We start from the raw sequence: 144,179 nt of genomic DNA, 5'->3' as shown, positions 1-144,179 counted from the left end.
CAACAGATTTTTTTTAAAGTTTAAACATTTATTCATTTATGGTGTGTGTGTGTGTGTGTGTGTGTGTGTGTGTGTGTGTGTGTGTGCATGTGTGTGCATGCGTGCGAGAGGGAGGGAGGGAGGGAGGGAGGGCGGGAGGAGGAGATCGGTGCACATGAGGGGCATGTGTGTCTGTATGTGTGGGTGTATGAAGGCCACAGGCATGCTGCGGTCGTCAGAAGCCAACCTGCAGGAGTCAGCTCTCTCCTTCCACCACATGGAGACCTAACTCAGGCCATCGGACTTGGCAGCATGTGCCTTTACCCACTGAGTAGCTTACTGGCCCTCAACAAATGTTTCTATATTAATTTGCACCTCCACTTACCACGAAACTTCATTTTATAATCTTATGTACATTTGAAGCTCCATATTACAGGTGTTTTAGACATCCTTGGGAAAATGAAATGTCTTGATTTTGAGGCTTAAAAGAAAACTCTTAATTTGGGACATTTATATAGCTACTACCAAGATTGAAATTTCACAACCTTTATAGTGAAGTCAAGTACATTATATCCATTATAATATATCTCAACTGTTATTGAGAAACAACAGGATTTTTGTTGTTGTAGTAGAGTGGAGCTAGATATTGAAGTTTCCTAGAATGTTGTAGTTTTTTAAAATGCCTTCCAAAAGCTAAGAAAAAGCAGTAAAATATTTCAGTGTTAGGAGTCTCTGTCAGTAAAATCTGGGGTTCTTCTAAAAATTGTCTTTAAATATACAGATGTTTTTCTTGTTTACCTGCTTGAGAAGGGGCTTGTTATCAACTCATCAGGCTAAAGACATTAAGTCTTGGTTTATGTAGCAGATCACAATGTCGTATCTGGTGTTTATAGTTTCTCCTCCCTACCCATGCCCTCAGCCACCACCTTATCTGTTTATGGTTCTTAGCCAGAGAGAATGTGACTCAAACATTTATTCCTCAGTGCTCTGGCCATTAGATGTCTGCTTCGACTGGATTCTTTTTTTTTTTTTTTTTTTTTTTTTGGTTTTTCGAGACAGGGTTTCTCTCTGTAGCTTTGTGCCTTTCCTGGAACTCGCTTTGGAGACCAGGCTGGCCTCGAACTCACAGAGATCCGCCTGGCTCTGCCTCCCGAGTGCTGGAATTAAAGGCGTGCGCCACCACCGCCCGGCTTTGACTGGATTCTTTTAATTACTCATTGCCCTAAATCACAAAACATAGGAGTACCAAGAAGAGATCTAGCCTTGTCATGTATACCCCTCTATAATCCCTTTTGAAATGGGAACTCAACTTGTATTTGACAGTCTGGTCCAATCACCCCAGAGATTACAGTAAAGTACAGCCTCCCTCTCTGCCAGTTCATTGAAAAGGATGAGCAATCCACAAAGGCCTCCTTCAGTGGAGACATTATTGTTTTCCCTGGCCAAATAATTTCTCTAACTGAAATGAAAATCTCTAATGCAGAAGAGCATAGCATCATGGGAGTCCACTAAGCTGTGAACTCACCCATGAAATAAACCATTGATGGAGTTCATGTTCTCATGGGCCAATCACCTTTACACAGTACCACAAAGACCAGGCCTTTAACATATGTGCCTTCTTATCCAAACCACAACATGGCTTTTCTCTAGACTCCTTATGAGAACATTTTAATTGTGTATTCTGAAAGTTGCTGACTAGTCAACCAATGACTGGGACACAGCCTATGCATGTAGGTCACTCTGTCCACTTCTCCTTCTGGCAAAATGAACAGCCTGGTCCACTGTAGAGGTTTGTTCCTCCCAGAACATCCGCCTTCACCACTGCCTCTAGTGCTGGCCCAGTTGGAACTATAGTGATATACTTGTCCACTTTGGGCTTGCACAGTGGACAATATTTTAGTTGTGTCCCTCCATGATTTTAGTCTTCTGGTTCTCTAATCAAACCTAATTATGAATACTGCTGTGCAGAATGTATGCTTTCTTTTGGTAGCACTAAAAGAAAAACGAAGCAAAACGACAGTGTTCCTATTGAAAAAAAATGTTTAAACTTTGGTATCATTCAAGTAGGTTACAAAAAAGGGATGTCCTAGGAGCTGTTCTAAAAATATATGCAAATCTTATTAGCATGGTAGTCTATGAATCTCTTACAATAAAAAGGATCCTCTGACAATGTGATGAAGAAATACAATGTTTGGGGACTGGGGAGATTGTTCACTGGGTAAGAACACTTGCCATGCAATTATCAGGATCTGAGTTCAAATCCCCAGCACCCACATAAAAATCAGGGCATAGTCAGCCATGTAACTCCAGCACTCTGGGGATAGGAGGTGCATGGAGACTCAGGCCTTCTGGCTATCAGCCTAGCTACAGGTTGAACAAGAGATCCTGTCTCAAGGGAATAAGGGAGGGTATGAGAGAGCAAGACAGCTAAAGCTTTCTTCTGGCCTCTGTACATACATGCACGCACTCCCTCACACTCATCTGTGGTGGTTTGAATGAGAAATGTCCCTCAGCATCTTGGGCATTTGAATGATAGGACTCTGATTGGTGGTGCTGTTTGGGAAAGCTTAGGAGATGTGGCCTTGTTGGAGGAAGTATGTCACCGAGGCTTAAAAGACTGGAGCCATTTCAGCTCTACTCTCTCTGCTTCCTGCTTTTGGTTTGAGATGTGAGCTCTCAGCTGTTCCTACCACCATGTCTGCCACTAGCATCATAATTACTTACCATGCTGGATAATTATCGCTCTGGAAAGAGACACAATCAAGTTGAAGCTTCAGTTTTAAAACTTTTTAAAAGATGTATTGATTTCTATTTTATATGTGTAAATGTTTTGCCTGCATGGTGCAGTACCCATGGAGACCAGAAGAGGGCACCATATCCCCTAGATACAGGTGGTTGTGAGTTGCCACGTGGGTGTTGTGAGCCACCATGTATATGCTCAGAACTGAACCTGGATCCTCTCTAAAAGCAACCAGTACTTTAACCACTGAACCATCTATCTATCCCCCACCAGCTTTTTTCCTTTTTTTTTTTTTTTGAGCTGAGGATTGAACCCAGGGCCTTGCGCTTGCTAGGCAAGTGCTCTACCACTGAGCTAAATCCCCAACCCCCCCCCACCAGCTTTAAACCTTGATTACATACAAGTGGAATTACTGTATTTGGGCAAATTTACAAGTTTTTCTTCTTTATGTTTGTATACATGTTTGCATGTGTGTAGGTATGCATGTGTACATGTCTTCTTCCTTGGTCAGGTCATTTTCTATTCTTTGAGGCAGGATCTCTCAAAGCTATTTTTCTGTCCAATCAAACCACTTTCTAACCCTTTTGTTTGGACAAGTATCAAAGCCAAAAGATGTTCATTTATCTTTGTAATCACGAATCTTCACTGCAGTCTTCAACAGTTTTTACAGAGGCTGTGGTCCTTCTTATCCCTTTCTCCACTTTTTCGTAGTCAGAAAACGGCTACCAGAGAGTCAACTTCTCCCTGAGTCTTAGACTTTCTTGAAGCAAATGCTGTTTGTTTTTATTTAGGAAAGACTCAATCTGGGCAATTTGGGTAGGCAACTTATAGATTTCCTTATGGTTTATGGTAAGTCTCCAGCATGAGCAATCCAACCTTAACTTTCCAGAATTCTGGAGGCTAAGGTACAAGTGTGTGTGTGTGTGTGTGTGTGTGTGTGTGTGTGTGTGTGTGTGTGTGCCATAGGGCTTCATTATTTTAGCTCAAGCTGGTCTCAAACTTACCATGTAGCCTAGGCCATCCTCAAACTCAAGTGACATTTCTACCTTGACTTTCTAATGCCTCAGCCTCCCCTAAGTGTTGAGATTATAGGTATGTGCCACCAGGACAAACTATGGCACAAATATTGTAGAGTCTACACTCAGTTATAACTTTCTGGACAGAAAATGCCTGTACTTTCAATGAATCTCTGATGTGTGTGTGTGTGTGTGTGTGTGTGTGTGTGTGTGTGTATTCAAGGCTAGACCCATATTGCATTGTGTAGATTTCCAAATTTCACATATAATTGGTGAGTAACACTGTGAAGCTGTGCCTGACTGAGAAAGGACATCACACTCAGGGAATTCTTGTTGACCTAATATTTGTACATTAAAAAAATCACTTTATTCTAATTAACTCACTAATAAAAAACACTACACAGTTTGTTTAAGGAAGCCACTCCAATACTTGCCCAGTCCTAAACTCTGTACATCTCAGTGAATACCCATAGTTAGAATAGCCATTCTGAAGCAATGGAGAACCACTTAGGATTTTTTACTTTCACTATTAATTACATGTTTATTCACTTGTTTACCAGGAAAAAAAAAACATGACAGAGTTTGTCCTAGGGTTTCTACTGCTGCGATGAAACATCATGACCAAAAGCAAGTTGGGGAGGAAAGGGTTTATTGGGCTTAAACTTCCACATAGTAGTTCATCATTAAAGGAAGTCAGGACAGGAACTCACACAGGGCAGGAGCCTGGAGACAAGAGCTGATACAGAGGTCACGGAGGGTGCTGTTTACTGACTTGATCCCCATGGCTTGCTCAGCCTTTTGTTTGTTTTACAAGACAGAGTGTCTCCGTGTAGCCCTGGCTGTCCTGAAACTCACTCTGTAGGCTAGGTCAGCCTCGAACTGCCTGTCTTTGCCTGCTAAGTGCTGCTAGGATTAAAGGTGTGCGCCACCACTACCCGGTTACTCAGCCTGCCTTTTTAAGAACCCAGGACCACCAACCAAGGGATGGCACCATCCACAAGGGGCTGCTCCCTCCCACATCAATCACTAATTTAAAAAATGCCTTATAGGCTGGCTCATAGCCTAATCTTATGGGGTCATTTTCTCAACTGGGGCTCTTTTCTCTCAGATGACTGTAGTTTGTCAAGCTGACCTAAATCTATCCAGCACAGAGTTGAAACTAGAAAAAAAAAAAACCCAACAACCTTTACATCCCCTTTCATGGCTCAGGTATCCTTTTGCCTACATTCAGGCCTTCCTCAACACTTAATGCTACCCTCAAACGGTCTCCATTCTATAATATTTGCACTTTTGAAGACACAGTGAAGGGAAAATAGTCTTCCGTATGTGAGCCAAAGTAGCCCATTTCCCAGCAGAGCACCAGTTAATTGTGTGTTCTAAAGCTACGTGCCAGACTGCAGCGAAGCTAGCCATCCCTCCCACAGTCTGACAGTGTTTGCTGAGACTGTCAACATTTTAGGAAGGCAAAGGCCAGACTCCACCTAAATGCATGGTTCCACTGTAAGTCTTGTTTGCTTCCATCCTCTCCCCAGCGCTGCCTAAGCTTAGCGCTGTCACTTCTTGTATGTTTCCCTGGAAATGTGACACAACAATTGTCACCTGAACATGGACGACCCCTCCCCCAGATCCAAACGAATCAGGGTGGAGCAACTGCAGGGGAAATACCAGAGAGGAGACATCACCCTCCATATGATTAGGAATGGCGTGCCTCCTTGATGAGTGTGCTCTGCTGTGTTAGGCACTCCGCGTGCTTAGTAGAAGAGAGAACGGATATCCCTGCAAGTAGTGTGCATAGGACGACGACGACAGAACTGCAGGAGAGCTGTAACTACAGTTCCGCGGCCCCTGTTACAGGTAAGAAGACGTGCTCAGCTGTGTCACTAGCTTGAAGGGGAGCCCTAGCTGGAAAGCAACATGCAAGGAGTGTCTTCCACAGTAGCCTGAGTTGGCTAGAAAATTAGATAAAAAAAAAATGGAGGATGAAATGGCGATTTTGTAATGTTGCTCATGACTGTGAAACAGAAGGGACGTGAGTGCAAAAGACAAAAGCCGTGTTCCTGGAACCCAACCCTAAAATCCATGGGAAGAACTAGATAGTAAGGAGGAAAACAGTGAGGTAAAAGGTGTGGATGATATCCCCACACCAATCCAACCCTTGGGACAGAAAAGGAGAAAAGTTCACAATTAAGAACGGAGACAAAGATACTGGCAATGGCCCCATTTAAGAAACTGTGGTCATCTGGAACTATATTGTATTTTGTTTGTTTGGTTGTTTTTTTTTGGGGGGGGGTTTGTTTGTTTGTTTGTTTGTTTTCTGAGACAGGGTTTCTGTGCAGCCCTGGCTGTCCTGGATCTCGCCTCTGTAGACCAGGCTGGCCTCGAACTCACAGAGATCTCTGCCTCCCCAGTGCTGGGATTAAAGGTGAGCACCACCACCGCCTGGCAATCAGGGACTATTCTGATTCTGAGCTGCTTGAACTGAGAAAAGCTTTTAAACAGGCATAAAAATGAAGTCATTACTGATTGGTTTGTGAGGCTCTGGCATGCGGATGTGAATGTCAATCAGCTTTAAGCACACTGCTGGCAAAGGGACTAAAGCAACATAATGAGCCATCCTTTGCCCTGTCAGTGCCCACAGAACCTCCAACTGTCTGAAAGAAATCACTCACTCCTGAAGGACTGGCTCATACGGGCCACTAGGGACTCTTGGATGCTGCCTGCCAATGTATCAGCAACTTTTAGTGATTAGAAAACCATTGGAGGATCAGGTGACGTTATGAGAACTGAGGATGTAGGAGGCAGCTTTTGATGCCAATGTACCAGGTCAAAGAACTGTGATAACTAAGACCCCTCCAAATATTGAATGCAACGGGACCTCGGAAGAGGTTTTGCCCACTAGTGGAGCACAAGATCTTTGGGGTGGGGGAAGCTCTGGCCAACTATTTGATTCCCAGTTTGTGAAGGATTACGAGGTGTGGCCTTGTTGGAAGAAATGCGTCACTAGGAGTGCCATTCCTAGTCTCAGCCTCTCTCTCTCTCTCTCTCTCTCTCTCTCTCTCTCTCTCTCTCTCTCTCCCTCCCTCCCTCCCTCCCTCCCTCCCCCTCTCCCTTCCCTCCCCCCTCTCTCTCCCTCCCCCTCCCTCCCTCCCTCCCTCTCTCTCTCTCTCTCCCTTCCTCCCTCCCTCCCCCCACCCCCGTCTCCCTCCCTCCCCCTTCTCTGCCTCATACCTGTGGATTGAAACGAGAGCACTCAGCTACTATTCCAGCATCATGCCTGCCTCCCTGCTCCTATGCTCCCCACTGATGATCACGAACTCTAGCCCTCTGGAATCATGATGCCAGAATTAAACTCTTTCTTCTCTAAGTTGCCTTGGTCATGGTGTTTTGTCACAGTAACTGAAAAGTGACTAAGACAGCCGGCATGTATATCTGTTCATCATTTATGTGCCTGGTGCTCATGGAGGGCATTGGATTCCCTGGAACTGAAATTACGTGTGTTGTTAGTCACTATGTGAGTGTTAAAAATCATGATCAGGAATTCTGAAAGAGCAACCAGTGCTCACAACTGCTGAGCCATCTCTCTAAGCTTGTTGATTTTTGTTTTGTTTTGTTTTATTTTTTCGAGACAGGGTTTCTCTGTGTAGTTTTGGTGCCTGTCCTGGATCTCGATCTGTAGCCCAGGCTGGCCTCGAACTCACACAGATCCACCTGGCTCTGCCTCCTGAGTGCTGGGATTAAAGGCATGTGCCACTGCCACCTGGCTTGCTTTTTTTTTTTTTTTCTTTCAGCTTATAGTTCCTTATCATAGTCCATCATCAAAGGAAGTCAGGACAGGGACTTAAGCAGGGCAGGGACACTGGGGCGGAAAACTGGAGGCAGAAACTAAAGCAGCAGCTGTGAAGGAGTGTTGTTTACTAGCTTGCTCTTCATACTCAGCCTGCTTTCTTAAAGCACTCAGGACCAGGTATCGATCACTAATTAAGAAAATGCAATAGAGGCTTTGCACACAAGGCAATCTGGTAGCCATTGTTGTATGACAAGATTTTTCCTGGGGAGACACTATACACTCGTCTACTCTCTCCAGATAGGGAGCCAATGATAGACCAACGTTTAGATATCACCAAGGACCAACTTGGTGATCCAATGAGTTTTTTGGTGTTACAGGAATATGGATGAGAGGTTACTTACAGGAGCAGAAATGACTCAAAGGCAGCTGCCTCACCAAAGTTCACCCCAGCCCGGGTGACAGCTCACGCAGCTGGGAGCCTGGAGCACACAGCACAGCCTGCAGGCATCTCAACAGGCTGGAGAGTGTCCTTTCCCCTTTGGTCTAAACTCCTCTTCCGGGCAGCTCGGCGGCTCTCGCTTCTTCCGGGCAGCTCGACTGCTCTCAGAATCTTCTTTGCACCTTGGCTTATTTCAGGGGGACTCTTAGCAGCTTGGCTTGCTTACTCTTGCAATGGAGGGGCCTAGTCAATCTGGTCAGTTTGGGGGAGTCCGGAAGCTATTTTGAGTTGTTTACCTTCTGTTAAGGCACTTCCTGATAGAATGTTTCAATCTCAGAGGAAATTGCTACATAACAGCAGCTTTCTTAGTTGAGTTCCCCACTTTCCAAACAATTCTAACTTGTGTCAAGTTAATATAAAAACTAGCCATCTGCTGGGTGATGGTGTCACATGCCTCCAGCACTTGGGAGGCAGAGGCAGGTCGGTTCAGTGAGTTGGAGGCCAGCCTGGTCTACAAAGCGAGTTCCAGGACAGCCAGGACTGTTACACATAGAAACCCTGTCTCAAAAAACCAAACCAAACCAACCAACCAAACAAACAAACAAACAAAAACAAAAACAAAAATAAAAACTAGCCACCACGGGCACATTTTTGTACATCATCTTGCTCAAGTTGCCTATTCTTTATATAACCTGATAAAAGGGCATCATGTGGGACTGGACCAAAAAGGCTCCAGAGGCTTTTGAGTAAGATAAGATTCTTGTGGCACAGGCTGAATAGTTATATGTTCCTGGGCCCCAGGGCCCATTTGTTTTACGATCACAGAGCTCGGAGAACTACAGCTGGGGGTGATGGCAGAAACAAGTTGAACAGATTGTTCTGATAGATTTAGGGTTCCATTTTTAAAAAGGGGTAGGAGCCCCGTATGCAGCACAGAAACAGATATTGCTTGTTACGTATAAAAGCCTGCAGCAGGCGGACTTCATCACTGAACCTACTCCAGTAGCAATAAAACAAATAACATAAAGAGATGTATTGAAAGTCTTCTGGCAAGCCCCTTCTGGGAATGTCAAAATTCCAGACTCTATGGATGTGGCACATAAACTTACAACAGCGTGGAGTCTTATCTGCTAGTCTTGTGAGAAATACCAAGCATGCCGTAATGGCACTAATATCCTTCCAAGCTACTGGACCTCTTCCAGTGATTAAACCAAATAACCATGCCAGCTAAGGGGCTAGAACTAGCGGTCTTTAAATATGTTTGGTATATCAATGGCCCTGGTGAGCTGGGGTACAAAACAGGAATAGGCAATGTACAAATTAATATAGATACTACCTAGGTAAAGAAAGGAAAAGATCAGCTAATGAGATCACTTACGAGCCATGAGGGTGGGGCTGGAGAGAGGGTTCTGAGGTTAAGAGCAATGGCTTTTCTTCCCAAAGACTTAAGTTCAATTCCGAGCACTTGCGTGATGGCTCACAACCATCTGTAACTCCAGTTCCAGTGGATCCAACAACTTCTGTCCTCCACAGGCAACAGGTATACACATGGTACACAGACATACATGCGGGCAAAACATCCATACACACAGAAAAAAAAAATACTACGGCAGAACTGAAACCAGAGTTGGGGGCCTGGGGGATGGGTAAAAACAGGGCTGACTCACAAGGAACGGCCACTAGTTTTTCCACAGACAGTTACTCTATCTTTAGGGGTGTGACTTTGTGGATGGCACAGTAGCAGAGAGCACTTGTAACTGTTTGTGGGCCAACAGATATAAAAATATGAAAAGTACAAAATACATCAGAGCAGCTAACGATCTTCCCATGGCTTCCAGAAGACACAAATTCAGGCCCTCCTGCTGTCACCAAAAGCTGATGCCTTCGCAAACGTGTTAGCCATTTGCTCATTGAAATACGAGGAAGTTATCCATTGGGTACATGTGAAATCAGGGTACAAATGGAGCAGGGGACAGCACAGGCTGGAAACCAGCAACATTTACAGGCATTCCCCTGAAGCATACCGATATGTTCTGTGCAGTGTATAACACCTGAGCCTTGTCCCTGGCTCTCCAGCCTTGAAGGATCGTTACACTAGCCTAATAGTATACATACAACTCAACATGCCTAGTAAGTGATTGATGGATGGATTGCATGGGGCTTAGGCACATGGATGAGGAAAGCAGATGTGCCTTCATGCGTGTGCATCGTCACAGGATTCCTGTAAGTATTCTCGTGTAAACAGGCCTCATCCAGCTCAGTGATATAAGTAGGCATCTACAGAGGATTAACAATAACAAGAGCAGACACCCATCTTAGAAACAGTGCTGTACAAATTTGGACAATCAATGGAAATATAAAAACAATTTTGGACACCCAAATTGGTACATACCAAAGTTTAAGATGTGATATTTTTGACAGGGACAGAGGAGACAGACAGAGGCACTTTACTATTTTGTATTATATGATACATTTGTACTCTATGTTAAAAAAGAAATCTGAACTCTTACTTGATTTTCATCAAACTGCTTATTTGTGCTGACCTAACCCCACCCCCGGTCAGGGACCCTGGAGGAGTACAGGCTGGTACCAGCAGATGCTTACCAGATCCACTGTTCCGATAAGCACCTGGGGCCAGCCAGCCAGAGAATGAAGGGAGAGTGCAGGGGATGATAACAGGAAAAGGAAAGATACCGCACAGCTCAGAAATGTGACTGATTAACCGACCAGAGCCAGAAGCCTGCACTCTGGGGCGATTGTCTTCCCATCCTCTCCTCCTCTATAATCTACTGACTGGAGACGAGAGACAAGGAAAGCTTGAACAGATAATCATCCTCAGGCCAGCAAGATGGCTCCATGAGTAAAGGCTCTGGCAGCTGAGCCTGAGGACTTGATTTCCATCTCCAGAGCCCACATGGCTCCATGAGTAAAGGTTCTGGCAGCCGAGTCTGAGGACTTGATTGCCATCTCCAGAGCCCACAGGGTGGACGGAGAGCAATTATTCTGGCAAGCCATTTTCTGCCACCCGCATGCTCTCTATGGCAAACACATCCTCACACATATATCACGCACCACACACACAATGGAAAAATAAAATAAAAACATGTGAGTCCTCTGCCTTCCAAGACTGCCAGCTCTCAGAATAAAGTGCAACTCAAAGATTAAATTGCTATCTCTGTTAGCATTTGCAGTAAGAGTCCCCCAAATTCTGGTGTTCCGGTCACGTCTTCACTTGCCTTATAACCCTACAGAGTTATTTTATTGTTTTATAAAAGGGTTGTTAAAATAATAGCGAAAGAGTTTAAATAAAGGCACCCTATGTGGGGAAATAAAGATGCTTTTCATAAATAAAACTCCCATCTCAGGGTAGCCTGTCTCCGATTCATTGGCCAGGTAGGCAGTCAAGATACCGCCCACACTAGAAAGACTACTTACTTCAGCCAGTTGCGTGAGCAAACTGGGCGGTAAGTTCCTAGCGTTAAAGACAGAACATGCTCTGGATATAGGCCACGCAGCAAAAAAGCTGAGATGGAACAGGAAACTTCTTCCTTGTTGGATGCTATTTGGGCTGCTAGCAGGTAACTATCACAAATGGCGCTACTGGGCTACAGATATGCCATGGAAGATGTGCTTCCTGGTGTGACAGGGGCACAAGAAGCATGGTACAAGCGACTACATTCTGATTGGCTCTTAGGCCACCTATGGGAGGGAACCTATGTGCCTGGTATGAGAAGCTGGGTCAGAAACTTGTGCTAAGGGGAGTCATAGGCACCCACAGAGAAGGCACTGCCATTTTATTAAGTGGATATAATATAGCACCGAAACATTTTTGTTTGTACTCATAGATTAATACTGCTGCCAGCCACAGATGAGGTGAACTTCTTCTTATAAGGAATGGGGACCACAGTGATAATCTACAACAAAACCAATTGTTGGATATGTGGTGAATCCCCCCCATACAGTCAAATAGGCATATCCTGCTAGAGAATACGCTTCCCACAGCCTCCCAAGCTGGAACAGCTTTCAAGATGGCACTTTCTCTTAAGTGGGAACATGGGGTCTGACAACTTCCATCCAAGCCTTGGTGGTAGTGAGAAAGGATAAATAAATCTTCATCCATACATACCATGAGACAGGAGAACTGCAAGTTCAATGTCTGCCTGAGCGACAGAATAAGTTCAAATCCAGCCTGGTCCACTAGTAAAACCTTGTCTCAAAATAAAAAATAAAATGGCAGGGGCTATAACTGAGTGGTAGAAATCCTGCCTTGCATGCATGAGGCCTGGGTTCAATCCCCAGTACAGATACAAAGCAAAACCCAGCAAAAACGTACATACCGAAGTTTAAGACAAACTCACCCCTATGGTAACTCAATATGGATATGTATATACGTATGTTTCCTTTTGTCTTGTAAAACCTTAAATGGCTTAAAGACTTATTAACGACATGGATATTAGATGTCTACGATGCTTCTGCACATTGACTGGACTTTCTGTTGGGCAATACAGGTCATGAACTCTCGATCGGTGTTTGTGATGCCCGGGAGTAATCATTCATTGTTGCAGTTAATACTGTTGCTGTGGCTCAGCGTCCCAGTGTTTAGCCCTTGACATACAAAACAAAAGGAATCATAGAAATCCCTCTCCAAGGATCCAAAGAGCATCAGAAAAGTGGAGTAAACAAAAGCAACAGCCAACCCCCCCCAAAAAAAAAAACTGGGGGGTGAAGTGCAGGAAGACTAGTTTTCCAAATTCTAGCGAAAGAAACAGCATTCTGCAGAGGATGCCATTTCGTTGTTTTATGCACGGAGGTTACAGTGTACATTACAGCAAACCAAAGCCAGCCTTCCCGTGGGCTGACAGAGTTCGTGGTTACCCTCAGCATTTCTGATAAGGACGAGGAATGGAGTCCATTCTTATAAAGGTCCAGCTTGCACTTGCCCTGTACTGGACACCACATGAACTCCCTAAAACAGGACCTAGGGTATGGGGGTGGGATGTGATAGGGAAGTAAGTAGGAACAGTGAGTAAATCTGCCCAACATTTAAAAAAATCTCTGATGAACTCATGTATCTGTCAAGCTGGGCTTCTAAGGGGTGTGTGTGTGTGTGTGTGTGTGTGTGTGTGTGTGTGTGTGTGCATTCCAATTCAGAATCAGGCAATTCTACTTTATCTCCCGGGGAAAGTCACAAACGTGGTAAAATTCTTAGGCTAAGCAGAGACCCTCCTTTAGCAAGAGTCTAAATGTAGCCTACTCCTGAAGTAATTCGACGTTTTCCTATACAAAACGCAGCATTAAGGTGGACTGCTGGAAGCTGGCCTCTTGAACAGCTGGAAGAACAGCATTCTTTGCTTCCAGATGCTGCATCTGCAAAGCCTCATTGTTCTCCAGATTTACAGGGAACCTCTGGGGTCACTGCACCCAAACTGGAGAGGCACTTTTTGCCTTCCATCTCTAGTCATCTGTTCCTGAATCTTTCAACAGCCTATCCTTTTGACTTAGAATTCTAAACTCTATAAAGTCTCTTTAACCCCCTCTCCTCAGCTCACATGCTTCAGCTTTTAGAAAAGTAATGTGCTTGTATGGAAGGAAAATGCAGGTGCCGGCCTCAGGAGCCGACACAGTTCCCCAGAGACTTTTGGAAATGACTAGAAGGGCAAAGTGCAGTGGAGACAAAGACCCCTCCAGGCTCATGGATTTGGCGCCAATTGGCGTTTTCACCTGGTGCAGTTTGTGAAAGCCCTCCACATTCTTCAACTCCCTTGTTGCAAGATGACAATTGGAGGAGGGAAACTCTTCTCCTCAGGGCTGGGCTTGAACAGATCTCTTTCAGAGCACTAATTTCTGTCTCCTAGCTTGAGTGACCAGCAGGAGCTTTAAATTCCAGGAACAGTGAAACTAGGGGAGCCACCAAGGGCTCAGAGATGCCCAGCATGACTGTGGCACATTTTTTAACCTGGTTGATGTGCTGTTTAGGGGTCTCTGTCCCTTGCTTATGTCCTGACCTTCAGATGTCCCCACTGAAGCATTACAGAAGCCCAGTCTCTGTACCTGCATCTCAGTGACACACCTCCTTTGCACGTTCACAGCTCTGCCACAGGGAGAGAATTGCCAAGTTCTCACAACACTCACAGCCTCCATGATCTCTGGAGTCAAATCTGAGACAGACTCTTGCAGATGGGGAAATCTCATCCTTAGCCATTCCGGTCACTCAACTGGACACTTTGCAAGCAAATTTCTCTGTCCAAGAAGAGAAGGGGATATTCCAAAGACAAAAATACTTTTCCACTGTTTACTGTTCTGCAAAAGTAGGGGGCCCAGAAAAACAGAATGCCAGAGAAACTTGGGAGTTCAGAACTTGGGAGGCCTCACCAACACCAGAAAGAAAATGGGAAATCTCATTTCTGTGGCCTTCAAAACACAAATAGGCACGCACCTCCTTAGCTTTTAAGGAAATAGAAATTAAAAGTACAACGAGTGTTGTAGAAATGAAGAAATTAGAGTCCTCAGACATGGCTCGTGGGAATTTGAAGTATTGCAACATTTTTAGAAGAGAGTGGTGTTTTGAGAAAGAATAGACCTAAAGTTATCAAATGATCCAGCATTTCTACTTTTAGATATATATTCCAGAGAAAGGGGAAATATGTCCGCATAAAGACTTGCATCTAAACATTGACAGAGCCAGGAAGCAGCCGGATAGCTCTTGCTGCTGAGCCTGACTACCTGAGTTTGACCTTAGGACCCACATGGTAGAAGGAGAAAATCAACTCTCAAAAGTTGTCCTCTGACCTTTACATGTGGGTAGTGATGTGTCCCAAACAAATAAGCAAATATAAAAAATAAAATGGAATAAAAACATTTGCAGAGCCAACTTTTATTGTTTCAACTTTCATACACGTGTGTGTGTGTGTGTGTGTGTGTGTGTGTGTGTGTGTGTGTGTGTGGTTGGAGAGATGGTTCAGCAATTAAAAGCACGTGCTCTTCCAGAGGTCCCCAGTTCACATCCCAGCTTCTACATCAGGTGACTTACAACTGTCTGTAACTCCGGCTCTAGGGCTAGCCTCCCCAGGCACCTGCATGCACATGCTCGCATGCAGACATAAAAACCTGTGATGGGCCAGGCGGTGGCGCACGCCTTTAATGCCATCACTCAGGAGGCAGAGTCAGGCAGATCTCTGTGAGTTCGAGGCCACCCTGGTCTACAGAGTGAGATCCAGGACAGGCACCAAAACTACACAGAGAAACCCTGTCTCGGGGGAAAAAAGAAAAGAAAAAAAGGAAAAAGAAAAGAAAAGAAAACGTGTGGTGGTTTGAATAAGAATGGCCCCCACAGACTCATATATCTGAATGCTTAGTCAGCAGGGAGTGAAACTATTAGGTGTGGCCTTGCTGGAGACAGTGTGTCTAGGGGTGGGCTTTGATGTTTCAAAAGCCCATGCCAGGCCTGATCAGTCTTTCTCTCTCTCCTTCTTCTTCTTCTCTTCTTCTCTGTTCTTCTTCCTCCTCCTCCTCCTCCTCCTCCTCCTCCTCCTCCTCCTCCTCCTCCTCCTCCTCCTTCTCCTTCTCCCTCTCTGCCTATGAATCAGACTGTAGCTTTCAGCCTGTATGCCACCTGCCACCATGCTCCCTTGCCATGAGGACAACGGACTAAACCTCTGAAACTGTAAGCCAGCTCCCAATTGCTTTCTCTTATAAGAGTTGCCTTGGTCATGGCAAGTGTCTTTTCATAGCAATAGAATACTGACTAAGACAACACCTAAACATAATTTAAAATAAAAAATAAATATTTAAAATTATATATATATTTCCTCAGCTATCCAGTGGCAAATGCACAAAGCTTTTCCTTGGGTTGTCAAGCTCAGCCAGACTCTGGCTTGGGTCGGGAAGAGAAGAGAGGGGACAGAATGTAGGACATTTGAGTGCTTTTCTCACCTCTGCTTATGTGTCTGGGTGACATGTATGGTGGAGACAGGAGGATGATGGTGAGAGGGGGTGGAGGGCTAAGGGGGATACAGGACCTGAGTTCTGCAGGTGCCTGTAACCCCAAAGCGACAAAGATTGGGAGCAGAAGGAAGGGGGGAGACTTGAGAATATAAGGGAAAGGAGGTGGGCGGGGGGGGGGGGGGGGTGCGGCGGGAGGGGGAGGGGAGAAGGCAGACGTGAGGAGGGAAAGGGAAAAGGAGACGGAGGATGGAGGAAGGGAATAGTACAGGACACCTCAAGCCCTCCTTGTGCCTCACATTTGTATGGACATGTGTGTGTAAGATTATAATCCGAACTGGGAAGGGAGGCAGCAGGATTGCAAGTTCAAGGCCCACCTGGGCTACATAGCAAATTCATGCCAGCCTAGTGAGGCCTGTTGCAGAAGAAAAACAACAAATGCCAGAGGTACTGAAAGGTCTGAACTTTCCCCATTTTACAGCTGGGCCTGAGTCTCAGTTTCCTAAAAGGACAACGAGGGAGAGAGCATGTCCTAGGCCTGAGCCAGCCCCTCAGTACCTCAAGGCAGTGACCAAAAAGACAGTTCCTGTCATCTCCCTAAAACATACCCTGCCTTGCCCAAGTATGCCCCAAACTGGTAAAATTATAACCGGAACCAATTAAAATGGTACTAATGTAGCTACAGCCTGCTTAACCAACTGTATTTGAGGTGACCTAACTGTTCCTAGAATTCCCCTAGCTGAGCTTAAAAGGGGACTGCGTGCTCCTTTTGGGGTCACCATTTTGTACAGGTGGTGGCCCCACATGCTGGAAAAAATGCTCTTTGTCTTGACATACTATTTGAGTCTGGGGTCTTCCTTCTGTGATTCTTGGACCCTTACAGTACTGGGGTGTGGCTCAGGGTGTGGGTTTTGTTAACAGGATTAATGATCAAGGTTCAATCCTCAGTACTCTAAAAACAGATGGGGAGAAGATCCAGTGGGAACCTCCATTAAGTACCCTAAATCTAACCTCAATTAAGTACTTCTAGACTCAGTTCATTCTCTGATCTCCACAAGCATACCATGGCACACAGGCTCCCAGTGTCTCTCTGACTGTCTCTGTCTCTGACTCCTCTGTCTGTCTGTCTGTCTGTCTGTCTGTCTCTCTCTCTCTCTCTCTCTCTCTCTCTCTCACACACACACACACACACACACGTAATATTTTTAAACATAAAGCAATCTTTACCCTAAGTCCACAAATATCCATAACATCATAGGTGTTATTTCACGCCCCCCCATGAAGTAGGCCTAATCTTTCCTTGTCGCAGTGAAATGGATGACCTTTTCTGCAGTGATTTGCTGACCCCAGTACCATCAAAAGATTTGCTTGCCATGCTTGTTCCCAGACTCGATGTCCTTTCCTACTGCTGTTTCTTTATTCTGCTTTGAATACTGAAACCCCTATGTGGTAGTGTGTCTTCTGATCTAGTGGTTTTCCTTGAAGACTGTTTAGATAGCCTAGACTTCATAGCTATACTCATTTTAGTATCAGGTTGCCCTTTTTCAAAACAAATTAACATAGCATGATTTTAAACGACATTGTCATACTTCTGGGACGAAATGCTGCTAAGAAGGTGGTTTTGTTTTGTTGTTATTTGTTTTTAAGACAGGAATTCACTTTGTAACCTTGGTAGCCTGGAACTCATTTGTAGAAACAGCTAGCCTTGAGTTCTCGGAGATCCACCTGCCTCTGAGGTATGCAGTACCACACCTATCTATGCTGTTGAGTTTTAATAACAAGACATTCAACCCATAGACATACTGTTCCTTTCCATTTATTGCAGTCTCTAAATTCTTTAAATGTGGTTTTTACTTTCCATGGACTGTGTTAGCACATCTGTCATTATATGCCTAAGTGTTAAAGGCTTGTGGCATACTTCGTTGCTACTTTGAATTTTATTTACTAATTATTTGTGCTTACTATACAGAAATGTGGGTGGCTTATGATTCTTGTCCCCCAATCCAGAAACTTGGTTACTGGCACTTAGTAACTGTAATGATTTTTTATTTTGTTATATTTCATATTTATTTCTCCCCTCACCTCGTGTGTGTGTGTGTGTGAGTGTGTGTGTGTGTGTGTGTGTGTGTGTGTGTGTGTGTGTGTGTCCCCACATATACCAGATGCCCTGGAGCTGGAGTTCTAAGCAGTTGTGAGCTGTATAACATGGGTCCTCTACAAGGGCAGTAAACATTCTTAATCACTGAGCCATCCCCTCTAGCCCTGGTTTTATATAATTTTATTTTAACTTTAAAATTTTTATTGTTTTTAATTATGTGTCTGTGTGGGTATGTGCATGGAAGTGCAGTTTCCCACAGTGGCCAGAGGATCACCCTGGAGCTGTAGCTACAGATGGTTGTGAGCAACCTAATGGAGGTGTTGGAAGAGAAGTAGATACTCTTTCCTGCTGAGCCATCTCTTCAGCCCCTGGTTTTATATCACTTTTAAAAATTGATTTATTTTTTGAGGGTTTATTTCCTTTATGTGCACTGGTGTTTTTGTTTTTGTTTTGTCTGCAAGTATGTCTGTGTGATGATGTCTGTGTGACGATGTAGGATCCCTTGGAACTGGAGTTACAGACAATTGTGAGCTGCCTTGTGGGTGCTGGGATTCAAACTCAGGCCCCCCGCAAGAGCAGTGCTCTGAACCGCTGATCCATCTCTACAGCCCCAGTTTTATATCATTTTAAATGCTCTCTCTCTATAGAAATGTCACCCGTAATAATGATATTTACACTTGTTCCTTTCCTGCCTTCTTGTTTTCACATTTCCCTGGTCTGCCGTAGTATCAAGATGTCTAACATTTTGTTGGGTAGAGTATCCATTCATCCTTGGCTTGTGTGAAGATTTTAGGGAAAAAATGTTTGCTATTTTTAAGTGAATTTTGACATTGTGGTAGAGTAGGGGCTTTTGTTTGTTTGTTTGTTTGTTTTGTAGACATGCTGTATTTTTTTTATATGGTTGGTTGGTTTTTTTTTTTCAGGCAGGGAGAGTTTTGAGATAATTTCTCTATGTAGTCCTGGTTGTCCTGGAGCTCACTATAATAATCAGGCTGGCCTCAAACTCATAGAGGTCCCCGACCATTGGGATTAAAGGCAGGCACCACCACACCCTGCCTACACTTTATTATTTATTAATTGTTAGGTTGGTTTGCATCATAATAATGGGTGTCATCAAGATCTCATCCTCACGTGTCATTGCACTGTGCTCAAGTTCACCTGGCCATCCCCTCCCCTCTCCCTCTTCCCCCTCTGCTCCTGCACTTCCTCCACCCAAATGGGCCCGATGCTGCTTCCTGTTGTGTGTCCATAGTGCTCAGTCTAGACTGTCATACGAGAGAACACGGGCTATTTTGTCTTCTGTAGAAACACTTCAGTGGATTACGGCACTTGTTTTGTGTTCTCAGTTGCTGATCCTTTCAAGTCACGAAGAGGATTTGAACTTAAAATGACCTGCTATTTCCCTGACGCTTTCCCGAGCTTAAAGTTGATTGAAGTTAAAGCAGCCTTGCCTTTCTGCATTGACCTGTATGGTGACATGCAGCATGGTTTCCACCCACCTTTGGTTTTTGTTTGATAATCTTTTATTTAAGATGTTTGTCTCAGGGCCCACAAGATAGTTCAGGAAGTGAAGGTACTTGCTGCCAAGCCTGATGATGTCATTTCAATCTCTGGTACCCATGTGGTGGAACCCATAAGTTGTCCTCTGACCTTCACATTTTCGCCATGGCATATGTACACACACACACACACACACACACACACACAAATAATAAATTTAAAAATAGATATTTGTTTCTGTTTTCAGGAGAGACTATGCTTCACAGTTTGGTTCTCTTCTAATGTACATCTTAATAGGTTGGTATCAGCTTCTGTTAGCTTCACAAAGTGAGCTAGAAACTTGTCTACTTTTTTTCTGTCTTATGAAATAATTTGTGTAACACATTTTTTCCACCCAAATGTTCAGAAGACTCCTTATCAGAAGCCTATGGATACAAAGGTTTAAATTTTTGTCCTGATGAATCTTTTTTTTTATTATTATTATTTTACTCGAGACAGGGTTTCTCTGTGTAGCTTTGCACCTTTCCTGGAACTCACTCTGTAGCCCAGGCTGGCCTCGAACTCATGAAGATCTGCCTGCCTCTGCCTCTCGAGCGCTGGGATTAAAGGCGTGTGCCACCACTGCCCGGCCAGTACTGACGAATCTTACCAAATATAAAAACATTCAGATTTTCTGTTCCATGGGATTTTATTACATTCTATTTTATCTCCATTTTTAAACCTAAGGAAAGTTTTTCATAATGTTTTGCTCCTCCCACTTCAGCACATCTGTTCCCGTGGTTATACGTTCTTTCATTTGATTTTGCTTTGTTTTTGAGTCTGGGTCAAACTTGCATCAACCTTCCCTCTGTTTCTCAACACTGGGTTATACTCATCATCCACAACACCAACTTGTGTCCCATCCCTGATAATTGTTTTCTTTGCTACACACAGCTTTTCAGCTGGATGAAACACCATCTGCCATTTCTTCTTTTTCCCTGCCTCGGTGAGATCATCTTTGAAAGGTCTTTGCCTGTGCCTATCTAGGTCCATATCTTGAGGCGTAATTCCTGTTTGCCTGCAGCAGTCTCAGTGTTTCAGGTCATAGTTTAGTCCATTTGGAGTTTCGGTCTTTCTACCTACTTTGAGTCTTGAACATGTAGATACTCAGCTTGTCAAGCGCCACTTGGTGAAGAAGCTTCATTTCTCCATTTACGTATCTTGGCACTTTGGTTGAGAACGAGCTGTATTTTTTGGTCTTTTTTCTTGGGTCCTCTGTTCTGTTTCATCGCATCTCTCTCTGCCCTTCCTCTCTTCTCTCCTCTTTTTCGCTCTGTCTTGTTGTTTCTTTTTCTCCCCTCCTCTGTCTTGCCTCCCCTCCCTGTCTCTCCCCTACTGGGTGCCCACACAGCCTTTTTTTTTTGGTCACTGTGAGTCTGTAGTGTAATTTGAATTTAGGGGTTGTGATGCATTGCTCTTGTTTAGCCAGGATTGATATTAGGATTATTTGGTGTCATTTGTGCTTCCATCTGGATTTTTATAGTTCTTTTTAGTTTTGTGAATGATGTCACCAAAAATTTTGGTGGGGATGGCATTGAACCTGTACATCATTTTTGGTAATATGGCAACTTTACCAACATGATATCTGCCAACTAACCCACGGACATGAGAAGTCTTTCCATCTTCTAGCATTTTCTTAAATTTACTCTGCCCTGGATTTCCCAAGCAATCAGCTTTTACTAGCTAAGCTAAATGCATAGCTTTAATATTAAAGTATATATGCGTCCATGCCCCTGACCAAGGATAATGTATGTATGTATGTATATTGTGGAAATCATGCTCAAAGCAGCTAAGAGGTTAAAAGCAACCTTACATGACAAATATCCCATAAATGAGGGAAGCAGCATGTGGCTGTTAGGTTGATAAGCATCTCTCTGCAGTTTTAAACGCTCTTAAGGGTCAGTTTGGGTCAGTAAAGTAACTTCTCCCCTTGCAAAACTCGGTTAAAGATTTTTGTAGAGAAGAATTCCTCATTCCTTTCCCATACCATGTTTTCCGTGCTATTAAATAAATACAGAGCAAAGCCCCCCCCCCCTTTTTTGCGTTTTTCAAGACAGGGTTTCTCTGTGTAGTTTTGGTGCCTGTCCTGGAACTCGCTCTGTAGCCCAGGCTGGCCTCGAACTCACAGAGATCCGCCTGGCTCTGCCTCCCGAGTGCTGAGATTAAAGGTGTGTGCCACCACTGCCCGGCCAGAGCAAAGCCCTTTGTCAGGGACCGTGAAACATCGTATGTATGGCAGGCAGACACCAGACAGGCCCCCAATCAGAAACTACAGGCAGATGAAAGACTCGGGGGCAGAAGTGGGGAACTCAGATTCGGGCTCACTATTGGTCTAAACTAGTCCAAGAAGTCTCTTGTTTTATACCTTAACGTAGTGCCGATACACTCCAACATTTGCTGAATGTATTTACAATGATTACAACTTTCCCATGGCTTGTTCTCTTTACTAAGGTGCAGTGACTTTCTTTATCTCTTCCTACGGGTTTCTTCTTAAAGTCAGCTTTTTCAGATAACAATCTTGCTGCTCTTGCTTGTGCAGATTCTGTTTGCCTGGGAATACAATATTCCATACTTTCTGTCATTTTATCTTTGACAATGAAGTAAGTTTCTTGGAGAGGGGACACAGTTGAATCTCGGCTGTTTTTTTTTTTTCTTAACATTTCTCAGTTCTGCATATTTTTTGTTGTTTGCACATTTTTATGCGGGTGTACTCACCTGTGCATGCCTGTACATGTGGAGGCCAGGGAATGACGTCAGGTGTCTTCCTCTAGTGCCTTCTACCTTAGTTATTAAAGACAGAGCCTCTCAGTAGACCTTACTGGTCAGGCTGGATGAGCCAGCCAGCAAGCCCCAGGGACTGTCCTGTCTCTGCCATTCCGACTTCCTGCGCTGAGGTTACAGATGAGTGCCCTTGTGTGTGACCTTTTCTAAGGTGCGCATGCGAGTTCAGCACGCACTTTATATATAAGCTGTCTCTCCGCCCCTCAGGCCGCATATTTTCTGGAGACTGCAAGGTACGTACAGACTTCTTCCTTGTTCATTTTAAAGCTTCGTGGGTTGACTGAGGTAAAAAGATTTGCCCCTTTCCAAATCGCTGTTTGCCTTTCTACTCTTATCGTGATACCTTTTTTCCCTTCCCTACTCTCTCATGCTGCGGTGGATCTTTGTCTTCTGTGTGTAGTATTCTTTCTTTAGTGTCTGTTTCAGGATGGCTGAGTGTGGTGGATTGTTTTAGTTCAAGCTGATCCTGGAAGGACTTTGTTTCTCCTCTGATTTTAAAAGATCAATCCACTGGGTTGACAATTACTGCCTTTCAAGGTTTAAAATATATCAGCCTGTGGCTGTCTGTCGTACGTTAGAGTTTCCGCGAAGAAGTCTCTGGATAGCCTGGTGGGTTTGCCTTTGTACCTAACTTGGTGCTTCTGTCCGGCAGCTTCCAGTATTTTTTCTTTGTTCTGCTTCCTCCACCTTAGAACCAGAAGATGACACGGAGAGGTGCTTTATCTGATCATGCCTAGTTGCAAATTCCTCCTTTAATTGCAGAGCCACATTTTCCCCAAGATTTGGGGGATTTTCTGCCGGACTTTCATAGACTAGAGTTTATACGTTTAGACTGTAACTTGGTTCCTCTTTTAAGCCAAAATTTCAGAGGATTCGTCTCCTCGGCATGTCCCAGTTTTCCTGAAAGTCGTGGTCCAGATTGCTGTGGGGTTTTTGCTGTTGTTGATTTTTGCTATGTGGAAGTAGTAACTCCACAATCTTGTCTTTAATTCCTGGAAATTTTTGTAATACTTGATCTAGAGTAGGGGTTTTCAACCTTCCAAATGTTGTGACCCTTCAACATAGTTCCTCATGTTGTGTGACCCCCGACCATGAAATGATTTTCGTTACTCCTTCAGAGCTGTAATTTTGCTACTGATAGGAATCACAACGCAAATCTCTGTGTTTTTTAACGGCCTTAGGAGACTCCTGTGAACGGGTGGTTTGGGGTCAGAGAAGCCCTGCTCTAGATGCTTTCTGTTAAATGGGGTTTGTTTTGTTTGTTTGTTTGTTTGTTTGACGCATCAGCCTTTGCATTTCCAAGGTTTCTGTCCGGCTCTGACTCCCCGTTATCTCTATTTCAATTGTCATTTTTTTTCATCTGCTTCATGAATTCACTTCTTCCTTCAGTTTCTTATTTGTTTCTTTAAGCTTAGGGAGAATTTCTAAAACTGTTCCATTGAGTTCTTTGTCCTTTCAAACATTTTGGTATTCTTAGATTTGGCCACATTTGCTTGTTTTTTTTTTTTTTTTTTCACAATTCTCTGTTTTCCTGACTCTTCTTACTATGGAGGAAACTTCTTACCCCATCATATCCCATAAGCTTTTTGTGTATGTTTTCAATGTTGTAGTGGTTAGAGTTTGTTAAATATTATATTTTCTTGTCTCTTTCTTTCTTTCTTTCTTTCTTTCTTTCTTTCTTTCTTTCTTTCTTTCTTTCTTTCTTTCTTTCTTTCTTTCTTTGGCAGGGTCTCTCTATATAGCCCCGGCTGTCCTGGAACTCACTATGTAGATCAGGCTGTCCTGGAACTCACAAAGATCCACCTGTTTCTGCTGAGCTCTGGGACTAAAGATGTGCACCACCACGCCCAGGAAATATTATCTTTTCATTGCTGTTTTCTAGGGAAAAAGCCTGACAAAATGGAGCCTAGCACAATGCTCAAACAGGAAGTTAGCCCTGTTGAAGAAGAAGCCGTGGGTCCATCACCAAAGAAAAGGTGCACTGAGGATATGGTGTCAGATAAATCCCTTGAAGCTCCTGTCAAGGTGAAGGAAGAAGGTAAATATGTCATTGTTGGGTGGACAGATATGAGCAGTTTTACAAGCTGAAGAAACCATGTGAAATGATGAAAGGGAGGGGGGGGTTGCTGCAGGGAGAGCAGCAAGTTCAAACAGTTCCTTGCAGCGAGCGAGGACAAGCTCCAAGAGGAAGTGGATGCTTTTCCCATCTGGCCTTGCTTCTCCTTCACCTACCCTCTCTTTTCCTCCATCTTCTAATGCCGTGTGGGTCCCTGCCTTTTGTGTCATTAACACCACAAAAGCTTTTGTGGACTTCATTGGTCTGCAATGATACTGACATTCACTTCTCAGAAGCTTCTGATGTAGACAGCCACTCCCCCCTTTTTTTTTTTTGTGGAGCTGAGGATCGAACCCAGGGCCTTATGCTTGCTAGGCAAGCACTCTACCACTGAGCTAAATCCCCAACCCCTTTAGCTAAATCCCCAACCCCTAACAGCCACCCCTTTATTACTGACAACTTTCTGGGTTTTTTTTTTTTTGGTTTTTTTTGTTGTTGTTGTTTTGTTTGTTTGTTTGTTTGTTTGTTTTTGTTTTTCAAGATAGGGTTTCTCTGTGTAGTTTTGGTGCCTATCCTGGATCTCGCTCTGTAGACCAGGCTGGCCTCGAACTCACAGAGATCCACCTGGCTCTGCCTCCCGAGTGCTGGGATTAAAGGTGTGCGCCACCATTGCCCGGCTGGAGTTTCTTATTTTATTTTATGCATGTGGGTATTTTGCCTGCATGTGTATCTATGCTCTACTTGTCTACCTGTTGCCCACAAAAGCCAGAAGAGGGCATGGGATCCCCTGGGATTGGAGTTGCAGATGGTTGTGGGTGGCCATGTGAGTACTGGGACTCAAACCTGTGTCCTTTGGAAGGGTAGCCACTATTCTTAACCATTGAGCCATCTCCTCAGCCCCAACTTCCTGGGATGTCTGTTCTCCATAATCTGTTTCAGCTTTCTTCTTCTTGGTGGAGCCTTGTCGCTGGTTTTCCTCCCCTTTATTTTCTTCTCTTGCTTAATCATGTAATAGTTCCTAACTTAGGCCATTTAAGTCTTTCATTCTAGTCCACACTGTCATGATTAATTCCCGTAGAATAGATAGGTGTTTTCTGCTCAGTCTCCATTCCATCTATACCCACTTCCTAACAGCGTCTCTTAATCCTGAAGGATATCAGTAGGTAAATAGAGTAGGCCACATCCATGCTGAAACAAAAATCCTGTGTTCCCAAACATGCAAGATACAACCTGATACCTGTCCATGGTCCATCAGACTCTGCATCACCAATTCCCACTATTCTACAATTATCTGGGTCCCAGTAGTCACCTTCATACTCTGTGTCTATTGTTTACTACACAATGCCCGCATCCCCTTCCCTGGCTCACACTACACGCTGACATCTGACACCAGTTCTCCACATCTACACAGGGCTCCCTCTGTCTCCTCCTCTGATTCGCTCAGAGGACCCCTCCCCTGGAGAGCACCAACCTGGTGGCTCTGGGAGTGCCCTCTGCTGCTTTCTCTCACAGGTCTGCTGGCTTCTTCCTCAACAACAGAACAGCTGAGTGTGTGGTTCCTCTCCGATGTCTCCACAACACTATAAACTCCATAGGAGCAGGGGAGCTTCCTGGCTTCCATGTTCACTGATGATGCCTAGCGCTTGGCAGGTGCTGGGAACATGAACATGAGTAAATGACACAGAAGTGTCAGAGGGAGAGGGAAAATAATTCAGCCTGGCACAAAAATGAAAGATGAGAAGTCACCTATAGATGCAGATTTTTAGTGAAGGTGGACAACGAACACTGTGACATCTTTAGCTTTTCAACTTGTAAGGTGTATCATTGAGACTCTAAGCTATGAGTGCCAGGGATCTATACTGTTTCTTCATTGTCCTGTCCAAATAGTTTGTGCACATGTTCATGGAGCCACAAGGTCCAAGGTGGTGTTCTTCTATGCTGTATCCTGGGCTCAGTTTGTCATGGTTGAGATTTTTCTCTGGTGTACTTTCCTCCTCTAAAATAATTTCAGACCCTAAAGAGCACAGAGGTGACTATGTGGAGTCATGGAGTTCCCCCCTCCCCCTTCACAGCTCGGTTTGACGCTTTGCTTTCCAGATGCTGCTGACAACCAGGAAGCCCAGGTGGGGATGACTGAGGGTGATTCCAAGTCACCTACAGTCTATCTGCAAAAATGTGACGAAAAACAGCTGAAGACTGAGGCAGAAGATGATGTTCTCCTCAGTCCACAAGGTTCTCAGCCTTATGATGCTCTTCATCTCAAAGAGGAGGCTAACATCAAAGAGGAGGATAAGCCTTATGATGCTCTTCATCTCAAAGAGGAGGATAACATCAAAAAGGAGGATAAGCCTTATGATGCTCTTCATCTCAAAGAGGAGGATAACATCAAAAAGGAGGATAAGCCTTATGATGCTCTTCATCTCAAAGAGGAGGATAACATCAAAGAGGAGGATAAGCCTTATGATGCTCTTCATCTCAAAGAGGAGAACATCAAAAAGGAGGAGAACATCAAAAAGGAGGAGGAAAGTGTCAGCCTTGACCACTCTGCGAGCACTGCCCATGCACCAGGAGCACCTTCACTGGCAGTTAGCTGCTACGTGCTCCCACTGAGCCCAGATGAGGCTAATCAAGAAATAAAATATGCCCTGATGGCAGAAATCCGACGCTATGGACGACGTAAGTACTCAAAGAGTGGCTAGTAACAGACAAGGGAGATGCCTCCAGCTGTATTAGAATAACCTGAAACTGCCTCAGGAGTGGGCCTTTGCCACAACCGAGGTTTTCTCTATAATTGAGTACAGTCGCTCTTTGACTAAAACATCTCAGTGGACTCCATCTTTCATTTGTAATGTTGCTTGGTTATTTCTCATAAGAATTGTATTAGTGTCTATGCTGAGGCATTTAGAACACATACCCACCATTTAACATTCTTGACCAGAAAACACATTACTGAGGTACACACGGATTCACCAGTTCTATTTCTTCATTTCTGAGAAATACTGAAATATTCTTATATTCTCTTCAGATTATGGAAGGATTTTCGACCTGCTTGAAGAAGTGCAGGGACCTCTGGAAGTCCAGATACAGTTTGTTAAGTTCGCCATCAAGGAAGCCGCAAGGTGAGTGGCCAGAGGAACCACACATCTTTAAGCTATTGGGTTACTGTAGTAGTTGGGTGTGGGGTGGAGAACAGCACCTGCTTTGAATTTCTCAGTCCCTGGCCCCCACTTTATAGTTAAGGCTGGTGACATAGACATTTAGGTTGATGTCACTTGTGTTCGACACATCCTTCCAGGCCTACTGAGCCCTCCTTTGTCACGGTAGTCTTGAGCTGGACACTGATCCTCAGTAGACACCCTTCATATTGGCTAGAGCACCTGGTGCCTGGGATGTACTGACTGTTCCCACAGATGGGGAACAGAACTTCCTACTGCACAGGTTCTTTGAGTATATACTGTTTTACATGATGTGTATGTTTCTTTTCAGGTTTAAAAGATACCACTTAATAAGTTATCTCGACGAGATGCTGGACAAACTAATGTCAGACAGCACTATCAGGGGCAATCTCAACCTAAGCGCGTGATCCTGTTATTACTGTGGTCGCGAAGATGCAACAAATAGTTTAGTGTGTTCCTGAATGTAGTAGGAGGATGCTGAAGTCTCCTCGAATGTGTTAGCTAAGATAACTACCTCTAAGAAAACTGTCTTAAACTACTCTTAATAAAGAAGGGCTTTCTCCCTGTGCCTTTTGTTTGAAAGCATAACTTCTTGCTGGTTTGTTGATTTTTTCTCTCCCCTCTGCTGGCTGATGTTATTGATGTTATTGTCTCATCAGGTAAATGTCATGACAAGTCTGTATTCTGAAGCAGGTCACCAGTGTCATCTCTGGTATTTAGAAATGCCTTCATTCCCAAGTATTGCTTTGGGTTTTTTTTATTTGTTTTTGTTTTTTGGTTGTTTTGTTGTTTGGTTTTCTGAGACAAGGTCTCACTGTACGACTCTGACTGTCCCAGGACCCAGTATATAGAATTCACAGAGATCTGCCTGCCTCTGCCTCCTGAGGACTGGGTTTAAAAGTGTGTGCTGCTATACCTGGTGTCCCAACCATCTCATATTCCCATTGTCCAGAGATAGCCCCTCAACAGGTCCTGGCGCTTGATTTAATGAGCTATCTCCAAGCTTTTTACTTAACCATCTGGGCTGGGCCATTTCATGTCCTGTGTGAATTGAGCTGCTGGAAATGTCCATCACCTCTAATGACAAAGCACAAGAGTACTAAGAAGGACTCCACACCTTTCACACCATCCTCCTTTTAGCCTTTGTAATGCATTCAAGCATCACGTGATAACCTAGTATTCCTCCAGAAATACTCCCTCATGTGATTAGTGATTGAGAAAGATGCAGTTTCTGTAGTGATGATCTTTTTACTTCCACTTCTATGTCAACAGATTCATTTTGGGATCTCCTTGCAAAGATGATCCAGCAGCGTCTCAAACTGTCAGGAGAGGAAACAGGAGTTCAGTGTTACATCCCTAGGAGTAGCAGGTGGAGTTGGGTGCTTGCGTTACCTCCTTTATCACCAAAGACATAAATGAGGCTGATACAAACTGCTCCATACACTTGGTAGCAAAAGAGAGACTTGCCACCTCCTAGGTCCTAACTATCCAATTCCACAGTCAGCGCTATGAGCTAGAAACACAGGCAACTCCTCAAACATAGACATTTTAGCTAGGAGTGTTGGCACACACCTGTCATCCCAGAGTCTAGGAAGTAGAGGCAGGAGGGTCAGGTCTTGAAGTTTATCCTTGGCTACAATACAAGTTTCAAGGCTAGCCCAGACTAAATAAGATCCTGTAAAAAAATATCATTTCATTCCTATTTCGAACCATTCAATTCCAGTTATAGGAAACACAATGAGGCAGTGCATGTCCAGAGCATGTGCACTGGATGCAATCTCCCAGTTTAAAGACATGTGTACCACAACGGTCAGGAAGTCATTTTCTAGATCGAGGAGTGCTGGTTTTCTCTTGATAATATGGCTAGGAAAGGAAGTTGTGCCTTAAATAAATCTCTATGTAAGTAAGAACAAATCTGTCCTTCTACTTCTTTCGGTCAGTTTCCAAAACCTTTGGCCTGCCACCTGGCAGCCAAGTATTCTAGGACGTAGTCCCTTATGTAGTGTCACTGTCATTTCCCCTGTTGAGAGATTGGGATTGATCTCGGAAGTTAGTCTTCACAGACTAGTGTGTACTGTCCAACCTGACACCATGATCATGATGTCCTGTGACAGTGTGGAAGCTTTAAGAATGTGTACCCAAGGTGTATGGGTGTGGTCCTAGGAGCTTCCAATGTTGTTTTGCCCTGCATACAATCTTAGGAACCTAGATCTGCCACTAACTAGACCGAGCTTGGAAGGGAGTTTTCTTGCGCTCTCCAGCCGCCGGTCAGCGCTTGCCTGAAAGCTAGCTTTGGTTTTGTGAGCCTCCCAGCAGAGCCCCACAGTACTGTTCATTTACATAGTTGGCCGCTGTAAACTGCTGCCTGAGAGTCGTTTGTTCTGCAGCAGTGAAGAATCTGATGTAGGTGCTGCCTACGTGTTGTTAGTGATTAAAGCCACACGTGATTTTTTGAGCATATTTGTTGTCTTGTTTTGCTTATCAACTGGCCACAGGGAACTATTCCTGAAGCCACAGATGCTATACAAGAAAAACGCTGTTTTTCTGGGCGCTACTCCAAACTAGCTGATTCTCGCTGAACATTGCAGCACACAACCCTGAAGTAAATTGTTGCTGTGTCCCTTCTTAAAGCTGAGATGTGGGTATTTGTTCAGCTTACGAGCACTGTCTTGATATGCCTTAGATTATGTGATCACCAAAGTGCGACTCATTTCAAAGGCCTTGGTTTGGTTTAGGGGTGATTTCTCATGTTCTATCTAGCAAGCATGCTGCCAGCGTATCTGGATTAGTTTCCTTTTCCTCCTCAATGAGAATAATGCCACCTATTCAAAAGACTGATGCTATGTGTTGGTAATGAAGATCCCTAAGACTACTTTAGGATGTAAGTCTGAGGTAAGACGTGATACAGGGGGATGGAGAAATGGCTCTATGAACAAAGGGCTTGCTGCACCAACTGGAAGGCCTGAGTTCAAAGCCCCAGAACCAACACAAAAACCAGGCACAGTCGCTTATACCAATAATCCCATTGCTGCAGCGTGGAGACAGGAGTAACCCTGGGGCTTTCTGGCTAGCCAGCCCAGCTGAATTGACAAGCCCCACGTTCAGTAAGAGAAGCTGTCTCTTGAGACAGGGTTTCTCCATGTAGTTTTGGTGTCTGTCCTGGATCTTGCTCTGTAGACCAGGCTGGCCTCGAACTCACAGAGATCCGCCTGCCTCTGCCTCCCGAGTGCTGGGATTAAAGGTGTGCACCATCGCAGCCTGACCCAACCTCACTTTTAAAACCAACCTGCCCTGCTGATTACTAACCCATTCTAACATTGACAATCCATCCAGGAATGGAGATCCCTCATAATACAACCATGTCTTAGAAGCTCTACATCTCCAGTCTGGAGATGTGCTCAGTTGTACAAGGCCCTCAGCTCTATCTTCAGCACCAGAAAAAAAAGTTGTAAAGTTCTATCTGTCAACTCTGTTGCATTAGGAAGTAAACCTCAAGGGACACATCCAGTCATGCTGAGTAAGATGTCTCAGCTTTGGGGCCTCATGGGGGGCATACTGCAGCAGAACATCCTTTTGAGTATGGAGTTTACTAAAAGACTTTTTAATGCCATGGGCATACTGACAACCGGTAGCACAGATAGAGCCTAAGCAAAGTTAGCACCTCACACCATAGGTAGGCAGTCAGCACAGTGGGAAGTCAATTAGAGTTTCGGCTTACAAGGCAGAGTTGCAGTGGGGGGGGGGAGTGGGGGGTGTTCTTTGAGATCTCAGAGGAGGCTGGAAGGGTTTTTAGCATGAACCTACAGCCAGACTGTCCTTGATTCTCTGCCACCCAGTATGTTCATATGTCTTGATTCTATTTCTCTGGAGACACCTCAACAATCCACCTACCTTTACAACGCATCCTTACTCTAGTAACTGATCCCAGATCCATTTGGCAAAGACTGGGACAACAACAACAGAGGAGTCATCTTGCAGTGTCGCATGCATGGCTCTTCCTTAAGGGCAAAGCTACAGCAACTTCTGGCAAACAAAACAGTCATTAGAGACGTGCCTGGGCGATCCTTGGGAAATCGTTTCCGAAGTCGTGTCCTCAGGGCACACCACGGTGGCCAAACCGTTCTTCGCGCAGCCAATTCACTCCAACATCGCAGTCTCACTTCGGCTCCAGATGTCTTTCTGTGAGTAGGCCAAGCCCTGTCTGAGATTTGTCCTTAATTTGGAATAAATCACCCTTGGACCATATTTCGGCTCACTAACCAACAGACTGTAACAAGCTCCTTTCCCCTCTGAAATGAAACTACTGAATGCAGAGCCTTGGTATATTAAGCCCACATCAATACGTTTAGTGTTGCTCAACATGATTTTCCTCCCATCTTCATCCACCACCCTTCAAATCTGCATTTGCACAGACTCCCTGTGCTCCTGCCTAGACACAAATCGGGAAATCCTGGAGATGATTGGTAAAGTGCTGAAACTCTTCATGATTGGTGTTGGGGGCTAGAGAGAGAAAGGGCGTGTGCTGCACCTTCTAATGAGGATCAGCAGAGCGCTCTAGCTCCTGTGAGACAACTAAGGAGTCTTCAGATGATGAAGTGACCTCCTCAGACAAGACTCAAAGCTGCATTTCTGCTAATGAGACACAAGAACATTTAGAATATTTAGGAGTCAAGAGAAGGAGCTTCAGCAGAGTTTGGATATGTGTATTCCAATCCAATATTTGAAGGATTTTAAATTTACTTTCCTTTTCATAGACTAGCTTTATTTTTATTTAATTTGAATTAATTTTTGTAATTCTTTTTTTTTTAAGACAAGGTCTCACAGTATAGCCTTGGCAGTCTTGGAATTTACTATGTAGATCAGGCTAGCCTTGAACTCACAGACATCTGCCTGCCTCTACCTCCTGAATGATGGGATTAAAGGCATGTGCCACTATACCCAGCCTTAAATGTGTTATTTATGATTTACCAGTACAATTATATTCCTTTATGATACACAATGTAACTGTATATATGTACGGTTTGGAAATGATTAAATGAAGATATCTATTGCCTCATATACTTTGAGGGTCAGAACATTTAAAATCTATTCTCAAAGCCACTCCTGTAACTCTGGCATTCAGAAAACTTAAGCAGGGGGATCTCCAATGGCATTCTCTGCTGTATAGCCAGACTGGGTCTGCAAAGGACAAAAACAAAGCTCACACTCTCAGCAACGTTTAGGTGTATAGAACACTGTTATTATAATGTCTTATCACTACCTGTGGTTGCCAGGTTACATGTTTAAACTCTTACGTACATCCCTCCTATCTAAGCACCTTTGTGTGGCCTGACTATTGCCCATCTCCTAATCTCTGGCCCTCAGTCCTTAGCAACCACCATTCTTTTCTCTCTGTTTCTGCAAGTTCAATGCTATTTTGTAGCTAGAATCCATGTGGGAGTGAGGTCACGGAGTATTTGTCTTTCACTTAGCAGAGCAGCCTCTAGGTTCAACAATATTGTGGCAAATGACAGAATTTTGTTTCCTTTTTCTTTTTTTTCTTACAGAATTCTTTTTTCCCTTTATTTTTTTAAGACAGAATCTCACTCGGTAGCCCAGGCTGGCCCTGAACTTGCAATGATCCTTCTACTTCAGATCCTTCACTGCTGGGATTACAGCACCCTGCCAAATTTCTGTCTTTTAGAAATCACAATCAAATTCCATTGTGCATGTGTACCACATTTTCTTTATCCATTCATCTTCTGACAGAAGGCATTTGGACTGACTGTGTATCTTTGTCATTGTAAATAATGCTACAATGATGCTAATTTCAGTCTTCCTGAGACAAACACAGTGGTGGAATTGCAAGATCATAGGATAGTTCAGTTTGGTAGGGTTTTTTTTTCTTTGTTATTGTTGTTTATTTGGTTTGGTTTTGAGAGCTCTTCATCCTGTTTTCTGTAATAGTTACACTAATTTACATTCTTAACAACAGTGTGCTCTTTGAAAAAAGTTTCCCATCTTTGAACATCCTTGGCAACAGCTGTGTGTGTATATGTAGTCATGTGTATGGGTATACTGTATGCCCATATATGTGGGAGCCAGAAAAGCCACAGGTTGAGGGTGGGGTTGTTGGTCAGCCATGTTCTTTTGTTTTCTTTTTTTTTAAAGAGTCTCTCACTTGCTTTACTGAGGCTTAGTTGGCCAATGAGTTCCTGTCACCATCTTCCCAGCAAGAGGATGACAAGTAGGCACCCCCCACATCTAGCTTCTTTACATGAGTCGTAAAAGACCACACTTCCATCCTCATGCTCTATCGACTGAGCTATCTCCGAGCTCCATATTTCTCTTTTTTTTTCTTTTTATTACTTTTAAATAAGGGCATTTCTAACAGGTACAAAGTGAAATTTCATGATCTCACTCCTTTCCACTTATTGGCCTAAAGTTAACAGGCTGGAAATTCACTTCGTGTTGCAATTTACCTGATGCAGAACCAAACTTGGGACTTCGCTTCCTCAAACTCAGCTCCTGCCATCAGAAAAAGGTGCGGCTGACCTTATGTGGCTTTTTGACATGGAACGTGGACATGACCACATCATTTTCTCCCTCGGGCCATCCAGCAGATTCCGAGGCACCCATCCATCAATAATCTCTTCCTTAATGTGATATTGGTGTTTGGCGCGAGCTTGACCATCGAGTTTCACTTGGTAGGAGCTTGAGCTCTGGTGCTCTGGAAGAGCAGTCGGTGCTCTTAATACTGAGCCCTCTCTCCAGTCCCCAGTCTCAGCTTCCTTTCTGGCCAACTAAGCCTCAGTAAAGCAAGTGAGAGACTCTTTAAAAAAAAAGAAAACAAAAGAACATGGCTGACCAACAACCCCACCCTCAACCTGAGTTTGCTTTGGTTTTGATGCCTTTGTCTCCCAAAGGGAGTGCAAGATCCACGAGTACAACGTGCCATTCCCCATCTGCTATTATCCTCCGTCATCCCTCTAATGTGACCTCTCCAGACCACACACCCTTAGGCTTCCCCTGACCAACTTACTGGTACTAGTCTATTAATTGACTATTGACTATTAAGTGACCCCCGGATCCAGAATATTCTCCACTCACCTATCTTTTCTTATAGGATCTTCCAGGGGAAAGGATAGAGGGCCTTTGTCTGGGTGCCTGAACTGGCCATCTACTGTAATCAGATCCGGGACTACCCTAGTTGTCATCATAGGACCTTCATCCAGTAACTGAAGGAAGTAGATGCAGAGATCCACAGCCAAGCAATGGGTGGAGCTCCAAAAGTCCTCCTGAGTAAGGGGAGGAGGGATTGTCTGAGCCAGGGAGGTCAAGGTCATGATGGAGGAACCCACAGAGACAGCTGACCTGAGCCTATGGGAGCTCATGGACTCTGGACCAACAGTTAGGGAGCCTGCATGGGATCGATCTAGATCCTCTGCCTGTGTATGACAGTTGTGTAACTTGGTCTGTTTGTAAGGCTCCTAGCAGTGAGATCGGGGCCTGTCCCTTCTGCAAATGTTCCCTGAGCCTTGGCAGAGGTGATATAGATGTCCCGTTTAGGACTGAATACTCAGTCACTTATCCTCAGCTCTTTGACCAGTAACGCATCTCGGCACTGACTGCTGTCCACCACAGAAAGAGACTCCTCTGGCCAAGGTTGAGAGCAGCATGAATCTATGGGTATAAACATAACTATTTAGAAGGCAGTTTGACAATATGACCAGTTAGCAAAACAACTACAGTAGGTCCACCCCATGACCCCCCACCATGGGCTTATGACCAGGTTTAAAGTGGTAGTCACAAATTCCTTCCTCTGTGTTTTCCCTCACAGTCTTATTTCTGTTCATATATCATTTCCCTGAGTTTATTTTGTTGTCTCTTTGGTCTCTAATTCATTGCGCACCTCATGATGGTTATTTGTATTGTCTGACGAGCAACTCATATCTGCTTCATTTTTTTCTTTTAAGTTCTCTTTTTAGAAGTTTCATTTACTGTTTTAGGGATGAGGGTGTAAGTCAGGATAGTGTGCTTGCCTCGTATGTACCAAGCCTTGCGTTTGTCTCACAGGGAGAGGGAGAAGAAAGAAGAAGCAGAAAGAGAGAAGAGAGAGAAAGAATGAGATCGAGCAAGTGAGTAAGAGAGAGACAGAGACAGAGAGATAGATAGACAGACAAAGACAGACAGACAAAAGGAGAAGAGAGAAGTGGTGGGGCTTTAAGGGCATCATATTTCCCTGTTTACCTGTCCTTTTAGCTTTGTCAGGATTTCAGCATCTAAAGTATTAGCTACCTCTTCAAGCCCTTATAATCTGGTGTTGTACACGGAACCTTTTACTACTCATTCTGGATAGAGTTTCTGGACATCTCTCAAGCCTTTTCTGAATCCTTTCTGGGTTTGTGAGGAACATTACTTTTGTGGTGGTCTACCACGAGGTTCCCTCTGGTCTACCTGTAGTACTGCAGTCACGCAGATGATGTGCTAATCCATGGTCCTGGGCTGCCACCTAGCGTTAGTGCACATCCTGGCACCTGTATTATGTTCAGAGACATCCCTATCAAGGACATTATTCTCGTCCATGCTAAGATTCAGTCATGATTGGCCACACGAGTGGAAGCCCATGAACTGTGGACTGGTGGCTGTGGAGCCCCCATGGGACTGGACTAGGCCCTCTGGATACGGAAGACGGTTGTTTGAATCAAACTGTTTGGGGAGCACCCAGGCAGGGGGATTGGGATCTGTCCCTGGTCTATGGGCAGGCTTCTGGAACCTGGTGCCTGTGGTGTGACACCTTGCGCAGCCTTGGTGCAGTGGGAAGGGGCTTGGACCTGCTTAGGCTCAGTGTGCTGGGCTCTGCTGACTCCCCATGAGAGACCTCGATTTGGAGGATGTGGGGATGTGGGGTGGCTTGGGAGAGAGGGCTGGGGGTGGGAGGAGGGAGGGGGGGGGGGTCTGTGGATAGCATGTGAAGTGAGTAGAAAATTTCTTAATAAAGAAAAAAAAAGGATTCAGTCATAGGAGAAACTAGTCCCTTGGTCAGCCCTCCTTAAGAATCAGGTTGTAATATCTAAATTACACTGCTTTGTCTCCCAAATGGGAATTGGTTTTCTCCCGACTGTACTGTATTGCTCCCCTAGGGTGGGGAAGGTATTGGGAAGCAGGGCTCTGATGAAAGAGAACTCAATGTACTGCCCTACTGATCTTAGTTGCAGTTGTTTTATGTTCACCTGGGGTGCAGGAACTGAACTGGTTTCTGTATGTTTCAGAATAATTGTTCCTTATATTGTTCTTAATTCCACAACTCTGGGAGAGACCTCTCCAGGATGTACCATTCATGTTTTCATTTTGGCTCTTTTGGTTTTTAGGTTTTTTTGTTGTTGTTTTGGTTTGTTTGTTTGGTTTATTTTTTCAAGACAGGGCTTCTTAGCCCCGGCTACCCTGGAACCTGGCTCTTTTGGTTTTTGACACAGGATCTAATGTAGCTCAGACTAAGACACAGGATCTAATGTAGCTCAGACTAAGACACAGGATCTAATGTAGCTCAGACTAAGACACAGGATCTAATGTAGCTCAGACTAGCGTCATACACAATATGTAGTCTATGATGGTCTTGAATGTAACAATCCTTCTGCCTTTACGTCCCAAGTGCTAGGATTACAGGTGTGTACCACCACAGCCTGCTCCCATTCCATAATCCTGATGACATAACCTAATCATCCATTCTACTTAGCAGAAAGATTATGACACCAGAGAGCTTATGTTGATGCAAAGTGGGAATCTTTTATTTGGGACTGTGGTAGTAAAAATAATAACTACCATTTGTTTATTAGAGTACCTATTGAACTATGAATGATCATATTAAATTCTCTGAACCATTCTATAAGATAGAAGCTAATAGATTTTCTTTTTTTGTAGTTTTAATAGTTTTTATTATATTTGCTTTTGTGCGTGTATACACATGTGGAGGTCAGAGGACAATTTTTAGAAAGTGGTTCTCTCCTTTTATAATACAGGTCCTAGGCACTGAACTCAGGTCATCAATCTTAGCAGTAAGTACTTTTACTCCTAGATGTGGTGATATATTGTGTATCCTAATAAACTTGCCTGAGGACCAGAGGACAGAGCCAGCCACTAGATTAGACATAGAGGTCAGGCAGTGGTGGCACACACCTTTAATCCCAGCACTTGAGATCTCATGCATTTGCTTGGGAAGCATACAGGCCTTTAATCCCAAGAAGTGATGTCTAGGCAGACAAAGGTATATAAGGTGTGAGGAAACAGGAACTCACTCTCTTTAGGCTGAGGATTTCATAGAGGTAAGAATTAGTGGCTGGCTGCTCTGCTTCTCTGATCTTTCAGCTTTCACCCTGTTATCTGGCTCTGGGTTTTTTATTAAAAGACCATCTAAGATTGGAACAACACCTAGAGCTGGCTGGCTGGCCCTAATTTATTTTTCACACTAATGCAGAGTAGGGTGCACATGCCACTGCATGCACGAACAGAGGACAACTTACGGAACTCGGTTCTCTCCTTCTCCCATGTGGATCTTGAGGATTGAATTCAGGTCACCCAGCATTGCAGCAAGTGCCTTTACCCACCGAACCGTTTCACTGGTTCTATATTCTAATAAATAAAAAGTAGAGCTCTAGTCAGTGGCTTCATAGAGCCACACAGCTTCTAAGAAATGAAAGTCTTTCTGCTGTAGTGTCTAGGTTCCTTTGCACTACCCTAGTCTAGGACTTTTAACAGCAGGTTCACAGTTTCCTTGCATTGTTTCCCATGTGCTGTTCACTAGCTCACCTGTACTCTAGACAGTGACTAAGTGCTTTTCTTGAAACAGGAATTAACAGATAGGCCTGCTGTGTGATAGGACCTCGGTGGATGGAAGCCCTGATCCCCCATGTGACAGGACTTGGGGACATGATTAGGTTTAGATGAGGATTTGTTTTCTTGGTTTTCAAGAACTTTCTGCCTTCCCTCTTTTCATCATGTAAGGACACACATGGCTGATTATAATGCAGGGGCAGGTCCTCACTAGAACTTGATCATGTGGACTTCCTACCATCCAGAATGGCGAGAAATACATTTATTTTAAGTTTATTTTGCTCAATCCATCCAATCTATGCTATTCTATTGTGGCAGCTCAAGCTAATACATTCTGATTGTTGAATACTATCATAGTAGATTCTTGCCTAGCTAAATAAGGTACCAAGTCAGTCGGTCCAAAGTCAAGGAGTCCTTAAGAAGCAGAAAGCTTTACCTACCTAGAAACAGAAGAGGTCCCAGAGTGTCAAAGATCCAGAAGGATGAAGTGTGGTGGCTGTGGAGTTTAGCTCAGTCCCTCAGCTGACAGCTAGCATGAAATCAGGGCCATCACCTTAAGGAACTAGAGCTGGATGAACACCAGCTGGGGTGAGCTCCAGAGAGACACCCAACCAAACAGAGCTTTGGAGCTGGTGATACATCCCCACTGAGATATGACACCACCTGGTCTCTTGACTTGTTAAATCCATGAATTATGTGGCCATTGTTATTCAGCAGTATAAAAGGAATGCAAGTGGTGCCTACCTGTTTGGCAGTCCCAGCTGCAGCTCAGGCCCGAGTTGTATTTCCTAGGCTCCTGGTTGTAAGGAGTGTCCCAGGAGTCCACAGATAAGAGAACAATGGTGTTCTCTTCTAAGCTCTAGATAGACTTAGCAGCGTTTTTTTTGTCATAGAAGCAAATGGCGGTGAACAACTTGATCCCCAGACGTGTAGGCCTACATATGGAGCTGGAGTTACATACAGGCTATTGTAAGCTGCCTGATGGGAATGCTGGGAACCCAACCCAGCCAGGCCTTCTGCAAGAGCAGCGAGTGTTCTTACTGCTGAGTCACTTCTCCAGGCCCGTCATCATTTATTTACTAAATTGTAAACAACGCCATCTGATTGCAGGGGCACTTAGCTTCACAAACCTACTACATGTTAAAAGACATTAGGAAGCAAACTGATAAAGGAAAATTGATTTACTGATAGTTTGGGCCAATCCAGAAAGAAAAATGCCTGGCTGCTCCAGCCTTCTCTAGCAGCACTGTTACAGTTTTATTGAAAAGCTGAAAGAAAATCAGAGAACTATGGATATGCTAATTTAGCTTGCAGAACTGTGTGAAATCCCTCAGCCTGGCCTTCCCCTCCCACCCCTATCTTGAAATTCTTAGGGAAATTTTAACCCTTTAGGGACCATTGTTTTTCAGAGTTGTATAGCAGAAGGGTGGAGCAGAAAGTGTCTCTCTCATGTAAGATGGTTACAATTGCCCTGGTTTTGTGAAGATGCTTAAAATATGCTTTTAGAAGGGCTGGCACAGCAATTCTATTTGGGTTGCTGGTTTTGAGACAAGGTCTTGCTATAAACTCCAGGTTGAACTGAAACAAACCTTCCTGCTTTAATCTCCCAAACACTGGATGACAGTTTTTTCGAGGTGCTCTTGCCCCCAAGGAAAAACCACAAAACACAACAGAATCCACTAACAAGAGTTTTATCAAGACAAAGAGAAAGGGATAGATGTGATCAGGCTTGTGGAAGGACATGTGTGAGAAAGAGGGCAGAGGAACATGGGGCCCATCTTTTAAGGGCCAGTTTGCACCTGTGCACACAGGCCCGTGTGGCTACTCCACGCATGTGCATAGATCACATAGTTGTGCTTCGTGATTATGCGACCACACAGCCACGGGGCATGGATTACGCAGGGTTTATGACCCGGAAATGACTATGTGGAGATGACTAAGTGTCCCACAGGCCATGCATGACCATGGGACGTGGTTGGAATTCCTATCATCCCTAACTCTTTGTTTTTTATAAAAGATGGCGGATGAGTGGGTATGGGGCATTGTTTCACCCAAAAACTGCTTCCAGCTGACTTGGTGGGCATCAGCTGGCTCTTGGGGGGAATAGGGAGGGGAACTTCTGAAGTCCTGGGATGATGGGCTGTCTGTCATCTGTTGCCCTGGAGTTGTCCATCCTTTGTGGCTCAGAACTTTTTGGCTGACAGGATACTGGTGACACAGAAAAAATTTAGAGAAAAAAGAATCATTATTATTTTATTTTCTTTGGAGTATTCCTAGACCAGGGGAGTTGGCACTTATCTGAAGTAGATCCGGCCTGTCCAGATGGATTCAAGCTGGTTTCTGGAGCTTGGGAAAAATTTTGAACATGTTAAGAAGCAGCCATGAGAAAATTAGTGACCACTGTGGTGTTTAGTACTCTGCTTAATTTTTACCTGAGACAAGCTTTATTAGAGGTAGTTTATTTAAGGCACCTATTTCCTTTATTAGTTTAGCATTCAGAAGACACAGGCGATTGATTAATTGCTGAGAGCATTCAACAGTGATAGACTGTTACATTAAAGTCTGTTTTTGCAGAGTCCAGACACTTTTGGGTCTGGGAGTGTAAATACCTTTTGATTATTACTGTTTTTTGTTTTGTTTTGTTTTTTCCTTACTTCCTGGATATTTTTGATGGTTCTTTTGCCTCCATCTCTGTGTAGCCTTAATTAGGAAAGGAAGAGCTTATGGGGTGATACCTCATTTGTCTGGAATTGGTTACTACGCAGTGGATCCTGATGTCTCCTGGAGCTTAAGAGCACAGGGCCCTGTCCATGTCACTGTATATGAAGAGAGATTTTCCTGGGATGGAGGTGAGATAAAAGGTTTCAGATGAGACAGACGGACCCAGTGGGGAAAGCCCTCGAGTTTAGCAGCTGTGGGAGTGACAAGAATTACCTTGAAGGGTCCCTGCCACTTAGGGGAAAGGGGTGAAGGGTGCTGGCCTGGAGGGAAGAGAAGAACCTGATCCCCAATGTGGATTGGAGGTGGACAATTATTGTCACACAGCTGAGTTAATGAACAGTCTGCGTAGCTCCATAGGATAGACCTTAGGTGACATAAAAGGGAAGTTAACAGACTATCTGGAATAGTTGGAGGGTTGGATAAAAGACCTGGTGTTAGAACTGGCCTTCCATACATTAGTTCAAATGGAGAGATTGAAAGAGGCTTTTTAGGAAGAGCCCTGAGCCTGAAAGAGCTAGAGGCAATAATCTTACCCAGTCAAGATGAAGTTCCTGTGACATCTTAGTAAGAATAGTTTTTAAAGACCAGTTGGTATACTCCACCTTTCCTGAGGATTGAGGACTGTATGGGATATGAAAATGCCAAGGAATGTTAAGAGCCTTAGCTAGCGTCTGGGAAATCTGAGAAGTGAAGTCCGGACCATTGTCAGACTGAAGGGAAGCAGGAATCCCAAACCGAAGAATAATTTCTTGGACAAGGAGATCTGCAACTGTCTGAGACCGCTTATTAGAAACCGGGTATGTCTCCACCCAATTTGAAAATGAGTCTATCATCACAAGAAGATATTTAACTTTCCTGACGGTGGGCATATGAGTAAAATCGAGCTGCCAGAAGGTCCCTGGAAGGGAACCTCTAGCCTGGTGGGTGGGAAAAGTTTGACTTCTCTACTTGGTATTGGGATCTGTTTTTTGGCAGATCTCACAAGAGGCAGTAATAGTTCTTAAGAACTGTAAGTCCTCAGAGGTGGGCTGCAGGAGAGCTTGTACAAATTGAGACAGAGCAAGACTATTAGGGTGAAAGAGCTGGTGTATATAGGAAAGAATTTGCCTAGTGTCAGGGGTTCCCTGTGAGGGTGTGAGCTGCACTGTATGGATTCCCTGTGGTGGGTGGAGTGAGACTTGGCCCTGGAGGGCCACTGTCCTGGCTGCCTGTTCAGCCCGGTTGTTTCCCTTAGAGATGATGGAGCTATCGGTCTGATGAGACCAGCAGCGGACAATTCCTATAGCCTTGGGGAGGTGGGAAGCCTCCAGCATGGCCATTATTTGGCCTGAGTTAGATATGTATTCCCCTTTTGCTGTGAGGAGGCCACGCTCCCTCCAAATAGCAGCATGGGACAGGAGGATATGGAAAGCATATTTGGAGTCTGTGTAAACATTTAGAGATTGTCCCTGTGCCAATTGGAAGGCATGGGTGAGAGATATCAGCTCAGCCTGTTGGTTAGTGGTGTGTGTGGGTAATGCCTGTGCTTCTATTACCTCAGTATCTGACACTATGGCATAGCCTGCTTTATGGGTTTCTTCATATAAAAAGGAGCTGCCATCTGTGTACCAGGTATAAGTAGCCTGAGGCAATGCGCCCTCCTGTATGTGTGAAGGGTGAGGTAGCAGTTCCTCCAAGGTTTCAGTGCAGGAATGAGAAGGAGAATAGTTAGCATTAGGTTGAGGGAGAAGTCTTGAAATATTAAGAGGTGGACAGGTCTGAAAAGTAAGTGTGGCATCTTCTAGTAATGCCACCTGGAGAGAAAGAACCTGGGAAGGAGGTAAAGTTCGTAAGCCTTTGTAAGTTAAGAGATAGGACAGGTTGTGGTGAGAGAAGACAGTAATAGGTGACCCAAAGCTTAGCTTCTTTGATTCCTGAATAAGGAGCTCTGCAGCTGCTAAGGCACGGATGCAAGGTGCCCAGCCCTGACTGGTAAGGTCTAGCTTCTTTGACAGATGTGCTACAGGTGCAAAGGAGGGTCCCAGCTGATGCCCTCGAGTTCCCAGGGCAAATCCCTCCTTCTCTGCTACATAGAGGGAGAAGGGACAGGTTAGGTCTGGGAGGTGAAGCACTGGGGCCTGGAGAAGAGGCTGTTGGAGCTTCTGGAAAGGTTTAGTAACAGGGTGAAGGAGGGGCTCGTGTGGGGAGCCCTGAGCCATCTTGTATAAGGGGCAAGCGAAGAGAGAAAAAGATGGAATCCAAGACCATAAGAAGCCAGCTATTCCTAGGAAAGACAGAATCTCCTGTTTAGTAGAAGGGACTACAAGAGACTGCATTAGATGCTTTCTATCTACAGTAATAGCCTTGTGGGTTGGAGTAATGGTTAGACCCAAATAGGTGACCTGGGGAGTGGACAGCTGAACTTTAGAAGGGGATACCCTGTAACCTCAGCTGAATAAGAAATTTAGGAGAGCAGAGGTGTTAGTTTGGCTAACCTGTAAGGATGGGCTACAGAGTAAAATGTCATCTACATACTGTATTAGTTTAGAGCCAGGGAGAGACAGAGAAAGCAGGTCAGAGGCCAGAGCCTGACCAAATAAATAGGTGTGGGCTGTCTCTGAATCCCTGTGGCAGAACAGTCCAGGTCAGCTGTGTGGACCGGTGAGTGTCAGGGTCAGACCAGGTGAAAGCAAAGATATTCTGAGACTGAGGACTGAGAGGAATAGAAAAGAAGGCATCCTTGAGATCTAGAACTGAGAAGTGAGAGGTTCCTGAAGGGATAGTGGACAAGAGAGTATAAGGGTTAGGCACTACCGGATGGAGAGGGACCACTGCAGAGTTAATGAGCCGGAGGTCTTGAACCAGGCGGTAGGTTCCATTAGACTTTTTAACTGCAAGTATGGGGGTGTTAAAAGGTGAAGAGGTTGGGCAGAGCAGCTTTTTCCTGAGAAGGTCAGAAATGATAGGCTTAAGTCCTCTTAGGCTCTGGAGTGAGAGAGGGTACTGAGCTTGGGTAATATATTTGGTAGGGTCCTGTAACTGGATAGTAATAGGCTGATGGTGCCTAGCAATAGAAGGGTTCTGGGTATCCCAGACTTCTGGGGCTACCTGAGAGGCTGGCAAGGGAAAAGAACTGTTAGAGTCAGTAGGGTGGGTGGCTAGGAGAAGAGGAGCTGCTGGTGAGTCTGGGGTGATGCAAATGTGGGGAGAAAAAGAAGTGGATGCTCCTACCTTAGCTAGAAGATCTCTTCCTGTTAGAGGCACAGAGCAGTTTGGCACCACTAAGAATGTGTATGTAAGAGGGATGCCTCTGAAAATTCAGTTAAGTGGTGGGGTCTGTTGAGGTAGATAAGGCTGTTTCCTAATCCAGACAATAGGGAGATGAGAAGGAGAAGTAGGCCCCCAAAACTCTCTCAGGACAGAATAGGTAGCTCCAGTGTCTAGAAGGAAGGAGATGGGGCGCCTAGTTATTATTATCACTACCCTGGTTTCCCTGTGTGAGATGGGAGTGGCCGGGGTGGGAATCGAGCAGCATCAGTCATTGCTGTAAGCCAAGCCTACAAAGTCAGCTGGAGGGTGGTCTTTATCTGGTGTTCCTATGCCACCAGGTGCATTAGGACAGTCAGCTGACCAGTGACCCTTTTGGCAGCATTTAGGGCAAGGCCTTATTGGTGCCCTCCGTGGGGTGGTGGTACAAGCGCGGGCCCAATGGCTGTCTTTCCTGAATTTGAAACAGGGACCTGGCGGCTTTTGGGGAGCCAGATGGACAACATTCGCCAGCATCTGACAGTTTCCTTTTTGGGTTTTTTCATCTCTCCCATGGTACACCTTAAATGCCACCACTAACACTTCTGCCTGTGGGGTCAGAGGGACTTTCTCTAAGCATTTAAGTTTCACCCTTATGTCAGGGAAGTTCTGTGAGACAAAGTGGGTCATAAGGAGCTGTCTGCCTTCAGGGCTTTCAAGGTCTAGGATAGTATATTGAAGGAGGGCCTTAGTGAGCCATTCTAAGAGATGAGACAGATTTTCGTCCTAATCTTGAATTATCATTTTTAGTTTTTCACAGTATACTGGCTTTAGGGCAGCCTTACAGAGGCCTGCCAGGAGGCAGATAATAAACCTATCCCTGGCTAGAGACCTGCCCTGGGTGTTATAATCCCAATGGGAGTCCTGATCAGGAACCACCTCAGCCCCTGGAGGGTGTGCGGGGTTAGTTTGGTGAACCTCATCTGCATGTGTCCTAGCCTGCTCCCAAACCTGCCTGCACTCCTCAGGAAGTATATATACGTCATGAAAGGTGAGACTATAAGATTGAGTAATATATTGAAATTGTTTAATAAAGGAAGCAGAATTAGAGGTATAAGAACCCAGTTTTTTTTTTTTTCTATTTGAGAGAGTTCTGTGAGAGAGAATGGGACATGGACCTTGACCAGTCCATCTACTCTGGCCACCTCTTGCAAAGGGAAAATGGTTGGCAGGTTTGAATTGCTGGGGTCAGACCCTTTAGCAGTCTGAGAGCACTTAGCAGGAGGCATAAAGGTTGGAGCAAGAGCTGGGCCTTTGGAAACTCCTGCTGTTGAAGAGGAGGAGGAAGCCAGAGGAGGAGCCAAAGGTACCGGCACTGTGGTGATATTTTATTTGTACTGAAATGTGATTTTATTTGTATGTTAATAAATAAAATTGCCTGGGGGTCAGAGCTAATAGCAAGTCATAGCAGAGCTGGGTGTTTGTGGTGCACACCTTTAATCCCAGCACTTGGTAGGCAGAGCTAGGTAGATCTCTGTGTGGTCAAGGATACAGCCAGCATTGGAGACACACGCCTTTAATCTCAATCCCAACCACAGAAGACCTGGAGGTCTGTACAATCAGGCAGTGACGAGGCATGGGTTTACAACCAATGAGAAGGCAGAACAGAAAGTCTATATAAAGACAAACACACAGGAAGTAGGTCTCTCTTGGCTGAAGAGGATTGCTGAAATGGGAAGGGTAAGGCTCTTAGCTCTGACCTCTTGGGCTTTTATCTTTACATTGGTTCTGTGTTTCTTATTGAATAAGATGGTTGGTTACATCTATACTGGCACCCTAGGGGCAGGTTTGGGAGTGGAAAGTTGGATAGGCAGAGGTTCATTTGCAGGATCCAGAGCTAGAGGTTCTGGTGTCAGGGAGTCGTCTGGTTCAGGCATAGCTAAGAGCATATGGGCAGGAGAGAAGGAATCCAGAAGAGACAGTTTAGAACTTAGATAGAAAAAAGCTATGATATAGGGCAACTCTTTCCATTTGCCTGTTCTCTGGCAGAAGGTAGATAATTCCTGTAAAATATCAAGATCTAAGGAACTGCTTGGCAGCCATTTTTTGTTATTTTCTAAGGCATATTTGGGCATCTCTTAGTACAGAGATGGACAATCTTCAAGCAAGGCATTAAGCTGAGAGGTTTTAAAGCTTCAAGAAGGCATCCTAGGGGAGATGTGGGACTGGTGGGATTGCAAGCCTTATTTCCCATTTCTGCAGGAGAGAGGCAAAAAGTAAAAAAAAAAACAAACGTGATCCCAAGCCAAGGACCCAGGTGTCCCTAAGGCCAAGGATGGATCTGTACCAGGCATAGGCTGCCAGACATCTCATCAGATATAAGGCAGGGCTGTAAGGCATGTGAAAGCAAGGACTCCCTGGGAGTCCGACAGCACTCACTGCTTCATCAAGCCAGAAAAGTGTGTCAGCCTTACACAAGCTGAGGATGCACCCAAAGGGGTCTGACCCTGAGAATTATATCTCAAACTGCAGATGTGGGAGATGGCTAGAAATTTTAGCCTGTGGTAGGGACCAACCGTAGCCAGTGAAGACCATGGTCGGGGGTACCCCCAGTTTCAAGGATACCAGAGGGATGCCGGATGCTCAACAGTCATTCCCACAGATCCAGGAAACTGTTTACGCTGGTTGAAAAGTGGGATACTCACCAATTGAAGTAGCCGGTGTTGTGTGTAGGATCCCATGGCCAGGCAAATGGACAGTGGGCTGTCGTGGATGGAGCAGGCTCTCCTGGTACAGGTTTCCAGGGGCAAAGCACCCAGAAGGGTCTGTTGAGTCAACAGCACCAAATGATGGTTTTTTAGCGGTGCTCTTATCCCCAAGGAAAAAAATCACAAAACATGACAGAATCCACTAACAAGAGTTTTATTAAGACAAAGAGAAAGCGATAGATGTGATCAGGCCTGTGGAAGGACATGTGTGAGAAAGAGGGCAGGGGAACATGGGGCCCATCTTTTAAGGGCCAGCTTGCACCTGTGCACACAGGCCCACGTGGCTACTCCATGCATGTGCATAGATTACATTGTCATGCTGCACGATTACACGACCACACAGTCATGGGGCATGGGTTATGCAGAACATATGACCTGGAAATGACTAGGCAGAGATGACTAAGTGTCCCACTGGGCATGCACGACCATGGGGGTGTGGTTGGAATTCCTATTACTGGAACTATCGGCAAGCACACCATGCCCCATGTAAACTAGTTTCCATCCTGACACTTCCATCCTTGTCTCTGGACAATTTACCTGAAGGTTGGTTACTCCAGCATCAGTGGAGAAGGTGATGCAATAATAAACCCTTCTTCAGGAGGAAGCAAAAGCTACTTGTTCCTTGAATTGCCTTATATGGGCTACCTTTTGGAAAGTGTCACTTTAAGGGTGAGGATCATCCCACCCCTACCACAATGAATCTTCTCTGAGAAATGCCCTCACCAGCATGCCAAGAGTTTCCTAGGCAATTCTAAATCCTGTCCACTTGACAACAAGAGCAACCATCATATTTTCATGTTAGACTCACATGACTTTAAGTTTTCATAATGTTTAGGTAAAATTCAGACATATCTCTCTACGCATCTCTTGTTGGATATGTAGGGTATTAAATGTACTGGGATCACATTAAAAGAAGAGCACTTTATATGGAAGTCATTACAAGGCTAATATAAAACAGTTAAAAATGAGCCCTGCCTTTGTTAAGAGCCAGATTCCCAAATAGTCAAAACCTGACAAAATCAGAAGAAAGCATAATCTTATCTTAGCTGATTGAGATGATTCAATGGGTAAAGATGTCTGCCACCAAACCTGAGCACCTGAGTATGATCCCCCAGGCCCACATGGGGAAGGAGAGAACCAATGCCCACAGGTTGTCCTCTGACTTCCCTAAATGTACTGTGGCACATGTACATGCATACACACAAATAAGTGCAATGATATAAGCAGTAAAGCTTCAGCCAGGCGGTGGTGGCACACGCCTTTAATCCCAGCACTCGGGAAGCAGAGCCAGGCGAATCTCTGTGAGTTCGAGGCCAGCCTGGGCTACCAAGTGAGTTCCAGGAGAGGCGCAAAGCTACACAGAGAAACCCTGTCTTGAAAAACCAAAAAAAAAAAAAAAAAAAAAAAAAGAAGTAAAGCTTCTAGATCCATCCATTTGCCTGCAAAACTCATGATGTCATTGTTTTTCTCTGCTGAGTAGTATTCCATTGTGTCTATGCACCACATTTTATTTATCCATTCTTCAGTTGAAGGGCATCTAGGTTGTTTCCAGGTTCTGGCTATTACAAACAATGCTGATATGAACATAGCTGAGCAAGTGCTCTTGTGGTATGATTGGGCATTCCTTGGGTATATGCCCAAGAGTGGTGTAGCTGGATCTTGGGGGAGATTGATTCCCAATTTTCTAAGAAAGTGCCATATTGATTTCCAAAGTGGTTGTACAAGCTTGCATTCCCACCAGCAGTGGAGGAGAGTTCCCCTAGCTCCACATCCTCTCCAGCATAAGCTGTCTTCAGTGTTTTTGATCTTAGCCGTTCTGACAGGCATAAGGTGGTATCTCAGAGTTGTTTTGATTTGCATTTCCCTGATGATTAGGGATGTTGAGCAATTTCTTAAATGTCTTTCAGCCATTTGAGTTTCCTCTGTTGAGAATTCTCTGTTTAGTTCTATAGCCCATTTCTTAATTGGACTGTTGGGCATTTTGATGTCTAATTTCTTGAGTTTCTTATATATTCTGGATATCAGTCCTCTGTCAGATGTGGGGTTGGTGAAGACCTTTTCCCATTATGTAGGCTGTCGCTTTGCTTTGATCCTGAGTGAGGTAACCCAGACTCAGAAAGACAAACATGGTATGTACTCACTCATAGGAGGATACTAGATGTGGAACAAGGATGACTGGACTGCTACTCACAACACCAGGGGGTTACCTGGAAAACAGGACCCCAAGAAAGACACGGGGATCGCCCAATGATGGAGAAATGGAAGAGATCTACATGAACAATCTGGACATGAGTGGGGGTAATGAAGGGCGAGAATCGAGGGAAAGAGAGCTTGGGGGAGCAGGAGATCCCAGCTGGATCAAGAACAGAGAGGGAGAACAAGAAATAGGAGACCATGGTAAATGAAGACCATATGAGAATAGGAAGAAGCAAAGTGCTAGAGAGGCCCACAGAAATCCACAAAGATACCCCCACAATAGACTGCTGGCAATGGTCGAGAGACAGCCCGAACTGACCTACTCTGGTGATGGGATGGCCAAACACCCTAATTGTCATGCTAGAAACCCTATCCAATGACTGAGGGAACTGGATGCAGAGATCCACGGCTAGGCTCTGGGTGGAGCTCCGGGAATCCAATTAGCAAGAAAGAGGAGGGTTTATATGAGCAATAATTATTGACATCAAGGTTGGATAAAGCACAGGGACAAATAGCCAAACAAATGGAAACACATGAACTATGAACCAATGGCTGAGGGGTCCCCAACTGGATCAGGCCCTCTGAATGGGTGAGATAGTTGATTGGCTTGATCTGTTTGGGAGGCATCCAGGCAGTGGGACTGTGCTCATTGCATGAGTTGGCTGTTTGAAACCTGGGGCTTATACAGGGTCGCTTGGCTCGGCCTGGGAGGAGGGGACTGGACCTGCCTGGACTGAGTCTACCAGGTTGATCTCAGTCCTCTGGGGAGGCTTTGCCCTGGAGGAGGTGGGAATAGGGGGTAGGCTGGGGGGAAGGGGAGGGGGGCAGGAGGGGGGAGAACAAAGGAATCCGTGGCTGATATGTAGAACTGAATTGTATTGTAAAATAAAATAAAATTAAATTAAAAAAAAAGAAGGAAAGCTTCATTGTGCCAGTGAGATGTCTCCTATGGTAAAAGTACTTCCTGTACAAGCTTGCTCATCTGAGTTGTACAGGTCCCACATTAGAATGAGAAAACCAAGTTCTGAACAATTTAATCAACCTGGCTGAGTGGCGGCGGTGGCGGCGGCAGTGGCGGCGCATGCCTTTAATCCCAGCACTCGGGAGACAGAGGCAAGCGGATCTCTGTGAGTTCGAGGCCACACTGGGAACAGACCCAGGCATGGTGGCACACACCTTTAATCCCAGCACTTGAGGTCTCATGTCTTTGCTTGGGAAGAACATACGCCTTTAATCCCAAGAAATAATATGACAGGACATGGAAAGGTATATTGGCATGAGAAAACAGGAACTCACACTCTTTAGACTGAGGATTTCGTAGAGGTAAGAGCTAGTGGCTGGCTGTTCTACTGAGACCCTCAGGGTTGAGGACTCAGAAGCTTTCAGTCTGAGGATTTGTGGAAACAGGATCAGCTGAGGAGTTGGTGAGGTGAGGGTGGCTGTGGCTTGTTCTGCTTCTCTGATCTTTCAGCTTTCACCCCAATATCTGGCTCCGGGTTTTCTATTAATAAGACTGTTTAGCAATTTGTGTTGCTCTCAGGACCACCTCCCCAGGTTTGGCACCAACCCTTGTGGGATGGGCCCACCCACATCAAACATTAATTAAGAAAACGTATTATAGGTTTGCCCACAGGCCAATATGGTACCAGCATTTTCTCAAATGAAGTTCTCTCTTCCAAAATGATTCTAGCCTGTGACAAGTTGACATAAAAACTAGTCATCACATATATGCTATCTTTTTTGTTTGTTTTACAGTCTGTATTTGTCAGGGTTCTCTAGAGGAACAGAACCAATAGAATGAATACAGATAATATTATAATATATTCATAGAGTTTATTAAATCTGCTTACTCTGAAACAGTAACAACAACTGTAGGTGCTCCATCTGGGTGGCTCTGCAATCTGAGTCACCTCACTGAGGCTGTCTCACACTGGAGAGAGAGGCTGACAACCTAGTAGTTGTTAGGTCCACAAGGCTGAATGTCTCAGTACTCCCAATCTGATGGTGAACATCTGGAAGGTTCTTGGAGAGCCACCAGTCCTTAGTCAACAGTGGAAGCCTACAAGCTCCGGTTCTGACATCAATGAAGGAATTGGCTACAGTAGCAACAGCGTAAGTCAACTTGTAGCAAGAAGGCCGACCTCAAAAGGCAATGATATTCCATCATGCCCTCTCTATCTGGGCTGCTGGTCTTCCCATGTCACTTAAGGCCATCAGGACAATTTAACTGCCGTTAAAATTCAACTGTAATAAAAATCTCATCATTAAGCCAGGTGTAGTGGTGCATGCCTTTAATCCCAGCCTGGTCTACTTAGTGGATTGCAGGATAGCCAGAGCTACATAGTGAGACCCTATCTCCAAAACAAAACAAAACAAAATGCAAACAACAATGAAAAAACTCCAACTCATTGTTTCTTAAACTTCTCTTGAGGAGACATGAACAAATGTCTACTCCTCACCTGATGGAGAACATCAACAACAGACCAAAGTAATGATTCCACCAAAGTCTAGCTTGGTGAAACAGTGAGTTTATTGTGCATTCTTGTATAGCATGGGTGTAGAGTTCCTCACAGAAGACTGGGTAATTCACAAACAGCTGCATCACTGAAGCATCTCACCCCAAGCTGATGATGGTTTCTCCACAGCTGTTTAGATGCCTTCAGTTACCTTCCACACTGGCACCTTCTGGGACCACATGAAGCTTGGGCAGAATGCAATAGAGCTGGGAGGGAGGTATAGGTAAGAGTGGCTGGAACCTCAGTTAAGTGTCTAACGTCTTTCCCCAACCCTTTCTATGAAGGACCATCAACAGGCTGGATCTTGAAGGTCTCTTGAAAGTAGTAGTAAATTCTTTGATGAAGATGGTAACATGATTAGAGGAAGCATTCTACAATAGCAACATTTTACTCATATTGAGTAGAATACTAACATATAAATATGGGTAAATTCCATTCATATTTATCATTAGTATATTTGAGTCTTTCAGAAGAAGTACCAACAGCCATAATCTAATAAGATTTTGTTTTGTGACAGTCTCCTGTATCTCAGGTTGGCCTTGAACTCTCTGTGTAGCTAAGAACAGCATTGAATTCTTTTTTTGTTTGTTTTTCAAGACAGGGTTTCTTTGTGTAACAGTCCTGGCTGTCCTGGAACTCACTCTGTAGACCAGGCTGGCCTCAAACTCACAGAGATCTGCCTGCCTCTGCCTTCTGAGTGCTGGGATTAAAGGTATGTGCCACGACCACCTGATGGCCTTGAATTCTTGATCCCCTTTACATCCACCTCTTGAGTGCTGAGACTTCAGGCGTGCACCTCTATGCTATTACTTAGGAATATTACTTTTTAATCGCACAACACAAGCAGCAACCAAATGACTATTTGAAGCCTTAGATAGCATAGATAATTTATCTCATATTAACTGCTACTACAAAGTGACTCTGGGGCCAGAGAGATGGCTCAATAGTTAAGTGTGCTTGTCGCCAAGCCTGATGCAACCTGAGTGTGACTACAGAACCCATATGATGGAAGGGGAAAACTGACTCCCACAAGTTGTCCCCTGGCTTCCACACATGCCCTGTGGGACATTCTCCTTCCCTGTCTCCCATATAAATGTTTCTTAAACACATTATTATACTTATTTAGTGTTTGTGGTTTGTGTGTGTGTGTGTGTGTGTGTGTGTGTGTGTGTGTGTGTGTGTGTATGTATGTCTGAACCATGACACACACGGAGGTCGGAGGACAATGTTTGGTTTTCTCTTTCTCCCAGGGATCGAAATCGGGATTCCAGGATTGATGGCAAGTGCCTTTCCCTCTAAGCCATCTCAAAGGTCCCCAAATTGCGGGGGAGCAGCCCCCATCTTTTCTAGGGTTCCTACGAGGAGGAGAGAGGAATAAGAAATATTAGGTAGACTGGTAGGCTTAGCCGAGAAGAAGAAGAAAGACAGAAACACAGGATAGCCTCAGGAGGGCCTCAATCCTTATTCACTGGCCCAGAACTTTATTTAAAAGGCTTTTTATAACAATGTCAAGGGGCAAGGCAAAAGACCTTGCTAGATACAGCCAAGTGCAGACTCTTCCGAACACTTGGTACCCAGGCCCGTGGTCCAGTCATCCTCTTACCAGCCGTGCTGGTAAAGCAAGCTCAGATTTCACTAGGAAACCTCTGTGGGCTCCCACACCAAATAACTTTTTTAAAGAAAGTGCAAATGGCTTTCACTTCCCAGACATGTTAATAAAGGTTAAAGTAAAATCTGTCCTGGCTTTGGGGGTATAACAGTTATCGCCACACTCATCTGTAGACTCCACATGCTTTAATGTCGAAGTCTCTGGAAAGATAGGCCCACTGATGTACTAGTGACATAAATGTTCTGAGAGTAATCAACTGTTTCCTGATTGGAGCTGAGGCCTGCTCCATGGGAAGGAACACATGCCTAGCACCATTGACCTGATCAAAATCCTGTGGTTGGGGAGGTCACAGGCCCTATGAGGGCATCTACTACTGATGCTCTGTTAAATGGATATGCTATCAAATTGCTCAATATTTATAGACTAATGTAGCTCTCAGTCTTGGTTAGAGAAGTCTCTTTGGTAGCAGGTAACTGTAGAAGAAGCAATTCATAACTGGTCAAAGTACTGATAATAAGTGACTGCTGAGTGCTTGGCTCCAAATGGGCCATCTCTGTCACGTCCTCCGTGGCCCAGGGGAAACTGAAGAGTGGAGGATGTGGAAAGACAGTGGGAAACAAAGGCTGGGGAGGAATGCAGTAGAGGACCATTTGTTGGAAATGACATGGCCATGGCAATCATGAACACACAAGGCAGCAGTGACTGCCTGTCTAGGGCCTAAAAATTAAAAAAAAAAAAATGGAAAAAGGAAAATGATCGACATAATGCTAAGAAAAGGACAGACATGACAGTAGGAGGGAACGAGTTGGGAAGAAGGGAGTCCGCAGGAGTGGAAAGAGGATGAGAGAGGACTATCAACGTAACCACTGTGCACTGTATACAAGTAGCATATGGTCAGAAACTTTTTAAATCTTAAAAAAATTAAAATAATTTTAAATCTCACAGACATTGAGTGGAACAAAGTCTATGCAATCCTCATAAAAAGTGTGACTGAAATACTTCATACCAAATGAATTGTGACTCAAAATAAAAAGCATGGGGGCTGGAGAAATGGCTCAGTGGTTAAGAGCACTGACTGGTCTTGCAGAAGACCTGGGCTGGATTCCTAGCACCAGCACGATGGCTCACAGCTGTCTGTAATTCTAGTTCTCGGGGATCCCACACCCTCTTCTGGTTTCCACAGACACTGACTGCTTGTGGTGCACATATATGCAGGCAAAATACCCGTACCTATAAAATAAAAATAAATAAACCTTTTAAACAAATGTTAAAGCTCTATACAGTTGTAAAAGGAAAAAAGGCAAACCCTATGTCAAACATAATCTGGACTTATTTGTCATGCAGCTAGACATTCAGCAAATTGATCAATGGAATTGCTATTCTGCAGTGCATTGTTCTTCTTAATTGAATGAAATATGTTTGTAACTCTGTTCATTTCTAATATGGAAACAATAATTACAACACAGATACAAAACTTCCAAGGGCTTTATTCATGTTTGATAATGTAAAGAGGGTTCTGAGAAAAATAAGTTTGAGAATCGCTAGTGTAACACAATAGAAGGGGTATATTTATAACCAAAACTTTGAATAGATATAGCATTCTTGTGCATTTTCGAGTGACTTTGTAATTTTCACATGTAGCAGCATCTACTGGGGAAAATCAAGTATATGTAGATTTGGGTATAACTGCTACTAGTATCTGTAGGGAAAATTTTGAACACCATTCATTCATTATTTATACTCTCAAACGTAATTTGTGGTAAACTGGAATCTCAAATGTTTTTATAACTTCACCATTGAGCTGTTATTTTAGGCAACACACACACACACACACACACACACACACACACACAAGTTTTAAATTTATGAAGGAATAAAAAACATCAAGTCTCCACAACACCATGTAAGTCAGGAGTAGCACAAAGTACTGTTCTGCAAGGTTGGCGGTATCATGGAAGGTACTTAGGGAATTGTACCAGAGTTGAGAGTGTCATTGAAAGGTGAGTTTGTGTTCTACCCTGTATTTCTCATTGTTTGCCACTTCCCTTTGCTGAGCTCTAGAAAGGTCCCCACTCTTGAAAATGTAGGTGACCAACTCATTCTGCTACCTTTTGGCTCATTCACTCATTTTTCTTCCCCTTCAGTCCTTGATTCAATCTTCTTTGCCAGCTGGAGTTCTTATTGGTAATACAGTGAGCCATGCCCTTTATCCTCTTAAAAAATTAATGGTTCAGGTTTACCTAAATCTGTTCTGATTTGTGGTACCAACCAAGGACTTGAAGGATGTAGATAATTATTGTATCATCCATTTTACCTTACTTTTATCCTATGTAAAAACAATTACGTTTTAGAGACGAGTAAGGGAATTATCATAAACCTAATCTGGTTGTTCTAGTTACACTACAACTTGTAGTTTTGGTGCTTTGGTGATCAACACAAGCCTGAATGTCTAGCACAGAGCACCAATGGGATGAACACTTGTTTCTCTTCAGTAATAATCACCACAAGGAATGCTTTGGTTTCACCTGGAAAGGGCAACAGTACACCATCACTTGCTATTTTATGGTCATATCAACTCTCCAAGCTTGTATCTTAAATGAGACTTTATAGGCCTGATCACCTTTTCCTTATACCACACAGGACGCCATTCTGTTGTACTGATGTCATGATTCTAACTGTGAAAGATGTAGAAAGTAACCCAGACACGCTGGCAACACATTTGCAAGAGAAAATGTGGGAAATCAATCCTACACAAAATCAGGATCTTAAAGTGAAAAAATTAATGGTCAAGTGCTGTAAGGCATGCTCAAATAATGCTTGTGAGGTACAGCTGATGTACCCCAGTAAGAACTGCTAACAATAGGTGGGAGGGGCCCACAAGAAGTTGGCCTACTAGAAATTGCTGACAACATGAACATGATATTCTACATTTTGAGACAGTCTCATTGAGTTGCCCAGGTGGACCGTGAATTTTCAATCCTTTTGCCTCACTCCTTCCTAGCAGCTGGAATTATAGGTGTGAGCCACCAGGCCTGGCCACACAGCTTATATCAGGTTTCTATTGCTACAAAACAAATGATCACAAATTCAGCATCTTACAAGAACATGAATGTGTTGTTGAGCAGTTCCATAGGTCAGATGTCATAGCAAGATCAATTATTTCTTCTGTCTAAAGTTTCATAAAATCAGTGTCAAGCTAGAACCCTGATGCTGATTAACTGTATGTTTAGTATCGTGGTTGATTTGGGATGTGAACTGGCTCAAAAAACACTCTGAATAGCCAAGCATTAACTATTCCCAGGGCTTCAACAAGCACTGAACTCACCCCTTCCTTGCTGAAAGGGCAATCCAGGTGGTTTGACATTCTATTTGGGTTTTGTTTTGAGACAAGGTCTCACTATATGGTCGTCGCTGGTCTGGGACTACATATGTAGACAAGGCCAGCCTCAAAGTGACAAAGATCCACTTCTTTCTGCCTCCCAAGTACTGTTGATATTGGATTTGAATATTCAAGACGCTCTAGGTGTGTCTATGGGGGTGTTTCTGGGGGAGATTGGCTTGTCTGTCTGTGGACCCAGGGAAGAAGATTAACACTTAGTGTGGTGGAGCACCATCCAATTAGCTGGAGACATGGATTGAATACAAAAAGGGGAGGGGATATGGTTCAGTGAGTAAAGATGCTTGTCACCAAATGAGATGACCTGAGTGAGTTTGATCTTCAGAACCTGAATGATGAAAGAAGACCGACTCCTTTCTCTCTCTCTCTGTGTCTGTGTCTCTCTGTCTCTGTCTCTGACACACACACACACACACACACACACACACACACACACACACACACACACTGTAATAAAAAGGGGGGAAGCAGAAAGCTTAAGTATCCCTCTTCTGGAGCTAGAACAACTTTTTCCACCTGGCTTTGGAAGTCAGAAGATCACGTTTTTTTGAGCACTGCCATCTAGGCTCACACCCCCACTCTTCCAGTCAGACTCTATGGTCCTTGATACTGGACTAGGAGGTATCAAATCAGCTTCCGTTGTTCTCCCTGGAGTCTGTGATCTCCACCTTGTTGTGGGACTTTTCAGTTTCCATGATCAAGTGAGCCAATCCTCTTACTAAATCTCTTTTCAGATATCTCTCTGTATATAATTTTTCTTCTATTTCTGAAGAAAAGGACTAAAACATGTGGTGAGCTGCTTTTATCTTCACTTGGGTCATTAGATAAGCCTCATGTCTTAAGGCTTGTGGCACTCATTTCTTTGTCATTTCTTCATCTTAAGGCAAAGTTAAGTTCTTAGGAGCAAGCCCATATTCCCTTGGGTATGCCCCTTCCATTTCTAAGACGGAATGCTGCATCCTGGTCACATAGTGAGAGATGGAGGTTATTTATATATAAGCATGTAGAAAATGACTTTTGTTCACTAGGATTGATGTTGGCATAGTCACTGCCAAATGTTCAATATGCCAGAGGTAGAGCCAAACTGTGAACCTTACATATGGCACCATGTCCCAGAATGATTAATCAGCTTCTGAATGGCAGCTTGATTATTTTGGCTTGCTTCTATCACAGGAAAGGTGGCTCTTTACACTTGAATTGACACTTATTCTTGATATGAACTTCCTTTTCCCCAGTATTTATATTTGTAAAATGTGTCTCTGTGTGTGTGTGTGTGTGTGTGTACATGTGCGCACACGCAACATGTGTGGGTGCTCATGGAGGCCAGAAGAAGGGAGGGAGTAGGGTTCCATGGAGTTGGAATTTCAAGTGGTTGTGAGCTGCCCTTGGTGTTGGAACCCAAACTAGGGTCCTCAGGGAAGAACAGCAAGTGCTATTATTCAGTTCTCCAGTTCTGGATATGAATTTTAATTCCCATCCACTGTATTATGAGAAAACCATTTGTGGTCTTAGAAAGGTGATATTGATCATCAAGATATGCCTCATTATACCCCTTCTAAACATAGAACTCATAGGAAAGGAAGCACAGCCATGAACACTTGCTGCCAGCTGTCACTGATCTTTCTGCCGTAATCCTGACCGGGCCGGCTCAGCGTAACCATGGAGTTAGTTATCTTCTGACATGTCACTTATAGTTCTGCCTTTGGAGGCCATGTTGAATGAACCTGGAAGGTGGGAGTTTCCTCCTAGCATCAAGGAGGAGGAAGAGGATGAAGAGGATGAAGAGGAGGAGGAGGAGGAGGAGGAGGAGGAGGAGTCTTCACTGAAGTGGTAATTGTAAATGTCCTCTGAATATTTTGGAAGACCTAGTCTACCTTTATTATAGTCACAAATGTGTTACTGTAAATCATAGAGTGATGAAAACATTTTTTTTTCAAATGAAACTGGATGCTACTTTACAAGGAGCTAAGGAGGATTGTGTGGAAGATGTGGAACCTTCTTAGCACTCTTGTACTTAGAGATGACGGATATTTACAGCAGTCAGATTCACACAGGATATTCACTGGCCCAGATGTTCAGTAAAGAGGATTGGAGACAGCCCATAAAGCCAGGCACCATGTCCTGTTGAGGGGATATCTCTGGGCAATGGGGATAGGAAATGGTTGGGAATGAAGGCATTTCTAAATACCAGAGATGACACTGGTGACCTGCTTCAGAATACAGACTTGTCATGACATTTACCTGATGAGACAATAACATCAGCCAGCAGAGGGGAGAGAAAAAAAATCAACAAACCAGCAAGAAGTTATGCTTTCAAACAAAAGGCACAGGGAGAAAGCCCTTCTTTATTAAGAGTACTTTAAGACAGTTTTCTTAGAGGTAGTTATCTTAGCTAACACATTCGAGGAGACTTCAGCATCCTCCTACTACATTCAGGAACACACTAAACTATTTGTTGCATCTTCGCGACCACAGTAATAACAGGATCACATATCGGCTGGTGGATCATGGTTAGAGAGAAATCTGTGAGACAATATTTCTTCACGTTTCTTCTCAAGGAATTGAATCAAGTGGCGTCTTTTAAACCTGAAAAGAAACATACACATCATGTAAAAAACAAGATACCCAAAGAACCTGTGCAGCAGGAAGTTCTGTGTGACCCAGAGCAGGAGCTCCCCATCTGTGGGAACAGTCAGTACATCCCAGGCACCAGGTGCTCTAGCCAATATGAAGGGTGTCTACTGAGGATCAGTGCCCAGCTCAAGACTACCGTGACAAAGGAGGGCTCAGTAGGCCTGGAAGGATGTGTCAAACACAAGTGACATCAACCTAAATGTCTATGTCACCAGCCTTAACTATAAAGTGGGGGCCAGGGACTGAGAAATTCAAAGCAGGTGCTGTTCTCCACCCCACACCCAACCACTACAGTAACCCAATAGCTTGAAGATGTGTGGTTCCTCTGGGCACCTACCTTGCGGCTTCCTTGATGGTGAACTCAATAAACTGTATCTGGACTTCCAGAGGTCCCTGCACTTCTTCAAGCAGGTCGAAAATCCTTCCATAATCTGAAGAGAATATAAGAATATTTCAGTATTTCTCAGAAATGAAGAAATAGAACTGGTGAATCCGTGTGTACCTCAGTAATGTGCTTTCTGGTCAAGAATGTTAAATGGTGGGTATGTGTTCTAAATGCCTCAGCATAGACACTAATACAATTCTTATGAGAAATAACCAAGCAACATTACAAATGAAAGATGGAGTCCACTGAGATGTTTTAGTCAAAGAGCGACTGTACTCAATTATAGAGAAAACCTCGGTTGTGGCAAAGGCCCGCTCCTGAGGCAGTTTCAGGTTATTCTAATCATACAGCTGGAGAAGCTTCAGAGAAGCTTCCACTTGCAGTAGATGAGAATAAATTCAGAGACCCATAACTGGACAGTGTACAGAGAGTGAGAGACTTCAGAGCTCTCAGTTCTACGTTTGATATATTCATCAAAACCCTCCTCTCCAGGCTCACTGCCCTATGCAGCAGAGGAGCCAGGAAGATTGTCAGAGCCAGAGGTGGTGAACGACTCCACGGAAACAGTCTTCCAGACACAAAAGGACTGATGCACAGATTAACTCATGCATAAGACCTGTACAGGTTCAAACCAGACGACATCCCTGCCTGGAGAGGGTGAGTAGTCACCAAGTTCCACCCTTAGCAAAGAAGCTATTGTAATTAATCCTTCTAGCAAGAGGAAGCTCAGCTTTCTCCAACGGAGTATCACAGGGTATATCAGTCACACTCCAGGGAAGGCCCCATGCCCGGGAGTAGTTGGCCAACAGAAAACAGATTCCATATTTTGTTTGTTTGGCTGGTTTTCGAGTGTGTGTGTGTGTGGGGGGGAGGTGAGAGTGTGTGCATACATTTGCCTTTTGTTTTTGTTTTTGTTTTTGTTTTTTGTTTTTAGTATTTCCTATCTTACTGTTTTGTTTTGATTTTTGTTTGGAGTTTTTTGAGAGAGAAAGATGAAAAAATTTTAATAGAAAAATGAGAGGGACTTTCCTTCTCTGTTAGTGACACTGTCCCAGTACTTACTTCGTCCATATCGTCGAATTTCCTTCATTAGTTGACGCTTAATTTCGGCATTCAATTTCTCATGGCTTCTGGGGTACCCACTGGGCACACGTCCACGGTCAGCTGCTGCTGCAACCCTGGGAGGGACCTCACGGCTGATGGCTCCCCCTGCATACGTGGTATCACCGCCTTCAGGAAGTAGCCCTGCACTGCTGAGATAACTGAATTTGGCAGATGGAGCATTGTTTCTTGGAACCCATTTGGGGGGGCCTTTAGCTGTTGTGGAACCACCTTTTACCACACCCTCCTGGGCCTTTGGGCTGACAGTAGCACCTGGAAAGCAAAGACAAAAGCTGAGCTGTGAAGTGGGGGAGCTCTGTCCCCCGACACAAGCATCCCTGTGCTCCCTAGGGTCTAAAATCATTTCAGAGGAGGAACGTATAGCAGAGAGAAACGTCACCCATGACCAAGCGACCCCAGGACACAGTGAACCTTCTGGATTCACACACAAACTAGTCGGACAGGACAATGAAGAAATAAACAGGTGCAGATTCCCGGTGGGCACAGTTTAGTGTCACCTTGATGTCCTTTAGAGAATGAAAGTATCACTTGATGTTACCATAGAGGGTATTTCTAGGGTCTAGAGAGATGGTTCAGCAGTTAAGAGTGTTTGTTGCCTTTTCAGAGGCCACAAGTTCAGTTTCAGCATCCACATTGAGCAGCTCACAGCCACCTGTAATTCCAGCTCCAGAGGAAGCGAGTCTTTTGGCTTTCAAGATCACCTGCACTCACATACACATACACATAACTAAAATACTAAAAAAAATCTTTAAAAAAAATATTGCTGGGAGGTGGTGGCACATGTCTTTAATCCTAGCACTCAAGAGGCAGAGGCAGGCAGGTAGATCTCTGTGTTTTTGAGGCCACCCTGGTCTATAAAGTGAGTCCCAGGATTGCCATGATTGTTACACCAAGAAACCCTGTCTCAAAAAGCCAAAAAAGAAAAAAAAAGGAGTTTAAAAAACAAACAAATAAACAACAACAACAATAACAAAGAAGATATTGCTACTCCTTCACCCAAAATCCCAATCTGTGAATGATTTCACAAAAACCAAAACCCAAACTAATCCTCGGGGATGGAGAGATGGCCCAAAGGCTAAGAGCGCTTGCACTCTTCCAGAGGACCTGAGTTTAGTTCCTGGCACCCATGTTGGGAAGTTCACAACTGCCTGTAACTCCAGTTCCAGGGGATCCAATGTCATCTTCTGGCCTCTACCTACACTGTCACAAACATGGGACACACACATAAAAAAAATAAAAGAAGTAGACAACATTGGGAAGGAGAAAGAGCAGAGAAGACATTTTCGGTCCTTTGTGGTGGTCAATCTGACTAGAGTAGATTATAATGCAAAATACAAATGGTCTGCTTCAGAAAGCTTTGCATGGTCAAGCAAGAATAAAAGGAAAGGGAGAAAACAGTGGCAAAGACTCACCAATAAGGAACAGACATACAAAGCAGATCATGGAAGCCCTGGTAAATGGCCATAAATGCAGACGCAAATAGCTACATCAAAACATGCTCAGCATGAATGGCAATGCCATCTCAGACCACTGATGCTGTCCACAACAGTTTCTGGTGAAGGACACAGAGACAGGAAACCACACAAGTACGGCATGAAGGAGAGGTGAGGACAAGAAAGAAGACACATATCTAGGTGCTGAGCACAGGCCAGGGGACACAGCATCTCCACTCTCTGTTAGAGCTCATCCCATCCACGTGCAGGAAGCTGCTTCATGGAGGACATAACATCATTTTCATCTGTTCACATATGTTCCCTTCCACTTACAAACACAGCAGTAGCTGTCTAGCCACAGGGGACCCGATTACCTTCTCCACTTGCAGTGACTGAGGTCTTAAGATGGGGTTCTTCCTCTTCTTCTTCCACTGGCATCATGGTCACAATGCTTCCCATTGGGGGTAATATAGGATCCACGGCTTCTCCAGCAGGGTCCTCTTCCTTTTTAGAGTGTACAGAAAGCTCTTCACTTCTTTCAGCCATCATCCTTGTGTAGAAAACATCAACAGCTTTATTCCATTAATGGCAAAAATCTAACCACACAACACTGCAAAGAAAAAAAAAGCGTCTGGGCTGGAGAGATGGGTACATGGTTAAGAACATTGGCTGCTCTTCCAGAGGACTTGAGTTTGATTCACAGCATCCATATGGTGGCTCACAACTGTCTGTACCTCTAGTTCCAGAGGATCTGATGCCTTCATCTGGCTTCTGCCAGCAACAGGCATACAAATGGAGTACAAACATATATGCAAGCAAAATACTCCCACACATACAAACTAAAATAAAGCAAAGGTTCTGGGGTAAGATTGCAGTTTAGAAGTTTCATCTGTGTGATTCTCCAATGAGAAGAGTCAGGAAAACACAGGAACTAAAAATGTGAAAAAAGCAAGGCTATGAGGTTCCTCTAAAAGCTTATGGCTTCTTGATAAATAAAGTGAAAATATTTAAACGTTTTCAGTGCAGAAAAACCCAGAAGTTCAGTGTGTTAGATGATCTCTGAGCTCAAAGGGGTCACAAGAAATGGAAGAATAAAGGGAAGAAGTAAATTCGTGAAGTGGGTGAAAACTTTGACAATGAGATGGACATCCCTCTAGGGGTGGGGTGGGGGAGCCAATCAGATACCTTGGAAATGTAACGGTTAATTAATTAAACAAAACATTTAAAGAGAGCATCTAGACCAAGCATAACAAAGAATTCCAAGAATTAAATACATGACTGAGGAATTATTGCACTCACATAGCAACAGAGTAATCATGACCACAGCATTCAAGGAACACTGAGACATGATCAAGAGACCAAGCCTGGCTAGAGAGATGGTTCGGCTATCAACAGCACTTGTTCCTCAGAGGACTCTGGTTTGATTACCAGCACGCACATGGTGGTCCACAGCTATTTATAACTCCAGTTCCAGGGAAGGATCCAATGCCCTCTTCTGACCTCTGTGCAGACACACACCTGATGCATATATATATATATATGAAGGTCAAACATTCACATACATAAAACAAATATTTTGAAAAAGAGAACAATCCTATGAACTCTGAGCTTAAAAAAGGAACCAAGTTACAATCTAAACACATAAACTCTATTCCACAAATGTCCAGCAGAAATTTTCCCAAATCTTGGGAAAGATGTGGTCATGTAAGGACAGGACAAATTTGCAACCCTGACTAGCCATGCCCAGAAAACTACCTCTCCATGTCATCTTAAAGCTCTAATAAGGATGGAGCCAAAGAAAACTTAACGCAAGTTGTACGACAGAAGCTCCAAGTTAGGTCCAAAGGCAAACCCATCAGAACCAGAAGACTCAGGTCATGAGGCTTGGAGGCAATCAGCTCCGCCTACTGACACATTGCTCGGGCCAGTATTTCAACTCTTGAAAGTCAGTAACTAGCTGGGCACCGTGGTTCATGCCTTTAACCCCACTACTTGGGAGGTAAAAGCAGAGTGAGTTTGAGGCCTGCCTGGTCTACATGGTGAGTTCCAGGACAGCCAAGGATATATAAAGATACTTTGTCTCAAAAGAACAAACAAAAAAAGAAAGAAAGAAGAGAGAGAGAGAGAGAGAGAGAGAGAGAGAGAGAGAGAGAGAGAGAGAGAGAGAGAGAGAGAGAGTCAGTAACTGCTAACCAAGATTACTACTCCTTCATTTTTTAATCCTTAAAATCAGAAGAGAAATAAAATCCTTCCATAATAAAGATGAGCTAAAGCAATTCATCATCACTAAGCTATTGCCAACAAAGATAGTTAATAGAATATTATACACAGAAGATAAGATAGACAGCAACATGAAAGCTTGGGGAATAAAAAAACAGAAGAATAGAAAGATAAGTGGGCATTTGGAAAGGGGCAAATATTTTTATCTCAGTAAACCTACAAAGCTTTAAGATGAATATGGGAGAAATTAATACATACCTTATAAATATAAATGGTCTTAACTCTCCAACTACAATATGCATATTGGATGAAGGGATTAAAAATAAGATTCAGCTGTTTCCTGTCTCAGGGAACTTCACTGTCAAGGATAAACAAAAACAGTGAAAGTGTGGAACACTGCATTCCTAGGCAAACAGAATCTATGCAAATGCAAGAGCATCTAGACTCCTATCTGAAAAAACTGACCCCGAGGTGAAAGTTATAAAAAGAAAGAAAGAAGGTCACTGCATCTTAATAAAGAAAACAACCCATCCAAAAAGATATAACAACTTTAAATATACACAATAAATGTTAGTTCACCTGATTTCATAGACCCAAAACTATTGGATGTGGACAGGTAGGTTGAGATACAACAAAGTTGATTGACGGTTTAGAGTACTAGATTCTCATCAATCCATAGATCCTCCAGAAAAGAAAACCAATGAAGAAACATCAGTGTTTAACTGCACCATGGTTCAAACAGGCTTTACAGACATCTACAGAATATTCCATCTAATAGCTAGGAAATGCATATTATTTTCAGCAGCCCATGGAATGTTCTACAAACACATCACATTTTCTGTCGTAGAGTGAGTCTTAATAGATCCAAGTCTTATGTTTTCTCAGATAGTAGTGGTAGGAAATTAAAAGGCAAAGCAAAGGACACCGTAACCACAGTGAAGAGGGAGCACACGAGCTGGCCCCAGGGTTCAAGCTTGTCAGAGCAGCATATGGGACTCGACAGTAGGAGTGCTGCTACAAATTCAAGGTCAGTCTCCGCTACAGATGAGACCTTGGCTAAAGAATTAAAGACTACATAAGCAGGAACCAGAAGTGAGGAAAAGGGGAGGGCTAAATACCAAATACTTCACTTTTTGTTTTTTTTTTTTTTTTTTTGTTTTTTTTTTTTTTTTTTTTTTGGTTTTTTTCGAGACAGGGTTTCTCTGTGTAGCTTTGCGCCTTTCCTGGATCTCGCTCTGTAGACCAGGCTGGCCTTGAACTCACAGAGATCGGCCTGCCTCTTCCTCCCGAGTGCTGGGATTAAAGGCGTGCGCCACCACCGCCCGGCCACTTTTGGTTTTTGAAGTGAGATAAAAACAGATAGATTGTAAAAAAAAAAAAATAACCTAATAAAATCTGCCCCTCTGGGACACAAAATCAAAATGTCTTATTTGGTAAAATTTCTTAAAGCAAAATTGGAAACTTTTATACCCGCAAGGCTTTTTTAAGGAGTCCTGTAAGCATTCCAATGGGGATATAATATTTTAGGTAAATTCTGTCACAAGCAGAAAAAAAATGGGCCCATTCTTAAAGCAGTTTGTGAAGAAAATAGAAAGCTAATGACAATCTACATAAAATACACTAGAAGAAAACAAAACTATGGGGTACAATCTCTCCTGAAAATAGGGATGAACATCTTTAAAAAGCGATTATACAAAAACCAAAGGTGAGTGGAAACCATGCTGCATGTCACCGTACAGGTCAATGCAGAAAGGCAAGGCTGCTTTAACTTCAATCAACTTTAAGCTCGGGAAAGCGTCAGGGAAATAGCAGGTCATTTTAAGTTCAAATCCTCTTCTGACTTGAAAGGATCAGCAACTGAGAACACAAAACAAGTGCCGTAATCCACTGAAGTGTTTCTACAGAAGACAAAATAGCCCGTGTTCTCTCGTATGACAGTCTAAACTGAGCACTATGGACACACAACAGGAAGCAGCATCGGGCCCATTTGGGTGGAGGAAGTGCAGGAGCAGAGGGGGAAGAGGGAGAGGGGAGGGGATGGCCAGGTGAACTTGAGCACAGTGCAATGACACGTGAGGATGAGATCTTGATGACATCCGTTATTATAGCACACCCCATTGTCACACTTCACTAATAATAAAGTGTGTCTACAAAACAAAAAACTAATCTATGACAACATCAAACTCCATTTAAAAATACCAAGCAATTTCTCCCCCAAGTTGCAAAGAATACAAGGATGCATATTCTCCATGCAACAATACGTTAAATGTTCTAATAATGTGAAGACAGAAATGCTGGAAAAAAGGAAGGGCAAGTGGCATTACCCACAGGTGGCATTTCTATCTGGAGAGGCCGTTTAAAATGACACAAAACCACTGCAGTTACTAAGTGACAGTAGCCAAGTTTCTGGACCTAGGGACAAGAATCACAAGCCACCTATATTTCTGTATAGTAAGCACAAACAATTAGTAAATAAACCTCAGAGTATCAATGAAAGTGTGCTCCAAACCTTGAACATTTTGGAATATACTGGCGGATGTGCTAATGCATTACACACAAAGTATAAACCATCATTTAGAGAAAGTGGAGACTGTGGTAAACTGAAAAGAATAGTCTTTGCATGGAGTAGAAGTCATATTTTAAAAACTCATTAACATTAATTCCTTCTAGAAAATAACAATCTCATTCAAAAATCTCACTATGCTAACTGATTTTGAAAAATGGCAACCTGGAGCCAGGCAGTGGTGGCACACACCTTTAATCCCAGCACTTGGGAGGCAGAGGCAGGCAGATCTCTGTGAGTTCAAAGCCAGCCTGCGCTACAGAGGGAGTTCCAAAACAGGCTCCAAAGCTACACAGAGAAACCCTGTCTCAACAAAACAAAACAAAAGAAAAAGAAAAAAAGGCAACATGGTAATGAGTACGGATGTGAAGTTGCTTAGACTATCCAGTCTTTAAGTAAAACAAGAAAGTTAGAAGAAACATTCCCAGATAGGAGTTTTCAAGCAAAGCAGGGCTCGGGAGACAGCTGTCAGTCAAGTGCCTTGGGTTTGATTCTCAGAGCCCACATGAAAATGCTGTGTATGGCAGTGTGCACCTGTAATCCCAGCAGCAATAGGGAAGAAGAGACACTCAGAACAGATATTTGAGACTTGTTAGCCAACCAGACTAGTCTAATTGGTAAGTTCCAAGCCAACGAGAGACTCTATCTCAAAGGGGGTGGACAATGGCCCTGAAGATGACACTTGAGGTCTCAGGGACTACCCTGGCCTCCAAATTAATGTGCACATACATGCACACCCCGCATATAATATTTAAAAACCAATATAACTGAAATCGTAGGATATTGGAGTAAAGATGGGCAAACCCAGTAGTGGGAGAGGATCTAGGATTTAGAAACAAGGATGGAAAGAAAATGACTAGATTCATAGCACCTAGGCTAGTTAACCATCCTGGAAAAGACGCTTCATTGACTAAGCTGACACCAGGAAGCTTCTCTGATGAGGGTCAAGTAAAGAACTGATGTATGCACACAGCAGAATGTCAGTGGGAATCATTTTATTGCTATAGTCCCTTAGCAGAATAAGAGTTCCTTTTACCTCTTCCTAACACTATATTCTGTTTCCCCTTCAGTGAGAGCTCTCCTCCCCACTGTCCCCTTACTATGCCTACCCTCTGTGGTTATTCAGACTGTAGCATGCAAATCAAAAGCTTCAAAGTTGGAGAAGCTTCCTCTTGAAGCAGATGGAAAGTAACACAGAGGTCCATGACCAGACAACGTGCAGAGAGTGAGACTTTGCAGTACTCTGCCCTAAATGGGATGTCTTCAGCAAACTCCCCGCTCAGGGAGGGAGGGCCTGGGGGTCCATGTGGAGGCGGAGCCAGAAAGATTGGAAGAGCCAGTGGTTGTGGAGGACTCCAAGGAAGCTGTCTTCCAGACCCAACAGGATTGATATACACACGAACTCACAGAAGCTGTGGCAGCACACACAAGATCCGCCTGCACATGTTCAAGCCGCATGGGGTCCCAGCACTGAGATGGGGAAGCCGACACAGGGTCACACCCTACTGAAGAAGCTATTTACAACTGATACATTCTAGCAAAGGACAATCAGTTTTCGTCAATGGCCGGTCCCAGGATATACCAACCACACTTCAGGGTAGGCCCCATGCCCAGGAATAGTTGCCAACAAAAAATGAACTCCATAATTGGGGAGAGGGGTGTTTCTGTTTCCATTTTTGTTGTTTTGCCTTTTTTTTTTTTGGTCTTACTTTTTTTTTAAATTTTTTGAGGGGAGAGAAAGAATATAAAGTTGGCAGGTAGGAAGTAGGAAGGTGGGGAGGATATGAGTGGAGTTGGGGGATAGGAAAATACAGCAAAAATATATTATATGAAAAAAATTTAAATTAAAAGATTAAGAAAACATAAGTTCACATCATAAAGACAAAGAAAAATTATCTTTTGACTCCTAGTTCATGGGAGACATGTAAGTATACTTAGGATATTCTATTTGTGCAGGCAAAGATTGCTTTTGTTATTGTGGGGGCCCACATCTGACTCAGTTTCCCAGTTTGAATCTGAAATCTATTCTGAGTCAATAGAGTTCAAGCTTGCTTGCTCCAGGGCTGTGAGAAAGTCCTTATTAGCCCACAGAGTCTCCTTGAAGGGCTGTGAGAAAATCCTGATTAGCCCACAGAGTCTCCTTGAAGGGCTGTGAGAAAATCCTGATTAGCCCACAAGAAGGAACATACTATCTAGCTAGATGCAGGTTGCTGACGCCAGCTGGACGTACATAGAGATAGAAAAAGAAACTGCCTGCTCCTTGACGCAAGGCAGGATAGATAGTGGTTGAATGCCTGTGCTGTGCATTGTTCTACCTCTGTCCTTCAAGACTGTATATAAGCTGGCTGTGAAATAAACTCAGGGCTGTCCGGCATTGACCGGCAGACCTCTCAACTCTTTTCTGTCTTCTTCATTGTCTCTACAATCTCTACACACATCTACCCAGATACCCAGTTGACTGTCCGCAGGCTCTGGCACGTTACTAGGGATTGAAATCAGACCTCAAAAATGTTAGGCAAGCCTTGTACCTTGAGACACATCTTTAGTCTGTCCATTTATTACTTATTTCTTTCTTTCTTGAGACAAGTCTCACTAAATTGCCCAGGCTGGCATGAAATTGCTAGGTAGTCCAGACAGGCCTTTAGCTTCTAATACTCCTTCTGCCTCAACCTCTCAGGTAGCTAGGATTATAGTCTTGTACTAACATCCTAACTAAAGCTTTTTTCTTTTGAAGAATAAGACCGTTAGCCACAAATATTGAATTTTAATTTCCATTCATCCGAAAGACATCAGTTCCACAGTGTTATTACTGGACATGGTGGCATAGACTTGCAATCCTAGCATTGAAGAGGTTATGGCAGGAGGATGCAGTTTGAGGCCAGTTGGGTCTACACAGCAAGAACCGAACTGAAAAAAAAAAGAAGTTTAAAAGCAGAAAGACAAAGAAGAAATTTAAAATTCTCTTCTTAGATGTGTGCATATACATCAATGCACATATGTCTAGAAAAATGAGTGGAACTGTCTAGATGTGGTAGTACACATCTGTAACTCCAGCACATGAGAGCTGGGGGCAGGAGTGGAGTTCATAGCTAGCTTCAGCTATAAAGCAAATCTGAGGCCAGATTGGGGTATTTGGCAGCCTTTATCAAAATAACTACAACAACAGCAGCAGCAACAACAACAAATGAGCAGATTTCAACCACAAACTAAATTTCCAAATACAAATATCCCAACAAAAGTTGTGCAGGAAGTCAGAAACACAATGGTTCTCAATCTCCCTAGTCATCAGAGAATTGCAAGTCCTGCCACAGGACTTGCTGCCTGAGTGGCAAAAGTGGAAAACTGAGTGACAAAAATTCAACCCACTGGGGGAAATAGGTGGTAGAGTTGGAAGTTTCCCAAATTAATGGATTCAGGTGCCCAAGACAACAGTTGAAGGGTTATATTGAGTCCTTAGGGAAACACTCCCTCTGGACCAAGACAAAAGGATCCAGGTGGAACCTCCCATCCCATGGCTTAGGCTGATCATCCTGGTCTTTCTCTACATACCACCAATGTTCAGGAAAGTGCTCACCTAAACCATAGCCCTAGGGCATAGACACAGTTCAGAAGCTGAGTCCCCTGCATAACTGAGGTCAGGAAACCAAGTAAAACCACCACCTGTGGATAGTTGATACATCTCCCAACATTACAAATTCGAGGACCCAAGAAAAATCACCACCCTTGGGTAATTAAGTCAGGATTCAACCTAGCTGAGTTCAAAGATTCAAGGAAAACTGCCACCACTGAGTAGAGTTGGGTCAACATAGCTGATGTTAAGGACTCAAGAAAAAAAACTGCCACCCCTAGGCTCAGTTATAAGACATAAGGAAAACTGTCACCCCATCTGTAGCCAAGGCCAGGTACTAGCCTGGCTGAGTTTGAGGACACAAGGAAAACACCCACCCCTGGGTTGATGAGACCCAGCCCAACATGGCTGACTCAGAAAAGAAAAACAACCATCCCTTCTCGGTAGACGAGGCGAGTTCTTAAGGACTTATCCTCGCCTGAGGCTGAGAAAGAATAGTTAAGAACCCTTCTTCCAAGTGGAGACTTACACTTGATGGAACCCTTTCCAACTTCACAAGTAGCAGAGGAATCACAGAGAAGACGATTGAGAAGCCTGCCGAAGAGGACCGTTAAGCCTCACCAACTCTCCTTCCACGGCACAGAATTCCATCCTCCTCGGGATTCGACGTGCATGCGCAGAGAAGGAGCGTACCGCAAGCAGAGTGGTTACTGGTTGGGCACAAGTACTTCAGAAATTTGAAGAAGAACCCTACTAGAGGGAAGCCCACCCAAGCCCATGGAACAACTGAGAACTTGCAGGAAAGCCATTCTGCAGCTTGGAACAAACATCCCTCAAAGGTATCCTCAAAGAGCCATCATAAATATCCTATGGAACAGGGCCCCACGATAGACTGAGAATGCCCAACTTGGAGTTGCGTTCCATCCACGCTAAATGAGAGCAGTCACCCAGGGAGCACTCTGCATCTCAGTGCTGAAATCCTGATGTTGTGGAGCAGGCCTAGTGATTGTGCGGTTGTCTGCAGTGTGGTTACTTGGAACTTTGTAGAAACCGGTGCTCTGAGCACTGACCACTGGAAAATGCTCCCCCGGTGTGTCTGGAATGGAATGAAATGGAGAGGTACTAGTCTTGCCAGAAGAACTCTGATTTATTCGTGGCAGAGAAGACCAGAAAGGAAATAACTGGCTAGCTCCTGCTGCTGAGTTACTGTGCTCTGCCACAGTTGGGCCATGGAGAAGCTATGGGGGAACGACTAGAACTTTCTATACACAAGCCTGGAGATCAGGAAAACTGGCTGCCACCAGCCCAGAGAACCAGAAAGTTGGGCTTTATAGTGTCCAGGAGTCCTCTGTAGACAGACTTCAGCCACAAGAAAGATCTTTAAAGGAACCAGAATCTTTTTCATTGAGCAGGACAAAAGGGTGATTTTGGAGCTGGTGGGCAAAATTAGCTATCATCCTGATGGATGCATAAAATGTGACAAATTTAATGAGTGGTGTTCTATAAGTATGTCGTATACAACTGGGCTTTTGGCTTTTTTTTTTTTTTTTAGCATTTTACAAGTCCTCTGTTTCTTTGTTCATCTTTTGAATAGTTCTACCTAATGGTCTCCAACTATTATTGTGGAGTTCTATATTCCTTCGTTCTCTCATTTTTGTTTCACTTACTTTTTCTCATGTATTGCATGTGTTTATAATTTTCACATCTTGGTGAATTGTCCGATTTATCAATATATAAGGTCATTATTGGTTTCATGTAACAATTTCTGGCTTCATATCTATTTTGTCTTATATTGTCACCAACCTCATTGTTGATGATCATTTACATGGAGTAACTGCTTATATCTTTTCATTTTCAATCTGCCTGTGGCTTGGAATCTCAAGTGTGCCCCTTGTACACAGCATATGATTACATCATGTTCCTTCAAAACCCATTTCCCCAATATTCAACAAACATATAGACATATGACTCTCACATAGTGCTATTCCTCCATTTTAAGTTTCACTTCAGTGGTTTTTGGTAGCTGACATTTTTAAAATCATGCTTAAATATATATAATGTAAATTTGCTGTGTTCACCTATTTTAAGTGTGCAATTCAGTGGCTTTTTGCATACACAATATTCTGCAACCTTTATGACTTTTTCCAAACTTATTTACCCCACAGAGAGAAACTCTGTAATCATTATTAGCTCTATATTATTCTTATCTCCCAAGACTAAAACTAAAACTTAAAGGTAACCTATGCAGATACCTTCACTGAGAATTTCTCTTGATTTCTGTCAGTTGCTATATTATGTACGTTTGTTCCTTCCAGCCTGGAGAATGCTGGCAGTGGATTTCAGGCAGTGGATAGTGATGAACTCTCTTATGTTTTTGTCTGTCTGAGACTGTCATTAGTGAAGGTTTGTTTGGCCAGAGATACCATTCCTGATTGACAGCACTTCCTTTCCACTGCTTGAATCTATCCCTCTCCTTTCTTGTGCAGTGCTGGGAACAGCATCCAGGGCATTGTGCAGACTAGACAGTACTCTACTGGAGTACATCCGCAACTCCTTTTTAGCATTTTCAATGTTATTATATTGCTGTTTGTCTTCCCATGCTTCTGATAAGAAGCCAGATGTTAAAATTACGATGGCCCTCTGGCAGCCTTCAGAATCCTCTTTGTCTCTTAATGCTTTGATTATGTTACCGTCTCTCTGTTTCTCTGCTTTGCACGTCCTTGAATTGGATGGGTATACAGACACACATCCATTATTAAATTGGAGAGTCTGGGACTATGGGGGTCTATAAATATTTTCTTTACATAGTCTTCACACTGCTTTCTCACATCTTCTTCCAGGGATCCTATTAATGTACACTATAGGGGTTTGAATGAGAATGGCTTCACAGGCTCATATAGTTGAATAGTTGGACCCCAGTTGGAGGAACTGTTTGAGAAGGATTAGAAGGTATGGCCTTGTTGGAGGAGGTGAGTCACTAGGTGTAGACTTTTAGGTTTCCAAAGCCCACACCATTCCAGGTTAGCTCTCTCTGCCTTCAGGCAGATAAGAATGTAAGCTCTCAGCCAATGCTCCAATGCTGTGCCTGGCTACCTGCTGTCATGCTTCACATCATGATAGTTATGGACTCATCCTCTAAAACTGTAAGCTCCAATAAACACTTTCTTCTATTAGTTGCCTTGGTCATAGGGTTTTGTCACAGTGATAGAAAAGTATGCTTGATTGTCATGCTTGATGTGGCCCAAAGGCTAAGGTGAGGGTGTCAAATTCTTGGGTTTTGTTCTGTTTTGTTTTAGTGCTCAGGCGTGGAATGCAGGTCTCTTCACAGCTATATCCTCTGCTCTTTTCATTGTTCTTAATCCCAGTTTCTTTATGCTCCTCACATTGGATAATGTCAATCAACCTGTCTTAAAGTCCACAGGTTCTTCTGTCTGCCGCTGAACTCTCTTAGGGAACTTTCCATGTTAGTTTTTAATACTTTGCAGGTCCATACTTTCTATTTGCTTCCTCTCTTTTTGTTTATCTATTCATTATCTTCATTTATATATAATCTTTCTGATTTTATTCAGCTGTTTATTCATGTTTTCTTTTAGCTCTTTGATGTCTAAGATAGCTGATTTGAAGTGGTTTATATATTGAATCCAATTACTATGTCATCTTCAAAACCATGACTGTATCTTGAAAGGGTTGGACAAGTGTAGGTTGAAACACCACAAAGCTCTCCTACTGTTTTCATGGCTTTTCACATTATTCCACTTTCATTTTGGTTATTATACACCCTGGACAATACTCCAATTAAACACCCCACACTAGCAAATAAAATGTCAGAAATTGGTTGCTGCTGTTTGACAAAACTTTTCCTGGGGAGATTCTACACACATGTCTACTCACCCCAGACCAAAGCACAGATACCACCAAAGTCCAACTTGGTAATCAAATGATTATTATAGTTACTTACAGAAATATGGGGGAAGGGTTACTTACAGGAGCAGAAATGACTCAAAGACAGCTGCATCACCAAAGTCCACCTCAGCACAGGTGACAGCTCACACAGCTGGAACCTGGAGCCCACTGCACAGTCTGCAGGCATCTCAACAGGTTGGAGAGTCTCCTTTCCAGGTGCCTCAGTTGGTCTAAACCTCTTCCAGGCAGCTTCCCTGGTTTCTACTTCTTCCAGGCTAATGGTCTGGTCTCAGGGTCTTCTTTGAAGCTTGTCTTGTCTGAGAGTGACTCTCAAAAGTTTTGTTTACTCTGGCAAGGAGGGGCCTAGTGAATCTGGTCAGTTTTAGGGACTTCCTGAAGCTACTTGGATTTGTTTACCTTCTTTTAAAGAGCTTTCTTAAATGATGGAATTTTTCAATCTGGAAGAAACTACTCAGTAACAGCTACCTTTTTTTGAGTTGTTGCTCAATGGGGTGACATAGACTTCCAAGCATTATAGACTATTTTCAATAGACTATTGTCAATACTCTTGGCTATCCTCCAGAACTTGATTAAGATTCTCTTGTTGTGGGGCGGTGCTGGCACACAACTTTAATCCCAGCACTTGGGGAGGCAGAGGCAGGCAGCTCTGGCTCTACAGAGTGAGTTCCAGGACAGCTAGGACTGTTACACAGAGAAACTTTGTCTCAAAAAACCAAAAAAAAAAAAAAAAGGAGAAGGAGAAGAAGGAGGAGGAGGAGGAAGAAGAAGCAGAAGAGGAGGAGGAGGAAGAAAACAGCTGTGAGGTGACTGGAGACAGCACAGCCTATCCTGAGTGGGAGGAGTAGCTGAGAGAGGAAGCCAGATAAAGACACCTGTCAAGTTAGGGTTAGCTGCATAACGAAGAAATATGGTGACTCAGCGGCTTTCTTTAGGCATATATATATATATATATATATATATATATATATATATACACATATATATACATATATGTATATATTGTTAGTTAAAGTTAAGTCACATGGAGAAATCAAGCTGGTACTTACTTGGAAGCTTCATCCCTGCTGGCTAGCGTTCATGATGCTAGAAGATGCTGTGCATGTTGCTGGAGGAAAAAAGCAATCCTCAGTCTCACTTAGCCCTGAACCCTGCAAACTACAACAGGTGTGACAAGATGTGCCCACGGATGCAATAATGGCATGTTATGGGAGTAGTCCACTGACTACTTTCTGATTGGATCTAAGGCCACTCCATGAAAAGTAACCCACACCTGGTACTGTTCAAGTAGCCTAGAATCTGTGACTAGATAGGCCAGAGGTCCTATCCAGTATAGTATCATAGGGAAGAACCTAATACTATCATTCTCCTAAATGGACATAGTATGAAAATTACTCCCAATGACATGCTATACCCATAAATCAGTGCGTCTCTCACCTCTCATCAGAGAAGCTTATTGCAGTAGATGGCACTTAACACAGAGATCTCAACTGGCCATCATGCAAAGAATAAGAGACTGGGATGCTCAGTCCTAGGACATTCACTAACACCCCTCCCCAGAGTGCTTAGGGATCTTTGGGGGAAAGACAGACTGTGAGAGCTAGAGGGTAACACCAAGGAAGCCGCTTTCCACACATAAAAGGGCAGACACACATGTGCGTTAACAGCAATTGCAATAGCCTGCAGAAGACCTGTGCAAGCTCCAAGCAGACAGAATCCCAGCTCAGAGAGGGAAAGGTAGACGTGAGACTCCACCACCGGCTGAGGAGCTGCTGGCATTTCATAGTTGCTGGCAGAGGAACGGTCAGTTTTCTTTAATGATGTGGTTCCTGGGAAGTTGACCACACCCCAGGGCAGGCCACACTCCCATGACCATCTGGGCAACACATACCGGACTTGATGGGTAAAGAAGAAAAAAATGAAATCTCAAAATTGAGTGGGAAGAGATGTGGGATGGAAAGGGTAGTAATGGGAGGACTTGGCAGGGATGAATATGTTCAAAATACATCGTATGAAATTCTCAAAAAAAAAAAAAAAGAGAACAACTCATTGGCTATATTTCAGAGTTCCAATAAATTTGATTTTGGCAGTTTTCTCCCCCCATTTACTTGTATTTGGGAGGGTCTGGCCTCCCCACACCCTTCTAATAACACCATTCAGTCCTGTGAGTTATGCTTCTAAGTTCAACTCCTTTGTTAACATTAAGAAAAATTGTTCATTTATGCATATATACATATGTGCTTTTACTACAGTATGCATGTAGAAGTCAGAGGACAACTTTTGGGAGTTGGCTCTCTCCTTTTACCCTGTGGATCCCAGGGATCAAATTCAGGCCATCTGGCTTGGTGGCAAGGGCCTTTGCTGCTAAGCCATCTTATGGGGCCTCTTGTTAACTTGTTAATTTGTTTGATAGTGTGTTGCGGAATATTTGTTTAATTATGCAAAGGTGTGTTGCATTTGTTTAACTATGTTGCATTTGTTTATGGTGTGGAATATTTGTTTAACTATTTAAGATGTGTTGCTGTTTTATCTTGCCTGCCTAAGGCACCTGATTGATCTAATAAAAAGTCAAATGGCCAATAGAGAAGGAGGAGGTATAGGTGGGGCTTCTGGGCAGGGAGAGTAAGTAGGAGGAGGAATTTAGGCTCAGGGAAGAAAGAAAAGGAGACACCAGGGAGATGCCAGGGGCCAGCCAGACATGGAGGAAGTAGGAAAGTAGGACATACAGAATGAAAGAAAAGTAGAAAGCCCCAAGGCAAAACGTAGATGAATAGAAACAGATTAAATTAAGTTAAAAGAGCTAGTGGGACAAGCCTAAGCTAAGGTTGAGCATTTATAATTAATAACTCTCTGTTTCTTTATTTGGGAGTTAGTTGGCGGCCCAAAGAAAATTCTAACTACAATAGTGTATATTTTTTTTTTCTGAAAGGAATGCCATGACGAGACACACAACTAGAAATGTATTGTCAATAAAGTTTGAAAATCAATAAAATGATTTTATTTCATATATGCAAAGTGAAAATCTCTTTGATCACTTACATTTTTACAAATAAAAGTAACAATACTGCTCCATATAAACTTTTATATAAACATCAAAGAAAATATACATATTATTTTTCCTTTTAGTGCTTCCAAAGCACAAGATGTACAAGTCTACCTGAAGACTCTCTGTTGTCACATGCAAGAACAAATGTGAGAGCTTAGTGCAGCCTCAGGTGCACTTCGTAATGTTTCTAGACAAAATGGAAGAGCACTGGAGGTAGATTGTTTGGTGACTCTCCCTGCCCCTTCCCAGAGAGAACTACGTTACCTAATAGCAGCTTTTTACTCTTTGATTCCACCTATCCTGAATATTGCATGGTTTAAAAGGCACAGCTAGAAATTGTTGAAAAGTCTGTGGAGCACACGATTACCACTTCAATTCTATATACTTGTTCTATGGGACACAATGAAGACACTAGGCGTGCGCTCCTGCCAGGTGGCCCCTGCCCACTCTGAAAACATCTGGAATGGTAACGCTCAAATGAGTGAACTCTATTAGCTGTGGGAGGAGCAGCAGTGTTTGGATTTAACATCACTTTTCCTAATTGGAAAAATAAACAACGAAATAAAAAAATACTTTTAATTATAACTCTTAAGGCGAAAGCCCAGATTTTACTTCCAGATAATCGTTAAAAGCTCTAGTCAAGCCTTTTCTTAGCCTGAGTTAGGTCATTCCCTTCACTCAAACATTCTAGAGGGCTTCAGCAAGGTTCCATTCCATCCTCCAGCACAGAAAAGCTCTTCTTTTTCCTCACTTGTCTTGGTATTAACATGATGATCTGCTGTTGATATGATTCACATTGTTAAGAAGGTGATGGGAATCTATTTTTTCTAGTACCTTCTCAAGATACTGAATTAAGACTCTTCTTTTAAACCTGAAAATAAAAACAAATATTAAACATCATAGAAGACTTGACGGTACACAGGGTGTTGTGCAGCCTGCAACCCAAAGGGAGAATAAGTCACCTTCATGGAAAGGTGTGACTTAGCAAATGGGAGTGCCCAGCCAAGTCCCACACACACATTAGCTGGGAGCCATGAATCAGGACTCCGCTGGTATCCATCTGAACACTGGAGGGAGGAAGCAGCTTTAACTGTGAGTGAGGACAAATGTTTTCTTTCACAGATCAAGGCAGAGCCCATCCCCCTCTGTCTTTCATTGGATCCTACAACTAGAGTAAACAAAAGAAAAGAAAACCAGGACCAAAAGCAACTAGAAAACCTGTACAAGTTTTGTTTATACCCACCTTGCAGCTTCCTTGATGGTGAACTCAACAAACTGTTTCTTCAGCTCCAGAGGTCCCTGCACTTCTTCAAGCAAAACGAAAATCCTTTCATACTCTGGTGATATTACAAAATTCAGTATTATAAAAATATGAATGAGGAACAAATCCAATCATTATCCATCCTCAGAAATCATTCCTCATGGGTAGAACTGGTATATTAAGCACTAAAATAAAAATATCTACATACGTTTAAAAAGGAAATTCTTATGCAGTACTCAAATGAGGTAAGCTGAATACTGGTTGCTCCAAACTGCCTTAATCCATGAAGCCTGAGAATTTATTACCATATATGCTTTATATGCTGATGGAATTAGGTTATGGATATTGAGTTTGTCCTGGTTTATGCACAGGGTTCAATGTAACCATAAATATCCTTGTAAGATGGAATAGTATGGACATTTGATTGCTTCTGGAAGAGGGAGAATCAGTTTTCGAGAGTGTTGCCCATAGTAGTGGATGGCCTTGCACCCAGGAGTACATGGTGGATTCAACCAGTTACTAAAAAAGAGGAGAGGAAGTTGAGGGAGCAGAGGGTGGGGCGGCTCTAGAAGGGATTTCAGGGAGGAGGTGGGGGTGAATAGGATCAAAATATATTGTATACAGGTCTCAGAATTAATCTGAAAAGAAAACCTTTTTTTTTTCTTTCTTTTTTTTCAAGATAGGGTTTCTCTGTGTAGCCCTGGCTGTACTGGAACTCTGTCTGTAGACCAGGCTGGTCTTGAACTCAGAGATCTGCCTGCCTCTACCTCCCCAGGGCTAGGATTAAAGATGAGCGCCAGCTAAAGCTTAAAGATCAGAAGAAAAAGACATTAATAACGTAAGTGGAAACCAAAGAAAAAAAGTGTTATGCTGCTGACTTGAAGCAGGAAGGGACCATGGGCACAGCAAAGTGCAGCCAGCCTTCAGAAGCCAGAAAAGGCAAGGAAACAGATATTGCCTTTACTCCTGAGAAGCAGCACTGGCCTGCCAGCTTGCCTTCATTTTAATCCAGCGAAAATATTGTCTGAATGCAGAGCTGTAACGTAATCAGTTTGTGCTGTCTGAATCTATGGGTCATCTGATAACTTTTTAGAGCAGCAAAATAAAACTACTGTAAGTTAAGGCCAGAAGAATCACTTTTAAGTTATGTGAAAGCCCAAGACTGACCAAAAAAATATATGTCCAGACTCTACTCTGGGGCTAAGGATTTGGCTCACTTGGTAGAGTGCCTGCCGAACAAGCAGGAGACCCTGGGTCCAATCCTTAGCAGCACCTTAATCGGCTGTGGTAGCACATGCCTGTAATCCGAGCACTACGGAGGTAGAGACAGGAAGATCAGGCATTATCACCAGTTTGGACCACACAGAGTTCGAGGCCAACCTGAGCTGTAATGAGAGAGTATCTCCAAACCACCAACAAAAATCTCTTTGGAATCCTACAAGCGGGATCTCCCATTGCCTTACTTATAGATATTCCATCACTACTTACTTCGTCCAAACTTTCGAACTTCCTTCATCAACTGATGCTTTATGTCAGCATTGATGCCTTGTGCCATCGCAGGAGTGATTTGCATCGAATTTGGCACAGTGTCCAAAGCAGATGCCACTGGGATTTTTCTGTCATCTACAGAAAGACTGCAGCTTTTGGCTGCTCCTATAAGTATATTATTACTAGGTTTGTGAATGAGTCCATCTTTCCTGAGACTAGTAAAGTCATCAGACAGAGAATCCAATTGGTTGGATATAAGGCCGTCTCCTGCCACATTCATAAACTCTGCCGGAGCAGATTTTAATAAGAAGCCATCGGCTGGGCTTTGCCCATTTTCCATCTTCTCTTCATGGACATCATGAATGACAGGGACATCTGGAAAGCAAATTTAGAAGTTGAGCTGTGAAGTGGGTCCATCATGTCGATCCCACAAGTACCTCTCCATGTTCCTCAGTTTCAAGGAAATAATTGCTTTCATTGATGAAGAGGATAGAAGAGATGGAGATCTGAGACTCTTCCCAACTATGAATGCATACAGAAACCAAGCTACTATCTTAGATGGTCTCTCTCTAAGAGAGATGCATACAGAAAGATACTAATAAGAACTCATAGGTCCCTGGTGCTCAGGGCTTAATGTCAACCTGTATGCTTCAAAGTCACATACAAACTGCTACCCTTTACTGAGTTTGAATCCCTATAACTTCTGCATACCATATGCTTCCTGTATAAACCAAATATTCTGAGAAAACTGAGATGCTTACTGGGATTAAACAAATATTCTGCCCCCACCTGCTAAGCAACTGCCTCTCTGTAGATGATTCTGCCCATTTCCCTTTTTGTGCCAGAGTAATTACTTTTCCGTTCTCTGGCTAACACCTCTATGCCATGTGCTCATCTCCTGCTGTGCCAGGCACCAGAGTAGCAGCTAGGAATCAGCAGTGAACAAGAAACAATGAAGCTGACCCTGCCTGCCCTTACAGAACCTAGTGTCACAGGTCCATCAGAGAGGAGTTACAGAGTCAACACACACTCCTAACTGCTTTTATTTGAGGAAAGACATAGTAGGGAATGAGAGCGGGAGCCTCCAGGGCTGCCAGGTGGTGACAGGATCTTCTGAGAGGATGCCAAAATGTAGTGAGGGCAGGAGATACAGCGAGGAAGCCAGGGGCAGCGGAGTGAAAGGTGAGGAGGATATCGCTGGAACTGGAGCTAAGAGAGGATTGCGGTGTCAGGCCACATGGAGCTGTGTGGTGGACCAGGCTTAGGAGTCAGGCTGTAGCCTGAATGCTGAGAAATATGGAGGGTGCATTTTCTGTGTGGAGGTAGCATGCTTTTATTGTCTGCTGGCATCTTCATTCTGACTTCAATTTGACAGAGAAGGTGGGTGGAAACTAAACAAGAATGAGAAAATTCCTACAAGCATGGAGTGAAGGAATGGAGAAAAATAGTAAGACACAGGGATTAAACTGAATGTCACATTATCTCATCTTGTTAATGGAAGAAAGCAATTTAAAAAATTGTGGTGATTTTTGAGGCTTGCCACCTGAACCACTGGATAAATAGTCCCATGTCCAGAAGCCAGCCCACTACTGGCTTTGAGAGTAGATGATACTCAACTCTTCCTGACTCTCATTCAGTGACTAAATTGATCATTCAGCACCAATAATGCAGTATTAGTCACACTGCATTATAATCTAAGGTTCTTCAACCCTACCTTAAAGGTGACATAGGTTCTCCAGTGGAGTGAGGGGTAATCTCATAAGCTGTCATGCAGAAGGATGCCAGCAGAGGTATTGTGAAGAGAGGCAAAGCTAGGCATTTAGTTATAAAACCTACAGCATTATTGTCTATTAGACTCTAAAATGGAGGCACTGTATCCATGACTAAATACAGGGTTAAGAGTAGAGGAACGAGTTGTAGTCTAGAGGTATAAATATTGGGAGATGTTGAAATAGAGACCCAATTTAAAGCCCCAAGGCTGCAGGAGACCACCTTGGGGAGACAGCAGAGTGAGATTAGGTCCCAGGATTATACTGGGGGAGCCAATAGTATCTAGCTGTGAGAAAGAAGGGGAGCAAACAGAAAAGCATAGAAAGAAGTCACTCCTAGAGGGAAAAGAAAACTATGTGTCTGCTAACCCAAGGGCTCACATAGAGGCGGGCATAACAACTGAGCCAAAATCTATTAAGAAAGAAAGGCAATGTATATAAAACACTGGTGAGCGTGAGAATTGTTTCAGTGGGGTCAAGGAGGTCGACCCCAGCTTTACCAGTTCACCATGAACAGGAGGTGACGTCACAGAGGGCAATTGCTGGTGCAACCTCTCCCTAGTGAACCCACTTAGAAACTTGGTTTATCTTCCTAACTTTTGAAGTTAATCCAAATGGTTACAGCAGACAGGCTCACAGCTCCTCATTTCCATACTAGGTCCTGTGTTAATACTTACTAAGCATATATTAATCACTAATTATGACATGACTATCATGTGTTCATTACTATAACTGTGTATCTTTTTCCTCCTCTCCTATGGCTAAGATCACTGAATCAGGCTCTCTGCTCCCCGGAAGGTCTGCTGTACCTACCACAGATGCTTTAATAATGGTTTACTTCATCAACAAAAACTAAACACAGGAAGGAACACAAAGGAAAAACCAAATGTTTAACATGTTAGTCCTCTAGGAGCCATAAGGAAATCCCAACCACTACTCTATACCTGGATGTACAAGGGTGGGTTTTGTGAGGTTTGGACAAGGTGGGAACCACGCGGCTGAGGGCGGTCCCTTTGCGCCCACATGGTTAGTTACAGGAGGTGGTGTTTGTGCTTTCCTCGACAGCAGGGACATACTCCGCCTTCTCTTAGATGACATAGGACTGCTGGGTTCTCCAGAACGTTTCAGTTTGTTTTGTGGCCCTACTATAAACTCATCTGCTTCATCAATCATCATTCCCTAAAAAAAATCAATGAACATATGTCATTTAAAACAGAAGTTCAATTGTCAAAAACCAAAACAATTTAAGCACTTTTCATACACACATCCCCTCAGCCATGCGCCACGTCATCTAGATTAGCCTTAATTTTATATTCCCTCTGTCGACTCTGTTATCAGAGAATGCAACCAACTTTAATCCTATCCAAGTGGGACAAGGAGGAAACTAACATACAGGTTTTTGTCTAAGGTTAATTGAGAGCCTCCAACCAACCAAGATGAGATCAATCCATAGTCATCCTTAAAATCTTTTTAAAGCAATTTGTGTGTGTGTGTGTGTGTGTGTGTGTGTGTGTGTGTGTGTGTGTGTGCGCGCGCGCCCGTGCGTGCGCGCACTCGCACATGCTTGCTTGTGTGGACCACATGCATGTAGGTGCTCAGTGAGCCCACAAGAGGGTGTCAGATCCCCCTAGAACTGAAGTTATAGAAGTTGTGAGTCACCTAATGTGAGTGCGTGGAATCAAACCTGGGTCTTCTGCAAGTGCTCTTAACTGCTAAGCTATCTTTCCAGCAACCACATTCACCCTTTCCCCCCTTTTATCCCCCCCACAAGACTGGGTTTCTCTGTGTAACCGTCCTGGCTGTCCTAGAACTTGCACTGTAGACCAGGCTGTCCTCGACCTCAACTCACAGAGATCCACCTGCCTCTGCCTCCAGAGTGCTGGGATTAAGGCATGTGCCACCACCACTCGGCTACAGTCACCCTTTTTAAAGTAGTACAAAAACTATCTTTTGCCTGGCATGGTGGTGCAAGCCAGGCGGTGGTGGTGCAAGCCTGGCGGTGGTAGTGAACAGCTTTAATCCCAGCACTCAGGAGACAAAGGCAAGTGGATCTCTGTGAGTTCGAGACCAGCCTGGTCTATAGGACTAATTCCAGGACAACCAGGGTAGTTACACAGAGAAATCCTGTCTCGAAAAAACAAAACCAAACCAAAGCATCTTGCACTGGCCCTTTGTAGGGCTTTAAACTCACAATTAAGAAACACTGATTATTCCTGTACAGAGCAGTGCGTGTGGATGGTGAAAGGCAGGCAAATGCAAAAGCACAAATCCCTCAGACACAACCTCAAATATGGATTCACATATGTCTGTCTACCTCGGCACTCCTCAGGGAATGAGGGGGCTGTTCACTCTTGAGAACAGATGAACATGACAATCACCAATAACTTATCTTAGCTAAAAGCTCTCTGTCAGCACAGACAGTCCCAAACATGCACCTTATTACTTGGAAAAAAAACAGGGCAAAATTATCTTTCTAAAGAATTTTCTCCCTCCATTAACCATGCAAAAAGACACAACATTTTTACTGAGCATTTACTAAATGCTGAGTAACAGTCTAAACAGTGTAGGTGTATATAACTCAGTATTCCACACAGCTCTGTCACTTTGGTGTAATTATTGTCCCCAGTGTTACATGAGGAAGTCAAGGCACAAAAACATTCAAAATCTTTAATTAACTAAGGATTGGCATGAGCTGGAATATTTTTTTAGTTCAGTTTTATGACAAAGAGAGATAGAGAATATATCCATGACTTCTATCCATGTTTGCCTACAGAAGTGTAGTGATAATCCCATTTCTTTTCATTATTTAATGATCAAGTCAGTAGTGTAACATACACACACATACACACACACACACACACACACACACACACACACACCTCATATTTAGAACTCTAGAATAATTCAAATAAAGTGACATCACATAGTACATCATAATTCAAGGGACATACACATAGATCTGAATCATGTAAATGGAGGAAATACTTGGTATTCTCTATATGAAAAGAATTAGTGTGTGGTAGTATGACTGAATATAGAATGTGGATCCAGAAAGATGTGGGTTCAAATCCTGGCTTTGTCAGCCATGTTTTGACATCTAACCACTTTAAGCCAAGATTTCTTGTTATAGGGTAGATATGATTTATCTTTCAAAACACGTGTGAGTACAAACAATCATTTAAAACACCAAGTCCTGCTATGTACTTAACAAGTGACAACTATTATTGTATTCGACAACACAACTTGCATTAGGAGACTCCACCTCCCATCTACACAGAGGTCCTGATGTCATATTTACCTCTGATTTGTATACATCTGGCTAAAAAGGACAGTGTTACAGTAAAAATATCACAGACACAGAAATGGGTATACTACCTTCTTATCTTGCTTAAATGGATTGCCGAAAGTATGCAGTCTTTTTGGTTGATCTGGATCAATCTCTCGTAGCGGAGAAGCCAGCATCTTTAGATATTCCTGATAGTTGCCCATTTGTGCAACTGGAACACTATGAAGTGAATCTGTAAAATCAGCAGCAGAGAAACTAATACTTACAGCTGAAGTATATGGTCCTTTTGAGAGGACATTATCATAGCTGGCTCAGCAGTGTGTAGCTTAGCATTACAGTCTGAAATCTCGAATCTAGTATTCCAGGATCTAGCATCATCTTCATTTATACTAATCAGTGGTCTACAATTACTTTACTGCCTACAGGTTCACGTCACAAGGACAAATGACTCCTCTACTTCCCAACTCCATGTCAAAATGGGCTGGCTTCCCGCATGCCATCATTTGAATTCCAAACACTGTGTACATTTTGCATTTTAAGCACTGCACTAAGACATTGTTGTTCTCTGTCTTCTAAAAAAGATTTATTTTTATTTTATGTGGATGTTTTGTCTGCAGGCATATATGTGCACTGCATAGAGGCCTGGTGTCTGCAGAGTCCAGAGGAAGGTGTCAGATCCCCTGGAACTGAAGTCATGGACAGTTGTGAGCCACCATGTAGGTGCTGGAAACTGAACTGGGGGTCTCTTGTAAGAGTAGCCAGTGCCCTTAAACATTGTGCCACCGCTACAGCCCCTCTCTCTGTTTTCTGGAAAAGGTTCTCACTCTGTAGCCCAGGCTGGCCTCAAATCTGTAGAATCCTCCTGCCTCAGGCTCTTGAGTGCAGAGCAACCATGCCCAGCTACTCATGGTAATTTCTTGTCACAAAGAGAATCTTGATTAATGATCTTATCCTCTGAGGATTTGATTAAATACAAAAGTTCTCTTCTTGGACTCTTCTGTTCACACACATACAAAAGGTATTCTATCAAAGGCTAGGGGTTTGCTCATTTTTTGTGGATAAGTGACCCCATTCAAAAGTAACAAAATAAGATCAAGAAAAATCGCAAACAGCCACAATGTTCCCGGACATTAACTAGAGTTCATTACTTTCATGGAGAGTAGGGTTTCTCTACTGACTTTTTCACAGCTGGCTGGGCACGATCAATGTCTGAGTGTGCAGGTTTGGAAATCTGACAGACATAGGCTCTGCTACTTTGCAATGGGCTAAACCTGCCTGAGCAAGCTACTGAAATGCTCGCTCTTCCTTTCAGTGCCTAGAAACTGGGCATACAATCAGTATCTATCTCCTGGGATTTTGAGGCTTGCAACAGTGGCCGCACAGAACATTGGCAATGGTGGTCTAGAATGTTGGTTAATATGCACCTGCTTTTAAATTGAGGGGAGGAAAACTAGGGAGATGCAGGTCTGAGTGACGATGAGCATTTTGAACATTAACACGTTACAAAATAATTCTGCAATGAAGACTTTCATGTACGTTATGTCTGCTGTTCTCCTGAGGAGAAGTGTGTTCCACGGTCCAGTTACCTTCATCTTGTCCAACAATAAACTCCCGTGTTTTCAGTAGATTGGATCTCATCCTGGTCAACTGGTCTAAAAGTCCTCTACGTGGAATATCATAAGCATTTCTATATGTCTGAGGTTTCAAATCCTATTTTAAATGAAACAATCTCAGTTACTCCTAAGGCTTTTAAATAAAGAAATGTAATACCCAACCCTCTTAAAATCTTATTGAAGAGGACAATATTTAATACAACCAATTATAGCTAATTTTTCCAGTAGAAAACTTCTATTTACTATTCTGAATGCTAACATACCCATAAGTCAATAAAGCCACTGGGGATATAATTTTCAAGTATATTATTTAAAACTCCAAATCCCAAGATTTATATATACCTCTAGCTGTCTTGCAGGACTACTGCTTGTAACCTAGATTTATTCCCCCAGCAGGCAGGGAGGTGGGCTGCAGTAGTCTCCCTCCAGGATGGCAAGTCCTGACTGCACGCAGAGGGATATTGGCTGAGGGTTCAGCTGCAGTACCTTTGGAGTCTGCTGCAGCCCTGAGCATGAGCCAGGCTGCTCATGGCCAGGGACTCAGACATGCAGAGTGGAAGGTCCAGCCAGCTCTGATCACATTCACTTGCTCCATGAGAATGCCCGGGGCCAGAGGTTCCCTGTGGTCTGGCTCAGGCGGTCTCTAAGCTGCAGGGAGCTTCTTCAGCCCCATACTACTTGCTACTACTCTGTCATGGCTGCTAGATCTACACGGCAGCCTGCCTACTGCAGTTTCCTTTCATTTTCCTTTTCATAGCAGTTTACTGCCCACTCCTACCAACCAATATATCTTGTAAGTTTAATTTCATGTTGGTATCTGCTGGCAGAATAATCTCAAAATGGCTTTGTTAATAATTATTAACTCCAAGATATGCACCTTTAATCCCAGCAGAGGCAGAGACAGAGGCAGAGGCAGAGGAGGCAGAGGCAGAGGAGGCAGAGGCAGAGGCAGAGAAGGCAGAGGAGGCAGAGGTAGAGGCAGAGGCAGAGGAGGCAGAGGCAGAGGAGGCAGAGGCAGAGGCAGAGGCAGAGGAGGCAGAGGAGGCAGAGGAGGCAGAGGAGGCAGAGGCAGAGGCAGAGGAGGCAGAGGCAGAGGAGGCAGAGGCAGAGGCAGAGGAGGCAGAGGAGGCAGAGGCAGAGGAGGCAGAGGCAGAGGAGGCAGAGGCAGAGGAGGCAGAGGAGGCAGAGGCAGAGGCAGAGGCAGAGGAGGCAGAGGCAGAGGAGGCAGAGGAGGCAGAGGAGGCAGAGGAGGCAGAGGAGGCAGAGGCAGAGGAGGCAGAGGAGGCAGAGGCAGAGGCAGAGGCAGAGGCAGAGGCAGAGGCAGAGGCAGAGGCAGAGGCAGAGGCAGAGGAGGCAGAGGAGGCAGAGGCAGAGGAGGCAGAGGAGGCAGAGGAGGCAGAGGAGGCAGAGGCAGAGGAGAGAGGCAGAGGAGGCAGAGGAGGCAGAGGCAGAGGCAGAGGCAGAGGAGGCAGAGGAGGCAGAGGAGGCAGAGGCAGAGGAGGCAGAGGAGGCAGAGGCAGAGGCAGAGGCAGAGGAGGCAGAGGCAGAGGAGGCAGAGGAGGCAGAGGAGGCAGAGGAGGCAGAGGCAGAGGAGGCAGAGGAGGCAGAGGAGGCAGAGGAGGCAGAGGAGGCAGAGGAGGCAGAGGAGGCAGAGGAGGCAGAGGAGGCAGAGGAGGCAGAGGCAGAGGAGGCAGAGGAGGCAGAGGAGGCAGAGGAGGCAGAGGAGGCAGAGGCAGAGGAGGCAGAGGAGGCAGAGGAGGCAGAGGCAGAGGAGGCAGAGGAGGCAGAGGCAGAGGCAGAGGAGGCAGAGGCAGAGGAGGCAGAGGCAGAGGAGGCAGAGGCAGAGGCAGAGGAGGCAGAGGAGGCAGAGGAGGCAGAGGAGGCAGAGGAGGCAGAGGAGGCAGAGGCAGAGGAGGCAGAGGAGGCAGAGGAGGCAGAGGCAGAGGAGGCAGAGGAGGCAGAGGCAGAGGAGGCAGAGGAGGCAGAGGAGGCAGAGGAGGCAGAGGCAGAGGAGGCAGAGGAGGCAGAGGAGGCAGAGGAGGCAGAGGCAGAGGAGGCAGAGGAGGCAGAGGAGGCAGAGGAGGCAGAGGAGGCAGAGGCAGAGGCAGAGGAGGCAGAGGAGGCAGAGGAGGCAGAGGAGGCAGAGGCAGAGGAGGCAGAGGAGGCAGAGGAGGCAGAGGAGGCAGAGGCAGAGGAGGCAGAGGAGGCAGAGGAGGCAGAGGAGGCAGAGGCAGAGGCAGAGGAGGCAGAGGAGGCAGAGGCAGAGGCAGAGGAGGCAGAGGAGGCAGAGGAGGCAGAGGAGGCAGAGGAGGCAGAGGCAGAGGCAGAGGAGGCAGAGGAGGCAGAGGAGGCAGAGGAGGCAGAGGAGGCAGAGGAGGCAGAGGAGGCAGAGGAGGCAGAGGAGGCAGAGGAGGCAGAGGAGGCAGAGGCAGAGGAGGCAGAGGAGGCAGAGGAGGCAGAGGCAGAGGCAGAGGAGGCAGAGGAGGCAGAGGAGGCAGAGGAGGCAGAGGCAGAGGCAGAGGAGGCAGAGGCAGAGGAGGCAGAGGAGGCAGAGGAGGCAGAGGAGGCAGAGGAGGCAGAGGAGGCAGAGGAGGCAGAGGCAGAGGCAGAGGAGGCAGAGGCAGAGGAGGCAGAGGCAGAGGAGGCAGAGGCAGAGGCAGAGGAGAGAGGCAGAGGAGGCAGAGGCAGAGGCAGAGGAGGCAGAGGAGGCAGAGGCAGAGGCAGAGGAGGCAGAGGAGGCAGAGGCAGAGGCAGAGGAGGCAGAGGCAGAGGCAGAGGCAGAGGAGGCAGAGGCAGAGGCAGAGGAGAGAGGCAGAGGAGGCAGAGGCAGAGGCAGAGGAGGCAGAGGCAGAGGCAGAGGAGGCAGAGGAGGCAGAGGAGGCAGAGGCAGAGGCAGAGGCAGAGGCAGAGGCAGAGGCAGAGACAGGCAGACCTCTGAGTACAAGGCCAGCCTGGTCTACAAAGAAAGTTCCAGAACCGGAAGGACTACACAGAGAAACCCTGTCTCAAAAAAACAAAATACTAATACTAATACTACTAATAAGAACAACTCTAAAACAGGCCATTATTTCAAAACTAGAGCAATACAAACAACAAACACAGCAGGCAAAGTCAGATAAACACGCCTTTTAGTGGCACAATTTACCTTGTTGAAGAGCCCTACTTGGAAGCCAGCAAATTCTTTGGTATTCAGTTCTGTCAGTCTCGGTGCACTTTCCCCTATGACTTCTTTCAACAGTTTCCTAAAGTTTTTATTGTGAGCCAGGGCCAGGCCACCTCCAGAATGATTTTTCACTTTGATACCCATCTCCTGCGGGGGTTTCTTCCCCACGGATGCTAGCATTCTCTCTGACTCTAGTTTGGTCTAAAATGAAAGGACAGAATATGTCATCCAAATATCTACTATATCATCATCATCATCCTACTATTTCAGAAAAACACCCCACAGAACACTTTTCATGTGCAAATCACAGAAAAACAGTCAAGTGAACATTTCCCTATGCTTCTCTGTTCTACCACAGCAAACACAGAGGGCTGGAAAGACAAATGACTTCATGCAAATTTTCGTTTGTAGTGTCAAAACTATGAACGAATCATGGAGAAAATAGAAACCATGGGCAAGAATTCATTCATAGACACAAAAAAGCACATCCTGTTACTGTAAAATCTAATCTAAATCAACACATTCAGTTTGGATCCAGATACAAAGGTTTAAAACTCTGTATTCATACATGTAAATTATTGCTTAAATTCAGATTATATAGACTGGCATTATATTTAAAAACAGTAAAATGATGATTTTTTAAAAAAAATATGAGATGATTCAATAAATCTTATAAAAGTAAAGCTTAATTTAACAAATATTACTAAGCAAATACTTTTAATGTTCTACTCAGTAAGTTTCTCACTAACAAACATTGGGAAATCCCTTTAATAGACATTGCATCAATTAATTTTGCTTGAATGAATGAAAGCAGGGTATTTGGCATATTTCGTGTTTTAGATCCATCTGAGATGGTTCAAGGGACACTGGTGACATAGATACTAAATTAGTAATTAGAGAAATAGAAATTAGAAATAATCTTTCCTTTTTCTAAAAAATACAATTCTATCCATGTTCAATAAGCCCCCAATATTTTTTTTGTTTCTTATGGATTGGCCAGAGATATTTTCCCTAACTAATTATTTGGAATATATATATAATATATATATATGTATTACATATATATAATATATATAAGCAAATTTTTAAGTCATGAAATATGAGACAAAAGTAGATAAAGGTTCTGTTTCCTTGAATGACCTTAAAAGTTCATTCAATGAAAGAATACAGTGTGTCCCAGAAGATCCCAGCACTTGAATTAGTTTCAACTCTGTTCACTTTTCTTCCTTTGTAGCCATACTCTCACAAAGCCTTAAAGGCCAAACATAAACATCAAATTAAAAAAATCAATAGATCAATAGAAAGATAAATAACCAAGGTATTTACAACAACAACAACAACAAGAACAAAAATCTATTAGCAGAGAGAAATGCAGGTTAGGGGGACTTGTTATGTCAAAAATCCGGGCTTGCCTTTATTTTCTTTTGCACTTATGAGCACACTAGACTAGTATGCATTTGTAAGCTTTAGAATGTGGTTTTAAGTTTTTGCTCATTCCTAGCAAGGCAAGCCAGCATCCCAATTATGGAGTCCTATAGGTCCCTTAGTAAAATCTGCCACTTTGCTTAGTACTCAGTTTTCTAAAGGCCAAATTTGCAAACATACTCAGCTTGAAATGCTGTAGTTGCTGCAAATGTAACTTCCTACCTAGAAAAAAATATGTATTTGTGAATAAGAGCATAAAGCTGCTGCATTAATTTATCACACAGCACAATTGTATGGCAGTAGCACTCTAACTCAGTAGTTTCCAAATATCTCCATCTTACAAGAATGGTCTAGGTAAAAGTGAGAAATATGATAAGGAGGGTTGAGTGGAAGATGAGGTACTAATAGAGAGGGGCAGGCAAGGGACAAGGTGAATAATGGTGAATGAGGTGGGGTTTGAAGGAATTGATGAAGGGCAAGAGAGGAGGAAGAACTCCACTCTCCAGGTTCCCTTGGGGGTCTATCACTCTCTAGGTTGAAGAATACTAGTCTCGTGCCCCCCCTTCTCCAGGGAAAAGCAGGCAGCTATTTATCCAAGGGCTAGCTTGTGAGTATAAGAACTGAACATGCTGCCTGCAAAGTGATTTCAGGCAAGGCATATTGAATCACACCAGACCTCGGTGTGCTGACTCACAAAAGGGGGATGCTCTAGCCAAGTGAATTGAGGAGAAACTAGTTGGAGGACAGACCAAATGTGACCCACGAGAGAAGCCTATGAAGCCTCTGCCCCTCTTAGGCCACAAAATATCAGCCAGCAGATGGGCAGGCAGAAGGAGAAATAGCACAGCATCAAAGGACACTGACAAACCCTTAACTGCGTTTAATGGTGAAGCTAGAAGCCATAGAGAATCACATGATTACTAATCCATAAAGTGTAGAGATATATACACATTTAATTGGAAAAGTTACAATTACACTAAAGAATAAGGAAATGCACTTCTGAGGGCAAAGGATTTTGGTTTGTTTGTTTTTACCAATACTACCTGTTGGCTGAGTTTTTTAAGGTAAGAGATAACACTGTAACTAAGTCCACAATCTAAATTATCTGATATCAGATTTGGAGCTCCCATCATCCTTAGTGCTTTCTTTAATGGCTATAAGGAAACAAAATACACAACAGTAAGAATAGAATAAATCTTCAATACTCAAAAGTTCAGTTATAAGGGGCAAGGGGACATGATTCATTTCTTAGAAGTCAAGGTGCTGCACATAAAACCAAACATGGAACATTAAAAAGTGGCAATGAAAACAGCAGAGAAGTAAGGAGCAGAAAAAAATCAGAAGAGAGTGGGTAAGAAGAGCAAGTAGCAGCCAATTCAAACAAGTACATTGCTTTCAGTCTTAGTCCCCATCACTGAATCACTTCCCATTGCATATGATTGCAGAACCCACACTTGCCATGGTAAACAGCAACCCAGCCCACTTTCTCCTCCCAGCAACACCAATGGTCCCCTTGAAGACTCTGCCTTTTCACCTCTAGAAACTTGGCGTTAAGTTACGACAGCAACTACTGAAATGACCTTGATTGTCTTGATTTGGATTACATGACCAGTTCAGAAAATTAGGCATCGTTTTCTCAAAGTATAAAAACCAGAATGAGGCCAAGATGTTTTCTTCTCCTTGGATCCTCTCTCTAATGCCAACGCCTCCACATCATGTTGTGTCAAGGACGCATTTAACCAGCAATAAAGAACTATAATTTCTTCCAAATTTTGTTTATGGACTGAAACGCCACAATGAGTTTCTAGAGTTCAAAAGGGAAGTTGGTGTAACATGAATTGAGACATACTTGTTCTTACATTCCAGCATTACAATTTTATAAGGTTAGTTTTAATAAGAGAAACATAGATGTGCTTATAACAATGACCATGGCAGTTAAAAATAAAGGAAACAGAAAGACAATGCTCTTTTGTGCCGCCATATCATCTCCAAACTCTACACATGGCCTGAGAAGACAGTGACGGCACAAACGTTCAGAAAGTACAAAGAGTTATCTTCTTGCAGGGGTAAAACTTTTGATTCCTTATGACAAGAATCATCAGTGACAGTTAATAAAGATGCATATATACACACAAAAATACATACTATTAAGTAGTAGGGAGGCAGAGTTTTTAAGTAGCTGTCAAAAGCCTGTCGCCACTTCAGATTTGGCTTAAGCTTGTGAACTTTAAACAAGTCATCTGTAACACAAAACCAAGTAATCGTTAGCCCAGAACCAGCTTGCAAGATGTAAAATCAAGCAGTTGACATTAGAAATCAGATTTGATTCACGTTAGATGAACACTTCATTGCAGTTTATCTGAGTGTCTTTCCTGGTTGTTGTATATACCAAAGTTCCATACAGATGGTCTCCAACTTACAATAGTTCAATTGAAGACTTCTTTAAACTTCAAGATGGTGGGAAAAGCTGGGCGGTGGTGGCGTACGCCTTTAATCTCAGCACTTGGGAGGCAGAGGCAGGTGGATTTCTGTGAGTTCAAGGTCAGCCTGGTCTACAGAGAAAATTCTAGGACAGCCAGAACTGATACACAGAGAAACCCTGTCTCAAAAAACAAAAGAAAGAAAGAAAGAGAGAAAGCACTGGTGGGAAAGTAATATATATTCAATAGCAACCATGTTACAACTGCTAAGTTGTGATGTTCGCTCAGTCTAGTGATGCACAATAGAGAACTTTCTCCCAATGCTAGGCAGCAGCAGTGAACCACAGTTCCCAGTTAGCCCCATGGATCACGATGGGGAAACAGGAGACACTGTGAGGTGTGCCATGGCCCTAACCTGGAGGTTAGGAGTAGTAGGGACATTTTGGACTTAACGATTTATTAGACTTAACCCCATCATAAGTCAAGGAGCATATCTACCACGTCTTTTTAAAAAATGAAGTAAAATTTCAACTTATACATCCATTTTCCATTTGCAAAGCTTAATATTTTTCTGATGTGTTATGCATTAATAATTCTAATATAATAATTTTCACCTGGAGGGGAATCCAGATCACTGGTTGACAGACTAATATTTCTTTGGTTTAAAAACAGAGCATGGACCAGGCATGGTGACACAGGCCTTTAATCATAGCACTCAGGAGGCAAAGGCAATCAGATCTCTGAGTTCAAGGCCAGCCTGGTCTGAAGAGCTAATTCCAGGACAGCCAGGGCTACACAGAGAAAGCCTGTCTTAAAAACCAACCAAACAAAAAGCATAGAGGGTGGGGCCCAGCAAGATGGCTCAGCAGGTAAGGGTGCCTGCAGCCAAGCCTCACAACCTTAGTTCCATCCCTCAGACCCACATGGCAGAAGGAAAAGATTCTTCTAACTTGCACATACATGCCATGGCATGCACACCCTTCCTCTCTATTTGTTTTTGATTTTTTTGTCCTAGGATTTCACTATGTAGCCTAGATAAGCTTTAAATTTACTATGTAGCCAGGCTTGGCTCATTCAGGATCTTTCTGCCTCAGCCACCCAACTGCTGGGATTACAGGCATGCACCACCACATCTGGCTTAATATATCTCTTGAACACCATGTGCACCAACATAACTCAAGATATTTACCTTAAATATGCAGATATTCCCTATCTTTTAATATATAAATATAATTATTTTAGTAATCTAAATATATACATTATACATATTGCATGAAAACTTCCAAACACCCTCTTTATTTCCCTCCAAATATGAGAAAAATATTTCTAACTTAATAATTCAAACTGGTATCCCAGCTATCAACATCTACCTGTCATTCACACTATAAAGACAGCAGATAGTATCAGTTCATCCTCTATTGTTCCTTTAAGCTTCATTAGGCAAATTGTTGACTTACAGAGGGAAAAATGCATCCGTTCTTTACAAATAGGTCTATTCTTAAAAAATACTTTGGTTAAGAAAAGCAACTAGATATTTTCTTCTCTTTATTGCCCTAATAAATTATTCACTCCCTGTGAAACAAATTTCAATAAATTTACAGAGCCATAAAAAGCAGGTCTTTTGTTCTTTTTTTTTCCCCAGAAGAAAGCAAGAAATCAGAAGGTGTCCTTGATTGAAGCCCTCAGGTCCTTTACAGACCATTCATGTCTTGACAGGAAGCCATGAAATGCTATGGGAAGACCCTGCTACACTGTGCTATTTCTTGAAGTCTTTTGGGAATTACACGGAGGTTTGAAAAGTCTGCAGAGCTGGAATGTAGCTTAGTGGGATAGCACTTGCCTAGTCTGCAAAAGGGCTTGTTTTTGATCCCCAGCACTGGAAAAACAAATCTGACAAGAAATAGACTCAATCAGCTTCTAGGCAAAGCATTTGCTATATTGAAAACAGTAAGGATGGGGCTGGAGAGACGGCTCAGTGATGATGAGCACTAAGTAGCTCCTGTTCCAGAGGACCCAGGTTTGAGTCTCAGCTTATAACAGTGTACAACTTTCTAGAACTCCAGTTCTAGGGGACTCTGAAGTTCTCCTTCGGTTTCCGTAGACATTAGGCACATACATGGCGCATAGACATACATGCAGGCAAAACCTCTATACATAAAAGAATAAATTCTTAAAAAGAAAATAAAAACTAAGGGTATTACTTATTCTGTTTATCTGATTTGTTTATATCTAAATGTCTCTCTACTGTTTACATCCTTGTCTACATAGAGAGCTTGAGGCCAGCTGGCAATACACAAGACCATAAGCTAGAGAAGTATGTAAGCACTATCATGGATTATTTGTCCTTCTGTGTCTCCTTTGTTTCCGACACCGTAACAAGTGCTAATAGTTAGCACTAGTGTTTTGTATATAGAAATTTTACCCAGGGAGTAGATCTTATGGTATATACTTTTATTATAAAAAATAATAATAAAAAGGAAACTTTGGAAAGACAAGAATGGGGCATGTTTAGGGCATAAATTGTAGTGATGTTTCATTGGTGTGCAGTCATGAATGCTGGAGATTAAATATGTATAGCTTTTTGTATGCCAATCCTCGTGCAATAAAGTGGATCAAAATTAAACCTAAAAAAAAAAAAAAAGCAGCCTAAATGAAAATGACTCTTTTCTCCTTACTATATATTTGTGGAAATTGAGGTCATAAGGACGTATTTAAGAAAAGGGATAGATTAATACATGAACTAGAGACACATTTTACTAGTGATTTAAGAAAGATTTATTTATTTTTATTTTATGTGTATGGTTGTTTTGCCAACATGTATGCCTGCATGTCATGTTCATGTAGTACTCTCAGAGGCCAGTAGAGGGTGTCATATTCCCTGAAACTGGAGTTATACTTAGTTGTAAAATAGTGAACCTGTGTCTTCTGGAAGAGCAGCAAGTGCTCTTAAAGGCTGAGCCATCTTGCCAGCCCCTTTATTGGTAATCATACTATCCTCTAACATATAGCCCACATTTTCTACTGGTAGCAGCAACTCTTAGAAAGAACATATGTTTAGACTGGACTAAGAAATAAAGTGAAATATTCAAAGCAACCATGCTGATATATTTATGATGACCTACTTTTAAATTTCTTAAATACGAATAAAGTACTGCCTTTTAAATACACCATACATTAATAGTAAGTAGTACCTTGATTAAATTTTGTAAATGTTCCTTTCACACAAAAATTTAGAAACCCTCACCAAAAATCTTCACAACTTTACAAGTAGAAGGATGTCATGTAGTATATTACTCTAAGAAGATATAGTTCTTCAAATGAAGAGTAAACATCTTCATATACATTTTCAACAGCATTGAGTAATGGCTACTTAAGTTGATCCTTTAGAATTTTGTCATGGAACCAATCCATAACTTCTAACCCTGCTTTGCAGAACTGACTCTTGTACCTTACTTCCCCACCCTGCTTAAAACATATGCTTTTAGCGTATGTAATACTCTGGGGAGAAAGGAGTGTAATCAAGTCAGTAGCCTCACAGAAGCCCTAGTTTCTGAAGAAAGCCATCAAATTCCTCTCCAACAAAAGCCCTAGTTTTGGAGCTGGAGAGATGGATCATTTGAGAAAGTGCTTGCGTGAAACCATGAGGATCTGAGTTTGGGTCTGCAGCACCCATGGAAAAGCCTAGATGCTCAGCAAGTTCCAGAGAGACCAAGACACTGGCTCTCAAAAATCAAAGTGGAAAGTGATTCAAAAAGATATCTGACATCAACCTATGGCCTTCACACATACATACACACATGCTCATGTCACACACACACACACACACACACACACACACACACCACCTAGTTTTCTGGGGGCATTCCAACTCATCTATAGAAAAGCCAAGATTCTTTCAAAAGTGGAGAACGGAGGGTGATTAATGGAGTTTGCAATTTGAAGAACAGCCAAGATCAGATCAGGTATCTCTTCTATTTGATGTACAAGTCAAAAAAAGAAAGAAAGAAAAAGGAAATGAAGTCCTATCTTTCCACATCAGTTACAAATGTATTTACTCTAGTATTGGTCATTCTTTGATGGAATTTGAAATGCTTATGAATCTTTTATCTACCTAGTACTTTTGCCATGTTTTAAAGATGATTAAGTAGCACATATTTTACTCACCTAAAAGAGGAAGTAAAACTGGGTAGTTGTAAGGCATCACAAAGAGGTTTACACAAGTTAAAGTCGTACTAGCTTTTAAATAACCAAATGGATATCCGAGCTCATTGTATTTCCCACTGCTGGTAACAAACACCTAAGAAGATCATGAAACAATGTACAGTTATGGCAGGGATTATTCTAGGTAAGGCCAAACTTGTAGCAACGCCCCACAGCAACATCTGTGGCATAACAATTCAAAAAATAGACTCGGTAGTTTTGCATAGGGTCAGGTAAAAATAACGTGCTAAATAGGCATATTCAAATTATAGATATTCCACAATTATATTACAAATTAAACTAGATGATACAATAACCACTCAGAGGCCACAGGGACACATCAACAATGTCCAGTAATTCACTTGATTAGTATAATGGAAAATGATGCTGAAATAGTATTAAGTAAGCCAACTTCCCAAAAGAACAAGGCATGATTACAGTAGACTCAGAATAAGAAGACTATGGTTCCATGCCTACAGCATACATTCCAAAAAGAAAGGCCATTAAAAGACTGTGTAAACAGTTGTTATACATACTTCTATTAAGTTTTGCTAGTTCCTTTCATTTTTAACTGAGTAAATATTATAGAGTAACCTATTATGAGACAGAAACTATTGTACACTTTCTGAGGCAGCAAGGAGATGCTTCACTTCAATCTGGAACACATTTTCTTGGCTACATCAACTTAGAAGACTAGAACATTGGTTGTATTCACATAACCACCTTTTGATTCTTTATTGGTATTCCTGAGTTGGTGTGCATTATCTGCCAGCCTCCATGTTTTCTCTGTGTTCCTTCTTTAGACTCTTTGACTCAAATGAGGACACCAGTACAAACTTTTAGAGACCCATTCCTATCCCTTCCCAAAGACCTTTGGCAGGGTTCCTTAATGACAACAATTTACCATGCTACTTCTTCGTAATAGCAATATCACCTACAGTTCAGGAAATTCTTCTTAAGTCTAGTTATTATGAAAATATGCCAAGTATGCTGGCACACACCTTTAATCCCACCACTTGGGTGACAGAGGCAGGCAGATCTCTGCAAGTTTGAGAACAGCCTGGTCTACAGAGAAAGTTCCAGGACAACCAGGGCTACATAGTGAGATCCTGTCTCAAAAAACACAAAAAACAAAAACAAATAAAAGAAAAAAGAAAAAAATCTTTCTTATGTAATTGATGACTCCATAAAACATAAGGAATGCTAAAAATGATTCTTCTAGATTTTGTTGCAATTCCAACTTTAAACAGATAACTATAACAAAATGGGGTATATTTTGTTTCCTAAGAAGGAGAAATGATGTATCACGCAAAGTAAAAAACAAGTGTGTGTGTGTGTGTGTGTGTGTGTGCGCGCGCGCGCGCGCGCGCGCGTGTGCACGTGCACATATGTAAATACAAGTGCACATGCATGGACATGTGTATAGGCCTAGAGGTTAACGTGTGCTTTCTTCTGCTGCTCTCCACCTTATTTTCTGAGACATGATCTCTCAGTGAACCTAAAGGTCAACAATTCAGCTACCCTGGTTGGCCAGAGAACTCCGGGTCCCCCTGTCTCTACCTGTCTATGCTGGAATTACAAGTCCTTGATAGGCTCTTTAAAAAACAATGAGTCCTGGGCTTGAACCGCAGTGCTGGTCTCGGAGAGGCGGGGCAAGCACTTTACTGCCTGAGCCTTCTCCCAGCTCTATTAGAACACCTTCTCTACTCAAGCGTTGTGAGAGTTCCTCGGCCCGGCTCCATTCTTTGTCAGTCCCACTAATCAATCAGATCAAATTCGTATAAGGTCAGGACAAAGACTATGTATGACATTTAAGAAGCTGTGGAGAAGTGGGGACAGATTTGTTCCGTTTCTTCGGAGAAGATTTAGAAGAAATATGCTATATAGAATGAAAGTTTATTTAAGAGAAAAGGTGTGATTTGTAATTTTATTTAATTTTGTTGTAGAAACTCAAACCTCCTACCCAAACCAAACTATTCAAAAGAAGAAGTTAATTTTCTATGGTCTACATTTCTAGAATTTAGGGATAAACAAGTAGAGGGCTTGGTGGATACTCCAGAAAAAGGACAGGAGGGAGTTGCCTGTCCCTTTCTGTTTCTTGACCTAGGTGTTGTTTACACTACAAGAAACCCAGTTGTGTCTGATTCTGGCCACTACCCTGCAACCCTCAGGAAGAAATATTACCCTGACTTCTGACACAGTAAGTTAATTTTAGCTGTCTGAATATAGAAAAGTACAAGTATACAGTATGGAATCTTTTTTTGTTTGGCCTCTGTTCAATACTGTAGTTTTGAAATGTTTTTTAAAATTTCTTTTTGAACAAGGGTTTCTCTGTCCTAACTGTCCGAGAACTTGCTCTGTAGACCAGGCTGGCCTTGAACTCACAGCCGCCTGCCTCTGCCTCTGGAGTGCTGGGATTAAAGACATATGCAAGTACCACCTGTAGTTTTGAAATTTTGTTTCTTACCCCTTTATATCTTTGATTCAAGCTTGTTCCTTTTCTTTTGAGCTAGCCTTAGCATCTTGAGAGAATTAAAGTAGCTTATAGATGCTGTGTATCTGTGATCTCACATTTTAGAACAGAACAGATGAGTGTCTGAAAGTGTCCCCTGTGTCAATAGAACCTAAAAATTGCTGGCTGGTATGTGGTCCCATAGTTCAATAATAGAATGGACATCCTTATAATGTAGGACTTTTTTTGTATCCAAATAAAAAAGCTATGCGTGTCAAGTCTAGAATTTTACAAGTCAAACTCCACAGGCAACTCTATTAAGCAATGAGCAAGTCTTTCTGACTGCAGCACAGCACTCAGAAGCACGAGAGAATGGTATCTCTCCACTTGTCAAATCCCAGTCAGTGGGGCTTGTACTAATGAAACTACAGTTTTATTGCATTATACTCATACAGAAGGTAATTTCAGGGTTTCTGGTTCTTGGCCCCAAATATGCAGGACTTCTCATTTGTCAAGTTCAAAATAAGGGCTGAGAGTCTTGCTCATACCTGAACTGAATCACACCCTGTAGTTTAATGTTCTTAGCCTGGGGAACAGATAAGAACAGGTCTACCCAACCCCAAATCCTCAAATGCATGGTTTCATCAGATCCTACTTCCACAAATGGCAATGCACAGTACATTAATGTTTCCTACTTTTCTAAGTTTATTTTCTTGGCTATGCTGTTTATTTGATAGCATTTAAAAATACAGTGTAATTATTACCAAATTTGAAATATTTTAAAGTAATTTTTGAAAAGATTTTAAAGTTTTCATTTTTTAAAGATTTATATATTTTTATTTTATGTATGAGTGTTTTGCCTGTATGTATGTTTGTACACTACATGCATGCCTGGTGCTCATGGAGGTTAGAAGAGGGCCTCAGATGCTGGAACTGGAGTTAGAGACAGCTGTGAGCTGCCGCATGCCACATGGGTGCTGAGAACTGAACCTGGATCCTCCCAAGAGCATTAAGTTAACCGCTAAGCCATCTCACCAGACCCATATTTTGTTTTTAATTATGTGTATATGTGCATAGGGGTATGTGCATGTGTGTGGTGTCCACAGAGGCCAGAAAGATGGCATCAGATCATCTGGAGCTGGAATTGCAGGAAGCTGTGAGCCACCTGATGTGAATAATGGAACTGAACTTAGGGTCTCTGTAAAGTTAGTGTGCATTTTCCTTTGTTTTGGTTTTTTGAGACGGGGTTTCTCTGTGTAGTCCTGGCTGTCCTGGAACTCACTCTGTAAACCAGGCTGGCCTCAAACTCAGGGATCCATCTGCCTCTGACTTCCAAGTACTGAGACTAAATGTGTGGGCTACCACGCCTGGCCAGTATGCATTCTTAACCACTGAGCTATCGCTCTAGACCCCCCCAATTTATAACCAATTCCCAGATCCCAGAATGATTACAGACATTTGGCTACTAGGTAAGGATAGATACCTGCCAGCAAGTATGAGGAGACTTTCTTTCCAAGATGTACTGAGTTAAGGGAGAGGGTTCCAGTTCATATTTGTCAAAGGGCAGTTTATCTATAACCATTGGTTCACAATCGACACAGGAAAACCTCACAACAGGATGAGATGTTCGTGGAGGCTAAAAAAAAAAAAAAAAAAAACAGAGGAAATACAATTGGATATCAAGCAAGCTCCCAATTCTAACCATTCTGAAAGCCCCGTTACATTTTTGTCAATCACTAAGATACAGATTAGTATCTGAAGAGTTTCTAGAACTTTAAGAATCACCAAGGCAGTGGTAACTCAAGTCCTTCGCCTCTAACCTCTACTTAGGATTGGGAAGAGGGAAGATAAGGAAATGGAGAGCTAGAATTTCAGTGAAATAATAACTATTAATTATGTTAAAGTAACCCTTATGATCCATAGGATGAACTCACTTTCAAATCCATTTTGTGACCTTTAAGCATTCGATGAGTGTCAGTCTTCTGTGGTATGAGGTTAGATAACTGTGATACCACTGAACAAGGAGAATCTTTTCTAATGAGCTCAAGCTACTAAGAAGCAAAAGGAAAAATAGCAAAGGTATGGAAGGGCAAGATACACAATGATAATGATCTGGACCCGACTTCAGGGGCTCAAAGGAATCTTCTAGCACTGTTCATACCCACGTGTGTCCTTTGCACAGCTGAAGTTGAGGGTGCTTTGGGTGAAACTTCAAGGGCCTGTGTGTTTGGGGCACCACAGTAGACCAAAGGAGAAGCAATTTCATCAGCAGCTTTGTATAACTAGAGACCACCACAGAGAGAAGGGAGGACAGCCAGGGCTGAGACACATGGGAGGCCATAGAAACATACTGGAAATGGCTTGGCTTCCTTTATGAAAGTGCAAACAGATGCATTTAGCTTTATCATTCGTAAACTTGTAAGATGTTTGAGAGTTGATAAAAAACGACTCTCCAGTGACCTTCTACAGGGGGGGATGTTAAGGCAAACTGTGTATAAATTACTGGAATTTCCGTGATTCCAGCTTTCCCTTATTCCAGTTTTAATCAGTTTGTGAAATGTTTCTGATTTCTTAGATCTATGTATCTAAAAAAAATGATAAACACCTGAGTGAAACCCCATAGCTAGCAATAATGAAATAAATTCACCAAAGGGGTTTGAAGGAGCTAAGAGCTGACAGGTTTGTCACCTTGGAGCCCTGGGGGAGAGAAGAGGAATATTTTCCCTCACCCACAGAATGGGGCTAAAAGGTGTCTTGTTCACTGAACCTTCCATGACTACTCCTGCAAATATAAGTACCCAAACTGGTAGCCTGGGAGAAAATGCAGTTCACCGTGGAAATTTCTAGAACCTAAAATACAAATTAACCTGAATCAGGCAAGTAGTACGGTAGAGGAGCAATGATATGTTTGTATTGCCCATCCCTAGCCCCAGACCACACATGAACTACTCAGGCTTTCTTTCCTTGAGGATAGGAAACAGAGTATGTTTCCTACAACTTCCTATTTTCCTAAACACTACCCCTGAGAAAAGCCAATTCATCTGGTACTAAGAGTAACTATAGCATCCAACCCTCTTCTACCAAACGTAGATACTAAAAGACAAACCTTTGCTTAGAGATAACTTTTTAAGCATTGCATAATTAGAATCATTGAAAAGTAAAAGGCTCACCAGGGTATGATTATCGGTACTTGGGAAGCTGAGTAAGAAGGACTGTGAGTAAGTACAATGCCAGCCTGGGCTACAATGTGAGAGCCCATCTTAAACAAAAAATGTGAATCCATATGAAACAGAAGTGCCTTGATTAAAAACATAGAATCAACACAGATGTCTATCAATAGATGAATAAATGATGAAAACAGACAGATACATATAATGGAATTTCAGCCATAAAAATGAATTTGTCAAAGGGGCTGGGGATTTAGCTCAGAGGTAGAGCATTTGCCTAGCAAGCACAAGGTCCTGGGTTTGGTCCTCAGCTCCAGAAAAAAAAAAAAGACAAAAAGCGAAAAAATAAAAAATGAATTTGTCAAATTTGTAGGATAATGGGTACAACTGAAAAACACTTTATTAAGCAAGGTAACTCAGGCTCAGGAAGACATATGTCCTCTCTCACATGTGGATTCTAGTTTATAATGCTTAAATATGTATATCTAGATGGGAGGAAGGGTAGGTAAAGGCCAGGAAACTCGAAGGGGGCCCACCAGATGGGAAAAAAGAGGCCTTAAAGAAGTGAGGTGGAGAAGGCAACAGGACACATGAGCGATTAAAATTGAAGGGGGATGCTGGGTCAAAAGGCTGATGTGGGAAAAGGGCAGAGGGATGCTGAAGGGAGCAGAGGGAGACTCAAGCCAGACGAAGCATGTATGAAAACACCGTGAGGAAGCCCGTTACTCAGTGAGCCCACTTTGAAAAATGAATACTATAAGGTAACTGAAAGGAAATACCAAGTAGACATGGAAGTGTATCGAAATAGAAGTGCACAAATTTTTGTCTGCACTTCCCTTCAAGGACAGAGACAGCTATTTGTTTACATTTTCCTCCTACTTCCATCCTTGAGAGCAGCCGCCAACTGCTCGTTTTACATTTTCATGCCTTCATGCATATTTTCTGCATAACCAGCCTTCCATTATTTTTTCATTTTATTGTTCACAGTAAAAATAATGACGTATTACATAGAGGGGCTGTAGCTGCCTAGAATGTGTGAAGCCTTAGGTTCACGTGCCAATATTGCCACGAAAAAAAAACAACAAAACAAGAAAAGCAAACAATACATAAATAAATAAATAATGAATGAATGTAAATGTTACTTGGAAAAATGTATCTTTTAGGAGGGAGAAAACATTAAAACAATGCTCTCCTAATTTGCTTTCAAATGCATCAAAATAGCCATATTCAAAATAAGTTCCTATATAAACTATGAAAAGAAATAAAAGTATTTCAAACTTTGGTTACACACACACACTAAATAAATGTAAAAAAATTAACTAAAAGCAATGCTTTAATATCCACACGGCAAAGGCAACAGCACAAAAGATGAACAAGTATGATAAAATAAAGGCTATTCTCCTCCTCTGCTTTAAGGCACAGAACTAGCCTTTCAATAAAAGATGGAAGCCCAAAAAGAAGGGGGTCTACTAGCCTGTGGCACAGCTTAAAAGCCTCAAGTTATTTTAAAAGCTTCACTGTCATCTAATTAAAAACCCAGATCAGTGTTTACTCTTCTCATTTACAATACTTACTAGTGAAGATAAATTCTGTTCTGGCCAAAACGATTCTGGAATGGGCCAATGTCCAACAGGAACACCAGTTTTAGAATTAGGTCGCACATAGATGAGTTTATGACAGCTATGCCATGGTTGAGCAGCAAATGAGTTGCTGGGCCTACACAAATCCATCAGTCCATCTACGAGAGAAATACGTGACAGAAGGCCTGGCTGCTTTTTACTGTTACTTATCTTGTACACAATTTTCAGTTTCAGGCAAAGGACAAACTAAAACTAAAAATATGGTTTATGAAAAATGAAAGGAGGAAAAGGCAGTGGCAGTCCAAGGATTTCTGTTCTCTCTCTCTCGAGACAATTTGAATCTAATTTGTCCTTTAACTCAATGCCTCCCACTATTCTTAACGTACTGTGAGAATAGGAAGCTGTCTGGAAAACTAGTGCAAAACTACTTTTACATTTTAGGAGACGTGGGCACATAAGTTAAGCACATCACAACACAATGGTCATTTTTCAAGAATTCATTTACCAAATTAGGCAAATGAAATCATTTGTTCCCTGGTATAGTCTTTAGATTTTTGGGAGCTGGCAAAATAGATCATAAATTCCATTTACATTTTTGCTCTACACCCAATGACCCCCAAAACAAAAAAACAAGCTTTCTAAATTTTCTTGATAATTGAGAGTATGTTGGTGGCATATTCTGTGTATACATAGGGATGGGGAATATAAAGCAAACAGCTCAAGACTGTTGTGGAAAATTCACCCCATTTTCTCCATACACCATTAAAATTCTATGTAATCTGGCCATATATAATGCATACTAATACACCATTAACGCATTTTAATTATTTAAATTAGCTTACTTCTTTTGCCTCCCTAAACAAAAACAAAAAACCCTTATGCCATGATTTACTAGTCTAAATTATAATTTGGAAGGACATTTTAGTTATTTGGATGTCATTTTCCTTAAATTACAGAAGACTTGATTTATTTATTTTGGCATTATTTTAAACAAGTAATTACTTCAGGTTAGGAGATTTTACAGGAGTTCACCAGGCTCTTGGAAAAACAAAGAAATACATGTGAGGATCCCTCTACAGTTGGGCACACAATGCTGGGGATGCCCATCTTTCTGAGCAAAGTATTATTATTTTTATAAGATTCTTTGAGACTACAGAACTCTGGACAAAGAGGGGAAAAATGGAGCTAGAAAGGAAATCTGAGCTACTTATGAGACAGTAAACGGAACTAGTATTTCAATCTGAGTTTCTCATTCATGTTAAGGCAGTAAACACAAAATTATGGGCTGGGCAGTCAGTTGCCAACACTACAGCACACCCTTCCCTATATGGTTGATTCAAAATATGGTGTGAGGCCCCAGTGTTCTTCGGCAGATATTCTTAACTTAGGAATCCAAGAAACTCCTGAAATTACACATAAAACTGTATTGTGTGACTTAAGTCTTTTTCTCCAAGGAAAGGAATCTAAATTTTCCAACAATTTCTCAAAGGGATATAAGAACTAAAGAGTAAAACAAGTCAAGAAACACAAGATCCATTGTGCTAGACAAAACTGTGCTGCTTTCTGCCATGTATAGTGGATCCCTTTGGCCTTACCCAAGGGAATCAGATCAAACAAAACACCATGCATGGTAATAATGAAATCTCAGTCTCTCGGGCTCCCTGTCTCGGTCTCTCGGTCTGTTGGTCTCTCTCTCTCTCTCTCTCTCTCTCTCTCTCTCTCTCTCTCTCTCTCTCTCTCTCTCTCTCTGTGTGTGTGTGTGTGTGTGTGTGTGTGTGTGTGTGTGTGTGTGTGTTGCGCGCACGCGCATACCCATGCTGAGAGAATGGAGAGGCCATAACAAAGAGCAGGGCTTTAAGGAAGTCCTGTACTGTATCACTGTGGTATAATTTAGTTCCCCTGATCCTTCTGAAACCCATTCAGAAACATCCATTTGACAAGCCATCTGGAGCTTCACTATGGCTTAACTTCCTTATGCAAAATTAGCCAATGCTTCTATATTTTTAGATGTCAAATTTTCTATAAGATCTCATTTGAAGAGAAAACATTCTGCAGTTAAAGAATGGTGGAGAATATACCAATATACAACTTCACAGAATACTGTAAGTTCCTGAAGAACCGTTCACACTCTTGCTGTGGGGTGGTAATTAAAAGAGATTTCAGAAAGATAATTTAGCATATTTGGTGATCACAAGCACCAAATCAGATCACTACTCAAGTGCCATACCATAGTAGATATTCAAAAATTTGGGGAACAGAGAGATGAACTAATCAGTTTTAGCCAAAAACTAAGGTCAGAAAAAGTAGTAATTTCCTTAGGAAAACATTTGACATGAAATGAAGGTTGCTAGAATTTGACCACCTAACACATGCATGGGCAATGATCGATCATACGTCAGTGTTTGGATGGATGTTCGTGATGAATGGGATGCACATGGATACTGGATTCTACTGTCACACGTTTAACGTCTTTTCAGTCTTAGATCATTCTTCCTCACACTATATTATGGTAAAAAATGTTTTAGCTTAGAAAATGATTACTGTACCTTCTCCAACAGGAAGCGGATCTGGTCCTGTTTTTTCAAAATTAATAACTACACCACTCTGCACTTTTTGAACTAGTGATTCTAAACACTGATTCAACATTCTTTGTGTTCTTACACAGTAGGAGCGACCTATGCCAGAGAGAAAAATAAAGAGCATAAGTTTCATCAAATCAAATACTGGTTCATAATACAAGTATTTGAAAGCCTAAAATAGGATTTAGAACCATCATAACTATATTAGCAGGTATGATTTTGAAGGCAAGCAACCAAAGGCTAGCTACGGCTCTTAATAAGAACTATACTCTCCCACCCCAAATTCTTCCTGCAGAAACCTGAAAGAACAGTAGTACCTCCTGTGACTTCACACATCTGTGTGATGGCCGATTCATCAGTTGGTACACTCCCTAGTTGCTCTGGTTCGGTAGAAGCCACTCCAGGCAAACGCAACACCAGGGCAAATAACCTTTGATCCCAACGAAAAGGTTCTTTGGTTAGTTCACTTCCAGGCAGAGGAGAATTCAAAGGAAGATGAAGCTGATAAGGCAAAATTTGAAAAGGTTCATCATAACAACCCATATAAAAAGAAGAGTGTTAAATGGTTCACTGCACTTTCATGGAACTCAACAGAATTAAGCCATCTCTTAAGGATTACCAATATAGATTTGTGCAAACTGTATTCTTAACTGGAAATACATGCCTCCCACAGAAATAGCTGCATGTTCTCTGCTATTTAAATGAAATTAAAAAAAAATATATCTCACCTCTTCTTGAACGCTAGCAGTACTTGTTAACTTGTTTCCATCTGTGATGGTAATTAAAATAGACGGCTCTAAAAAAAACGGATTTCTCCCCTAAAATATATTTAAAAAGCATTAGAGCTGAGTAAAGCAATATGATTGTACTTAAACTTCTACATTTGCCTTGCCAATGATCCCTCAAGCATGATAAACTTTTCCTTGATAAATAAGAAACAAAAGCTCATCCATACTCATGAACCCGTTCACCTGAGTTAAAATCCTGGCACAGGCTGGGGGACACATGGGGCACGTGCTCTGCAGCCCGGACAATGTGTCTGGGGATTCTGAGCAGAGCATTTAGGAGAGAAAGGAACAATGGCGGCGGCAGCAGCACGTGCTTCTCTGGCCTCCTCTTTTATCTGGAGCTTTCCAAGTCTTTTATTAGACTGGGGGTGGGGGAAGAAGGAGGGACACAGAAGATTTCCCTCCCACTGTCTTCTTCCAACATTTGTGCAGCACCTTATTCATCATATTCTCAGATTTCTGAGATCAAATGACAAGACATTTTATTTAGTGTATAATCCATTGATGAACTGATGTTTAACAACCAAAAAAGTTGACTGGGCGGTGGTAGCGCATGCCTTTAATCCCAGCACTCGGGAGGCAGAGGCAGGCAGATCTCTGTGAGTTCGAGGCCAGCCTGGTCTAAACAAAACAAAGCAAAACAACAACAACAATAAAAAACAAAACAAAACCAAGAACCAAACATTTGGGTTTGCTTTGTGATTTCTATGAACTGTACATCTACACGCTGCATGAACCCCCTTCTGGTTGATAGTGCAGGTAGCACAAGTCTTGCCTAATTTTGCACTCTTACCCTAAGTCATCAAAATAAATTAGCTGAACTCACTCAAAAATAGTTACCTGTCCATAATTGTCTATTCCAGATATTAATCGATTGAGATTTAACAAATCAAATGAGGATCTTAGAGCCTGACCAAGAGTAGTCAGTCCAGAAGCCTGAAGATTTTTCAGTTCACTCATGAATGTGGCGTGATTTTCCTTCCAACCAGCCTGAAAACCAAACATTGACAAAGAAATTCTCAATTATACAATGATTAAGATAGAGCGCAAATAAGCACTAAATAACACAGTACCAAGCCTCTGACAAATTAATCCCTCTTTAAACTAATTCCATTCTATATCTTGACTGTTCAAGTGGAACCAAACAAGCAGTCACCTTCCAAAAGTTCTACTAGCTTTAACGATCAAAGGCAAAGAACTCAAGCAAACAATGCATTCATTCAGAATAGCAAGCAGGAGGGCTTTGTTTCAAGAAGGCAATCTATATTCAGGCTCAACCAAATCTACTCATACACACCAATTCCCTCATCTTAATAGTGGCAATGAGCAGATGAGCATGGAGTCAGGGGAGAGTAAAAAGCAATTATTTTGTAGATGCACTGTCCTTGAGAAGGGGAAAGATTATGGAGTGTCTGAGCTACATGAATTTCGATAACTAATAATCTTCTTGTCCAGTAGTTTCACTTTTAAATGACAATACAGAATTATACACATTGAGCAGCTAGACAGATGGCTCCATGGTTAAGAGCACCTGCTGCTCTTGCAGGGGACTCTGGTTTGGTTCCCAGCACATATACTGGGTAGCTCACAACTAGTTATAACTCCAGTTCCTAGAGACCAACATCCTCTTCTGGTTACGGGGGGCACCTGCACACATGTGTGGCAAATATACAGACAAGCAGGCACACATAAATACACATGGTTACCAATAAATAAATAGATAGATAGATAAACAAACAAACAAATAGAGCAGAGCCATATTTATCTAGAGACAATCCTGTTGGCACTATTTAAGATTCACAAAATCCCAAATGTAGAATAAGAAGGAAAAGAAAATTTTTTGCAATGAACTAACAGCTTCTAGGCACCCCTGGAAGTTATACATCGCAGCAAAGAGCCAAAACTCAAGGTCAACAGCCAACTGTTGCTGTGATTAGTTTGCAGACTTGGAGGAAGGAAAGGATTGTACTGCCTGGTCAGTGGTGACTATAGAAACAAAGCAACGGTGAGATACAGGAAGAGAAGCCAAAAGAAGACGATGGCAGCTCTCAGCATGTCACAGAGCAGTGTGTCAGCAAAGGTGAATGCACACGGCACAGCTTGGCAACATAGAAGACTGCGTGTCAGCCACTTGAGCCTGGAGGACTCTGAGGACAAGGATGATAAGCTGAACACTGAAGGTACACCAACCAGAGCAGTACAGTTGGAGGCAGAAAGAGCAAGTAATACAGAGATGAACTTAGTAATTTGTATTTAATATTTAGCTAAAGTCATAATGCCCATTATCAATACAACTACAGCAAACACTGTTTCTAGTCTCATCCTCCCTCAAAGCACAATAAAACATAGAGAATAAAAGAACAAACGGCCACAATGTGAAGGAAGAAGAGACATTAGAACAAGCCTGAAGATGACATGTCTTATTGATGTGAGAAGTAGGAAGGACCATCAAAAGAAGAGAACAGTTCCTAAAAGGATGAACCTTACCGGAGAACCACTAATTATTATTGCTCTGGATATATGGCAGAAGGCTAGGCTAATGGGATAATTTGGGCTCTGACTATTAAGTGCTTTGTACAGCACACTCAGTAGTTTGGATTGTATCTGCAGCCCTGGGAAGAACTCAGTGTTCTTTTTAATTAGGGGAGTGGTGTGATCAGATCTGCATTTTAGCAAGATCGTTCTGCTAGGAGCTGGAGACTAAATTGAGGGGTGGAGGGAAGACTGAAGCTTGAGGCAGGAAAACTGGTTTGGAGACTGTTGCAGTAGCCAAGAGAAAAGTGACGAAAGCCTGAGCTAGGGCAAAAGCCTGAATGAGGGTGGCAAGGATGAGAGGTGACTGCAGACTAAGGAAGTACTCAAAGAGGTGGAGTTGTACGGATTCAGCACCTAATTTAGTGGGATGCATGAGGGAAAAGAGGGCATGCGTCAGGTTTGGGTTTCTAGCTTGGGGAAACTTATGAATGATGGAATCCTTACTTCATCAGCAATATTAGTTATACACTATAAACTTACGTTTATATCCATATTAAGTGTTGAACTCTAAAGGGCCATAGGACAGGTCAGAGCATGAGTAAAGGGAAGTGAGTGTACTATTTGGAAATCACGTTAAAACTCATCCATATTGTCAAATGTGGTGGGGCCTGCTTTATAAGTCCAGCACTTATATGGTAGAGACAGTCCAGCCAGACTACAAATGAAATTCAAGGCCAGCCTGGACTCATCTCAAAAGGAGGGAGCAAGATGGCTCAGAGAGTAAAAGTTTTTGCCATCAAGTCCCACGGCTTGAGCTCAATCCCCACGACCCACAACAGTAGAAAAAGAGAAGTGACTCCCATAAATTGTCCTCTCATTTGCATATATGTGCCATGACACACATGCCCATATACATACACATAGATGCACATACACACAAGTGGATAAATAAATTTTAAAAATAAATAAATAAAATGTGTGAGGGGGTAAGTCTCTGCTGGTAAAGGCACCTGTTGCCAAGCCTGATGACCTGAGTTTAATCCTTAAGACCCACATGGCGGTAGGAGAGAAATACCTCCTGAAAGTAGTCCTTTTAACCTCTACATATACTCTGTGGCCTATTCACATGCACACAGTAAGTACATAAATAAACGATAACTATTAAAATTTTAATGGGCAGCTAGGCATGGTAGTGCACAGCTGTAATCCAGCACCCAGGACACTGAGGCACGGGTGAAAGCTTGAAGCCAGCTTAATCTACGAACCAAAACTTTGTCTCAAGAACAGTCAGACAAAAACAAGACAGCAATGTAGCACCAGGGCACTGCTTGCCTAGCATGCACAAAGTACTGTATTTCATCACCAACAGTGGGTTAAGTGGGGAGCTGACAGAGGGGCCAACTCACTGGGATTTGAAAAAATGCATGCATCCTGGTTTTTACTGGTCTTACTCATCAATTTGTCAGGATACCTACTCCTTAAAATCTCCTTTCATGGCATAGCTTGAAAGCATTTTACAAATGGTTTCAAGGTCTAAATATCTAACATCTGTTTTTAGGTCAATTCTTAGCCTTTATATTGAATTGGACAATATGAAAAAATTTTAATGTCATTCCATACTTGAGTGCTACAAGGTGTTGAAAGCAATGGGTTTCTTGGTAGCTGCCTGGATCCTATTTCAAGAAAGAAAGTTAATTTTCAATGAGGAAGAAAGGCTAGAAGAAAGAATTTAAAAATTTAGAAAACCTTATTAATGTAACTAATTTCTTCCTAAAAAGCCATTATAAAGAAACAGCAGGATGACGTACATGTTAATATTCTCCATTCACTGCTTGAGGTTATATTTTTTCACAGTTCAATTCAGGACAGTTAATGTGTCCTTTTCCTCTCGAAGTACACACTCCACCACTGAGCTATAGTGCCAGTCCCCAGTGTGGAAGAGTTTCTTTTCTCTGGACTGAGTTTCTCTGGACTGGGAACTGAACTTACAACAGGCATCAGGCATGGGAGGCAAGCACTATACCACCAAGCTGTATCCCCAACCAGGCATTTCTTTCAAATTACTCTACTTCCAAGACATTTCACCCTTGTGTGAAATAATAACTTCCATATATTCTTGCAGAACTATGCTTACAAAGTACGTTCACACTTTGTACTGGCTTAGAACAGTCCAGCCATTTGGTACATTATCACTCTATTCTGTTTGAAAAAGCAAGGAAGAGGTGAAATTTGGTTCTTTTCTGTGGAAGGAACAGTGATGACAAGTAGAGCACCATGTGACTACTGAACACTTGAAATGTGCATGGTTGAAATGAAGATGTGATAGAAGAACAGAATAAACATAGGTGCTTTTCGTGTGTTGAGGACAGACCCTAGGGATCTTCACATGCTGGGCAAGGAATCTAGCACAGAGTTACTTCCTCAGCTCTACACATGAGGTTTTGAGGGTATAGACTCCTCTCCCAAATAATACAAAATCTCACTATTTATTTTATGCTGATTATATTAAAGTGATACTCTCTGAGACATGTTCAGTTAAAATAAACTAATACAGGGCTGGAGAAATGACTCACTGGCTAGGAGCACATCCTGCTTTTGTAGAAGACACAAGTTGGATTCCAATACCCATGTGGGCGGGCTCACAACCACCTGTAACTCCAGCTCCACAGGACTCGTACTCCTCTGACTTCTGAAGACATATGGACTCCCATGCACATATCCAGGTATAGACACACATATATGTAATCAAAGAATAAAATCTCATCGGGCAGTGGTGGCGCACGCCTTTAATCCCAGCACTCGGGAGGCAGAGGCAAGTGAAACTCTGTGAGTTTGAGACCAGCCTGGTCTACAAAGTCAGTTCCAGGACAGGCTCCAAAAGCTACACTGAGAAACTCTGTCTCAAAAAAAACAACCAATCAAACAAATGAATAAACAAATAAATAAAATCTTTAAAAATGTACTAACAAACATAGTAGGACATAGTCTAATAAAATCCATGTAAACTCCTGTTCTTTCTGTCTCAGCCTCCCAAATGTTAAGACTTAATGTAAGTGCCACCACAAAGGGTATTTTTTAAATGTTGCTACTTGACTATTTTCAATTGTATATGGCAGGCATTGTATTATTTCTTTTAATCACTGATGATCTGCTAGGGACATGGAGGTCTGACATGAGGGCTGGCCTTTGAGGGAACAGACAATGGAGTCATTACAAATTTCAGGGCCACGGGAAACAAGATAAAACAATGCCTCTGAAGGACCAGTCTGGTAGCAACAACCAAAACAGACCAGAGGAAGAATGCAAGTCAGAAAAAGAAACTATGTAGTAATCCAGGCTTGGTGCAATCAGGGCCAGAAGCGCGACAGGATAGAGGCAGAGTAAACTGAAAAACATTTGAAACGCACAAGTTATGACTTGGTAATAGAGGGCAGGTCTAAAAGGGGATGATGACAATATTCCTAGCCTGGGATATCTAGAGAAGGAAGGTTAGAGCAAAGGAGTAACCCGGGATGAGTAAAATCCAAAATTGAGCATTCGTTGTCTTCACAGGTCAAGTTTTCAAAGTATCTTAGAAGGATTATGGTGAATAATGGCAGATAATATTTACCAGTGTTTATACACTAGGAATTCACATATGCAAAGTGTAGAGTAGATATATATCATTCTTATCTTAGCCTCAGAAGCATAAGAAAGGTGGTACTACTATTATACCCATTTTCTAGATGAAGATGAGGTTCATCAAGGATAAGCCAGGATCTGAAGCAAGCAAGCCTAACCTTAGAGCATCTCCCTCCCATTTAAACCACTACACTACATACTCCTCCACATATTCTCTAAGTGACCTCATAGACAAGTTCTGTTAGATTAACTAAGTTCAAGGTTAGTAGAGTTTTCAAATTGCATTTTACTCAGCCTGTTTTCCCTGATGGCTAAGTACAGAACACTTGGGGGTGGGGGCAGTAAATTCAAAATTATATGACCCTCATCTAGCCCTGGATGTCACTGACTAACCTGGCATGGTCCAGAATAAGTGTCTGGGGCACTGTTTCTTCATCCAATAAATAAAAGGGCTATAAAACCAATGCTAAGCCAGGCAGGATAGTACACGCCTTTAACCCCAGCCCTTGAGAGGAAGAGACAGGCAGTGAGTTTGAAGCCAGCCTGGTCTACACAGAGAATTCCAGGCCAGCCAGGGCTCCACAATGAGACCCTGTCTTAAATAAAAACAAACAAACAAAAAAACCAAAACTAACATCCCTTCTGATTTTCATATCCTGTAATTCCACACCCCATAGCAATTCTTATCTAAGCATTTATTTACCCTATAATTCTATGTCTTATAATAATCATGTAAGTAAAACTGACCTACAGAAGGAAAGTATCTGCTGCCTCATAAAGCAAGTTAATTTAGGCCTGATTTAAATTTGCATAGCCAGCTCAAAATATCTTTTCATATCAACAGAAAAGCACAGGACTTTCTGTATCTCAGTGACCTCGGTTCTGTTTTCAGCTCTGCCTGACTGTGCACTAGCCACTTATCTCAGTTCTACCTCCGCACAGTACAGAGACTCTCCTCGGAGGAGGGAAGCCTAAAGAGGCTTCTCACTGCCGTCATCTCTACCTTCTAACCCAACTGCTGGGTTTAGGACCAGGCAGCCGGCCCTGTCTTTCCCAGACTATTGCTAAAGCCCCTTGAATTGCCTGCTTTGTTCTCTGACATGTAAGACTTAGGAGGTTGGCTCTTGCCCTAAACAGACCAACAAGGGAGTGTATCAGTATGTAACATCTGCAAACTCTTTGTGATCGTGCATCTAGATTGGATTCTTAGCCTAGCCTTCATCAGGAAGAAAGGTGTTCCTTAGAACTCTGAGCTGACTCTCATGGCTGATGCTTGTAATCCCTGCACTTGGGAAGGCTGAGGCAGGAGGACAGTGAGTTGGAGGCTAGCCAGATCCTGTCTAAAAAACAACAACAAAGGGACTCACCGGTTCTTGTGTCTATTTCTCCACTGGCTTCCAATGGAGGAGGAAAAAGACGCATTTATCACCCCACTCCCCACCCCCAAATCTCAGCATCCTGAACTTCATCCCATTTCCCAGAGACTACTTCTCTAACGTAGGAGTTTGTTAAACTGGAAGAACTCTGCCCTCTATTAAACCTTGCCAGAAGTATAAAGAAGTAAAGGAGCTAGAAGATCAACTGTGCTTGAAGGGGAGGGATGTGGGAGCGGTGTTAGAGCCCTTTCTGAACGCTTCTGCTCTCCCTCGAAAGGTCATTTGTAATCCTTTTCCAAAATATCAGTGACCTTGCTTGACTTAGCATAATTCATAAGTTTAATAAACACAGTGTTAACATTCCCATTCAAAGTAATGCATAAAGATAGGTCAGCTACGCTTAAACGTCCACGTAGGAAGTGTCCCTTACAGACTGTATGTAAACTGAGTATTTATAAAGAGAAAAAGAGATTATTAAGATTTTTCTAGTATGGTTAGCTATCGAAAGATACCAGCAGTGGATCTTCAAAGAGAAAAAACTCCTTACACGTTACACTTCTCTCACACAGCAGGCCGTGACCCTATCTCCGGAATAGCAGAGCTTCCCATGTCCCCAACTTAGTGCTGAGCCACTGCACTGACTGATTTTGGGGGCACATTTGCTCCTCAACCTATCTTGACATTCTCCTGACAGTCCAGTCCAAGCCATCCCAGCTGAGGAGGGCCCTTCAGAGCGACTGAGTAACAAGGGCTGCTGTCGACACCAGGGAGACAACACAATGCTGCTTTCCCTCCTCGCCGCCGCCACACATTTTGTTTTCCATGAAAGAAAGTGAAATCAGCCTGATAGTATTTGTTCTTCATAAGCCTATGCTAAAGAGCTATTCTAGACTTTGTGCTGCTTTGTAGATGGTTACAAACTGGATGATTAACGGATCTGAGTATTTTCCCAGATGTCCCAAGTTAAAGCCAAGGAGTCTAAATATAGCAGGGCCATCAATTCTCTTGTAGAAAGATAAACAATTTTCCTTTTTCCATCTGCTCTCCATAAGTTTAGGGAAAGCTGCTCTGCAGCAACCCAGACAATTGGAATAAATCAATCTCAACAGTAGTTTTTAGCCAATTTACTTTCTTCTTCAATTTGACATTGTATCATCTTTGTTAACATGAACTGTTTCTGTGTCAGTAAACTGATGAGTAAGACAGAATGCTGTAAAAAAAACTAATACGCTCAGCTTTTCCAATCAACCTTGTCTCTCCAGAAAACAAATGCCTTTTCTCTTGGTCCCTGCCCTTATCGTTATGCCAAATTCAGGCAACTTCAAACGCTCAGTGCCAAGAATCTTCTCCTCACCATTAAAGTGGATTCCAGTTCTTCAATTTTCCACCCACCTCCCACTTTGGGGGCTTGTTTTGGTTTGTTTGTTTGGGGTTTTCAAAGACCTTTTTTAAAAAATTGATTTGCTTTATCTTATGCATATGTTTTGCCTGCTTATGTGTACAGGTACCATATACACACCTGGTGGGGCCAGGGAGGTCAGAAGAGGGTATCAGATCGCCTAGAACTAGAGTTACAACGGTCGTGAGCTGCCATGTGGGTGCTGGGCACTAACTCTGGTCTTCTGCAAGAGCAACAAGTGCTCTTAAATTGCTGAGCCATCTCTCCAGGCCCACCTTTAGCTTTTTATTTCTTTTGAGGCAGGGTCTCATCCTGTAGTCCAAACTGCCCTGGAACTCAATATATAGACTAGGCTGATCTTAAACTCTTGACAGTCCTCCTGCCTCAGCTTCTGAAGCACATGAGTTTATAGTCAGATCTAGGTCTGTTTGGACTCCAATCTCTACATAGGAGATGCATCAATAACAGAACACTGTGACAGCTAAAATCACTAACACATCCATTTAAACTGTTTTTATCTAACCTACTCGTGAAGGGAGGAAGCACACATTGTCCATTAACAAGAATGTAACCGTTGCTTTGTGTACCTCCTCCTAAGTCTCTCTTCTTACATGGTATTCTGTCACCCTCTATGGCACATTATTCCCTCAACATTGAGCTATTAAACTCGCTTTCCTTTGTGAGCCTTTTCATAGTTTTTTTCTTATTTTATTTCATTGAGACATAGCCCTGGCTGGCCTGGAACCTGTTTCGTAGAAGAGGCTAGCCTCAAAGTCATAGAGAAGCAGCCTTTGGCTTTTGTGTTTGACTCAAGGTACTAACACTTTCAGGAGACCAAAGGGTACATTTGGTTAGTGTTTGATTAGTATAGCTCTTTCTTACAACACACTTGTTTAAGGACTGCACAGTTCTCTTGCATTCCTTTTTGTTTGAGTTATTTCTTGACAGCTCCTGTGTCCTGAACTCGCTAAAATGTGCAAAGTCCATTCTAATTCACTAAATGACTTCTCTGCTCGAGAACACAGAATGCTATCATTTTGTGGGTCCAACTACTGATGTCCATCCACATGCTTCAGACAAGACAAAAAGAAAAAAACCAGGTGGTGGTGGTGCACACCTTTAATCCCAGCACTCAGGAGGCAGAGGCAGGTGGATCTCTGGGAGTTCCAGGCCACCCTGGTCTACAAAATGAGTTCCAGAACAGCCAGGACTGTTACACAGAGAAACCGTATCTCAGAAAAAAAAAAAAGAGGGATTTGAATTTGGTTCCCAGCACTCACATCAGGCAGCTTACAATCACTTGCAACTCCAGCTCCTAAGGATCAAACACCCTCTTTTGACCTCTGTGGGCATCTGCACTTACATGCACATACATGCACACATACAAATAAATCAATAAATCGTTTTAAAAGCTACTGTGCAGATTGCATGCACTTTTGTTTCAATATTGGCATCAATACGAGACTTTTTTCCAAGGAGTCCCACTACATAGCTCAGGCTAGCTTCAAACTCACAATCTGTATGCCTTAGCCGTCTGACATCCAGCCTAGCTACAGTGAGACATTTTTATGGGCACATATACATAATAAAAATGCACACTAATGGCCCAGGGAAAAACACAGCTGGTCAGGAATGAGACTAAGCCACGCAAACACAACAGAACAGCAGCCCATAACAGAAAGGTCATTTGCAATGTTCTAATATTACACAGCATCTCTTCCCAATAGACTAATTCTTTTTCAAAACTATCTCAAAAAATTATGAGCTGATTTGCACAAAATAAAAGTAACATTTGTTGGTTGTTGAAAATCCACACATAAGAAGAAAACTAGTCTGTGCATTCACCCTTAACCACCTGGATTCTGAAGTAATTGTTGATAGGAGCTGTGCGAAAACCAAATTTTGTAGCAGTGTAAACTGGGGTGCCACTCACCAACTTAAACAAGCGTTTAAGCACGTTAAGTACACCAAGGAGCTACTTTCTGAAACTTCAAGTAATTTCTAAATCACCTTGAATTCCAATCCTCAATTATTCCATTTCCTGCCTTTTCGTCCTACAATTTTCTCCCACCCCTTTTCAGGAAGGAAGCATGGAAATAATCCAGTCTGATCCTTTCCTTTAACAGATGAGGAAACTGACACCACAAAAGGTTAAGTGGCTTGCCCGGGGGTCATGGGTGTAATTAGTAGCAGACTCATGTTAAAACCCTAGGTCTCCTGCCTTCCAGCCCTGCAATGCACACACACCTAAGATGGCACACCCTGAAGGAGTCACAGCAGTGGAAAGCTTTGTTTGGCAGACAGGATGTACTATGTCCAGTTTTTGACATTGGTTTCATATAAAGATACCTAGGTACTGAATCTCTTTTTAACATATAGCTTAAAAGCATCACTTTGAAATGAAGTTTACACGGGGCACAGTGGCACATGCCTTTAAGTCTAGCACTTGGGAAGCAGGGCAGGTGGATGGATCTCTCTGAGTTCAAGGCCAGTCTGATCTACATAGCTAGTTCCAGAACAGCCAGGGCTACAGAGAGACCTTGTCTCCAAAACAACGAAATTTCCAGTGTTACTTTACCTGGGGGAATGTCATGAGAATGGAAGCTCTGCTTTGTGCCTCACTGACATTCTTGTCTGAGAACTGAAGCAGAAGCGATTCCTTACTTTCCAATGCCACGGCTGTCCCAAGAATCCCACAGCCGATTGCCTAGTTATGCAGGCTCTCTTCCATGGAGACAGAAGTGCAGAGACTGGGGTTTCTCACTAAACAAATGTGCTTCTAGGCAACTCCAGGCCAATTTAAACCAAACCATCTTGGTCTGGTTCAGGCTAATAAACCACTAAAGGTCATACTCCTTCCCCTCCCCCAGTCCCTCTGCAGCCTCCCATCATTATAACAGCAGTTTAAAAGCACCTTCTGTCACATCATCCCCCTCAAGTCACACCCTTAATGGGATACTTTCAGTTCACTTCCTTCCCTCTCCCTCCCCCACCCCGGGCAGCCTGGGATCTCTAGTTCCTTTGTTACTGAGGTTCTAAGAGTTGTGGACACAGTGGAGAGTCACACTCAGCAGGTAGAAGAGACAGGTCTGGCTGCATGTTAGGCCAGAAATGATGAAGCATAAATTTATAGGCTGACACATGGAGCAGTCTCAGAGAGCTCTAAAAACCCAAGAAAGTTGGACTTGGCTCTGTAGGCACGGAGAGTCTTTGAAGGTTCGCGGGGAGGGTGATGTGATGAAATGAAATTTTAAAGAGAGCTAACATTTGGTTTGAGGGGAGAGTAGGAACATGGGAGGCCCCTGGAAGACCAATTAGAAGGTTGGTATAATGTTCAAAGCATTGAAACATTGAGGGCTTGGACCGAGTTGAAGACAGGGGTGTAGGAGACATTTCAGAGGAATGCCATCTAGGTCTTAGAAAAAAAGATGGAAAGGCATAATCAAAGCTGCATCGTGGTTTGCTTTCAATCCTAAGTGACTAAAAGAGGGGACTATAGAAGGTTTTAGATCTGTGGATGTCCTACCTGTGACTGAGGACATCCTATAGTCAGCTGAGATACCTGAGTGAAAAATAGAAAGCGGGGAGCATCCATACAGACAGACTATCCAAAACCATGAAAGGAACAGGATGCATTCATTCATCAAAGGAAAAACTTAAGAGACAGGACAAGGATGGTAAGATAGAAAAGCAGGGAAGCAGAATAGAGGAAGTGACAAGTTTCTAGAAGGAAGAGGTAGTTACTTTCAAATTTAGCTAAGGGCAAGGAGAAGAAACATTAGTAAACTCCTTGCAAAGTCATGTAGAAGTCCAAGGCGTTCCTTTTTTAACTTTGTACTTATTATTATTGTGCATGTGTGTATTGGATGTGTGAGCCCACGTGACACGGCGCAAATGTGAAATCAGTTCCTTCCTTCCACCTTGAGTGACTTCAGAGGATCATACTCAGGTTGCCAGGCCTGTGCAGTCAGTTCTTGTACCCCGTGAGCCATCACATCAGCTGTGCCCCCCCCCCCAAAAAAAAAGCAGTTCTAAAGCAAAGAAACCCTAAGGCTTCCATAAACCATATTTTCTCAATAGTAGTATTCCTTGGCTTCACAGATAAAACTGTTGAGTCGTTTTTTGCTCAGTAGCATTCAAGTCCTAGCCCTTGGCTTTGGTACTAAATTTACCAGATTATTCAAGCCAGGGGGCAGGACATAAGTAATTAGAGCAGCGCTTCTCAGCCTTCCTAACACTGTGACCCTTAATACAGTTCCTTGTGCTGTGGTGACTCCCAGCCATAAAATTATTTCATTGCTACTTCATAACTGTAATTTTGCTACTGCTATGAATTGTAATGTAAATATCTGATATGCAGGATATCTGACATGCAGCCCCGTGAAAGGGTGGTTCAACCCCCCAAGGGGTCAAGACCCACATGTTGAAAATTGCTGAATTAAAGAGTGGAAAGTAGTAATGAATTGGAGAATCAGAAAGTATACAAAGCTCTACCTTTTCCTGTCAGCATGTGGCACAGTACCACAAAAGTCTGCATATAATGTTTTTCCAGTCACAACCTCAGTGGTAATTCTGCCAGTGTCTCCAGTTCTTTTTTAAAACCCACCTCCCCATTCCAGGTCATCTAAATAAGTAAGACAGTACTCTCTCTCAACCACGCTTTGAGGAGACTGGAAGCTCTGGATGAAATAAGGGCCGTACCAGCAGGGGAGGCCCAGACCTATCCGGAGTCTGGTGCATCTAGAGCTTGAAAAAAAACCCTGCTTCAGTCAGGCAGTGGTGGCTCACACCTTTAATGCCAGCACTCACAGAAGCAGGTGGATCTCTGTGAGTTCGAGGCCAGCCTGGTCTACAGAGCAAGTTCCAGGACAGCCAGGACTGTTATACAGAGAAACCCTGTCTCAAAACAAACAAACAAACAAACAAACAAAACCCTGCTTAAGCTACAAGTTTCAGCTTAGAAGACACCAAGTGGCTCCTGTGGAGGGCACTAAATACTTTTCTTCCCTCACAATAGAAATACCTATCAGGTGATTGGTAAAGCAAAGAAACATAGTCATTTCCAGGCATCTTTGAGTAGCCAAGAACCACCTTGCTGTTTCTGCCAACCTGCTACTGTTTTCACAGGGCCTAGTCAGCCTCCCCACTTGCCAGAATATACATAATATACCCTATCTCAAGTTCCATCCACTCTGTACCGGAATAACTCCACGACTGTGCTAAACAGGGGCCCAACTGTGGGATATCAAAGGCAGAAACGTACAACGATATTCACCTGGAAAGAGCCAGCTAACTAATAAAAAAAAAAAAAAAAAAAAAAAAAAAAAAAACATCTGCAGCAATACTTTTCCCTTGCTGGGTGATTGCTAAGTTACTATGCACTATCGTATTAGAAGAGCTTCTGGATGGAGGCATGTTGCTATCAGCTGTGTTTCTTAACCTCTCCGGGCCCCAGATAAACGTCTCCGACTTATCTACTAAGTGGTGATAATAATACCTTTGACATAGGCTGACTGGGGAGATAAACTAAATAAACTCTTTATATTCACTGGCAAGCTGCCCTGTATATAAGCATTGCTCAATAATTGTCAGCTGCTATTATTAGAAAGCAAGCATTTGACTGTTCGCTTTTACAAGGAAGCAGCCACAAGTCAATTCGTATCTGAAATATATGGTATACCAGAAGGTCTAGACAACACATTTGACCTTAAGATAGGATTCAGGAGGACCCAAAACTTGGCTACAAAAAAACCTTTTAATAGTGCTGGGGCCTCACACACTCAATTACTCTAGCACTGTGCCACACTCTAGTCCCTCCCACATCTTTTGCATGTTATTAACAGGCTTCTTCTCTGTACTTGCATCCTCATAATTACACACTTAGTCTTTAAACTGGAGCCTTTATAGTAACAATGCAATCAGATGGCCCTGGAAACCCCATTAAGAGTTGAATCCCCCAGAAGTAAGACTCCTAGGTGCTTTCTGACAGGTGGACCCCACCACCACCACAAAGCATTTCCCTTTAAGGCTTCTGATGTCTTCCCATACTAAGACAGCACCGTGCAAGGATCATTAAAATAATTCAAACTCTCTTTTGTTTCTTAGCTTTGCACTATGCTGAGCTGAAAAAATGAACTCTTTATCATACTTTTCCCAGAGAATCTGGGGCCAAGTAGCTAGGGAAATCTAATAAGAGACATAGTAAATACTTTCATAAATATTTTAATAACACTGAAAGCCTGAAACAGGCTTTTTTGTCACCAATATGGCAAAACCATTTAGTGTCACCAATTAAAACACGTTTGAAATGAATTCTGAATTATCCCAGTTAGATTCGTTCATAAGTGTACTATGTTATACTTAGCCCAGGAAAAAAATTCCAACCCAACCAGTTGGGTCGGCAACTGCATCCAAAAACCTAAGCAACCAAACTAGCTTTCAGTACAGTCAAGAACGGGATGCTTTCGTATTTTGCCCCAGGGCCGAGGGTTATCCAGCCATCAACTCTGAACTGTAAGATAACCTTTCATGTATAAATGAGGCCTTTATGATGCTGTTCATTTTTAAACAGGACTCTGAAACGATCCTCCTTCAGAAACAGTTTCCAGGGCCTGCACATGAGAAATCACCTTCAGAAAAAGGACAGAGCGACACTGCTCATAGAAATGCAGTGCAAGTCATGGATGTAACTTTATATTTCCAAGCAACCATGTTTAAAAAAATATAAAAGCTAGAAATGGCAGTATGTGCCTATAGTCCAGCCTATAAAGAGGTAGTTAGCAGCAGGAAAATCACTTCGTTCGAGGCCAGCCTGAGCAACATGGTAAGAGACCACACAGACATACGCAGAGACACACACACCAAAAATGAAAAAATAACTGGATTATTATGCAATTTATTTAACAGACTAGAACAAAAAATGTATTTTGCCTTATTCAGCACACTTGTAAACCATCCACTTTTGAAGTGCTCAACAATCACACAATCATGGCTTGTGGATGCTATGCCGAAGAGTAGAAAAAATAGAAACTCTAGGGCCACTGACAGGGGTCGGTGCTTGTTCCCAGCCTGACGACCTCAGTCCTATCCCTGGTTGTACACAGTGGAAGGAGAGAAGCGACCTTCTCTGCCGTCCACACAAGCACCAGAGTAGCACATGCAGATGAGCACAGGCAGGCGCAACAACAGTAATTGTAAAAAGTATGAACAGCTGGCACGTTTGAAAAAGACATGCCAACCGCCTCTGCCATCTCAGCCCCTTGCTGTCTCCACTGGAGCCTCTTTCATGTCCTCGCCCAGCACTGGCAGTGCCAAGCCCTGACAGGGAGCTGTTCTGAGGAAGAAAGGGGGAGTGGAGACCATGTGTTTTTAACAAATCAGGCTGGAAATCCTAACCCATTTACCAACAGAAACAAGAATAAACACAATAGTTCCATGGCCGAGTGACCTCTCTGGGTTCAAAAGGCTTTCCTGAGGAGGAAGCTCTGGAAAGTCAATCATTACTTGTAAGCTTGTATTCAAGAGGTAAGTAAGTATACCAGGCTTCCAACATCTATCCATGGGGTTGGACTAGATCTCACACGCACGCTCTCCCTAAAGTATCAGGAGCCTCTTGTTTAACGATCTAAATTAAAGGAGTTAAGTTTTCTTTATTCAGATCCCACCCCCACCCACACAGAGGCCCCTCCTTCAGCCCGGCCCTTCCCTAGAAAGCACATTTCTCCCCAAGACACAGAACAGCTGCCTTGTTTGGTCACTGTGAAACGAAGAAGCCTGTGTTCCCAGCAGTTCATATTCTCTTCCAGAAGCAAAGGCAAACTGAAAAGGAAAATATTTGCCTTCTCCTTACCTGCACCTGGCCCTCTCCATCCCCAATCCCAGTGCCAAGACCAAATCCCAAGTAGCCAGCACAAATGAAAAGCAGGCAACTTCAACTAACCCTTCCGTGTTACCCCACTGTCTCTCCCCTTCTTCTCCATCCTGGCCCACTTCAACAAACACTGGGAAATAATAAGCAAACAGACGCAGACGACAAAGCCTGCCCGATTTCTCTTCCAATTCACCTCAGACACCTTCTTCTCGGAAGAAATAGACAAACTGTAGCATGTCAGTTTCAAAACTCCCAGGCTTTGTCTGAACTAGCCACAATTCTAATCAGACAACCTGAGTTCTCAGAGTCTTACACACCCTCCCTCCTTCACCTCCGATCCTTCGGTTGAGTCCACTACTCTGTGATTCCCGTTCTCCCCTTGAGCTGGGTGTTTCTTGGTATTACCCTAAGTCTCTAGAACAAAGCCTGGTGCACAGAGGTTGTTCAATACATATAAACGCATGCCTAGACGGCAGAAGTAGGGAGGCACTGTCAGACCACCCTTGGGAAGCACCATTTTGATCATATCACTGTAGTGATAAAAGCTGCATTTCCCTGCAAGAAAGAGGGAGTGCAGGCGGTGAAGGGAAATTAGAATGTTAATGGTGATTACTATCTGGAGAGAAATCTTGAAAATGGGAGTGAGGGTAGGAAAGGGGGTAAGCTTTTGTGTATACACATCGCCAAAAATGTTTTTTTCCCTTTGAGTACCTACTAGAGAGTAGGCACTCTCTAGTATTTGAGGCACAAATATCCCTATGTTCAAATGCATGCCTTTAAAATGTTCACATTAGGGAGCTCAAGATGAACACTAACATATTCAACATGCTAGGAGCTGTGGATGTATCTCAGCAGTAGAATGCTTGCCTAGCATGCATGAAGCCTTGGATTCTACCCCAAAAAAACAACAGCAACAATACACACACACACACACACACACACACACACACACACACAGAGAGAGAGAGAGAGAGAGAGAGAGAGAGAGAGAGAGAGAGAGAGAGAGAGCGCTAAATGCAGAAGCGGGACTATGGCGAAAGTATTAAGGGATCAGTGTTAAGAACTCACAAGGGAATTTGTTACAGTGCTTGGAGTGGATGGAAGTGGGAAAGAGGAGCCAGATCACTTTAGAGAATACAATGAAGGGTGGAAGTTGACCGGGTGTGATAGCACACGTGCCTTTAATTCTAGCACTCAGGCAGCTGAGGCAGGAGGATAGAGAAAAAACAGAGCCCAACATGGTGGCACATGCCTGTAATCTCAGCACGCAGGAGGCTGAGGCAGGAGGACTGCTCCAAGTTCGAAGTCAGTCTGGGCTACCTAGTGATACCTGGATCAAACAAAACAAAGTAAACTGAAATATGTCCAAGTTACAGAGGATGGTATAGACAATGATACAGAGGAGCTATAATGCGTTTGGAGATGAGGGCTTCATTTCTCCTGATGACTGGAGCCTGGCTTTGTGTGGAAAGAAGAAAAATGGAGAGACACTGTTGGAAAAGTAACACCGGTCCAGATCAAGGGCATCACTAGTGTCTAGGCCAAGGTGTATGGATTTTATTCTGACATCTAATGAAGTATCCTGAAGGATTTTTAAATTTTTTCTCATTTTAAAATTTTCATTCATTTTTTGTAGACAATATCTCACTCTGTAGCCCAGGATAGCTTGGAATTCACTATGCAGGAACTAAGAACTCATGTCAATTCTCCTGCATCAGCCTTCCAAGTGCTGGTCTCATAGGAGTATGCCACCATTCTGGCTTGGTTTGGTTTTGGAGACAAGGTATCAACACGCAGGCCAGGCTGTGATTCCAAGCGTGAGCCACCATGCCCAGCGCCCGCAGGAGTTTTCACAGGAGAATGACTATTTTGTTTTATTTAAAGACCAACAGACTTAGCAATGAAGGAAGAATGACTGGAGGGCGAGACTAGCTACCGACTGAATGGCAGCTGCGACACTGGCCCAGGTGAAGAGTGACAAATGTAACCCTTAAGGAATGGCTACAAGAAAGGCTTGGGACACAATGGAGATGGGTTTCTACAATGTCATCTGATTTCCCCTAGCCATCATCTTCCGGCTGATGCCTGATCTCAACACTGAGCTTACAAAACAGACCTTTGCCAGAGATTCAGGCTTCTACAGTTAAGTCTCTCTTTCTATTTTGGTTTCACAATAACTATTGTCAAATACTTCACATAGCTAGTGAGGAAGGAAAGGGAGAAAGAAAGCCAGGATCAAGCTAGGCATGGTGGTGCGTACTGTTAATCTCAGCACTTGAGAGGCAAAGGCAGGCTGATCTCTGTAAGTTCAAAGCCAGCCTGGTCTACATAGAGAGTTTCAAGACAGCCAGGGCAACATAAGGGACCTTGTCTAAAAGGGGAGGTGCAAACAAAATCATGGGGAAAACAATTAATCATTAAAATGAATGTGCTGCTTTTGAGCATTTGGGGATTTTGAGTTTTAAAAGTATCTTGCATTGCCTAACATGGCTCTTACAGGTTATGTTGCTACTATTTTACCTCAAAACATTTCTACAGAGTCTTAGCCATAAGGACCCTCTTAAAAGATGCTCCTTTAGCCAGGCAGTGGTAGCACAAGTCTTTAATCCCAGCACTTGGGAGGCAGAGGCAGGTGGGGCAGAGGCAGGTGGATCTCCAAGTTTAAGACCAGCCTGGTCAACAGATCTAGTTCCAAGACAGCCAGGACTTTACAGAGAAACCCTGTATTGAAACCCCCCCCCCAAAAAAAAAAAGAGTTGCTCCTGTAATACCTAATTAAAATTCTAGTCCATGTCTGTTATCACTTTTTTAAACCTTAGGTTTACTTCCTCAGTCTATAGGCCGGAATTCTTCCTCTTTCTGGCTCATATTGACAAAGGCATGTAGACACCAATAAGCAAAAGCAGCTACACAATGTGAAAAAGCAATATCCAAGAAAATCACTCATTTTTTCAATTTACTACTTTAGTATGTAGGATATTTCTTTGAAACATTATCTCTTCTTATTTATAACATACTTCTGACTACTATTTATGCACATGTTTCAACTATTTCTAGAAAGATGATTCTGTATCATGTTAAAAATAATCTCCTTTAACCGGGCGGTGGTGGTGCACGCCTTTAATCCCAGCACTCGGGAGGCAGAGCCAGGCGGATCTCTGTGAGTTCGAGGCCAGCCTGGGCTACCAAGTGAGTTCCAGGAAAAGGCGCAAAGCTACACAGAGAAACCTTGTCTCGAAAAACCAAATAATAATAATAATAATAATAATCTCCTTTAAATAAAAATAATTTTAATAAAGTGGCTTCAAATACAAAATTATTTTGAATACTTTCACTGGAGAGAGCTCAGGCTAATGGCTTACTTTCTTCTGACAAGTCTGCCTCTCCCAGTCACAGAATAAACGGAAATTATGATTCATAACAAAACAAAACATACAAGACAGCAGAATCTCAGGCAAGACCATTAAGAACTATGCCACAAAACCCCTCACACAATATTTTTAAAGCCCTGTACTATATTCATCTTCTAAGGATACACTGGAAATTATAAAATACTAAACAAGGGTATCCTAGCATGTACACTGAAAATATACTGCATATATATATATATATATATAGAGAGAGAGAGAGAGAGAGAGAGAGAGTGTTAATACTTGTAACACAATATATGAAACATGTTTACAAAACAACACTAACACAGGTTTAACACAAGTATTTGCATTTTTTATGTGGTCCCTAAATCAAGCTTAATTCCACCCATACCCAGAGTGCTGCAAGGAACAGGTATGACTGATATTAAAAGAGTAGACAGCTATGTGCCAAGAGGTATGCAGTGCAAAGTTACTAAGTCTTTGGTGAAATACTATATTTACATACTCAACAGCATACATTAGTGAAAAACTCCTGTTGCAGTAACTCCTCCCAAGATTATATTTACATACTCAACAGTATACATTAGTGAAAAATTCCTGTTGCAGTAACTCCTCCCAAGATTATATTTACATACTCAACAGCATACATTAGTGAAAAATTCCTGTTGCAGTAACTCTTCCTAAGATTATATTTAGATACTCAACAGTATACATTAGTAAAAAATTCCTGTTGCAGTAACTCCTCCCAAGATTTATTGTCAAAGCTTGTAAGTGGATATACTGGGAAGAGTTGCATGCCTGTTAAAATGAAATCTCCCAAGCAAATGCACAACTCAGGCCTGCTACAGTTGCAAGACCAGAGGACCTGCTAGCAGAACAGAATTCATTTGGAAGCATTTGGAGCTGGACAGAGTCCAGATTTGAGAAGTAAACTGTTACACTGTTTCTGCGGCCTCAGAGAAAGTGAAAATGACACTGACTTTATTTCTTCTGCAGAACAATTGGCTACCAATAAAACACTGCCACCCCTCCACTTTGCTGGAAGGACCTGGGCCCCTTCACTGCAAACACTGAAGTTTCAAGCAGGAACCAAGGTGCCTGCTGACAATCCACGCAGGACCTGTTTGATAGCATGTGTGTATGAGAGAGAGGGCAGACCTACAAGGCTCCCAGCCACAGCAAGTGAAAATCTGTCCTGAATTTTATGAAAAATATCACCAGATGCTCCAAAATTTCCAAATTTCCAAGCAAGCTACAACCCCAAAAAGCAAAAGAACTAAGTTATTACAGGCAGAGGAGAGAGTTGGGCTAGGCAGAAGGTAATATTCAAAAGAGAAATTCAGAAAATTCTTACCTAAATATGGTCTATCAATAAGAATGTTGGTAAGGGACAAGAATATCATCAGATTCTTAACCTTTCCTTTCATGGGTTAAATGAGAACTGAAAAGGCTTGGGAAGGCATAAAGACTAAGATGAAGTGATTAATAATTAAACATAGTATACAAAGTATCTTCTCACATTTAATCTACAGGAGAAAAAAATCAAAGGTAGACTGCTTCTTGTTTAAGGGGAAGATGTAAAGCGGTAGGATAAAAAGAGCTAAAATAAAAAAAAAGAGCTAAACTGAAATTTAAACTAAAACAACATTGAACGTTTTCTTCTGTTCCACACAAATATTGAGTGCTTCATAAACAAGTGGCTAAGATACACAGCCATTAAAAAGTACGCGGCAACTCAGGGTAATTCACTGAACGAAGTAACTAGGAAGGCACAGTATAACTAAGCACACTGGCTGGGAATGCAGCTCAGTGGCAGAACACTTGCCCAGCATTCAGGAGGGCCTGAGTTGTATCCCAGCACTGAAAAAAGTAGTCCGAGCCACGGGATTCCAGTGGTGGACTTAAAGATGGAGTAATGGCTGTTAAAGTGGGCAAAACATTTTATTCCTTCCGAGGGAAAAGATTTTGCAAATTGTCATTTAATTCTTTTCCTTTCTTCTCTTCTTCTTTTTTTTTTTTTTTTGAGAAAGTGTCTCAATATATAACCCTGGCTGGCCTAGAACTTCCTGTGTAGATCAGGCTTGCCTCAAACTCATAGAGATCGGTCTCCCTCTGCCTTCTGAGTTCTGGGATTAAAGGCATGCAATACTATGACAGGCTGTCATGTAATTCCGATAACTCAAAAAACTATTTTAGGAACTGTTATCAGTCCTCACAAAATGCTCAGTAAGTTGTACCTTTATAGAAAAAGATACATACACTGTTTTTGTACGTCGTCTTCCACTGCTACAAATTACTGAGTATATCATCTCCAAATAGCCATACCACAAATGGTAGGCTCTTACTGCTGTTATTAATAGTCAAAAGATGTAAACATTTGGACGCTGGATCTTACTTGATTTTTCTATGGTGAGGATAGAATGTTTGCAAGGCTTCATATTTGTAAGTGCTCCATCACTAAAAGTTAGGTCTCCAGCCCTATACTTGCAATTATGTTAGCCCAGGCTGGCTCGGAAAACTGCCATTTTCTAAAAACATATGACATTTTGCAAGATGTCTAGTAGCTCGATTGGGGGTGGTGGTAGATAAATAAAAATTGAAAACAAAGTAATGAAACCAGAATAATGTTAGGAGGAACCTGCAAATTAAACTTTTAATCAAAGCTGAGACTTACCAAATAAGTCTCTTCACTTTCATTATGTCTGAAAGAACACCCTGGCTAACTTAATCACTTTGAGAGGTATCTTTCATCAAAACAATTCGCTAAACCAAGGCTTACAACACATCCAGACTGAACCTCCTGTTAATTTACTAAGGTGATTTAGACCGGGGGGTGGAGGGGGAGTGGGAGAGACGGACACACTCGCTAGTAAAAGACATGGGGGATAATGGTAACAACCTTCTAAATTTTCAAAATACAAGCACGATCCCTATGCAGGATGATTTAACAGTTTGAGTTCCTCTTATCAAGCTACTGCAGGCAAACCAGTTCTTTATCTCTTCACCATGGGAACACAAAAAAACTACCCCACGGAGGCTAAGGGTCAGATCCTGAGAATCAAATCATCGAATTTGACTAGTGCATCTGCTCTGAGTCCAATCTTGCCCTTGGCAAATCCCTATGCAGCTAAGAGCAAACCTAATTTCGGATGCAAATAGGTAGGCTAGCTCCCTAAAAACCTCTAGCCCCTGTTAAACCAGTTCCCTAAGGAGATTCTGCGCAGGCACCCCCCCCCCAACCGCCCCCCCCCACACACACACACACATTCAGTGGTTGCTTCGCAGGAATTTCCAATGAAACAGCAACAGTCGCTAAGGTAACTGAGAGCCGGGCTCAATGTGACTGAGAGCGGAGCAGAAAGGAGCGTTCAGGGTCTGGGAGCTGGGAGCAGCCCAGGCGAACCATTTCCAAACGGGTGGGGGGGGGGTGGGGGGAGGGCGGGGGGGGGGCGCGGGGGCGGGGCCCAGGGGCTCCAATGCAAAGGAGCAGCTCCCGGAGGCCCGCTCTAGTGCGTCCCTGCGCTGGGCAGGAAGAGGAGGGGAAGATGTGGTGGAGGAGAAGAGGACGGGAGCAGGAGGAGGGAGAGGAAGCCCTGGCAGGGCGGGCCGAGGGATGGAAGGAGGGTCCAGAGGAGGAGCCCGGGCGGCAGGAAAGCCCGCGCTGGGCTAGGAGCACGTTAGGGCGGAGTCCCAGGCGAAGGGGCCGCAGCCTCACCAAGGGCCTTGAGCCCTCCTTCCTCAGCCTCCTCCCCTCCCTCCTTTCCATCTCAGCAGCGCCCTCACCCTGCCTCCGGCTGCCTCATACAAAAGCAAAATGTCCGCCATCTTCCGAGGTGATCGCAGCCGTCGCGCTGCAAGCTTAGCCCTCCCGTGCCTTTTCTACACGGGCTGCCCATTCTCGGGTCCCTCTCTGCGACCCCCGGCCGCCGCTGACCTCCCCGCTCCTCCTGGCCTTCGACGCCCCGCACCCAAGCCCGTCCCGCAGGGCGACGCAGGATCGCTACGGGCGGAGGCAAAGGGGCTCAGCGGCTCAGGCTGGCGGACGCGCTCGCTCTTCCCGCCCGCCCGCCCGCCCGCCCGCCCGCCGCCGCGGCTCCCCGGCTGGCCTGGTTACCTTGATGCAGTACGGAGGCTCATCGTAGGTGACCAGCATGTACCTGTCTCCGCGGCTGGCCGGGTCCCGGGCTCGCAGCTGCGGGGCGAGGGTGACGGAGGGATCGCGTAGGAAACGAGGGGAAGCGATACAAACGTTACAGAAGCACCTCAGTCCAACCGCCCCCATCCCGCAGGAGCAACCCCCATCTCTCCTCTCCCCTCCTTTTACCTTCAAGAATAACTCCACAGCGCCTTTGGCAATGTCCAAATAGGAGGTGCCCAGGTCAGTGCGCTGGTTCATGGAGGCGGACGTATCTATGAGGAACAGCAGGATGGGCATCTTCCACTACACCTTTGGTTCTGGTCCCCACTCTCCCGGCCCCTTTGCCCTCGCTGCCACGTATGGCTACCCAAATCCTGAACTCTCACAGAGCCAGGGAGCAAGAGGAAGAGGGGCAGATGGAATGGGATAGATGGGACCGCTCCTGGCCTCCTCTTTCTGCAGCTCCAACTCCTCTCCCTTCAAGAGAACTTGAAAGTGTGAGTGTGTGTAGGTCTCGGGGCCGTCCCTCTTCCCCTCTTCTGCCACCACTACTGCCTGCTGCTGCCGCCGCTGCCAGGACTACTGCCTAAGCATCCGTCCACGCTCACTAGAGCGCTCGCCCCGGACTGAGAGCCCTCTCTGTTCACTGACACAACTTCTGTCTGCTCACCTACCATCAGCACCATGTGACCAGAACCCACGCCATTGGCTGCCAATTATCTTTAATTTGCATATTCATTAGATGACAGGGTAAGGGGAGGGACTTGGGTCAAGCCTAAGAGTTGAAGTTTGAACCCTTGCTGGAGGTAAGGAGCTAGAGAGTAAAGAACCCTCTTTAAGCTCAGATTCTCCTTTAAAGGATTGGGAAGCCCTTAGGGTAATTTGTTTGGTCGTTTCGATAGATTTTCTTTTGTGCTTCAAAGATGGTGATTCGAAAGGAAGAGAAAATTGAGCAACAGTTGTACAAAACAGATGTTTAGGCAGGCTGCACAGAAAACGTTGTGCTAACTACAATTAATCAGTCCTGCCAGTGGCTAACACCAAAACATTTCAGTAGCAGCAAACATATTTCCTGGCCATACTTGCTCGAATTTCTTTAGCGTAGTCCCTCTTCCTGATCAGTGTTTATGTGTCATTATCTCGGTTGTATTCGGCATGTAGCTACTTAAAAAGGATACTAGCACTGAAACAGTTCCCCTAAGCTATCTTTTTGCAAAGACAGGCTTTCTCAAGCTTTGAATCACTGGCCAACCTGTGATACTTCAACCACTGTTGTGACTATTATTATTATTATTATTATTATTATTATTATTATTATTATTGGTTTTTCGAGACAGGGTTTCTCTGTGTAGCTCTGGCTGTCCTGGAATTCGCTCTGTAGACTAGGCTGGCCTCGAACTCACAGAGATCCGCCTGGTTCTGCCTCCCGAGTGATGGGATTAAAGGCGTGGGCCACCACCGCTCGGCCCATTATTTTTAATATAGATGATTTGTGGGTAGGGCTGAAGCACATTAGTAGAATGCTTGCCTAGAACATGTGATGCCCTGGGTCTGATTCCCAGCACCGATGCTGATGATGATGCAGAGGATTTCTAGCAATATTCTATGTACAAGTTGGAATCTTGGGGTTCAATGAGTGTACAATTTTAATGAGAAGACCACATACATATCTGCAAATGTTTTCTATATTGCTGTAGCCATCCTGTGTATATGTTCTCTCTCTCTCTACATATATATACACACATATATGTATATATATTATGTTTTCTGAAAAATAAGATTTCAGAAGTGATTCCATGATAGTTTATGAACCACAGACAAAAAGTAATGCAAGTAAAAACACTGTGGGAGCAATTGTCCATGGTCTAGAAGTTCAGATTTCATGAGCAAAGAGCAAGGTGTAAAGGAGGGAATCCGGGTGAGAAGGAATGGTGTGAACAAAAGCCAACCAGAGACCATACTATGCCTGACACATTTCAGGCTGATGGGTTGGATTGTAGAGAATTACTGGGTAAATAAGAGTGGAAAGTCACAAAAAGCCCCCGTTTTCATTCCGTTTTAAGTATTATTGGAAAGGGGTCTGGAGACATCGCTCATTGGATAGGAGTGCTTACTGCTCTGGCAGAGGACCCGAGTTTGGTTCCCAGAACACACATGGAGTGACTCACAACTACCTGTGAGTCTCGGTCTGGGGAATCCCACACCTTTTTCTGGCCTCCACTGGCACCACACACATGTGCACACACACACACACACACACACACACACACACACACACCACATTCATGTAATTGAAAATAAAAATAAATCATTAACTATTACTGAAGAAAGACAGTATCTATATGGGCTAGGGTGCAAATAAAAGTTTATGACCAGTGGATGCCTGTGTGCTAGTTTTTGTATTGTTGTGTAGTAAATTATCACAAATTCAGCAGCTTAACACATACTTAAGTGTCATCTCATGGTCTGATTTAGCTGGATTTCCTGCTCCATCTCATAGAGCTGTGGTCGGGTATTGGCCAGGCCACGTTTCATCTGGGAGCTCAACTGGGAAAGAATCAGCTTGGGAAAGCTCAGGAAGGCTGTTGGCAGAATTCATTAGGACTGTATGTATAGAGGCTGAAGGCCACCCACAGATCTGCCTGCTGCTAATGTTCCCTGCCACACAGTCCTCTCCATCACCTGTTCACAACGCAGCTGCTGCTTCAGGGCCAGCAGGGAAAGCTCTCTCTCCAATCTGCTGACATAGAACCTTATACAATGTAACATAATCATGACAGTGACATCCATCACCATTACCACTGACTAGAAGCAAGTCAGGGGTCCCACCCACACTTAAGGGAAAGTGATTATACAGCAGGGGTACAGATCCTGGGGCCCATCTGAGAATTCTCCACAACTTTAGGGAAAGAGGGAGCATGACCTAGAAACCAGCTTTGCATAATTTATAATTTTCATTAAAGTCAATTTATAAATAATAATAATAGTAATAAATATGTCACTCTCATCCAACCGAATAAATACACTGGGTTGATTTATCATCTTCTGTTGAATAAATTACAGTACTACTCATGAGGAGTTTACGTTTTATTATGACATTATTGATTCATTGGTAATAGGACTGTTGAGGCATAATGTGCACTAGTTCACGAATGGTATTTTTTTTTTGTTTTTTCGAGACAGGGTTTCTCTGTGTAGCTTTGTGCCTTTCCTGGAACTCATTTGGTAACCCAGGCTGGCCTCGAACTCACAGAGATCCGCCTGGCTCTGCCTCCCAAGTGCTGGGATTAAAGGCATGTGCCTCCACTGCCCGGCCACAAATGGTATTTTAAGATGACTTTTGAAAATTTCCTTTAGGGGCTGGAGAGATGACTCAGGGGTAAGAACTTCTACTACTCTTGCAGAAGACCTGAGGTCAGTTTCTAGCTCTCATATGAGGCCTATAACCATCTGGAACTCCAGCTCCTGGAATCTGATGGCTGCACTCATATGAGCATACCCACATGTAGAAACACATACATACAGGGAATTCAAAATAAAAAATAAGTCTTAAAAGATCTTAGCCGGGCGGTGGTGGCACACGCCTCTAATCCCAGCACTTGGGAGGCAGAGCCAGGGGATCTCTGTGAGTTTGAGGCCAGCCTGGTCTACAGAGCGAGATCCAGGACAGGCACCAAAACTACAGAGAAACCCTGTCTCGAAAAACCAAAAAAACAAACAAACAAAACCTCTTATACTTTTCTCCCAGATTTTTCTCCCAAGGTAAACCCTGCAGGAAATTTCAAAAGTAACTTGCCAACATTAGCAAAGCACAAATAGCTTCAGTCACACAGTTCTCCAGCAGCTGAGGACATGCAGGTCCTCAGGGTGGAGTCTTCCCTGGCAGGCAAACTCCTTATACTGTACTTGTTCTCCTTCAAACAAGGCAGGCATGTTAATTCATTCTTTTTGGCATAAGCTCGAGTGTAACCGCAGTGATGTAAACCTAAAAATCTGAAAACTGTCCACATCTCATTATAAAATGCAGAAGTGGCAATATACAAAAAGTAGCAACTTAGTGGATTTATATACTTACCCAGATTAAGTCCAAACCCCAACTGGCTTTTTCGGTATGAGCTCTATTAAGGTATACTATGTAGACCTCTACGCCACACATTAATACTAAGACCAAAAGGTCTTTCTGTATCTTTCTCTGCTACACACCATCCACTCCTGCGCTACAGTTTAAGTGCCTTGAATCGACTTGTCCCTCCAACTAGAGTGTAAACTTTTTTTTAATTAATTAATTAATTTATTTTGTGTACGGTGTGCCTGTGTGTCAGAAGAGGACACCAGATCTCACTATTGATGGTTGTGAGCCACCATGTGGTTGCTGGGAATTGAACTCAGGACCTCTGAAAGAGCAGCCAGTGCTCTTAACCTCTGAGCCATCTCTCCAGCCCGAGTGTAAACTTTTTGAGAACAATCAAAGCCTATGACTGATGCAAAGTACTTGCTCAATAAACGCTTGTTAAAAGAACTTATCAAATTCATCCTGGTTTTCACTCTTTCATTGTCTTCTCAAGTGCTTGGGCATTATGTTGCACATCCTTCTAGAGCTACCCAGCCCTGGACCATTGTCCCTCCCCACCATCCTCCACCTGAGGAAGGTGTCCGTGCGGCTCTAGGACCTTTAGGATTAGGGCCCCGGTAGGCCTCTACAGATGAAGCCCTTCAGTTTTCACCTTGGCAGCTTGCCTTATGCTCCTTACAAAGTTGTTTGGAGGAGTCTACAGCACACTGTTTATCTCCCTCTGTCGAATCTCTCCTACTATTCCCCAGTTTGAGATTTGTTTTACTTGCCAGACTTCTGGCGAGTAAATGGATCGTTTTCATTATGTCTCTGTGAACTGCATTGCCCATCCAACCTTTTCAGTCTTCTCACGTTTTTTGAACTTGGGAGATCTTGAAAATCATTTCCTCTTTCCTCACATCTCCATTCATTATCTGCTTTTTCTTCATTAATAGGCCCTAAATTATTTTCCTTCCTGCCCATCATACTTCCTCATTCCAGACCTTTCTTGCCCATGTCGGGTGCCACCAGATGCTTCCTAGGAAGGAATTCCTAACTTAATACTGCTCGTTCCCTCTACCCAAATGCCAGCCTTGTGCCACACTTACATTTTATGTGCCTGGCCACAGTGTGCTTGCTGCTGCAGAGAAGTGGCCGCTTTGTTCCAGTATAAGCCTATTTCACTTCTCACTTTCCAAAGAGTCAATCCTCTTGAAATTAAGCATGCCCTAGTCATCACATCTTAAGAAGATCTGACTTCATGATTCCTAAGTCTGCTTTTCATGGCTCAGAGAGGAATAAAGTCTTCCTGAATGCTTCCTCCATACCCTCACATTGCTTAAGCCCATACTGTCTGATTTCTTTCTCCAGCACTCCATGGAAACTGCTTAGATGTCCTCAGTGGCCCATTTCTGAACAAGTCCAATGGTCTGTCCTACATTCTCCCATTGGTGGCATTACTATTTGCCATTTGTCTTCCTGAGCTCCCCCACCCTACCCACCTGCCTCATGAACATATTTTCAGGTGTAGTAAGTGAACGTAGTAGTAAATGCTAGGGCAGTACTATACTGTTGAGATATGTCCTGGTCCATCACCTTCCATTTCTTCTAGAGTCATCCTATGCTGTGGACTAAGATTTTTTTCACCATGGCTGGCATGTAAACATAATCTGTCTCACTTAATTCTGTTCTACATCTTTTCTTCCCACTGCCCCCACACAGAACTGTGTTATTTCTACAATCTTTATTCACTTGGTCATTCTTTCCTTGTTGTATTTAAAATTTCTTGGAAGGGCTTTCTATATGAAAAGCAATGGAGGAACTGTAGCTGTAAAAGCTTGGATTTTTGTATTATTCCAACTTTGCAATAAGCCAGCATGTGACTTTGGGCACGTTATCTGACCTTGCTCTGTTCCGGCTTCATCATCTATATAATGCTAATAATAACAGCACCTTATATGAGTATTAAGAAAATTGTATGAATTAATATTTATAAAAGGTTTTATAGCTGGATCTAATGGCTCGGGTCTGTAATCCCAGCTACTTGGGAGTCTGAAGCAGATGATCACAAGTACAAGGCCTTGTACGTCTACAGAAAGAGTTTAAGGCCTGCCTGGGTGACTTAATGAGAACCTTTTTCAAAACTAGGTAAACACAAAATGTGCTGGGAATATAGTTCAGTAATCAAGAACTACCATGCAGTAGGCACCGAGTTCTGTTACCAGTGCTGGAAAAATAAGAAAAAGTTTATGCTATGTACAGATTCAATAAAAGCAAGGCTAGCTATAGCCCATGTCCTTATAAAGCTTACATTCTCGTGGAGGAGTAAGCAAACGTGCAGATGCACCATTATGGGAAGTGCTCTAAGAGAAGAAGCACCGAGGAGGAGCCTACGTTCTAGAAGTGGCAGTGGGGAGCAGAGGTTTCCTGAGGACTCCGACTTTGAATGACATGAGCATAGACTGTGAAGGAAGGCTGCTGGAGGCAGAGGAGGGAAGGACAGAAGTCTAGGTAGAAAACAGTAAGAGGACGAAGATGGTAAGAGAGGTTCAAATAGACCCCTCTGAAAACATGCAAGTTCTGTACGGCTGCAGAGTAGGGGACCCAGCGTTGAGGGAGCAGGACAGGGAGCAAGGAGGAGGAAAGGAACTTGGAAAAATGAGCAGGACCTAGGTGAGGTAGGGCCTAGCTGGCTCAGTTAGGAGTTGACTGCAGTCCTGGAGGCATGAAGGAACTACTGAAGAAGGATCAATGGATTGTGGTTTGGTAATATCATTATATTTGCAGCATGGTGAATAAGGGAACAGAAGACTTAAGCAGTCTACTTCTGTAATGTAGGTGCAATACATTTGTGACTAAGGATTAGAAAGAGGTGAGTGGGTGTCAGGCACATTGGAGCAGGAGCATATAAAGTCTTAACTTTGGACTGAACATGGCTGTGAAAAAAAAGTTGGAATGAAGGACAACCAGTATTTTGGCTTGAGCAATAGGAAAAAGAAAATGGGCTAAAGTGGGGAATAGGGCAATAAATGCATAAGAGAATAGCTTTATTCAACAAATATTTATTTAGCAGCATCTATGTGCCCAGCACTGGGGTATTTATTTATCCATTCATTTATTTTATGTGAATGGCTGTTTTGCCTGCATGTATGTTTGCACCATGTGAGTGCCCGGAGCCCAAGGAGGCAAGAAGAGACCACTGGATCCCCTAGGAACTGGAATTACAGACAGCTCTAAGCCGTCATGTAGGTGCTGAGAATTGGAACTAGGTCCTCTGAAAGAGCAGTTAATGCTCTTAACCACTGAGCAATCTCTCCAGGGCCCCCTCCCCTGGATTGTTTTACAAGTTAGATATACATCAGCTGATAAGACAGGTCAAAGTTCCTGCTTTGGGGCCAGGCAAACAAGGAGATATTTAGTTAATTAGATGAAGCTAAAACTATAGGAAAAGTTGAGGGAGGCAGAGAGGGTCAGTCTGTGTAATGGGGCAAGGTGAGTTTGAGTCATCTGTTGTCCATTTAAGTAGAAATAATCAGGAAACAAGTTAGAATAGTAGAGTCTAAAACTGAACTGCCCAGAGGGTTCAAATTGATGGGAAGTACTTCATTCCCTAAGCATAAGCAAGACAAGGCACTTGCCCTCTGTGTGTTTTAGCTCAGTTCCATAGTCCTGTGAGATAAGGCCCATTCTTCCTCTTAGGTAAAAGTGCGGGGACTTGAGGCCCCCAAGCTGATTAGCTAGCTGCCTCACTCAGAAGCCAAGCGTCCCTTCTCTTTAATAATAGCAATAGGACAAATCGCTGAGAGAGTGAAGATACATCCGCAGAGGCTCAACAGAGGAGTCCAGGAAAGCCAGAGTAGCAGGCCACCTGGAGCTGCGGGCCACTGTGGGACCTGGCTTTGTGGTAATTTACCTATAGATACGTGGCCATCTACTTGTTCTCCTAGGACCCTCTTTTCTGAAACCCGATGGGAAGAGGGCTGGTGATGGTGATGGGAAAACCAGAAATTGGAAGTAAGACCCAGGCATTTGCTGAGCAAGGGCATTTAAGAGCCCATGACAAAGCCTAGCATAATCCTTTTTTAGCAGCTCCCTTCTGCCTGGGGCCCAGGCATGGCAAGCTGTATGGACATTTATAGACCTGATTGCTCTAAGACGTGGCATAGGCTAAAAATAAAAATAGCTGGTGATGAAACTTGGCCCAGTACAGTCCCGACACAAGCTTCCCAGCGGGTTCTGCCACTTGGGTAACTTCCTGTCACATGTACGGTGTGGGAGCCTCTGGGCAAAACCCTTGAAATCTCCATCTTACCTCTTCCTTCCTGCTGTGATGTTCTCCTTCTAGCTCATACCTGGAGGCTGGAGCAGCATGCCCCCTGTAGTCTGTAGTGGCAGGAACACAGGGGGCAAAAGAATCCTACTCTGTGGGTGGTGGTACCGGGTACACCTGACAGTCTAAGCACTGTGGTGGGGAGGCCTATCACAGACAGACAGCCTCAGCCTTTTCTGTTTCCAGAAACCCAGAACTTCCTTTCAGCTCTTTCTTTCCCCACGTGCACAAGGCTATCAAATCCTGCCAGATGTTTGCTTTTAGATATTTTTCAAATTCATCTTGTTTCTGTCACACCCCCTACCCCACCCCATGCTTTAGTCAGCCTCTGTTGTATGACATTTCCTGGGAAGATAGGAACCAAAAATCTACTCACCCTAGATAAGGTTCTGACAACAGACCAAAGAAATGAGCCCACCCAAGTCTTAGTGAACACGTGGCTTTATCAGGTTACTTACAGAAGTATGAGTGAGGAGTTACTAAAAGGAACACACGACACCAAGAGGCCACCCCAGCATGGGCGACCACCTGAGAAATCTGCATCCTTGGTGTGTCCAGTGTTGGGTAGCAATATACTCAGCACAAAACATTCCCTCCTAGGGAGAGTTGGGAGACCGAAAAGAGGCTGATGAGATTTGGGAACTATACGTTTTTGAGATTCACAAAGCATCCTGCCCCAAAGTTTTACAAGTAGCAATGCTTGCTTGGAGAGGAAGCCCTTCTGTCCTCTGATTTCTGAGCAGCTGATCTCTGAGCAGCTGAGTGGCGTGCAAGTCATGCAGAGAGCTCTAAGAATGTCACTCACGCTGGGGTGGGCTTTTTTGGTGACGCAGGTGCCTTTGTGTGCCCGCTCCTGTAAAGAGCCCTATGAATTCACTGGCTCACTATGTTCGATTTGGATGGAGTTCTTTCTTTACTCTGCCATTGCTACCCTGTCGGTAAATACGAATTTGCTCACATCTCCCCGTAAAAAAGACGTACATCAGCTTTGCATTGTTGTGACACAATATGTGAGAGAAACCCACTTCAAGTAGGAAACATTCATGTGGTTATGGTTACAGAAGCGTCAGTCTGGGGTGACTTGTCCACTTGGTTTGAAGCCTGAGGAGGCAGCACATGATGGTAGAGGATGGAGCAAAGGAAAGGCTCATTTCATGGTGGACAGGAAGCACTCGGGGGTGGGGTGGGGTGTTATAACTAAGTCCTTCCCCTAAGGCTAACTAAGCTATGAATTCATAGATGAATTAATTCATTCACGATGTGACCACCTTCCAGAGGCCCTGCGTCTGAACACTGCTATTTAGCCCAAGGTGCTGACAAACTGTTGCTTTTCTCTTTAACTTGTAGGAAAAAAAATCACTGGTGTGAAAAGTTCTTAACCAACTGTTACACCAAGCCAGTTCCACAAATCAGAGAAGAAACACTTTGCTTCTTTTTATCATTCTTTTCTCTTCTTTATGGCTGCTTCTAAAAATCAACAGCTCTGAACCCCTGTTGTGTTTAAGTACATGTTATGTACTTTAAATGTTAACAAGAACAGACTTTTGACTTGGCTGTACTTAGAAGTCAGTTTGTCCTTCTGTCTCAAATGCAGAGTCTTTCAGTTTTCCCTCTTGTCACTTGGAGATAGAAGTCTCTGGGCAGCAGAGCTTGTTGTCTTTACATGGCCACACAGGAACAGGAAGTCGCTTACTTGGTGTTCAGTTCATCAGATATTTGTTTAGGACTGCTTTCCTTGGCATTTGCTACATGCTTGGGGTAAAAAGACAAACAGGACATGATTCCTGTCTTGTTGAGCTACTACTCCGCTGGAGAAGGACCAGCAGATCATTTTCCATACCATATGGTAAATGGGGGGGGGAACAGACATACATACTGAGGGGGCATATGAAGGAAGGGCTTGGCTGACCATTTTCGGGCAAAGCCTCTGAAAAAAGTGGTACCTAAACTTGGCCTGAGACAAAAGAGATAAGTATTTCCCAAGATAACGAAGGAGGAGGAGGAGTCAGGGTTTGAGGCTTTGAAACTGTGGCCTATCCTTTCCTAACCAGTATAGCCATCCTCCCACAGCTGCTGTGAATGTGGCCCAGACCCCCTTCTCTGGAAAATTGCTTGGAGGACTGGTAACTGCCTTGCATGGAGATCATTGAGCATTATTACATCAGCAGCTTGCCACATCCTCCCACCCAACCTGAAGGCAATGACTGCCTAGCGTGGCCCCTTTGCTCTTGTGGTGTTAATCTGCTTTGGACATTCAGGCTGAAACCTTCATTCTTGCTCGGCTCTCTCCCCAGCCCTATACTCTTCCCTTTACCTCATTCTTCCTGAAGGCTCTTCTGTAGCAAATTATAAAAACCCAAATCCTTAACTTGAACTCTGCCTGTAGAGAGGCTACCTAGTGTGTTTAATAAACTTCTGCACACTCAACACATCTTGCAATCAAGGTGAGTCAAAGACTAGATGGGAGATTAAACCCAGGAACCAAGCAAAGGCCAGAGTATAGAAATCTGGCCCTAGATGCCCCTCAACCAAAGAATGGATAAAGAAAATGTGGTACAGTCTGGCAAATAGATGCAACTAGAAAAAAACAAAACAACAAAAAACAAAACAAAACATCCTGAGTGAGGTAATCCAGACCCAGAAAGACAAATATGGTAAGTGTTTACTTATAA

At 43.2% G+C, this 144,179-nt stretch overlaps 2 protein-coding genes across 6 annotated transcripts; both read right to left on the bottom strand.

Annotated features, from left to right (window-relative positions):
• Nucleotides 1-59,098: 59,098 nt before the first annotated feature.
• Nucleotides 59,099-71,652, bottom strand: LOC131899844 (integrator complex subunit 6-like). Of its 2 annotated transcripts, none has more exons than XM_059251313.1 (5): nt 71,248-71,652; nt 62,742-62,977; nt 60,875-61,186; nt 59,765-59,858; nt 59,099-59,379 (listed from the first exon to the last, which is right to left on the bottom strand). In XM_059251313.1, the coding sequence occupies exons 2-5, from the start codon at nt 62,914-62,916 to the stop codon at nt 59,280-59,282; spliced, it is 681 nt and encodes a 226-aa protein (XP_059107296.1). In that variant the 5' UTR covers nt 62,917-62,977; nt 71,248-71,652; the 3' UTR covers nt 59,099-59,279. The 2 variants fall into 2 exon arrangements, with proteins under 2 accessions (XP_059107296.1, XP_059107295.1); XM_059251312.1 differs by having other exon boundaries at nt 62,742-62,917; nt 71,248-71,603.
• Nucleotides 71,653-78,126: 6,474 nt separating this feature from the next.
• LOC131898819 (integrator complex subunit 6-like) lies at nt 78,127-133,793 on the bottom strand. 4 transcript variants are annotated; one of them, XM_059250032.1, is made up of 18 exons: nt 133,313-133,793; nt 133,103-133,180; nt 109,717-109,866; nt 108,817-108,906; nt 108,406-108,589; nt 108,056-108,184; nt 105,504-105,667; nt 102,246-102,398; nt 98,275-98,407; nt 93,836-93,930; nt 92,734-92,844; nt 90,248-90,466; nt 87,076-87,199; nt 85,579-85,721; nt 83,280-83,382; nt 80,435-80,809; nt 78,929-79,022; nt 78,127-78,556 (listed from the first exon to the last, which is right to left on the bottom strand). In XM_059250032.1, exons 1-18 carry the CDS (start codon nt 133,421-133,423, stop codon nt 78,448-78,450), a joined length of 2,565 nt encoding a protein of 854 aa, XP_059106015.1. In that variant the 5' UTR covers nt 133,424-133,793; the 3' UTR covers nt 78,127-78,447. The 4 variants fall into 4 exon arrangements, with proteins under 4 accessions (XP_059106015.1, XP_059106013.1, XP_059106016.1 ...); XM_059250030.1 differs by having other exon boundaries at nt 83,148-83,382; nt 133,313-133,792; XM_059250033.1 differs by lacking the exon at nt 92,734-92,844.
• Between the last annotated feature and the right edge of the window lie 10,386 nt (nt 133,794-144,179).

The sequence above is a fragment of the Peromyscus eremicus genome, chromosome X, assembly GCF_949786415.1.
Source record: "Peromyscus eremicus chromosome X, PerEre_H2_v1, whole genome shotgun sequence".
Lineage (NCBI taxonomy): Eukaryota > Metazoa > Chordata > Mammalia > Rodentia > Cricetidae > Peromyscus > Peromyscus eremicus.
This window is presented reverse-complemented; position numbering and strand designations above follow the sequence as displayed.

Bases quoted from the DNA above. Each gene is read 5' to 3' on its own strand.
- LOC131899844 (XM_059251313.1), bottom strand. From the start codon at position 62,916: ATGATGGCTGAAAGAAGTGAAGAGCTTTCTGTACACTCTAAAAAGGAA. The intron at 59,859-60,874 runs GTAAGTACTGGG...TATTCTCTTCAG, and splicing joins AATTCGACGATATGGACGAA to ATTATGGAAGGATTTTCGAC. The intron at 59,380-59,764 runs GTAGGTGCCCAG...GTTTCTTTTCAG, and splicing joins ACCATCAAGGAAGCCGCAAG to GTTTAAAAGACGCCACTTGA.
- LOC131898819 (XM_059250030.1), bottom strand. From the start codon at position 133,423: ATGCCCATCCTGCTGTTCCTCATAGATACGTCCGCCTCCATGAACCAG. The intron at 108,590-108,816 runs GTGAGATATATT...TTGCCTTATCAG, and splicing joins CTGCTAGCGTTCAAGAAGAG to CTTCATCTTCCTTTGAATTC. The intron at 93,931-98,274 runs GTGAGTAAAATA...TTTGTGTTACAG, and splicing joins AGTTTTACTTCCTCTTTTAG to ATGACTTGTTTAAAGTTCAC.